At 39.2% G+C, this 123,081-nt stretch overlaps 2 protein-coding genes across 9 annotated transcripts in view; one reads left to right on the top strand and one right to left on the bottom strand.

Annotated features, from left to right (window-relative positions):
• Positions 1-3,610: 3,610 nt before the first annotated feature.
• On the bottom strand, positions 3,611-120,384 carry LOC139447100 (DISP complex protein LRCH3-like). 8 transcript variants are annotated; one of them, XM_071228260.1, is made up of 20 exons: positions 120,173-120,384; positions 56,948-57,092; positions 55,483-55,612; positions 54,905-55,010; positions 54,013-54,149; positions 52,674-52,804; positions 52,210-52,342; positions 50,117-50,383; positions 43,851-44,200; positions 40,980-41,024; positions 34,861-34,968; positions 32,183-32,335; positions 31,492-31,807; positions 29,979-30,131; positions 28,061-28,202; positions 24,608-24,729; positions 23,075-23,101; positions 19,194-19,331; positions 18,572-18,649; positions 3,611-7,383 (listed from the first exon to the last, which is right to left on the bottom strand). In XM_071228260.1, the coding sequence occupies exons 1-20, from the start codon at positions 120,342-120,344 to the stop codon at positions 7,270-7,272; spliced, it is 2,967 nt and encodes a 988-aa protein (XP_071084361.1). In that variant the 5' UTR covers positions 120,345-120,384; the 3' UTR covers positions 3,611-7,269. The 8 variants fall into 8 exon arrangements, with proteins under 8 accessions (XP_071084361.1, XP_071084365.1, XP_071084363.1 ...); XM_071228264.1 differs by having other exon boundaries at positions 28,124-28,202; XM_071228262.1 differs by having other exon boundaries at positions 30,018-30,131.
• Positions 120,385-122,571: 2,187 nt separating this feature from the next.
• Positions 122,572-123,081, top strand: part of LOC139448298 (glutamic acid-rich protein-like) — a 10,308-nt gene continuing 9,798 nt past the window's right edge. Inside the window, exon 1 of the mRNA XM_071229848.1 lies at positions 122,572-122,646. The gene's annotated coding sequence lies outside the window, so the exon portion shown is untranslated. The remainder of the gene's footprint in view (positions 122,647-123,081) is intronic.

The raw sequence follows: 123,081 nt of genomic DNA, 5'->3' as shown, positions 1-123,081 counted from the left end.
CCCCCCAGCTGAGAATGAAATTCAAGTGCACACAATTATCCATTGAGGGGGTAATAATAATGTGAATGGAATTTGATGCATTCGAAATTACCTTTATCATTATCACTGCTAATGTTCAGTCTTGTCCTCAGAAGCACCTAAAGAGGATTGGGTGGTCAGACAATGACATGGCCGATTGCTTGTCCTTTAGCCTTGATTATGTTGATGATTGCTCATGCTTTCAGTCATTGGTTTGTCTGATCCAGTTGATTAAACCTTGGGGATTCATTGCAGAAATAGTCCTGGGTAATGTATGCTTGTGATAGTCGTTACAGTTCGGGTGTTGATTAGATGTCATTGTACAAACCCAGATCTCATGGGATGTTGCTCAATATCAATCACTGGTTTGTCTTGACCCGACTTGATTATTTACAGGTTACCATGATAAACGCAGGGATATTGTTTGCTGTTGTGTAAACCGATAACCATGATAACTAAATACACAAATATCTACAGTGACAACAATGAAATTAAGCGGACTTGCATCTCACTTCTCAGCGAAGTCAGCACACCACACACAGACACTCACGCACGCACACACGCTCATAGAAAAACAAGACAGAATTATTTACAAGAGTTATTTATTGAGGCTAGCAGCTTCATACTGAATATTAAACATGATATCAGTACAGATCTGATTCCGGGGATCCATAACTATGGTTACCCGACAGATTATCAAGTATGAACTGGTCATACAAAACACAGGTGCATCATACATAGCTATAGAGACTGATCCAAATCACATTACACTTATTGAATGCACTACACTGAAAATCATAATTACCACATATACTAGCAAATTCTCAACTCTTTTGCCACCAAATATTTGAAATATTTTACCATGATGTTCCAAATAGAACACTTTTTCTATTGAAAATAATTCAAATCCTATGAACAAAGACCTGTCACATGTTATATACAATATATATACCAGCTAAACAGAACCACTTAGAAGTGGACTAAGGCAAGTTTTCATTCAATGATCTTACACATCCACAGACCCAAATTTGACGATGTTGATTACAATTAATATTCTGAAAACAATTTCTTTTCTTCCCATTGAGTCTGATTACTAATGTCAAAGAAGCTCGTAAGACAAAATAGGATGCAAATAATCCCCTGATTATATTTTATACACTGCCATACTTGCCTTATTTCACCCAACTAACAATTCTTTCCAGAAATTGCTTACAAAACGTAATTCACTTCAACTTGTACCCTACAATTTTGGAAAAAATTCTGTAAGATTCCAAAGAAACAGGCTTTACTGATGTTAATGAGACACTATGCCAGTATGTGAAACTGTTAACAGTCTTGTAAGTGCAGTCTATGCTTGGAGATGGAGACAGTAGCACCCAGTCAGAAATCTGTATTATGCTATTTACAGTGTAGGATACACGAGACAAAATACATGCAGTGCTCCCTCCATACAACACGGTTTCATCACCAGGCAGCTGAAACACGCGTGACCAAGTTACCACGATGAGTGAGGGGAGACATTTCAACAGTATTTCAGTTTATCCTTTAATGCTAGATTATTGCAGGAGGAAAGCCTAAACTCTGGTGTAGCCCTCAAGCAGAGGCGTGGCGATTACAAACTAAACATTCTAATGGAAGAGGGGGAGGAGGAGAGAAACTTTAGTATTCACTCTCTCCGTTTCACCCTTTCATATAACCAGGGGCGGTCGAGTAGCCTAGTGGTTAAAGCGTTCGCTCATCACGCTGAAGACCCGGGTTCGATTCCCGACATGGGTACAATGTGTGAAGCCCATTTCTGGTGTCCCCCGCCGTGATATTGCTGGAATAATGCTAAAAGCGGCGTAAAACCATACTCACTCACTCACTCACATAACCAGTATAATTGGCCCATGGCCATTTGTATTCAGTCGACCAGCCAGCCAATGAGAGCATCTTGCATGGAGGGAGCACCTGGTTATCTTCAATGACAGCATTAGACTAGATACATAGGACACTGAATAAAGCAGTAGTCTGATATTCCTCAAATACCATTGTATCATTCCATGATAGCTTCTCACTCAAAACACTGAATTATGATCGAAAACAAAATCTCATGATATACATATACCTCGAAATCACACCACCAGCTTACCCCTACAGTACAAAAAGGAGCTTACCTTATAAATGGTCAATGTGCAATAGTCCAATGAAATGAAATCCTAAGTATTTGGTTATCTATTTAAGTAAAGAGTTTGATATCTGCTTAACTTATCAAAACTAGTTAACGCATAAAAAGTCATGGAATGAAAGAATAATATGTCTGGATTACATGACCAACAAATAACATATTTGATTGAATCTAAATGTCAATAAGGCAATCCTATTACCCATTTCATGAAATACTTGGACCTGTCTGTATATATGGTCAGTAATAAAGGGTCGTGCCATTGTATGAAATAGGGTATTAACATTGAGACCACCGGCAGTGTTTGAAGGTACAAAACATGTTATCACAAAAAATCTGTTTCTTTTCATTAAGTTACAACAATAAATAGGGATATGCCATGTGATTACAAATGTACTTGTTCATGTAATCATAGTGGTTTAGGAAAATCATATAATCCTTTCACATAAAAATTGTACATAGTGGAAATGAAATCTACAAAATTTAAATAAAACCATTTACAACAAAACAAACAGATATGCCTTTTCAGCTACAATATCAATTATCTGAATTCACTGGTTGCCATGGCAATGGTTTTATCTTGAAACCTTCACCTTGAAAAGGGATATTTTGATATTTCTTCAAGGTCACATAAATCCTAACCTACTGAATGCAACAACGCAAAACTATAACTTGTATAAAATTCTGGTTTTGATCATGGTCTTACACGGAACTTTGTAACTAAAAAGGCATCCAAACCTAACAGTGTTAGCATTGCAAGCTTACCAGCTGTTGCTGGGATACGGCGAAGCAGCAAAACAAGGCTTGTTTTCAGTGTGTAAGTAAAGGAACAGTCAAATGAACAGAAAACAAGTATACAGGTTGTATAACCATGCACGAGTACATCTCCATGGTTACTTCCGCCTAGTCTGTATGGTACTAAACATTGATTAATGTGTCTACATGTGTATGGAGGATGGATCATGGATCATAACTGATGGTTCTAAATTAAGGGGACTCCTGGGGTCCTTTGAGCTCTCCCAACAGTACTTCATCCAGGGACTCCCTAAAATATTGATCTTTTAACAATAGGGCACCAGAGCACCAGGACCCCTTGCTTTTCATCCTGAATTTCAAACACTGATTCAATATACTGATAATGATTATTACCATGTATTATATCATACGTCTATATTTGGGTGAATATTTGATGGTGTTATAAATCATTTTAAATTGTAATTTATGAACTCCAAAAACAAAATATAAATATTTACACACACACTAACAGGTATATGTCTAGTTTTAGTCCTAAAGAGCAGTCAGTTTATAATAGGGGAAAGATCTTTAAATGTACGTCTCAAATAAGACTGACAAATGAGGGTAATGAAATGCAGTATTGGAATGTGTGATAACTTGCATATTGTCCTATCATATTTAACTTGCATTAAAGTCGTAACAAGTAACTGTAATACAAGGTACCAAACTTGGAACAAAATTAGAATATTGCATATCTGATTGTGTTAATTACAATCTGATTTGAGCATCTTGTTTTTGAATGACTTCCTGATAAACACCTTAAGAAAACCACAATGCTGACTAAACTTTTGTAAATACAGCACATGAAAACACATCCATGGGTGGATCTCAAGCGTCTGGTTCCAGGCCGGAATTAATCCCAATACACTGCAAAAGTAGGTTCCAGCATTGCTTTTCTTACGTTTGTTTATAAGTAGTTGTTGGCGAGTTAAGAAAGTGATTTGAACATCTTGTGAAATATCTTCCTGGTTATAATCTGACTGCCTTCTAGGATTAAGACTGCAATACATGATTATTTTCTGATCCATCTAAACAACTGACGATGATGACGACAATAAGCAGTTGGACATCAGTGCTGAGCAACTCCAAGCCAGAACACCAGTAGATACGGATCTACCACTTAACCCCTTAACTACCAGCTTCAATTTACAGCAGTAAATATCAAATGGAACATGTTTCAAAAGGGTTAAGGTGGATTCCAACATGTAATATTAATCAATTCTTTACCCTTTCAATGTTATTTGCCACTGAAGTATGCACCCGCTTGGAGGAGTGGTTTCACATCGGTCAAAGCTGAGACAATGCCAAGGCCATGATTCAGTTAACAAGTTCCCCATGAGCATGGTATTCCAAGCCTTAAGTTATTAGCAACACTTACAGGTGTGTTCATTGAAAGGGTTAAGAGTAAATCTGGAAGCTCGTGATAGTTGCAGTAATGTCAACAGTCAGTTACATACACAGGGGACATATTCAAACTGAAGCAAGAGATGTCATACATGTCTTCCTTAAGTTCAAACATGGCCCAGTTTTGGCCAAAGCCAATGTAATTCAGCTGCTAGGTCGGTAATTTTGTCCAATTGCCTGTTCCTGCTTAACATGTGTCCCTAAACCTTCCCCACTATAAGCTGTCATAGTCTTGACTAGGAATCTGTGTGATGAACGCACTGGCTGGTGATCAGACAATTCCTGGTTGGTATTCACTGTCAGTGAACATGGATTTGATCAAACGATATGAATGACTAGAAGACTCAGGAGGAATTAAGTGTTAAATAGGAATAAACACCAGCTGATCGTGGATGAATTAATATTAATTAACATGAAATTGGGAGGCTGAATTTTGAAAATTAATGCACTGTTTATAATCAACCTTCACAGCACAGCAAAGCTGAGAGCAAGATTAGTTCCTAGCGACATTGAATGTCCTTGTGAGTCCTCCACTTGAAGATTGTTTACAGCATGTTACACCAGGAACCAAAATGAAGCCACATTTCATTGCAACATGGTGTTATTTTCCAAATTCCCTGATTGTTTGGATTTACCTTACACCAGTACATAATTAGCAAGGCAGCAGAAATGTCAACCATAGCCTGCTGGTGCATGGTTCTTACTCACTAAAATAAATCCATTGGTGACCTGGGTCCACAATGTGTCGAATAGCGTGTCATGTGAGTTCCCTGACTATTAGATAGCATGAAGGTAGGACCAAGCTTAACACAGATTCCACACCAAGATATGACCAAGCCCCACCCAGCCCACGACAGTGAAGTGCTGTGTACTCCTGTGTGAACGAAACATCCAAGTGCTCCCTAGTCTCAAAGTGGTTGTTGATAAATCATCTGGTTATATCTGATTAGTCTGGTCTGATTAGTTATCTCAGAAGTCATACACCACACAGCCTCAAAATATAGCCCCTTGAGTGACAGCTATAACAGAATCATCCAAATGCTATGTTACAGGCTTGACAAGAAAATAAACAAAGCAAACATTAAATCATAAACATTTTAACACTAAAGGGGCAAAAATTAAGTTTTAAAGTCAAAGGCAAGTTATAGAGAGAATGTAAATAGAATCAAATTAAGAAACATTCATTGAAATGTTACAAATTCGAAATTCTAACGAAAATTCTTGAGGCATGTGTGGAAAATGTATGCATCACTTTTTGATTGTGAAGAGACGCTTCAATGTCCAGTAAACCTATTAGCAATAAATCCAGATTCAGTGAATCATTGTGGTTTAAAGAGTACTTCGTTGTGAATATGAATAAAAAGTAAAACAACAAAAGAAAATCTATGTACTGAGTTTATATCTAATTACTAAAACAGACAACAGTCTGTGAATTCACTGATGGGCATTTATAGTATGACAGCTGTTTTAGTAAAATTTGAAACCAGTTCTCTGTGTTCAAGAATGTTGTCTTTGAAAGAGAACTCTACTTGATACAATGATTCCTCAATAAGAATGAAACACTTAACTTATTACAAGGGGTTTAAAGGACATTGAAGCAAATCCAATATATTATAGAATTCTGTCTTAAAACCAGTGTTATTGCACTTGAAAATAATACCTTATTTTCTACAACTTTGTACAGTCAATCCTGTGCCGCCTTTCAAAGCAAAACCTCTGAATCAACTGATTGGGAAGGAATGCTAATTCTTCTGTCAGTTAGTAACAAACATAGAAATCACATTCACATGTGGCTCAAAGTATGTATTTACACAAATGAAGTAGTTAGAAAAAATAAGAATATTAAGGATATACAATATAGAATATGGAATAGAATCAGAATACAATTGATATAAAAACTGATATTCACATAAGGCATGATATTATAGAATCACAGAGTATAAGTGTTTCGCTACTTTTTTTTCACAGAACCATTTCTCATGACTAGATATTTCAGTATGGATGGATATATCAACATAATTGCAATTCTCTCAAGACTTGCAAATGTGGCTTGGCAGTGACTTCTTGGAACAACATGTTCTTTGCATATTGGCTTATTCATATATCAAGTAATAGTATATGTAACTGTTTTTTCTTCTTATCAATTTAATTCAAGGAAATAAGCAAACAACAGTCATAAAAGGTCAAACCAAGCACTTCGGTATTGTCAGTATCGGTCCTCAGTAAAACATCTACTGTCTACAATTATTTTTAAAATCAAATGATACTAGTATGAAATATGTGACTTGCACTTAACTAAGTACGTCTTGTGGCCATATTTACACATTTACATCCATGTAAGTTACACACGAATATATACAGTTCTTGTAGCATTCCTTTACCCAATCAGTATCTTATTACAGACCCCTATTGCTTGAATGAATACCTAATCAAGCCTAAGGGATTTGTTAAGATGAAGGATTTAGAGCCAAAATGTCCTGTAATACCACTGTCTGACCAACCCTCCATATTCTGAGAGAATTTGATGTATTTAACGAAAACTCTTGCAAAATTTACACAGGAAACTTTGTTTATTATGCTAAAGTATGAGAGATATCAGAGTGGTGTTTGCATTACAAGGCACATTTTGACTCATTTTTGTGCATGTGATTCATAAACAAATGTTATTTATTAATGTTTCAAATGCATATGCTTGGCAGAGTCATTGACATCACATGCACAAAAATCCAACAAAGGTGGACCCATTAATGTCTAACCCCAGTGTATCCTCAAGGGAGATAACTCTAGTCATAGGGGTAGACGGGAACACCCATTTGCTCCGAGGCTGATAGGAAGAGCACCAACACTATAAATAGACAGGCAATGGCCCCTAGCAGCTCGCCCAATTGTCATACGGCCGACTGTTTGGGGTTGGTTCCTATGGCGACAAGGGCAGCAACTGTGATTGCCACACGGGAAATACCCTTCTCTTCAAGAATATCGTGAGCTGAACATATCTGCTCCTGAAAGGATTAAGAAGAATTGAAATAAATAAAAGTGGTATAGCATTGCAAAGCATCACAAAATGTTATTAATAAAACTGTTCATGCATAATACAAGAATATGAACAATTTCTGTGTTTGGGTTATACTGCTCATTTAACTAGATGAATGACCTGTATGCTAAGATTAACAACTACCTACTTTATCAATCATTTCAGGGAGTAGTATGAGGTCAAAAAAGCAATCTTGATATATTACAGACTTTCAACCTTCACCTTACAGAAAACAACTTGCATGTCAAACATCTGAAGGTAATTGCAGGCAAGATATCTTCATCATTATTGTTTCTAACAAGGTTTATATAATTAGTTTTAGGAAACAACGATGAAGTGAAGCGATTGGCATGATTTGTCTTTGTGATGGACTGATGTTTGAAGTAAGAAAGAAGAAAGGGAATGTGCAATGTATAAACGTCAATCTCCGAAACAGGATCACAAGCAATGAAAACCATAATACTTTCAACAACCAAATTAATGTTCTGTAAGATCTGAATTGCCTTCACAACATCAATACAACAATAAATGCAATGCAACAATGTAATATGTTTAACAAGCACAGATTTGGTTCTTTCGCTAAGTACATTCAGGGTATGATTCTTGTTTTATCAAATATCCAAATCAGGGTGTTCACTTAATAAATCATATATATATAAGTGAACATGAACAGTGGATGTATGTACGCACAGTAGGAATGTAACAACGTGGTAGGACAGAGTTGCTGTATGTGTATATAGTAGGGATTAGGGCTGGGACGGGTAACTCGGGTACCCGGGTCGGGTGGGTTCTGAGAAGGACCCGGGTACCCACAGGACTACCCGAACCCGTGGTTAGTCACGTGATTATATTGTTTAATGGCAAAAATTATCTTGAACTCTATGGTTACACTATAAGTGATAAATGTTCTCATTTCTTTCTGACTTTGCACACATTCCTTCTGACTTTATATGTTTGCGTATGATAAAACATCAACGTCAGTGTATATATGACCAGATCGGATTAGACGTGTATCTAAATATATTATATACAGGAGTACGCCGAAACTATTCCCAATCAGACATGTTTCACTTATCTCTTGAGACCTACAGTGGGTACCCGGGTAGGGTCAGGTAATAGGGGGGTGGATACCCGGGTAGTAAATTTTGACTCATCCCAGCCCTAGTAGTGATGTAACGAAGTGGGAATAGTGTTGTATCATGATACATACTTGCCACTATACAATAATCAGGCTGAATGAGATTCTGAACCCATCATGGCAAGACGTTAACTATAGTAATACAAAGGATTCGGGTGTTCTTGAACTTCTTCAGCAGTATATATACAGGAGAACATAGTTTTAACGAAACAACGGTTGTACTGAACTATTTCAGAAGTCCTGGCTGCTTACTATTTAATTAATCATTTAGAATTCACAAAAGGAACAAATTAACAAACACAGCAAACTGATGTTTCATCTCCAAGAGACCTTAAACTAAATATTAAGTTACAAAAGTATGTCAAAATCTAGCACGCTCAAGTTTTTCATAATTCAGCGATGAATCCAAACTATACTTGTCACTACAACATAAGTCCATATCGAGGATATAAAACCAAACATTTAACTGAGATAGCGTGACTGACATATTTGATTTTGAGGTCCCTGATGCAACACCCAATAGGTGACCTAACCTGACTTCATACGAAGCATCTGGACATACTTGTGAGTGAGTGAGAGAGTGAGTGAGTGAGTGAGTGAGTGGGTTTCACGCCACTTTCAACAGTATTCCAGTCATATCTTGGCATGTCAACTAAGTGTGGGAGGAAAGCCCAAAGTGAAGCAGGTGCAAGTATCAAACAAGCACGGGTAGGGTCCTGACAAACCTAGAAACATAATCAGGGCGAACTAGGATTCGAAACCCATGATCATAAGTTTCTGGTGTGCCCAAGAAACGCAATTCTGCACAGCGAATTGTGGCACCTAAAATGCAAATAAACCGATATTGTTATTTCTTTGTGTTCTAAACGCATGATCAACAACCCATTTAACTTGTGTACCACAATGTTGGTGTTTCACACTGCAGAAGAGAAACATGACTTGGAGAATAACGAACTACGGATATTTATTTCAACGGTCCCTTGGAGTTGATTACAACCATGTTCTGCTGTATGTCTCCATGTTGGGCTTACATGACATGAACTTACAATAGTGGCAGCCCTAAGATGTGTTTCTGGGATGAGACTAAGCAGAAGACTTAACTGCATCTTTATAGGAACAATATATGATAACACCTGTATAGGACACCCCAGGCACCATGTCTTATATGAGGACTCCTAACTGTTGTATACACTAACACTGACTGCAAGGCAACACTCCCTGGTCATCCTTTTGTCCACTGTCAACATTCAAACAAGCTATTGCTTTGATTAAGGCTGAGTATTGATGACACTCAAAAATATTAGGCCATCTGTTTCTACATTATTTTGATGATTGTTCTTGTTGTTTAAAAGCAAAGAAACAGCTGAACACAGCTGGTATAAAACAAAAGGGCTACACTGTATAAAAGAAATGTGAAAAGTATTTCAAATTGAGCACTGAAGGGGAATAATAAAATAGGTTATAACCACATTTTGTTGGCAATACATCAAAGACCTGTATGAAATATATAACAAGAGTATTTCAAGAATAACAGGATTAAATACAAAACCTTGCATGCCTTGACACATACATATGAACTGTTAAAAGTTAAAGTTCACACCTACGATTAGGAAACTACCTCAGATATGTTGAGCTTCAACCATGTCTTTAAACAGGATATTAGGACAAGATCATGACATACACAATATGGGAGTATACACTATACATTCTTGCTAAGCTAGGCACACGAGATATAGTTACAAAACATCAAAATATTTTGATTACAACAACAATCATTTACAGCAGTCAACAAGTCATGAACAATAACGTCACTTGATTACATTGCATATGTCGGACAACTGATTAACAGTAACAAGGATCCAGTTCATCATTGCACCTGTGATATAGACACACTGCAACAGCAAACACACCTTGAATTCATGGCATAATATTAATAAGCTATTTATTGCATAATACAAATTAACAAGGTTCATAAGCAGTAAACTGAAAAGCTGACATGCTTAATATTGTTTATAGGTGATACAGCAGAGATCATCGGTATATTGTCTCTGGATACAACGAAAATCCAAATATTTCTCGAATACTGATTTTTTAAAACCAGGACCTGGGTTTGTGTGATACTGAATTCTGAAACTGTAGACAACTGGCCTTCCATAATTATGTCTTATGATTCCACTGTTATTATTTTGATTATGATGCATTCTGTAGACGAGTAATGCCACACATTGCCATAGCAACTAACTATATGGTGAGAACCTACAGTGAAACCTCAAACATTGTTAAACTCAACACACTCCTGAAGTCTATGTACCGTATTTCCTCTTTTAGGAGCTCAAGATCTCAAGAATAACAGTTTCTGATTTTATACTGTAATATGTTGGTGACTAATAATTAACGTTTCCTGCAAATACTATTTAATACTATTCAATAAGACAAAGATGTCTGGGAGATGTGTTCTCGTTATCTTAGGATAGCATCTATCTAAAAAAAACTATACATGAAACTACTGATATTTTGTTTCTGCATTTACCTATATTATGCATTACTTGCTATTCTATAATTATATGAAATTTTGTATAAATGTTACACCATGATAACTTATAAAAGGGCTTGCTGTGGATCTAATTATCATATGAAAACTTAGTATAAATGTTATATCATGATAGATCACTGGAAATGTCTTAGAAAATCTGAATCTTGTATATACTTGAGTTTGTCCAACCCAAAATGTGTTTGATGGTCCCAGTGACAATGCTGAGGTTTCACTGTAAAATATTTTATGTTGCAGTTTGCTGGGATCTTTTCATTTAAGCTTGCTCACAGCTGTCTTATGCCAGGGCTGACCCAGAGAAATGAAAGCCAGATTGGTATTGAAACAACAGTCTATAAACCATCAACAACATATTACTAGCTAAGGCATGGTGATAATGTATCACAGCTTGCTAATGTTTGATTGGCTGAAATCATACAACAGCTAACTGATTCAACCAATCAAATTTGGCAACATACTGACATAGTTAACGACATCCTCACTTCACTGCCACAAAATACTATTTGTCGGCTGTCATTCACATCTTATACATGGCGCAAAGCAGTGACCAGGAACATTCGGCAAGAGATTTTCTTACATATGCAGGGCTCGATTTAGCTGTATAAAACATGCACCAGTGCAACCTATTATTGAAAAATGAAAACCTAATATTTATGTCTTCATGGACCAAGCGCTTGTCAAAATCTATCAGCAAATCTTTGAAAACATTCAATACCTCCAAGCTTTATTTACCACTACATCAATAATAAATGTGTTATATGTATGTGTCAAGCTTTTGGAGGCGTGATGTCATCAAACTGTGGGTACTGAAAGACAATGTTTCAACTGTGATAAATGTACGGGACAATGATGCAACCTGTTTCTGTCTTGTGCAACTAGGTTTTCATGTCAACATGCACCTGCTGCAAGTTAAATCAGTTCCTTCAATCGAGCCCTGATATGTAGTAACATGCAGTAAAATTAGTATAATAAATATTGGAATTAATAAGTTTGAGTGAGTATATTATCAAGCATATCACTTTGAGTATTGCATGTTTTCTTTCTCTGCAAATACTGTTGGATCCATAGTGATAATTTGTCACAAATAGTAACAATTGTCTGTGACCACTCTGAAGACACTGCCATAACGGACAGTCAGGCACCAAAGTCAACATACAAAATCAACACAAGGGTTCCATAGAAGTCTCTGAGCAGGTATTGGGTTGGGCTGTATACACGTATACTCCCCAGGGAGCTGAGAATGAAAATCAAGTGCACACTCATCCACTGGCCGGAGTAATAACGTTAGCGCTTTCGGCACGCACCTTGTGTATGGAGTCTATAATTAATATTATTATTAATAAAAATTATTATTATTATTATTACTGAACACATATGAAATCTCTGGATACTAAACATATTGGTCACAGGCTAGTGTAATAACTCAATTTAAAGTACATGGCTCTTGTCCAATGAGAAATCACCATTTGATCTCATGGAGTACATAAAATGATTGATACCCTTATAGATATTGCTGTCTGCTTAAATCATAGGAGTGGGTGCTGCCATGCATTTCATGCAACATATCTGCCTGTGCTTCAAGCAACATAGAAATCTTGTGACAGTGCAGTATGAGGACACAAAGACCCTGAATCATAAACACAATGACACCATCCTGTCACAAGTCCTCTTCTATTAATCACAGAGTGTGACTGAGTAGGGTTTATGCATGTCTCCCTTGGCAATATTCCAGCCACATCAGGGGACACCAAGACAGGGGTTTCACACAGGGTATCAATCTGAGGAAATGAACCCATGTGTTATGTGTGGCAACCTGCCGCTTTAACCACTAAGCTATTCCACTATCTTGCTATTATTTAGTCAAAGCATATAAAACACCTCTAATTACACATTATCTTGGCCCTGCTTGTCACACCAATATATAGAAGGTGGAGTATTTATTCCTTTAGGGCACCTGCTCATGAGATCATGGTCTCCTGTGTTGGTTGTATGTTGTAACCGCCATGCTGACTATGACCTTATTTGGACCACATACGAGTAGGCTAGTCTCCAAATATGAGTTGCCTCCCTTGTAAATATTTTATTAGCCCATGGCCAATACTGACATGCATGAAAGTGATAGGCAAGTCTCCACATTTGAGTTGCCTCCCTTATAAATTTTTGATTAGCCCATGGTCAATACCGACATGCATGAAAGTGATAGGCAAGTCTCCAAATTTCAGTTGCCTCCCTTGTAAATATTTTATTAGACCATGGTGAACACCGACATGCATGAAAGTCCTAGTCAAGTCTCCAAATATGAGTTGCCTCCCTTATAAAATTTTGATTAGCCCATGGTCAATACTGACATGCATGAAAGTGATAGGCAAGTCTCCAAATTTGAGTTGCCTCCCTTGTCATTTTTTCTATTTGCCCAATACGGACTATATCCCATGTGTGAAAGATGCCTGCTGTCTTCTGCAGTAACTACACAGGTGGTTGGAAGAGGAAAAAGCATGTGAGACAGAGGATGGCTATACAGAGGTATGTCACATAATAATCAACAGATGTTAGTCGTGGAAAGGTGACTAAATGTTGCACAGTATTAGCGACGCGTGCAAGTCGAATTTCCTCCACTATATCTTCACATGCACACAGGTCAGCCTGAAAAATAGGACGCAAACATTTGGTCCTAGTCCTAAAATTATAAATAGAATTTAACATTTCAAAACATGATAATTTATAATCACATCATATCAGGACAGCAACTCAACACTCCACAAACAAGACCCAAATACTGTCTGTTTATAGAACATACTAAATTGTCTAATCATTTCTTCTTTTTAAAAGACTGCGATTTTTAGACCTATCTTGCATGTAACTTTCAGTTTTGAGATTCTCCCTGAAGCTAAGACTGTGCAACAGATCAGTCAGCCATTTTGACAACAGCATGCTGGGATTGCAACATAGGATGATGGGCAAGTGCAGGCATTGGTAAACTGAAATAAACAATACAATGAGCTATGACAAAAACATCCATCCATGCAGGTCAAAGGTGTTAAGAATTAAACTGGCTTGGCTAAGTGAATTTCCGTAGAATAACCAAGATTTACATAAGCGGCAAAATATCAAAGCATGTTAGTACATATAAATGTTTATTCCCGGGTAATAATAGGGAAAAAGCATAAAATATCATGTTAGTAGAAATAGGCCACAATCTTGATTAATTGCTGAACATAATCTCAACAATGAATAATTTTCTCAAACCTGGACAGTAACCAAGACAACATGTAACAATTACTGTCACAATGGAGGTCAAACACAAATTACCTACGTAGTTACATTTAAAGTGAGAAAATACTCGTGAACAACCATCAACAGGAACAAAAGGGGGGACCTTCATCAAAAACAGAAGGTTTCAAAGAATTTTCAAAACATTCAAACCCAAATAATTTATGACAAGTCTAGCATTAGCTTCGTACTGATTAAAGCTGAAGCACAGAGAAAAAAAGACACAAAAAAAGAGAAATTATGACCATGCATATTGACTGTGGGATGTAGACAACATAATGAAAAAAAGATATTTCCCTCCTTACACAATTGATAAAGAAAAAGGAATAAATTGTTTTCCTGCTATTTTGGCAAGAGCAGACAGACCAGTGGTTGATAGAATGAGCAACAATCCATGCAGCCAGGGCATGTGTCACACCATATCAAACCAGCTGGTAATTTGTTAAGTCTGGAACAGACAAACCAGTGGTTGATAGAATGAGCAACAATCCATGCAGCCAGGGTATGTATGGCCTATATCATACCAGCTGGTAATTAGTCAAGTCTGCGGCAGACAAACCAGTGGTTGATAGAATGAGCAACAATCCATGCTGCCAGGGCATGTATCACTGGGCAAGTTGACTTTCAAGGTAACATTGACATCACAACATGCTTGCATATTGTAGAAGGAAGCCCAGAATGAAATCTGGTGGAACCACACGTTGGATACGATGCTAATTTGAACAATAATTTTGTCACATCCGATGTCCTGAATGAAACCAATGCCCACAGGTGATGGGTATGGTTCTGACAAACCAAGACTCACAATCTTTGGCAGCTTATCTCTTCATTATGAATTGTGAGATCACAGGACAACTCATGCCCCAAACACACAATCAACAGGTTGGCCACTGCAGTGAAGACTGCATCTGTGGTCTAGTGGATAGAGTTTCTGCCCAGAGAACGGTAGGTCAGTGGTTCAATGTCCTGGTTGCGTCATATCAAAAGGTGGTTCTTGTTATCCTGCCTGGTGTTACGGGGATAAAACAAGGACTGGTCATCTCGGTGTGCAGTGTCTCAGTGGGCTAGCACTATAAAACTGGCCTGGCACAAGCAGCCACACACATGCACGTCGCTTTATATTTAGTGCAAGAACCTTGATTAGTTCTGATGACACATACATCATGTACATGATCAAGCAGGTATCAGCATGGAAGGGTGCCTGCCAAAGAACACCAGATCCAATACTGTCTTCACTTCATGAAGCTGTTGTAGCAATAGTGCCCCAATTATAATATTTTAACACAGGGATACAGGAGTCTTAGTGCTAAGACTTTAACATAGGGTTACAGGAGTCTTAGTGCTAAGACTTTAACATAAGGTTACAGGAGTCTTAGTGCTAAGACTTTAACATAGGGTTACAGGAGTCTTAGTGCTAAGACTTTAACATAGGCTTACAGGAGTCTTAGTGGTAAGACAGTACAAGTCCCATCACTCCAGTCACTATTTCAGTGCCATAACATCAGACCAGTATCAGATTACAACATCTCTCTGGCTTGACTTAATAAAACCAGTTGGGGTTATTTTAGACTAACAATTATTCAAAATTGATCATATTTGTCTTATACAGAATGAAATAATATGTTAGCAAAGTAAAAAGTCACAATAACACGAAGCTTGCCAGAATACAGCTGGTATGTTTTGCCGGAACAGGCAGAATGTTAGTGGATTGTGGAAGACAAATATGGAAAAAAGAAATAAGAAATATCACATGCATACCAGCAAAAGCGTTACACACATTTTCTCAACAAATTAACAAATAGGAGACTTTACATTTCTTTGAAAACATCCGTTTTTATACAAGTTTCATGATAAAGCAATCATGCACTTTGCAAAGAGAAATTCTGGAATGGAAATTGATTTTCTTTAGTCCATACACGTTTCGTGACGTTCAAGCAAAGAAATGATCAAATCATACATTGAAACCTGTGAAAACTGACATCACTTTTTCGGGAGTTTTCAGGTAGAAATGTTCTCTGGAATGACAATTAGGAACCAAATCAGAGTAAACTTTTTTGCACTGTTGCAAGCACCTCTAGTTGTCAGGACACAGTCAATACTCAGCTAGCAGCTGGCCATGGTATCTGTCAGGGTCACCCACGGTAACTGGACCACACACACCAGTGGGGCCTCTAGTTGTCAGGACACAGTCAATACTCAGCTAGCAGCTGGCCATGGTGTCTGTCAGGGTCACCCACGGTAACTGAACCACACACACCAGTGGGGCCTCTAGTTGTCAGGACACAGTCAATACTCAGCTAGCAGCTGGCCATGGTGTCTGTCAGGGTCACCCACGGTAACTGAACCACACACACCAGTGGGGCCTCTAGTTGTCAGGACACAGTCAATACTCAGCTAGCAGCTGGCCATGGTGTCTGTCAGGGTCACCCAGCCCAACAACATCTGTCAACTCTGTTGTGAGTGAGTGAGGTGTTAAACACTACTTTTAGCAGTATTCCAGTAATATCAGCTTAGTGTGGGAGGAAAGGCCCCTGTTGCCATTAGTTTATTGTTGAGTGGGGACGTGGGGAGAGAGACCCACATGTACAAGGTGGGATTCTACAACATCACAGAGAGTGTCGTCCCGTGTCATTGTCTCTTCCCTTAAACTTGGATATGATTCAATAGTCAAAGGAACAGTTTTCCCAGGTTTCAATGAAGTTATAAGAAGAGTATATGCTTTAGGAAGTGTGTTGCGCTCTTGCTGCCAGTACAAAAGAAAAGATGAAGACAATGCACAGTCTTAGCCTGGTTCTAAATGAAGAAATTAAGCTATCAGTAAATTATTCTAATGACCACGGAAATAAATATGCTATTTTTTTTCTGAATGACTTATTTGTGTCCTTCAGTGAAGTACCTTTGAAGCTCATATTGTCATTTTAGTAGTGAATATTCAAGTGAAACATGTCTACACAACTGCTGTTAATTTCACAAATTGCATGCCTACTTATCACTGTCACAATCAACAAACACATCTCTTTGATCATGTAATCTGAGTATGTCATTTCTAAAGCAGGGTTACCAAGCCTTAATGACAAACACAACCCTCTTGTTCATAGACTACAAACTTCTTCCAGGAGCTGGTTCCACCACCTCCCTCACTCCACCTTTGCCGCACTCAGTATAAAGTTCATAGATACGCTATGTAAGGGACCAGTCATTATTCATTGTGGGGAGAAAGGGGCAGTGGTGGATGATTGGCAATAAACTGCTGTGACAAAATAAGTGATCCCCTACATAAAAAAGACCACTCACAGTTTCTGCATAAATTACCAGCATAATATTACTTTATATGTATGATAAGGCCAACATGTGCGACAGTAGGTAATAAAGTTACCAATATTTCTTTATAAATACCCACAACACTAAAAACTTTGTGTTTCCCTTCACAATTTAGTATTACTTTCACTCTTCCTTTATCGTCACAAAGTATCCAACAGAAAATGGTTTACATGCTACAGTATTTCTGACATATCGAGTAGAATCTTGTTTTCAACAATTATGGACATAAAAAGGTTGTTTCGAGAAATGATGTACTGATGGCAAAATGGAATGAGGTTGATGTGGACTACAGAGTAGCATTGTCTGTCAACTTATTCTACATGTTCATCTAGACTCTTTCTGGTATCCCAGGCAGAAGCCTCGCCCAACACAGCCCACTCCTTACCTTTCACGTTAGACATAAACCTTCCCAGCATCCTCTCTGCCTGTACCCAGGGGATGGGCACTGGGAAAGTACCCAAGAGAGGATAACTCCATGAAGGTCAGAATTTTCAACTAAGTAACATGAACTAGAAAATAACAAAAGTCTTCTTCATTTCAACCAAATGTTAAAGTGCTATTATTAGTAGAAGTGTCCATAAGGCTAAAAAAATAACTATTGTGGTTCTAATTACAACAATTTTGGAATTATAAGTCTGAAGTCATAGAAAATTAAATATACACCAGCTTGACAACAGGAATATCCTGTAATGTATTGAAAAAAATATTATTAAGATTCAAGACTTTGGTCTGGTAATTTGAATCACAACAAGTTGTTTTTCAGCCCACTGTCCTACCCGTTAGGTCAATCATCAAGACTCTGATGAGTATAAAACAACAGCCGATAACCCATTCCTCCAACACCTGTATCACTTGATAGAGCAACATAGTACTTACTTGGTCCACTCCTATCTTCCGACAGGCATCAAGAAAGTTTTCGACATTTCTTCGACATTTTGCCATTGTCAGCTTGGGCTGAAACGGTTAAGGACATAATTCAGTGATATGTCATTTTAAGGATGGTTATTGACCACTTCATTTTTAGTACCCATGACACTAATAAAATAAGTGGAAATAATCACATATTTATATTCACGCTGGCATAAATCTTGCATCGACCAAGCGCATCTCACCACACATTCCCTGAGTCCCGTTCCCAAAGCATGAGTATGACTGCCGAAAGTCTTTGTGACACATCAATGCACTGGGAATCCTTAAACAGTCTTTCTCGAGGGGTACAGGCGTCCCAGTTATCTAAGGCATTGCAATTCGCTGTGCAGAGTTGCCTCCCTTGGGCACGCCATCGTGGGTTCAAATGCCGGTTTGCCCTGATAATATTTCTAGGTATGTCAGCACCAAACCCGTGCTGCTGGGTTTCGCTAAAGTGGTAAACGTCTGAGGCCTGCATTACTTTTGGCTTTCCTCATACATTAAACTGCCACATGGTGAAATAACTGGAATACAGTTCAAAGCGGCGTTACACCAAACTCACTCACTTAACAGTCTCTATCATTCTTACCACAGCGGGAGACGGGACATGGATGCTGCCCACCGAGCGTGGTCGAATCTGATTGGCTAAGTGGCACAGCACAACACCATCCTTCAAGGCGTCAGGTAGGTTTTCAGGCAATGTCACCTTCAGACGAGACTCGATTGTCTGTGAACAAAGATGATGATGATGACGACGTGAAATCAAACATAGTTTCACAAACAAATATATGCATCACAAAAATCACAAACTTGATAACACTAAAGCCACACACTTGATTCACATCAGACAGGCACAGGGGCATAACAATGTGATACATATTACAATACTATTGGTGCAATACTTATATTTCATCAGTTGATATTCTTTCTTCTTGCAAGTCAATCACAACCCTGATTTGTTATTAAATGTCAGAGATAGAAGGTGGGAGTGGGATAGTTTGATTTTACGCTGCTTTCAGCAATATTACAGCAATATCATGGCGGGGGACACCAGAAATGGGCTTCACACATAGTACCCATGTCGGGAATCGAACCCGGGTCTTCGGCGTGACGAGCGAACGCTTTAACCACTAGGCTAGAAGGTGGGATGTTGTAGGGCAGAAACATATAGGCTACAGGGCCCTGTCAATGTTATGCTGATTATAGTCAACAGGGAAATACTAGAGAATCTGCGTAAGCTGGTTGTTTCTGTTACTATCTACATGTTTTTATATCAACATAACTTGTAATGTATCACAATACAGGGCATGTGAGTGAGTGAGTTGGGTTTAACACCGCTTTGAACAGTATTCCAGTTATATCACGGCGAGTCAGCTTAATGTGGGAGGAAAGCCCAAAGTGATGCAGGTCTCAGACGTTTACCACTTCGATGAAACCCACGAGCACAGGTATGGTGCTGACAAACCTAGAAACATTATCGGGGCGAACCGGGATTCGAACCCATAATCATAGGTTTCTGGTGTGCCCAAGGGACGCAACTCTGCACAGCGAATCGCGGCGCCTTAGACGACTGGGCCACCCGTGCCCCCTACAGGGCTTGTGAATCTATGTATTGTATCATGGACCTGGTATCACTATACAAAACAGTATTGTTGAATTGTTACACAGGACAGAACATGGCCTTAAATCACTCATACCCAAGCTGGCAGAACTGAGCTGACCACAGTCTGTCTACAACTAAATGTCCTGTCACAAAAGCACAAAAGGACATACTAGTATACATAATCAATTTGTTTGCCAGAGTAGATGATATATTTTAAGTTCAAAATTTTTAATCCACAGTTCAAATGATAATTGTTTAACAGATGGAAGGTGAAAAGTGTTATAAGTTTTAGTAACCGTACATGATTTACAAATAGAGTTAACAAGCAAAGAATTTCTGTTAGGGGAGACATTTTAAGTAAATGAAAATAGGATCTAGAAGCCATGAGGAAATATCACAAGATGTTTACAACATGCCTACATTGAATTTTAAGCCACCTTTAGCAATATTCCAGTAATACCATGGCGGGGAACACCAGGAATGGGCTTCACATATTGTACCCATGTGGGGAACCCAGGGCTTCAGCATGACGAGCAAACGCTTTAACCACTAGGCCACCCCACCGCCCCTGAACTCACATAGAGTGAGGGAGGTTTATTAGAGTGAGCAATATTACAGTTATTTCATGGTGGCCAGAGACGATCGAGAGTTAATAGTGGGAGTGACAATACACCCTCTTGAAGCCAGGGCACTATTCCAAACAAAGATCTCAGCAGTATGACTATCATCAGTTTCTGTTGGAGTCTGGGTGTTACCATAGTCGTTGTGTTGAGATCACCTTATTGAATAGAGCCCTCACCACTGAAGAGATTTGGTCTGGTCATCCATCCATGTAACCTCCTGATCTCCATTCTGGTCAACATGCCCAGGGCCACTTATATAAAGTTAACGGAAATTGGCCGAGTTGTGTTTATCGACTCTTTAAAGAGTATTTCAGTTACACATCAGCATATCAGCTTCAAGCAGAGCAAAGCCTTGAGTGAAACCCACAGGCATGAGTACAGTCCTTATCAAGGCGAATCTCGGAATTCAGTCTATCATCCTGATGTTCCTAAGGGAGACAACTCTGGACAGTAAATTTCAGCATGTTAAACTACTGGATCCCCATGTCCCCAGTTCACTAAGTCAATGGCAGTGAACAGAAACCTTTGAATTGTTGATAGATTCAGTTTCAAGAGAAATGCCAACAAAAACTCTCACATTATGTTTGGTTCATTGGTACATTTACGATTTCAATACTTGGCCTCGTTGATATTTGTCACATCAGCCATATCCTAAATAATCAACTAGGCCTGACAAACCAGTGAAATATAGCATGATCTATGTCCCTAACTGCCGAGGTATGATGAAACACAATCAGCCATGTCAAAGAGTTGGACTCACTTCAATTGGCTCTTACAATCTTGAAATAAAAGAGGACATTCTTTTACCCGGATTGCCCACGGAAGCACTGACAGTGAGGTTAGTTCTAAGGAAAGACTTATGTTAGTTTTTAGACTTAGTATTTGAGCAGCTCACACAATACAGCAACCACACTAATGGGGTTAGTTCACAGGAAATACTACAGTACAAATCTAGGATAGACAAACTGACATTCAAGATGACAGGATTAGTTCCAAGAAAACAGTATTTTGGAATAAAAAAAACCACGAACTAATAAGACAAAGTGTTCAGGTTAGTTTACAGCAAATCGTACAAGATATTATACCTACTTGTCTTTATTAAAACCACAAGAATAACAAGATTAGTGTTAGGAATATAGTACATGGTATTATACCTACGTTTAGATTAAGATGGCATATTTATGACTACTTTCAGGAGAACAGTACACAAGTTACACCTAATAATCGAAAGTGCATTTTATGTTTTTGTTAGCAGTTGAAAGAGTTGAAAGGGTCCAGTGTTGAATGAGTGAGATTATATGGTTGGTTAATCCGTAATCTTTCAGCTGGATCATGTGATCAGAGCGGAAGAAAGTCAGGAGCAGAACAACACGAGAACATTGGTCCACAGATTTGGGTACAATGACATCTGAAAGTTGGTATTCCAAGATGGTCACCATACACTATCCTCTCACATTTGATCTGAATATATCCTTGATTATCCAGTCATTAAATCTCCATTCCATTATAATTACTCCGGATCATTCACCAGCATCACTTTGTTGTGAATGAAATGGCATAACACTGAAAATAGACGTCCAATCTAACTACATTCTTTCATGATTGAAGCACCAGTATTCAACTTTACTTTTGCAAACCAGGTTAAATGCAACAGGATTGTCTTGCAGCTTAAGCACTTTTTCTCTATTGTCATAGTACTCAGGAAAACTTCTTTTCCAGTTAACAGTTCATTCAGAAATCGTCAGATTGGATTACATATTGAAAGCTCGGACGGATGGGGTCATTATTTTTAGCAATGTCGATATCAATAAGAATTGCACCGGTGATGACACTTCCAAAACAAAGCTATGCTGGGGAATGTGTCTACGGTATGTATCCTATGCTGTGTCTACGGTATGTATCCTATGCTGTGTCTACGGTATGTATCCTATGCTGTAACAGAATGGAGATACAACACACAGAAGAAACAAGGATGTGACAAGCACAGAGCACTGGGGATCGCTTTTACCCCCATCACATTTGGCCCTACATGCAGAAGACTGCTGTCCTGGATGAATCGGACTATTCCTTGCATGGTGTTTTCATAATGCATAAAGTTCGTTACATTTGTGGGTTATAGTGCGATAGATACTGACTGGTGGCTTATCATTCAGACAACAGATCGGTGGTTTCAGAGAAATGGTTCACGGTGGTGTCATGCCTAATATGTCCTGTGGGTGTAACACCATGCTTAAACAGACTTACATCTCTCAGAACCACAAATTCTTCTTTCTGTTGGTGATACAGAAAATACAAAGCCAATACAAAAGTGAAACCAAAAAAACTCACACAAAAGCATAAAATTTAGAATGGAAAATACAAGTTTCTGCTAACGTTCTAGTTCTCTAGTCTAGTGAATTGTCTATACATAAAATGCTAACGAGACAAATGATTAGATATTGAATCTTAACAAATGTAAACAAATAAGCTACCGGTAGTCTTTTGTCAGCATTATTGAGCAATAATCACATACAAGAGAGAAGAAATACACATAAAAGAGAACTTGTACAATGGCTATAGCCAGGAACTCCACATACTATGTTAGAACAGTAGCTAATCAAATCAAGTGGACAGATTCAAGGCAACAACTAAAGACTTTTACTAATGAATTCAAAATTCCGCAAGACAGAATGAGAGCACCATGTTGCAAGGTGAACTCAAGGTCATGGGCACATTGAGGCCTGGAGGGAAGCTTCATGGTCCCCAGTCCCCGAACCTCGGTGTGGGGGGGGGGGGGGAGAAAGAGGAATTAATGGGAGGGTCATTTCTAAAATCATATATGTCTGGAAATGGATTTTGAACCCAAAATTATTTCAAATAATTTATTTAAATTTGGTCCCAAATCCTCCATACTTTTTTAAGCTCGTAGCAGATGTTTAATTCAAGGAATGAAGGTAATAACATCGTCATATCTGGCACCCACTTCTTTCAAGACTCAAAGTGCCCCCATGGAGAATGGATGATGGCAATTAAAGGTGCCTTTTTGACATGTGACTATCAACCATGGTGTCTGATGGCTATGATCGGACCCCTTTCCACCCAGTGACCAGACAACTGGTACTGAGATACCACTGTCTGGAGATGTTACCATGGTTAACAGACACAAGCACATAGCTATGATTTAAGGGAAAGGGTCACTGAATCAATGCTGATGATATGAATGAGTTTATTTATCAAGTTCTACTTGTCCGATGGATATTTTAAAGACAACCTCTCCCATTAATTTGGAGTCCTCGCAAACTCAGACCTTCAGTTGTTTGTCTGGGAACTGAAGTTATTTTATGTTTAATGATCTAGCAGTAAATGATTACACGTAATGCACAGAGACAATAGCTAAGAAGTCACTGATGACAACATCTAGATTTAGACTGGTAATGTGTTCAAGGCCAAGGAGCACGGGCCCCTTTAACACAACGTCGTCAACTGGCTGCTTTGTAGATCAGGATGCAGGTCACCCTTGGGTTGGGTCTTGTTGACTCTAAACCAGTGCAGTGCCTATTGAAACTCCCTTGCTTCAACACAGACATAATATCAACAGTTGAAGTGTTTCTGCTAACATTTACAAAGAGGAAGCTGAACACAAATTCTTGGCTCCTATTAACAGCACTGTTGGTTCTTTTATGAATAAGCTATGGCACTAGTTTTGTGTGACAAGTCCTTGGAAGAAAAACTGACCTAATTCAATGAGTCTCCACAAAATAAATTTCAACATTATGTTCGACTTGGGATGCAACTGACCGTCCTGAGCTGTTCGATCTGTTCCATTTCCTCCAATCTTTGATCATGTTGGCGGCGAATTGTGAAGTTGGGGTCGGCATCCTTGTACTCCTCCAACAACTTCATCGACGCCTGAGACAGCACTGAAGCAGGAAGAAACATAAAGCATGCACAGAGCTGTTGGGTGGATCTGTTTATTATCAATGGAGACAAAACATTTAATGGACACTTGAACAGGGATTGCACAATTTCAGCCCCTTGATTCAGCTGAATCAAGTCAGATGACTTACAGAGCCAATCAGAGGATGTTAAAGCATCTGGACTCAAATGATTTCAATATTCAGCAATATTCAAGCTGTATGACATCGGCCTATAAATAATCAAGTTCCTGTGATTTATATCACGAGCAACGATCCAAGCCGTCAGGGAACGAGTCTGATTAACAAATCCATTTAGTCGCCCCTTATGACCAGCATAAGTTCTTGCCCGGAATCCCCACTAAGGTTCAAAGAAGACTGACTTAATCCCTTGATGTAGGATTGTTTGTTATAGAGGGCCTTGGAATCTGGACATCCAAACCATTGTACAAACCCTGTTCAATCATCCCAGTCACAGTACATTAGGTGAATGCACCACAGCTAGTATCTCATGCTAATCAACATGGCAGGTAATGAACTTGTAAATAGTTGTCATTAGGTCAGGAAATATATTTCAGTACATCAAAACTTAAAATCATGCCAAATCAAAGTGTTTATGAATTTAATGAATTGTTAAGTATTTATTGTGAAACAAGATTTATATAGATGATATAAGATATAAATGAATATTGACAAGTATGTTAATAAATTACAAGTTATTCCAAAAGTTAGTAAAGAATACATTGGGTACAAAAATCTGTTATAATGAATGAGTGACCATGATCTTAGGGAAGAATATCAACATGCCCTAAAACATTACAAGTTAGGATTCAGCCAACAGAAAGACAAGGCTTCTTGTCCCAGTTCTCTTGAAGGAAACCTGAGTCCAGGGACCACTCGCACAAAGTGATCTTAGCGATAAGATGATCGTAACTCCCATACTTTAACATAGGCTTACAATAGTCATAGCACTAAGATCACTTTGTGCAAGTGGGCCCAGGTGGTATTAATCCACCCTCCTTCCACCCAAGTCACATGAAATCAAACCCTTCAAAGCTTATATGGTGTGCATAGGTACATGACTTCCTGTCCGTTCAGTCGTTTGTTGATGGAGAAACTCAATTGATATGCCAGTCATGTAACAAAGTTTTATCACAACCATTTACAAATATGTTCCTTATTCAAATCTTTAAGCAGAGGTAGAGATGTAAGAAAGTAAAACTCTCAATACAGCGGTAGAAATTAACATTTTTGGTCCACTAGTCTTTATAATGATAATATATAGAATATAAAAATGGCAAATATCTATGTGCTTATGATTCCTTAGCTATTGTGCAGTTTGGCAAGGACTATAGGACCAGTGCCAACTTCTAACACTGTAATACCCATAAGGGTAGAACGAATGGTATAAATTTCCAACATTTGCGCATTCAGTGATTCTCAAAGCTGACACAGTATGATGTCACACTGCCTCTTTGTTGAGAGCTATTATGACATCATCAATTGTTCATGATGTCACATGTTGACGACATGACGCCATTTAAACTATAGGTTGACTTCAGTGAAGTTTTTCTGCTGGTTGACATTTCATGCAGCTTTTTTTTATTTTCTTTCTTAAAGTGACAATAAATAATAAATAGAATAATCTATCCGAACCTCAGAACTTTACAAGTTATTCCTGTAAATAAACACTGTAAGACCTGCACCTACCGCCTAGGACTTACAGCATTCATTCACTCAGGGGAGGTAATTGGCAATTCCTTGCTGGGAGTTGGCTTATTTCAGAAATATGGCCGTTTTGTTATCTCCAGTCCATACATTTTGGTCTGATAATAAGTCAGATGTATCTGAATGTAACCAATACCGTATTCGACGTAATAAGCGCCCACGGCGATATTTGTTAATATACTGGCTTGTGAACAATCCTAATTAGCACCCCTTCGGTCTGATAAATATACACAAGGCTATTTATTCGTGCATAATATGTTTGTTATATGCACCCTTAATTATGGGCAATTAAATTCTGGAAAAATATATCTGTCGTTTAAAAACATTTCAGCATAAACCACGAAATTTACGCTCTTTGAACTCTATAGTTTTTCACCGAAATAATATTCTAATAAGAGCCCCCTATTTCTAATTTTGAGAGCGCCCTGGGCGCTTATGTCGAATACTGTATGCCTATCTCTCAAAGGGCATTAGTGGCCGTGCGTTAACATGTTTGGTCATCACAGTACAGATGCCGATTAGACTCCCAACATTGGCCCCATGTGTGAAGGGAATTCTTGGTTTCCTACACTGTAATATTCCTTGAATATTGGTTGAAGAAACATACAACCCCACTCACTCCCCATCTCTAAGCATTGTGACTGTGTGATTCTGCTTTGAGCATTCACACGGAGGAACAATGGATAGACTTCACACATTCCACCCATTCTGGCATTTAACCTGGGTTTCATCATGACAAGCCAATGCATTATCCACTAGGCCACCCTCCCTCTCTCTTAGTGGAGGGACAGAAGACGTAATTGCAATCAGAAACAAAGTCATGGTCACTTGTATCTTGCAACATGCTGCAAACAACTTGTGTAGATGGGAATTGAGATTATGTTAGGGATATATAGGGTGGTTACATTGGGTGGGCATTCTATGAACAATGCAAGGTTATGATAACAAGTAGAAATCTCTCATGCCAAGAGATTGCAAAAAGCAAGACCAGGCTTAATCTAAGTGATAGAAAAGTAAACATAGTATTTTTCAATCATTAACTGTAATAATAATATGTATCATTTAAAAGGAAAAATAATAACAAACTTGGCTAATGAGCATCTAATCTTACCAGCACATCCAAGAGTTAAGTTACAATGTATGTATAATTGTATCATTTAGTTTCTCAGTTTTTAATTACAAATATGGTTCCATATTGCGAATTCAAACAGTTTTTAGTACCTCACAGTCGGGGTTTGATAAGGTCCTGTTTGATCAAAGTTACTATTCTTAAAAAGGCATATTGCCTAAAGCTTCATTCAAATTGGTAGTTGGAAGTAGTCTTTCTTGAAAATGTGCAACACCAACATCATCATATGTCCCATTTCAATTAATACTTCAAACAAAATTTGCTGAGAAAACCTTTCACCAGAGTTAAAGCTTTGAAACTCTGTGATCATAAAAAAAACAGACAGAAAGAGAGTCTGGAGGCATTCCATTCTAACATTCATCCATGTGAGGTTCACTCAAAGATTGAAGCAAGTTGTCAGTAAAGTAGCAGCAGCAGGACAGAAGCAGTCAGCAGGACAGTAGGATCCACAACCCGGTGGTGCCTTATTGGCTGACATACCTGGTCCTGAGTGTGTGTCTCTGGATTTGGGGTGTCTGTCTGTTTGTCCATTCAGACACTTACCAGATCGCGTACCTCGTGTTGTGCCCACGTTTGTGTTGCGAGGTGTCATTGAGCGTTTCCTGTCCTCAACATCACCTCTCTGTAACAGAGAAAACATTTTTATGATCTCATTCCTACATTGTTAATGTATGTTTGTTCAGATACATTAAATGTTTACAGATCAATCATTTAAAAATTATAATAGATTGTTGAATTATTGCTCTTACTTGAAAACAAAACTGTTTCAATGCTTTGTACACATATCATAAGTGATGAAATGATTCCAAAACTGTCACGTTGTACTTTTAAATTCAAGATGTGGTCATAGGATTCAGTATGGGCTATTTTCTACTTAACATATTTTTAACACTGAATAGTCGATAACAACACTTTTTCATTTCTTTTCTCAAGAAAATGACAATTAATCACGTAAACAATCGTTAACTTTGACATGTTTTTATCAGAGCAGTTGATAGTGGTAAGGCATGCATGGGAGAGTAGTACATTTAGACTTTTTACAATACCAGTTGCTAGGAAACAAAAGACTGAAAGGGGAGACAACTGTAACAACAGAATTCAAATGAACATGGAAAGAAAGAGGTGGTGCTCTTTGAACTAGACAATGAAGTTGGTACATACTTGAAGACCAATAGTGAGTAAACGTGAAGTGGGAAAAGATGAAGATTGAGATGAAATAAGAAACATTTGGGCAGGGTGTCAGTCCGATTTACAAATGGCACAAGACCTCTCTTGTCATCAAGCTGATCCAATGCTTAAATGTCTGAAAAAGATTCTCATAACCACCTTAGATTCAGATACTAGTTTCCAAATTTATGATGACAAAATGTCCCACTAATCAGACATAAGTTACTTTCAATTCCATTCAGAATAAAGTACATACCCATATCAGTCTTAAACTTCTAAGAAAACAACTCCATGACTTCATAGTGAGTGAGTGAGTATGGTTATATTCCAGCAATATCATGCGGGGACACCAGAAATGGGCTTCACACATTGTACCCATGTCGGGAATCGAACCCGGGTCTTCGGCATGACGAGCGAACGCTTTAACCAAAAGGCTACCCGATCCCCCCAGCCCCCATGACTTCATAAAGCAGTCTATGTACTTCCTGCAACAAATGAAACGCCCAGAATGCGACCCTCCTCCCTTTAGTCATTATCCAGTCAAGACAGAATAAGTTGTGCTGATGAATGTAACAATACCAAAGGCTTCTACCCACCACCATCTATCATAAGTGTCAAACCAAAGCGCTGGAGCTGTGGTGACGTGATTGTGTACATGACTTTCAACAGTGGACACAAACCGAAGCAACAAGGACCCCCCTCCCCCCCTTTATTTAACCAGAGATGAACCTGACTTCACAGACCATTATGCAAAATGATAATCCTTCATAACATTGCAGTAATCACTTGCATTCATTCACTAGTTCATCCATTGCAGCATTTAAAACCACCACAAATCTTTGAATATACTTCAAGAGTCTTAACACCCAGTATTTATTCAAGGCAGGCATTCTTTTTTTTTAGACAGCTGTTTGCATCAGGTTTTTTTTCAATTTTGTTTCAATCCCTGTGGCTTGTGCCTAACATCTGACCAGGCCACACTAAGGAATGGACATAGTAATGCAGACATTTATTTCCAGTGTATCGGTTCACCTGGCATTTAGTCAAGGATTTGCAGTAAGAACATGTTTCACGGTCCTTGACATAACCGTGATGGTTGTTACACATTTGGGATCCCAAGGTTGAAATAATATAGGAGAACGCCTCTGTTAACTTCTACCCTGTCTACCCTGTCTACCCTGTCTACCCAACAGCCCCTGCCCTGTGAAGTGAGTGCAGTGAGAGCGTGTACCGAGCGTGCTGCAGAAACCTTGGACACATAGTTATGCACCGCGTCTTTCTGGATGGTCTTCAGCTTGGAGTCCTCCAACTTCTTCTTCAGGTTGTGGGACTCCTGGCTGTGCTGGTTCTTCATGGCTTGGTGCTTCTGCTTGAACTCTTCTTCCTGGAAAACATCACCATCGTACTGCATATTCTATTTACAAACACTCGCATCTTAAAATCAGGTGTTCTCTAAGACAAAAGGAAGGCTAGGCTTGTGCAAATTGGCACAAATAGACTGACAATGAACTCCAGAACCGATTCCACAGTCCCCTCCGAGGCCTAGGAGTTATCTCCCTTTATCAGAGTGCCCAGTGATTGCCATCGCCCTGCAAGTTCATTTTGACAAGCTAAAGTTTCTGTATGAGTAGAAACAACCTTACACTTGATTACAAGCATCATTTGTAGTTTAAATTGCAGTTTCCATCATCGTAGCTTCCTTCAATGAATTATGACAGTTATTTACAGTTGAGTTGAGAGCAGCGCTCCTGATCATAACTACTGGGTCAGAGTTTACATTTGTTTGTTGTCAACGCTCCACTTTTCCAGCGATGTGACGTCAGATTGTAAATAATCGAATCTGAACCAGACAATCCAGTGATTGACATCATGAGCACCAATCCAAGAAATTGGGATACGATGACATACATCAATGAAGTCTGCGAGCCTGACCACCTGTCCAATTCCTACCATGACATTGTTATCAGGGTCATGGTCAGTTGAGAGAAAAGGCAATTAACTTGGCCTGCAACCTCTGAGGACCACTAGTAGTGTAAACGCAACAGAATTCACCAGGCCTAACCTTTTTCTTATCCTACATTGAACTTTTGATCTGGTTCCTTATATGTTCAGATTCACCAGTACCACACAGTATTTAATGATAACTCCCCTAAGTATGTGCCTTGCGATATTGTTGTTCATGGAAAGCATTGATTAATTAAATCCTAGCAAATAAGGTACCAGTCAAATGTTCCAAGTTTTCAAAAATCCTCTTTTCCCCCCTCAAACTGATTCTGAAATTGTTGATGGTTTAATGCTCATGAACACACTGTGATGACCTCGTGGAGTGAGTGAGTGAGTTAGTTGGGTTTAACGCCGCTTTTAACAGTATTCCAGTTATATCACGGCGTGTCAGCTTAATGTAGGAGGAAAGCCTGAAGTGATGCAGGTCTCAGACGTTTACCACTTCGGTGAAACCCATGAGCACGGGTATGGTGCTGACAAACCTAGAAACATAATTGGGGTGAACCGGGATTCGAACCCACAATCATAGGTTTCTGCCGTGCCCAAGGGACGCAACTCTGCACAGCGAATCGCGGAGCCTTAGACGACTGGGCCACCCGTGCCCCCGATGACCTCGTGGAAAGACTGGATGTATTTAATGACAATCTCCTGACAGTATGTGCCTGGCGAAATTCATGGTTCATGGAAAGCATTAAATAACTCCTGTAATGTCTCCACCAGTAATGAGCTTCCCAACTTACAGAGGTGTTGTGATTCCTCTTGGCAGTACCCTGTAACCTGGATCCTGCAGTTGTCCCACCGGCACGAGTAGTTCCACGACCAGGCGTTGGACTGGCCACACCCGTTCTGTCGCTAGCCTTGGCACGCCGTACAACAGGGCTCTGGTGGGGAGTGGACTTGTCGGCCGATTCCCGCACTCTGGCGATGGAAGGGATGCCCGAGACAGGCCCAGTGGAGGGGCTGGAGGGGAGGGAATTCTGGGAGCCTGAGGGGCTGGGGTTAGGAGATGGTATCGGTGTTGACGAGCTTGAGTTGTTGACGTTTTCATCTACACCACTGCAAAGGAATATTGTTGAACTTACATCATATTCATTTACAGAACTCGAACTTATTTGTGATATTACTTTGAAAATCATATCATGACATGAAAAACTTTCCATGATCATTATTATGTAATTGTATTATTATTTTCTTTGCCTCCAACGCACAAGAAACATTGTTGAGTTGCTACAGATAACGTAAAGTCATTTATTTTTGTACAATGAAACATAATTTAATGTGGTCGACAAGTATGAAGAAGGGAGACAATTCTTCATCCTTTTATTATCTCCCTTTACCTGTTTCAGCAAAGATTGGCAAATAGCAACACACAGAACCAACATTTGAATATCTTTGAATACAAAGTCATCCCCCTTCAATACCACCACTCACTTGCGGTTGATGTAGTTGAGGTTGTCCACGTGGGAGTTCTGGTTACCCTGGAGACGTCGGGCAGCGGTGTCTGATGTAGTACGGCGATACTGTGTGTTGTTATGTAGTTTCCTGTCCTCTTTAAAACTGGATGACGAACTTAGAGGCTGTTTCCTGCAACAAAGGAAGTACACGCATGTACAAACTAAAATCTTAGCAATACAAACATTCCAATCATGTTCTCAAAAGAAATGTATGACTCCGTATATGAAAAGAGGTATTTATTTTAATTAAAGAGTAACATGTTCAAAGCCTAGTTCTTTAAATAGAAATGGTACATAAAACTTTGAAGAGTAAGCTACAATGACACCGGATATCAAAGTGTAAGTAAGAATAATGATGAGAAACATTTAACTTTTATACTAAAAACATTGGTAGAGCTAACAGGAAAATCAAACAACCTTTGTTTCTTAAACCGAATGCCTCTAAAAATACCATGTAGGATATAGATAATAGAATCATATTCACTGATATTTATATGAAGTACGAAGGATGATACATGTATAAGGAAGATATATATAAGCATGCAATGTGATGTTTTCTGTGCTGGGTTTTTTTCCAGTAATTTTTAACAAATTTGATGACTCAATACTTCAGAATTTCATTACTTGACAAGTAGAAATTTGAAACTTATCAAAAGGATCTGTCATGATTGTTCTGAATTAAGACGGCATTAGTCATTACTGAGGTACATCATCTGAAGTGAATTGAATTTCAGAAATATAATTTGGTTTGAACATAATTGCTTTAAAGTGGGGAAACATTGTTTCAGGAAGAATTGTTCTCACTAAATCTACAAATGTACAAATATATGATGCAGTAAAATGGCAAAAACATTATTTCAGGAACAATTGTGCAAACTAAATCTACCATTGTACAAATGACCAGGTGTATGTAATTCATAGAAAAGCACCTGTTTGTGCCTAGAGGAGAGACAGAGGTGGAACAGCACGTGTGAAGAATGTGATCACTTATACAGAGGACCAAGTATAATGGATAAAACAAAAACCTCAGATGTCTCTAAAAGGTGTGACGAGGGAAAGGGAAGACAGGTATCCACATCCTATCAGGGTTCATCTTAATTTGAATGTTCATGGGATGATGTACTAACGCATGCAAGATGACCTACAGATTTCATGCAATACACATTCTTGATTTTATGTCTTAATCATGAATACATATATACTATACACTAAATGTCTTGATAATAAGTGATACAAAGTAGCCTTCATTCCTGCAAAAAATGGCAATAATTCCAAAATATCTACAAACAGTGAAATTATCTGAAAACAAAGCAATGGCCCGACTCCATCATGATTTCCTTAGCAATGACTATATGATGCACACAAGCATAATTTATAAAGCAACATTACAGGAACTTGTTTTGAACCTGGTGGAACTTTACATTGCAAATCAGTTTTATGAGTTTTGAACACACTTGCATAAATCAAAAATAATTACAGTTTTCAGCAAGGTAAACCATATTAAAAAAGAGAATTTTTTTAAATAAGAAAATTTAGCATAATTTATTTCATTTTGCACACAAAATTTGTTGCCAGCAGCAGGCTGACCTTGACCCCAACAAGTACAAGTATCTAGACTACTTTCAAAAGCCACTAGATATTCATCCAGTTCTTGCTACATGCTCCTTTACCAAGAGGCTGTCAGGAATAAAACCAACTTAACCCTTTCAGCTGTGGTGTAACATCAGGACCATTTAATGAAAGGGTTAAATGTTTTACTCAAGACAATATTGTTTTCATTATGCTAAATTTCCCATTTTCCAGACTAGGCATGACTTGTAATACCAGTAGTATGAAAACATATATGAAGATATGATCATTTTCAAACATAATGCCTCCTCTCATATTTGTATTAATAATATATTTGTTGATTATAATTGACTGTAGTTGGAACTGTAAACATGGTAAAATCCTTGTCCAAAAAATATGGAAAGATTGTTTTCTATCATAGCTTTATCTCAACTCAATGATAAAAAATATTGTTTCTTTCTAAAGAATTATTTGACCATTTGACTGGTGAGTGAGTTGTGTTTTCCGCTGCTGTATCAATTTTCCATCAATATCACAGTGGTGACACCAGACATGGGTTTCACATATTGTACCCATGAGGGAAACAGAGCGAAACTTTAACAGCTAGGCTACGCACCCATCTGACTGGACCTTCAGGTATTGGTCTTTTCATTTATTATGTTTTATATGAAACACAATATATAGGCCAATCCAACCAAACTGTACAAAGCTAAATAAAATTAATCCGTTACTTTACGTTCCTTTTCTCTTCTGAAAGAATCCTATATATTTGGAATTATTTAACTCACAATGCTTCTATGTCATGAGTAGTGACAATTATGAACAATTTCTGATAATAAAAAAGGAAATACTTATAAAATTACATGCCTATCTTTTTGTTACAGAAGCCAATACATCTTCTCGAAATTCCTAGTCCTGTTCAGAATATTTGTTTGAAAAAGTACCAATGCAGCCATAGACAAAATCAAAACAATATGAAAATACAAAGTGTTAAGTTGACAACAGCATGATTGTTATGACAAAGCACACACAGATACAAACTCAGAAAGCATGCTACACTAGACTGGCCGATGTGATACCACTGACCTATAGCCATAGTCTGAGATGTAGAAGCCATGGTCGTTATAGTCATAGCTACCGTAATCATACGTTCTACCATAGTAGTCTTCATGCAACGTGGCTGGGTAGCCGAAGCTGAAATAAAAAGGTGCATGCAATCTCAGGTTGAACACTGGTAGGCTGCAATGTTGCATTGGCAAGAAAGTCAGAAGAAGAAGGTGTTAGAAAGTGAGTGCTTGAATGCAGCAAGAGGGAAAGGAATCAGGTGCAACAGTAAATTCATCCGGGTTCATTTCCCTAAAGCGATCTTAGCTATAAGACTATCTCAACTCCAGTCCTGTTTGACACATCATGACAGTCACATGACCATTTAAAGGCCATGTTAACAATGGGAGTCTCAAGCAGTTGCGTTGTAAATCATGACTCAGAGCTGTAGACCATGATGCAGTTGGAGTGATACAACTTAAAACTAGCTATAGGATGCATCATCAGCTTAGTGGCTTGGCGCTAAGATCACTCAGTCTAAAAGGGCTCTGCATACATATTCCATGACGCCTATTCTTTTAATCCCTACAATCTGTCTCCAATACATGAAGCTGACATTCCCCAGTATTTCTTATTGGGCAATTATAGACAAAGGCAACACTTTCACTGTCTCTTCTGTGTGTCCACTGACAGAATTACAAACCCTGAGTGGCGGTCTGCTTAACTGAGGTATCAAAGCCTATATTTGCAGGGTTAGACTTAGAATTCAACACAAAAGCTTTACTAACCCCGGCTATTATTACCTTGTATTAGTTGTCACCTAATATTATACTTTAATGTTGAAATCCATTATCATCATATGTAAGAACTTCATAGCTGATAGATGTAGGCATTAGATACTGGTATGTTGTGTTTTTTCTTAAAATTAAGAACAAGTAGAACATATTTTCATGGGTTTTCAGAAGCTTCACAAAATGACAATGGTCATGATGGTTGCATGTCCAGAACTCATATAATTCCTATACAGAATATAAATCTCAGCTCTGTCCCTGTCTCATGTCACCAAACCAGACAATGATCAAACATCCTATATTTTCAGAACTAAGTGCACAGTGCAGATTTCACACTAAAAGCAAGTACTGCAAAAAGCAAGTTATGTTTGCGTTAAGTGCATAGCTTCACAACCATATCTCGCACAAGTAGCTCCAAGACAGATAGCATAATCTCCTTAGCATTTGAGCAACTCACCTATCACAAAATTGCAGCGAGACATCACGATTACTCCAAATCAAGACTATCTATCCATTCAGGAAAAACCTGCACGTATATCCGCTCATGCAATATCTCTGATATACTACGCCGTTAGTTTCTGCACATCTCCATGTGATTGGTCCAACCTTCCGCCCCAGGATAACTTGATGCCACATCACTACATAACAAACACCTGCCCAAATACCTGGTCCAAGAAAACGAGATCCAGTTCCTGGCTAAAAATATAACCCACTTTTACCAATTCCTTCCTGTCATTGTCATAACAAAACTAATCCAAACATCATAACCGCATCACAAAGAACATAGCCCATAAAACAAGCCTGGCATTACTTTAACAGGTGCTTGTTAACTTGAAAGACAGGAGGGCTGTGCTCACCCTCCCCTCCTTATCTTAGATACAGCCTACTGCGTGACTCATGCATCTGAACATAGCTCCTCATCAACAATGATGCTCCTGTAAATAGTCCATGTGACCCATCTTCTCCGTCTCAGGGAGCAGGTTATTTGCATCTTTCTGGGATGGTTTAGATGTTAAATAGTTCTTTGCACAGATTTTGAAACAACTGTCAAAACATAAGCAGATCCAACAGAATTCCGAGTTTCTAACTACATATGCAGTGAATTCTACTGCTTTCTGATTGGTTGACTGCATTGACAATTTGTTAGTTTTAGTACTCAACCATGCATTCAGTTATGAAATGTGACTGATAATTTTTGACTAGATGAATTTGTGATTGAAACACAGCACTTTGGCCTGACGAACAAACGATTAAGCCACTTGACAAAGAGGTCATCATTAAGACACTATTCAACTCATGTAACATTATCAAACATTAATTTTTCAATAAATTACTTATGTTGACAAGCAATTTTCCAAACTTAATTGTGGAACAGTGCAATTTTCAATACCTATACAAGAACCCTTTACCCCTCCATTTAAACAAGCCAGGTAAATAAGTGACGTTTATGTACAGAGTATTGATGTAGACTTTCCCTCTGTGCACTGTGGCGGCACGGAATGTGAGATTCTTAACACATCAGGGTAACATGCACTCCACAGAAGTACTTATACACAGGGACTACTAGTAGACCTCACACCAGCCTCCTGACACTTCCCAGTATTTTGGAAGCTCCTCATCTGATTCACAACAGGACTGCTTTCTGGAGACGACACTTTTGCCAAAGAAATCTGCATATTTGAAAGTCTTCTTGCTCTGTGCTATGAGTCATCTCCTTAACTTTCAGCTGTCTTACAGTTTTTATTCCTAAGTTGATTACATAAGCATGTCACAGCAACCTGGAGGCAGTTAACATGGACAGAAATACTGGTGAATATTGTTGTTGAAACTCCCTCTGTTTACGATGTATGAGTTATTTTTAGGCTGCTTGATTAGCATGGTTGGTGGGGTAGTAAAGTGTGTTGCTGTCAATCTGAGGACCTGGCTACCCTATTTGGTATAATGTATAATGGTGCTTTCCAGGACTGCCGAAGTAAACACAGCGGCTTAGATGAGATGACTGGGCTACCCATGTCCCCACTGCCTAAGGGGGTTCAGGTATTCTGGTAAAAGGATTGACTACCACAATGCGCCAAAAACCTTAATAATAATAAACGTTGTATTCATGTTAACTCCAATCCCTGAATATACATAGTAAAATTCATTATTCTTTTCATAAAAATATGCCTTTTATATAAACATCACTGTCATTTCTAATCAAATCTACAACCTTGATACCATAATATCCTTTTGTATCACAGAGTCTATTCCTTATCAGCATTGATACCGTACCCATGAGGTAAAATAGTTTCGTTTATGCTTGTTGATCCTAGTGAAAGCTTAATATAGCTTGGGTGGTGCCGAGATTGTCAAATTAAATGCACATGACGGAAAGTTATGAGAGGGTTATGGTAAGAACTGCCACACACCATGCTGTGATCGGTGTTTATAGGTTACTATCCATATCTATTCCTTCCTATTCGGCAGCTATTCAAAAGTGCAGTACAATTTAGGACACATTTGGACATAACTAAATTTAATCATATTAAAAGACAAATGTAAGATAGGAAAACACCTCCTCGTCCAATCTGTACCAAAAATAATCCAAGATTGTGTTGGAACCATTATCAGAAGATACTAATCGTATGGATTATCAGTTGCCGATTGTAAATCAAATACTTTCGACGACTATCACAAAAACTCAGTTTGTACTGAGTGAGACTGATTAATATAGTCAGTGACTTTACTGGACGGATATGAAATAATTTTCAGGTTAGGCAACTTTGTCATGTTAGGTGGAGAAGCTTCATGTGTGCTAGACTTACACAAGCAGCCTGCCCAAGTGTGAGACACATGATCACAGGCAGTGTTTGAATTATGGGGGGTAAGAGGGTCCTTGTGGTTTGCTCCTATACTATCTGAACCTAGGAACAACCAGATCTTTTAACTTTTAACAAAAAACCTTGACTTTCATGCCTAATTTCTAACACTGACAGGCCTTGCAAACCTGCAATGTTTCATCATGACCAGAAGATTGTGGCACAGCTAAGGGAGGCAACTCACACAGAGAAAAGGGATGCCTTAGACCACTGACTCACTTCCAGCCCATATAGTAAAATAGACTGCAGCTATTCCCAGCAGTGTCAGTCCTAGTACTGCCTTCAACAGATGTCCTTCTCATTGCTTTCCACCATACCTGACTCACAGAGAGATTTCCACTCTGCCACCTCTGGCTTGAAACTTGGTATGTGGCACTGTAATTCTACCCAATAACCTTTACAGACAAGTCAAGACTGAAAAGTACAATGTACCTGATGCTTTACTTCATCTTCATCGATGGATGCAGAAGATTAACACTGCTTAAGAAGAAACTTGGAATGGCGGGTCTTAGTTCCACAGTTATCAGTTTTTAAGACAAGCATAACACCTTGTTTGTTCTTTTACTTTAGTTCCTGTACATGATATTTGTGTGACTCATAAACATACCTATATTGACAAGATGCCATTAGATACAGATAGAGTAACACTACAACCCCTACAGATGCCATTCACATCTACTTCCACTACCTGACAGAGTTGCACCCCTTAGCTGTGTCTGGATCTACTTACTCTGAGCTCGAAATCCGATTCTCCCCATCTATCATCACTTTAGGCTTTCCTACCACATTAAACTGAGAAAAATAAATTTTGTTCAAAGTGTTGTTTAGTCTCATCTTCTCAGTTGAAATCTAAAGACAAGTGCTTAAACTTTCCATATTAAAAGTAAAACTCCTAGTTCCTTTTGAAAGTCATACATACATCTTAACTATTTATCCAAATTATAAGCCCAATAATCATACACAACAAAAACCTACACAAAAGAAAGACCGCCCCCTGTGTGTGTGGTCCTCACACCTCTGCCCTTCAAGGAGATAAGGTCAGCAGACATAGGCATTGTCTGAGATAAGGTCAGGTACTAGCTTCATATGTTGTGAAGGAATTCTTCACTGGATGTTCACTCGACCCCTTATTACCCCAGGACATGGAAACAGTCTTCCATGCAAGTAATCACACATTGTAGGACAACTCTACACATTAAATGTCTCCCACCATTACAACACTGTCAGCTAAGCCAACAGACACTGTATTGATAACAAAGTTTTTGCAATACACCAGATAACAGAAGATGACCTCATGGCATTGTATCTTGAATTTACACAAACTTTATGTCAGACTTAGGTTAATGAATGAGAGAGTGAGTGAGTGAGCGAGTATGGTTTTACTCCACTGTCAGCAATATTCCACCAAAGGTTCCACATATTGCAACCATGTGGGGAATCAAACCAGTTCCTTCGGCATGACATGCAAACACTTTAACAGCATGGCTACCCCAGCGCCTGCTTAAGATAGAGTAACCTGTCAGTTACTGTCTTAAGTCATTCAGGGTTTGGAGTGTCAAGATCATCGATGATACTGTATGTTTAACTGGTTCCATAAACCTAGAGATAACCTTGCCAATGTTATTTGACAAACTTCAGTTCTTATGGCAAGCATTTAACAGCAGATACATGTTGAATTATATACCGTATATGACCGTAGATGAGCCGATCTCATAGAGGCATTAACTTGACCCTTGAAATATGTATGAACATGATATGCCCTGTACGTAAGTCAGAGCAGGAAGTGAAAGGTACTATGTTTGACTCAAACAACTGCAATGAATCAACAACTTCCAGTACAATAAGAGATCCATCAGCCCCTGCCGTGCTAACACTGTGAATACTTCAAGACATATTCCCTGAAACTGGGTGATGAAGATTTTCTTGATGTACGTCAATTCACTTGTGATACCACTGCCGACAATCCCTTCAGAACGTGATGGAGAAAGAGCAAGACATACAGTACATTGTTTCCCCTATACCCAAGTGAAGCGAAGCACTGCACAATGTCTACAAGAGCAATGCAAGATTTCTACATGTCTATGTGATAGCAGAAGCAGCATGGCATTGTCTGGCATTGCTGAGATCATGTGGACCGCAGATCAAACAGTACTGAAAGTACACAGCATTTAAAACAACCTGTCAACCCTCCACCTCAGCATAGACTCTCCTATCACAACCTGCTCCCCCTCCACCAAAACATAGACTCATCAAGTGCACAAAATGCTTGTCTGATATACACAATCTCTGTGCTGCACTAAATGCAGGTAATTTGGAAATAAAGAGTAACTGATAAAAATGTGGCAAAATAAAAATAATGGAAGGGGTGGAGAAAAAATCTGACCATAACAAAAAAGAATAGTTTCCGACTGAGAAACATTGTCTCATATGAATTACTATGCACCTAGCTTGATTCTGAGCTGATTCTGCATTTCAGACAGACACTACCCACTGATCATCTACCATAGTATACCTGGCAATGTTATCTACTGTATTCCGTCGCGAGGTCACTCTCGCCCTGATGAGAAACATGGCAACTTGAGTGACACGGCCAAGCAACAAAGAGAGACCATCATGCGACTGTCAGCTCAGAGAGGGTTAATGTGTGCTACATACAATTCTGTTAACCCCTTGAGTGTTTAGAAATTTCAAAATGTTTTCATCTTACAACTGTCTGTGTAACTTCCTCTTATGTCAGTTAGGTGTCACAATTCAAATACCGGTACAAAGATTATTCAGGGGAAACAACTCATGTTGCTGGGCACTCGCCTCAATAATCATAAAATGTTCACACTCTACATGGCCAAAAGAAATTATTGGAAACATTGCTTGGGCAAGCAAATAATTCTGGAATGATTTGATAATGACAAATTCACTGCATAAATTAGTTAAAGTCAATTCTGCAAATTAGACATCTTCAAAAACTTAACTTGCTGGGGTTAAAAAATCACTTTCATTTTTATTTCACATCCAACTTTGTTATCCAAAGCTGACCACAGTTCAATGAAAGTTATCAGATCAAATGACAACTGGATAAATATACATGCACCATTTCAAACACTCAAGGGGTAGCAGTAGGTAACTGTCTGAAATAAATTCAGTTACAAGTGCATTTTGTTAGTAGGTTAATTGTTGAATTACTGTCAATAAAAAGAAAGTTCACATAAAATAATGACATATATTAGACATGGTACTGACATCACCTGTTTCAGTTCTGTCTTAATTCATTGTTAAGTGATTAATTGTCAGTGTCCCAACCAGGTCGTGGCAGACGTGTCTTAGTGCAGACATAATGCTCAATATCTGAGGCATGTCACAGAAATAAAGTTGACATACACAAAAATAAGAAGCATATATGATTTCATTGAGTTAATTTGACTTTATATATCTAAATCAATTTACATTTCTTCAACATGATTCAAACTTGCAAACAGTGGATGCTGGCAACTTAGGGGACACAACTCTGCATAGTTGTTTCAGCGCTTAAGGGCAACTGGGCTAACCATGCCCTTTAGGGTTTTGATCAGATTTTTCCACAAAAAGAATTTTCTTACACCTTCAACAAACCAAAAGTTGACCACTTGTATATTTCAATCAGCGATAAATTTACAAGGACTTTAAGCCATTGATTATACATTTAGATATAGGCCTTGTAGTCTGTTGCATAATACCTCACTCAGCAGATTCCAGCTAGATCATGTCTGTGTGTAAACAATCGAGTCTGGACCAGACAATGAAGCATCGATCTACGCAATAGGGAAACGATAAACATGCATTGGGGTCTGACACAAAGGTCACAAACTGAAATACTCGTGTATTTCGGATGGGTGATAACATGCTGACAGACCAATAAAAAGGAAACCAAAAGGATCCAAAACAGCTGATTTGGAATAGGCAGGGGGGCTTTCAAGATCACTTTTAACCCTATTCAGATGGGGTTGTTCTATGGCTAAGAAATTCAAAATACATAGCTTGTATGTATCATGTCTATATGCAGGTCTGTATGTATCATGTATCATATGGAAGGCCAAGTATCATGAACCATCAGAATTTTGGTATCATGAACCCTCAGACACCAAGTGCTCATCTGCCTGGATGAGACACTGACAGATGCAACAAGAATCAAACAACTGACGTCATCAAGACCTTCATTTGTGCATGATGCAGCAGGCAAACATGGTTCTAGCTAAAGCAACAGGTACATTCGGATGTCACATGGTAAAGAAACTATAGATAAACCTGTATAGACCTAACAACTATAGTCTGTTGGCATACCACACACCTAGCTATAGTAAAAGGTACAATCGGATGTCACATGGTAAAGAAACTATAGATAAACCTGTATAGACCTAACAACTATAGTCTGTTGGCGTAACCACACACCTAGCTATAGTAAAAGGTACATTCGGATGTCACATGGTAAAGAAACTATAGATAAACTTGTATAGACCTAACAACTATAGTCTGTTGGCATACCACACACCTAGCTATAGTAAAAGGTACATTCAGATGTCACATGGTAAAGAAACTATAGATAAACCTGAATAGACCTAACAACTATAGCCTGTTGGCGTAACCAGACACCATGACAAGATAGTCAAAAAGTCAGAGTTTAGTTTTACACTATTTTCGGCAATACGCTTGCATGCCGTGGTGGTGAACACTTAGAATGGCCTCCACCCCTTGTGTACAGTCAGAAGGGCTTCACACTGCTTGTGGCTATATTCCAGCCATGTCAGGTAGACACAAGACATGTATTTGTGCCCATGGGGGAATCAAACTCAGATCCTCACCAGCATTGTACACAAGTGGGAACTGAACCCAGACCTTCATGACATGACAATGCTTTGCCCATTAGGCTACCCCAAGGTCCCATCAAAAGGAATCAATACAATACATATATAGAGAGAAATATTTTATATATCGTCGGAAGATCTTATCATGGTGTCCAGAGTGGGGATATTCTTCTGTGCACAGAATAGAATCCAGCAGGAAATCAAAGCCAAAGCATAGCATCTCTATGTCTGGTACATAATTCATGTGTTAACTTTGAATTCCATTTATCCTGAGGCTACTTTTGAATGGAGTGTCATCATGGTCCAGTGGCAGGTTACGGTTTGTCTTTAATTTCTTTACCACATAGCGTTAGTCCACTTGCGCAAAGTGATCACAGTGCTATGACAACTGTAACTCTCATTCCTTGAATCAGAGTGACAAATGTCATAGTGATACGATCGGCTTAGGCAAGTGGGCCCTGCAATCTCGGACTCATAAGAACACTTGTCAGTCTTATCCACCAAATTCTCCCCGAACCAAACAATAAACACTTCCACACAATACATACTTGCTCTCTCCTTTAACTCTTCGAACACCTTCTGGCTTCCGCTGTTCTGCTTGTCGACTTTCCTCCCTCCGATGCTGCTCTTCCCTCAATCGAGCCTCCTCCTTCAACCTCTCTTCTTCCTGTCTGAGAGCTTCTTCCTGGGCACGTGCTTCTTCCACAAGACGTGCTTCTTCTCTCTGTTGTTCTCGTTGTCTTTCTATCACTGCCCTCTGTTCTTCCTGTACTTTGATTGCCGCCCGCCTTCGCTCCTCCTTCTCATCGTTTTTCACCTCCTCTTCCTCCTGTTGACGCCGAATTTGTTCTGCAACTTTTTTCCGCCGTTCATAATCTGCTTTCTGTCTGATCAGTTCCTGAAAGCAGAAAACATCTCTGGTGTAATTTGCGACACAATAATCATTAATCAAGATGTGAATTTATCCATTTCATAACAAATCGTACACAGATATTCCTATGAATACTCACAAATTAGAATAAGAAATTCAAACAGCAACATTTCAGAGTAATCTGTACAAAAAAGTTTAAATGGCAAAAGCCTCCTTACAATTAGTAGTAACATTACACTTTCATTTTGAAGTATATTTAATTGAGAAGATATTTCAAAACACATATTTATTAAAACCTGTGCCATCCAGAACAGTATTTTATATTTAACAATTTGCACTATCAAAGTGTATTTTGATTTGAATGACATATAATGTTATCTTCTCATTGTTACATTAGATTTTTAAAAACAATTGTTTTATCATGCCTTGTCAGTGAAGCTTGAAGCTGATGCCTTGCTGATGTAGTGCCTTAAGCCATAACATGTACATACCACCTGGAGCAAGACCTCAAGTGATTTCAACAGCAATATTGTTTTGTTGAACATTGCAACTTTCAAACAAGGAAGTGGCAGAATATTTAGCCCTGAACCCTGAACCCTGAACCTGATCTGGCTACAGAAAAAGGCCACACATTCTGAAACCTGACAGTTTGTAACATGGATGTGACCATGAGATTGTTTGAATATTGTACTATTGAACAACAAGTTAACCAGAAAATGTCTAGATTTCATTCCAAATTATGAGATCATTTCATTTCATACTACTTGTCAGAAAACTAGTCATATTTTCGACTGCCAAATTGTAATGCGTCACAAAGAGGTGTTTTTGAATTAATCATGTCTGAAGTTGTACCACCAGTGGGAAACACAAAGAACTTGCATAAACATAATGGTAAAATTTGAAATGTTTGGGATTTTTTACAGAGAAATCTTTGCATTCTCTTTAAATCTAGTAACTCTCAATGTAAGATAGATTTAGTTTACTATTATTTTATGGTATTTATTGAAATTGATTAACTTTTACAACACAAATAACCACAGTAATTGTATCATGATCCAAAATACTTCCTTGTTTACAAAAAGGAGATTTCTTGTTTCCTACGACAATCTAGCAAAAACATTCATCCATCCTTTATGTGGCCAATGTTCACTTAGCACCACTAGTGTTTTAAGAATGTCTTAAAATTCAGTACAATATTTCTTCTGACATTTTTTTCACAACAACTAATCATGTTGGTCAACTTCAGTCAAATAAGAAAAACCACAGAAGCTGAAAACACTTGGTTGGAACTTTTGGTTTCAAAACATAATAATTATTATTTTGAAAAATTTATACTAAAACCATAACATGAAGCATGAGAGGCATGTGCATATTAATGAAAGAATGACAAACTTAATCATGATTCCAGTTTATCAAAAGCATGTTATTTCAGATCTTCATATCCAAAGAAACTATCCACCTTTTCAAGAAACAAGAAATGTGCTTTACTTAGCATTGTTTGTTCATTATGTTGATTAAGTGCAATTGAAAAAAAGCATTGTTAATGTACATGATAAATGTATAGTGCACAGTGACAACTAATATTCAAAGTCTACTACAATATCGCTGCAAACATTCAAAGCAACTCAAGAGGCTACCTACTAGAAGCAAGAAATTAAAAAGCAGAAAAAAAAAATCCCAAAATTCTTGATTGCTGTCAAACATCACATGAACACGATTCAAGGACAACTTTATTATTAGTCAGTGTTACAAAACAAAATTTGTTGGTAATATGCGAATAAGTTTTCCTGATTTGTTGTCTGTTTAGTAGTATCAATAAACAGCATTACAATAGTCATCTGTAAACATATATCAGTTAATGCAATGTTGAGTTTAGTTTGGTGAGTTAATGTTCATGGGCTTTGGTATTAGTGGCACATCTAGTTAGCTACAACAGTAAATCAGGAGAATCACATCCTCAACACCAGGTGTCATGCAATCAAATCGAACTCAATATCCAGGTTCCCATGCTGACAATACCACCTGACAAGTACCTAATACCATCTGACAAGTAACCAATACCATCAGACAAGTACCCAATACCACCTGGCAAGTACTCTATACCATTAGACATGTACAGTAGTATACCATCTGACAAGTACCCCTAACATCTGGCAAGTACCCAATACCATCAGACAAGTACACCTACCATCTGGCAAGTAACCAATACCATCTGACAAGTACTCCTACCATCTGACAAGTACCCAATACCATCTGACAAGTACCCAAAACCATCTGACAAGTACACCTACCATCTGACAAGTACTCCTACCATCTGAAAAATATCCCTACCATCTGACAAGTACACCTACCATCTGACAAGTACACCTACCATCTGACAAGTACCCAATACCATCAGACAAGTACCCAATACCATCTGACAAGTACCCAATACCATCTGACAAGTACCCCTACCATCTGACAAGTACCCAATACCATCTGACAAGTACCCAAAACCATCTGACAAGTACTCATACCATCTGAAAAATATCCCTACCATCTGACAAGTACACCTACCATCTGGCAATTCCCCAATATCATCTGACAAGTACTCCTACCATCTGACAAATACCCAATACCATCTGACAAGTACACCTACCACCTAGCAAGTACCAAATACCATCTGACAAATACCCAATACCATCTGACAAGTACTCCTACCATCTGACAAGTACCCAATACCATCTGACAAGTACTCCTACCATCTGACAAATACCCAATACCATCTGACAAGTACACCTACCACCTAGCAAGTACCAAATACCATCATACAAATATCCAATACCATCTGACAAGTACTCCTACCATCTGACAAATACCCAATACCATCTGAAAAGTACCCAATACCATCTGACAAATATCCCTACCATCTGGCAAGTACCCAATACCATCTGACAAGTACACCTACCATCTGGCAAGTACCCAATACCATCTGACAAGTACATCCACCATCTGACAAGTACACCTACCATCTGACAAGTACACCTACCATCTGGCAAGTACCCAATACCATCTGGCAAGTACCCAATACCATCTGACAAGTACACCTACCATCTGGCAAGTACCCAATACCATCTGACAAGTACACCTACCATCTGGCAAGTACCCAATACCATCTGACAAGTACACCTACCATCTGGCAAGTACCCAATACCATCTGACAAGTACACCTACCATCTGGCAAGTACCCAATACCATCTGACAAGTACACCTACCATCTGACAAGTACACCAAACACCTGACAAGTACCCAGGTTGTTGCTTTTCTTACAAAATCCTTATTGATGACTGCATTTTCAGTTCAAGAATTAAAAATCAACATTTTCATACCAAGAACTTGATCCTATTTTACACAATGCGACAAAGAGACACCTCGTTAACTTGGACACTCCCCTTTAGGGGAATACTGCTGGGTGTGTCTATATAGGAATAGGACATTACTACACACACATAATTCCTCAATCTGGAAATTTGTTACACTCATTATTCATATCACATCTGGGTACATAAACAATAGACCTGTCAATGACTTTTGTCAGATGGTCCGGTTTTCTGTCATGTGGGTAAAAAGTGGGATTTCCACACTTCACTGTGTCACTCCCACCATTCAAAGTACCTCCTTATACATTTGATATATCTTGAATAACCCTCCGATCGCTGGGGCCTGTGACAGGTCTGAACTCTTGTCAAGCTTACAATTACCATCTTGAATGAATGCACACCTGGAAGTACTTCTCCTTCAGTCGTACCTGTCTCTGCTTATATTACACTTGCTACACCACAGAGTTCGGTAACACTTTTATCCTTGCTCCCTACCCTACACTTTTTCAAGATGGAAGTAAAAAAATAATCCCTGGCCACTTCCCCCTACTGCTCTTGATCAGATAGATGAATGAACATAGATGAATTTGCAAACTTAACATGAATATAGACCTTTCCCAAATCAAGAGACTACAACACAACAACACACAAAATAAACAGTTATTTTCTTTGGCCTTACTAAATCAATCCCGGAATCGCCTTCTTAACCCCAAATTTCAATGTTACATGATGCAGTTAATTGTAAACATTGGGACTGAAATATTGCATTTAACTCACAACTTCCTTCACATGATTAAATTTATTTGAATCATAAATTTCCCCCAAACCAGCTCTGACCAGAGATGATACACACTTCTGTGTGTCAGAAACAAACAGGCCATAGCAACCCCTCGCTATCATGTGATTCAGAGATTGTGTGCAATTCAAAGTTGTTCTAGTGCTTGAGAAGGTGCACAATGTCACGTCAGATAGGGAAATTGGAGTCAAACAATGTTATGACATGAATATCTATGGAATGGGATACACTCTGTCACCCCTATGAATAACACATTCAGCTGGATCATTTTTCACAATCTTTAAGTTATCCATTGTGGATACCTTATTAAAATAACAAAATATGCTTTTGACAAACTTATTTTCAAGCATCTTGAAATCAGCTTCAAGTGGAGTTTCCCTAGATACATCATCCTCCCCATAACAAACCTTTTCACATAAATATAAGGACGATGGTTTGTTTAACTTCTAGGGTGCTCTCACTGAATTGTACAACCAAGTCCTACCTTATCACAAAACAGAATGAAAAAAAGGAACAATATTATCATAATATTCCTCAAGCACCATAACATACTTGCTCTACGATAAGGTATCATGCTGTGGTGTTACAAATAGACCTTAGACAGCATACATGAAAATAATGTCATTAATGTGAATACCCATACAAAATGATATATTTAAAACCTAATTTTAAATGTCTTTACATAAACAAAATACAAATTAAACGAAAATAAGTGTTGCAAGTAAATTGATGGATGAGTGAGTGAGTGAGTATGGTTTTACGCCGCTTTTAGCATTATTCCAGCAATATCACGGCGGCGGACACCAGAAATGGGCTTCACACATTGTACCCATGTCAGGAATCGAACCTGGGTCTTTGGCGTGACAAGCGAACGCTTTAACCACTAGGCTACCCGACCGCCCCTAAATTGATGGATGAAACCCTACATGACTGAGATGTAGCTGTAGAGAATGACATCACAGTAAGTGAACCAAGGTTCCCCTTCCACAAAACGATCTTAGCGCTCAAGTAGGGAGTTACGATCACCTTTGTGCTCCGATGATAGTAGCCTATGTTTAAGTAGAGAGTTACAATCACCTTAGCACTGACGATCGTAAGCTTATGTTCAAATAGGGGGTTACAATCACCTTAGCACTACAATGATTGTAAGCTTATGTTGAAGTAGCAGCATTAGAAACTGGCATTAGTCCTACAGTCCTTGCCAAACTGCCCAATAGTTAAGGTATCATAAGGACTAGTAGAAATTTGCAATTTTTAAGGGGTTTGGCTATATATCATTATAAGGACTAGTGGACTATAAATGTAAGTTTCTACCACTGAGTAGGGGATTACAATCACTTTATCAATACAACTATCCTAAGCCGATGTTTAAGTAGGGAGCGCTAAGATCGCCTTGTGTAACGGGACCATGACCCACTTGCACAAAGCGATCTTAGCGCTAAGATGATCGTAACTCCCATACATTAACATAGGCTTACAATAGTCGTAGCGCTAAGATTGCATTGTGCAAGTGGGCCCAGGACACTTAACCCCTATGCAGTGCTGCGATCGTGGCATTAGGTGAATTAGAGGAGTATATTGCTCTACATAAACTGATGCTGTAGATATTGTAGTTGTAATGATCCTTCGATCGATCTACTGATGTTAAGCGTGGTGCAATTAGCCAGGAGGCTGAGAGAGAGGGGAGAGAGTAAAGGAAGTGTAGCCAAGTTAGGAGGTAAGCCAATCAGTCCAATCCATCTTGACACATCTATCTTTCCAACTATATTCATAACTATGGGAACTAACCCTGGTAAACTCATCTTCCAGGGCCGTCGACGAAAGGGGCGGGGGAACTGGGAGGATCATGCTCTGACTGTCGGAGTCGGAGCCTGGCGAGAGGTGGGGAGGGGGTGGGGGGAGGTCGAGGGCCTCCGTGTGTTCTATGGTTGGTTTACGATAAGCTTCTTGGGTGAATCTTCGCTGGAGGTCCATTTCTCGTCCGTGCCTCTGTTCCTTGACAGCCTCCCCGGCCTTAAGGGCAAGAGAATTGGCTTCATCGATGTCTATTGGAACCTGTACAGAGGCGCAGGGAGAAACCAACATGCTCACATTAAACAAAATGGTCAAAGACAAACGGAAGCAACTACAGCAAAAAGACCCTCAAAAGTACCAACTTTGTATCCTTTCAACAAAAATAAAATCAGCACAGGCACTGTTTCATCAATAAATGTCAACCAAATCAGCCTTGACCAGAGATGATAAACACTTCTGAGTGTCCGAAACAAACAGGTTATAGTTAACCTTCACTTCATCTGAGAACCCCAAACAACCTTTAAGTCCCAATTTAGTTATCTTTTATTTGTTATCCTGTAAAGATACAAATGCTGGTAGTTCCTCAGGGAACATTAACAAAGAACAGTGCTTAGGAGCATACTACAATAATATATCATGCATCTATACAGAGTCACCTACGTACTAAGATACAATATTTATAATGAGAGGCTTAAAATGTACCAAAGGCATCTTCCAAAGGTACTTTAAACGTAAAATTCCTTAAAGACATATCAGAATAAGATACAATATTATTTCAATTGCACAGGACAGATTTTTTTTACCAGATTTCACTTTAAAAACAATCATTTAAGTAGCTTTAGTAATCAAAGCAAACCAAAATAAAATTCAATTTCCATTCCATTATTTTCAGCATTTGGGAAAATGAAAATAGAAACAATTTGAAAAAGTTAGTTTGACTGGTAATATATAAGTTGACAGTCTGTGCCTGGATTCTAGCCTGAAGTCCAGTCAAGTACCGGTAATATTTTCTGCCGGGCAAATTAACATTGCAGTTGAAGGCCAACTGCCTTTGTAGAAATTTTTCAGTACATGATCTCAAATTACAACTTGGTAATGACTGCATTGTGAGGGTCGCTGAGTTTGGCACAGACTAAGATGAGGAATTCAGCGAAATAATGTGTGCAAGAATGGACATGGATTGTTAGGAACATTCAAGGGTTAGTGCTATTAATACCACAAAGACAATGGAAGATGCATTTGGTTACAGCAAACAAATCAAAATCAAACAAATAAACAACACTATAAATTCTGTCATTATCAATAAGAAGATTTAGTAATTGAACAAATATCAAAATTTAATTCAAATTGTAATGTCATCCACAACACTCGAATTGGGGTGAAGCGGTGAAGTTGGGTAAAAAAATTGAAATATCACACCCAAAAGAAGTGTAGCAAAGATTTAATGTAAGGGAGGCAACTCAAACTTCCAGATTGACAAAGCCCTATAAGATTTGTATCACATTTATGTGGATATTCTCATTATCCTACTCATATTTGCCAAAGAGACAGGAATAGAGTATCATGCCAGCATAGTACATCTTGAAGTAGGGACAGTTATCTACACGATATATGGACGCGTATACAGAGAGGTGGCAGCATGGATGGGGGAAGCTCCCATCTTATCTTCATGCCTCTAAAATAGTCATATGCCACAGAGAAAGAAGAGATTTGGAAAATATTTGGCTATTTTCAGCAGGTCTAGCAGGGATCATGGGGAAAAAACAATTTAATCATAAAACCTGCAGCTTTATAATCTTTGAGTGGAGTGTGGTGTTCACATAGAAAATAATTGCAGTTCTTATTGCTTCAAAACACATTTTCTTTAATAACTGGCATATTTCAACAAATTTAGAAAATCACAGACTTCTTAAAATCTTGGTTAACAACAAAAACATCTAAAAGCAGTTCTTAGGACACATGCATATGTAAATATTCAAATAGTACAGAAATGAGAAAAGGCGGGATCATTTCTCACTCCTCCACTGGGCAACAATGTGAGCCAATCAGCTGACCATGATGCCATATATGGCAGTCACATGACCTACCTCAGAGGGTGACCACCCACACTTTTCCAGACTATCCGTGGTGCTGTAGCCAGAGTCAGCGCTGAGGACTGTGTGCCTCTTCCACCGAGACTCAGGACTTTCCAGCAACATATTGCGAAGTTCATCTGATGTTCTGGGGTTAAAAAAGTCAGTTTTAAATTTTATAGTGGCAGAAGTTTACTCGTACAGACCAAACACTAAAGATACATGACATGCAAGATTCATATCGAATAAGCTGATGGTATAATAGTAGCTTGATTAGTGTTAGAAGTCCAACTCATACATATCAAGTGTTTGTTTGATGTTTTATGTCACACTCAGTAATATTCCACTTCAATGATAGCCACACTGAAATAAATACCAGGTAAAACAGAAATCTGACAGGTGTTGTATTATTTCAAGATGTGAGTTTTGATCCAAATTTAATTCAGCGCCATCAAATCTACAGGTAGCATAGCTCTTACTGTTGAGGTGGCAATGACTTCCTGGCAAGTTTCTTCATATCCATGTCATTGAGGATTCCTCGTTTCCGGTCTTCCTTAATTGCTTCGATCTGTAAAAACTTCATGATGTGCTGTCGGCCTCTCGTACAGATCTGGAGGATACGGTCATAGTTACACATGTGATACAAGTCATATTAACCATACAACTCCTACAATATTATAACAGCAGTGAGCAGGTGACATAGTATAATGTGCTGTCGGCCCTTCGTACAGATCTGGAGGATATGGTCATAGTTACACATGTGATACAAGTCATATTAACCATACAACTCCTACAATATTATAACAGCAGTGAGCAGGTGACATAGCATAATGTGCTGTCGGCCCTTCGTACAGATCTGGAGGATACGGTCATAGTTACACATGTGATACAAGTCATATTAACCATACAACTCCTACAATATTATAACAGCAGTGAGCAGGTGACATAGCATAATGTGCTGTCGGCCTCTCGTACAGATCTGGAGGATACGGTCATAGTTACACATGTGATACAAGTCATATTAACCATACAACTCCTACAATATTATAACAGCAGTGAGCAGGTGACATAGCATAATGTGCTGTCGGCCCTTCGTACAGATCTGGAGGATACGGTCATATTTACACATGTGATACAAGTCATATTAACCATACAACTCCTACAATATTATAACAGCAGTGAGCAGGTGACATAGCATAATGTGCTGTCGGCCTCTCGTACAGATCTGGAGGATACGGTCATAGTTACACATGTGATACAAGTCATATTAACCATACAACTCCTACAATATTATAACAGCAGTGAGCAGGTGACATAGCATAATGTGCTGTCGGCCCTTCGTACAGATCTGGAGGATACGGTCATAGTTACACATGTGATACAAGTCATATTAACCATACAACTCCTACAATATTATAACAGCAGTGAACAGGTGACACAGCATACAATGCTACACAAAAAGATTCCATACAATTCCCCAAAGTGTCCGATAGAAACATGAGATATTTATGCCAACATGGTACATTTGAATACCCCTCGAGAACCTATATCACCCAACTGTTTCTTAACACATCTCATCATGATATTGTTGTGTGTGAAAGGCTGATTGCAATCTCAGACCATCCTGCAATATGTGAGCAAGATGGGTTTAATGCAGTCTTATAATAGTAGACAGTAGGGCTGCAACGAATACACTATGTGGCAATTATGAATTGTATCACGAATATAGGGTAACGAATACGATTACATGCACAACCAGCCTGGGCAGTGAACTCCCGGGGATAAAGTCTACAAAGTCTACAAAGTGGCAATACTTACATGTGCGGGAGGTAGGGACAAGGGATTATGGTCCAGGACCATTTCTTCTAAGGATTCTATTTTCCGAAAGACTGTGGGAATTTTATCTATTCTGTTACTCGAAAAGTCTAACTTCCTGAGGTTTAATTTACAAATTTCTGAAAAGAAAAGAAAAGAAAAGACATGTCAACATGACAATAGTGAGTATTTACTATATGAGTAAATAAATAGTTTTTGCTTTCATATCAACAAACAGTCCATGTTCTTTATAACAACCTTATTACTTCTGTTTTCTTACAATGAAACACTGTATCAGAGAGAAAAAAGTATTTAATATCAAAACGCATGAAACATTCTTTCTACATTTTCAAACCATTCATTAAATCTAAAATCTATCGGGCAACAACACACTGATCACTAATGTGAAATGAATTGAACATTTTCATACACAAACAATGTTTACACTTTGAGAAGTAATGTCTGCAAAATACACAAAATATAAGCCACTGAATAAGTTCATTGATCAGTTGAAACCATGACCCAAGAAATGATGAGTGAGTGAGTTGGGTTTAATGCCACTTTTAACAGTATTCCAGTCATATCACGGCGTGTCAGCTTAATGTAGGAGGAAAGCCCGAAGTGATGCAGGTCTCAGACGTTTACCACTTTGGTGAAACCCACGAGCACGGGTATGGTGCTGACAAACCTAGAAACATAATCGGGGCGAACCGGGATTCGAACCCATAATCATAGGTTTCTGGCGTGCCCAAGGGACGCAACCCTGCACAGCGAATTGCGGCGCCTTGGACGACTGGGCCACCCATGCCCCCTCAAGAAATGATGAAGCCCCGGGGCCATTCAACCACAAGTCACAGTGAAGGAAATCATGCTACTGCAAGGTAATGAAGCTCACCTGGAGGCAGCTCAACGAGCAAGTTTCTGCGAACATTGAGACACCTGAGAGAACCGAGGTCACCTATCTGGCCCGGGAGATGCGAGATCTCATTGCAACTCACGTCCTGCAACAAACAAGATGCATCACATTCAATATTCTAAATGAGGAACAGCCCTTTGACCGTGGCAAGGAAAACATGTGAAAGGGCTGGTCCAAAACAGAAGGTCATGAGCTGTAAAATAGTTTTAATATTCCAAGTAACAAACAGTTTCGGGGTTCATTTCCCCACACATATTTAGTATATTTAGTGGATATGTGTCATTATCAAACACAGACAACCCACTCGAACATCTTTCACCTCACAAAAACATAAGATATGGTGTCCATTTCAACATTGTATAATGTTTTTGGCTACAATACTTTGCTGAAAGTTGTAGTGTTAATATTTTAATGTATCATCAGTACTGTTGTACTCCATTTTAAAAGTGCAAATGAAAATGAGCCATAAATTAAATTTTGAAACAAGCCAACACCTCTGAGGAATAAAATTCACCATTTAAAAGGCTTGATTTCTGTGGCAGAGGCTGTTTACTTACCAAGTCCATGAGCTTTTCTAACTTTCCTATTTCTTCTGGCAATGAGACAAGTTTGTTGTTACTGGCTAGTAAAACCTCCAGCGCTTGAAGATGACATAACGTCGGTGGCAAGACAGACAACTGGTTTCGACTAAAACAGAAAATTAATGAAAAATCTGTACTCGAAATATTCCCAAACATTCAACAACAGAATATCTGATTTTGATCGAATACTGCATGAAATTACACATTTGTAGTAAATCATATAAACAAGTTACATGTAAAGTTTGCCGTATGTTCTTAAAGTATTATCACAATTAACATGATTAATAGATTCAGCATAGTTTTGAATCAATGTTATTATTTGCTAAATCTTGACAAAATGTACATTAAATAAAAATATCTGAGGTCAATATGTTAGAATTTGTAATCTTCAGGCAGTGTAGTCAGAGTTGCTTCCCTTGGACCTGATTGCCCATAGATGCTACTTTCCTCTCCACTTATCACAGTCACTACTAATTCCAGTAGCATTCAGCTGAACTGCTACATGTTCGGTTGAATAGTAGTCCCAAGAGGATTATTACTCTTGCCATTTGTCCTGAAGCATTATCAGCACTGATGAATCTGACATAATTGATATGATCTAATGGTTCCAATTTTACAGACACATCAAGATCATTTATCGGTTAGCCTCAGATTGCACTGAAACCTTTCTCACATATTTACATTCACAAACTGATATTTTCCTGTATCTACAACACTCAGTTCACTCCACATTCCAGTTTAGCCTGAGTGGCAGAACAGGCGGGAAGTAGGTTAATTTTCTTTTTTTCCTTGTTAAGACTATCAGTAGCATATCTTCTGCACGAAAATGATAACATCTGATCTAGTTTTCCATGAATCACCACCATACTGGGGTGCTGTTTTCCCAATAACCACTCTTGCGGGTGCTGTGTTGATAACAACCACTCTTGCAGGTGCTTGTCAACGGAACCTTGTATTCAAGGAAACCTCCTTTATATGGAACTCTGTGACCTTGTCCTTTGTTTTCGTGTCTTTGAATCACCAAGTGATTTTCTTCTGATGCAACTCAACTTATCCCCATGAATCAGTCACACTTGCACAAAAACAACTTACCTGTTCCACTCCTTACACTTGGAATATTCACAAAGCTATGTTAAGTCCTTTGCTGATAACATCATGGTAAATGTATGTTTGGTTACCCATTATTTTCTTTTGTAAACAATATTACAAATAACAAGTTTCCCCAAAACAAACAAATAGCTTCACTTGTTGCCTACCTAGAAAATGAAAAGTTTCCTGTATTTGGTCTTATCACAGACTGAACAAGAAAGGTTAAGGATCAAGAATATTTTTGGTGGTGACGACACACAATGAGCACACAATTTCATAAAAAAAAAATCCCCAAAATTTTCATGACAACATTGTCGTCATTGGTTATCAGCAAAGGGGTTAACCAGCTCACCTGAGGTTTAAATGAGTTAGTGCTTGAAGCTGCACTATAGCTTCAGGTATGACTTTGATCACATTGTGGTAGCAGTTCAATCTCTCCATAGAATGATATTCACATATTTCATGAGGCACATCTCCCAGACGATTCTTGGATAAATCTGAAACAAGAGGAGATATAATTATGTCAAGAACACTATTCCTGTACACATCAATAAATACCCACTGTTACACACAAAATAAACATTGATAATAGGATACATATGCATATATATACCACCCAACTTTTGATAGGTGTGAGTGAGTGAGTGAGTTGGGTTTAGCGCCGCTTTTAACAGTATTCCAGTCATATCACGGCGTGTCAGGTTAATGTGAGAGGAAAGCCCGAAGTGATGCAGGTATCAGATGTTTACCACTTCGGTGAAACCCACGAGCACCGGTATGGAGCTGACAAACCTAGAAACATAATCGGGGCCAACCGCGATTCGAACCCACAATCATAGGTTTCTGGCATGCCCAAGGGACGCTACTCTGCACAGCGAATCGCGGCGTCTTAGACGACTTGGCCACCTGTGCCCCCACTTTTGATAGGAATAACATGGAAATGTCAGGATGCTGTTGTACAAACCAACCTTAGCTCTACGACTGTCGTAGAGAAATTAAGGTAAGCGAGTTCCGATGATCACCTTAGTGCTAAGATCGCTTTTTACAAAGGCACAAAGATCTATTCAAATATACACTTGACATATTATCAGAATCAGTGTATCATGTCAAGATAAAATTATCCCTCAGTAGGAACAATATATGTTTTAAAAGCCATGTTTTCATTGTTCTTGCCATAGGGTGTGAAGGTATGTTCAACACCTTTTTGACAACCATACTGCAATATCAGAAATATACATTTTGCATCCATCATGTCCATGGCAAATCTAATCTGGTCATGGTTGCAGTGGAGTAGCCTGGCAAAAGCTCACATTTCTCACCATTACTAACTTGTGATGTTTCTTAAGAAGTTGTGTACATAAGTTTTGTTTGTTTATGTATGGAAAGGTTAACATAAATTCCATGTCAGTCATAACACTCTTGAATCAATGCCTCCAGTCTGTTTGTTCAGTATCAAGCACCACCACTTCCAGGCTGACTCCTAACAGGTTGATGGACTAACCTACAGCATGGCTGATTGAGCTGACAGCAACAGCCACCTGACTTATTATCTACAAGTCCACAGTTGTGCTATCGTGAAACGTGATTGACCACTTGGGCCCACATGAAGACAGCTCCAAGCAAGGCTATTTATCAAGCTGCTACCATTACCTAATGAGGGGCTATCAGTTTTTACCGACTAGCTGATATCAAATCCCAATGGGTGTTGGATACGATATGGTATTCACTGTTAGATATAAGAAATTGGATGATTGACAGCTATTGGACATGATTGATATCAGAAAGAAGCAGGTGTCTTGTTATACTGCAATAAACACTGATATATGTGGTAGTTATGACTGACAGGGGAATATCCCATCCAAAACGCAAGGGTAGGGAAAGTGTTATACTGGTATTTATTACCCATAGCGTAAGAAATAACCGAGTTCACAAAAATCATATGTGCACTAGTGCAAATATCACTTCACAGGCACCAGTGTATTGTTGAAGTTGTCCGGGCGGCATTGTTGATGTCAAATGAATCTTATTGTGATGTAAGGTCAGAATAGTGTTACACTAGAAACGTCATAGCTGTAGATTGATGACGTCATTCGAGAATTGCATTTTTCTAAGATGGTGGTCGTGATCAGTGCATTTTTCAAAATGGGAGCTTAAAAGGATTAGGAAATAATGGGTAATAAAGATATAATTACAATTCCATGGGTGTCATACTGATTTTACTAAACTTGTGTGACAATTCATTCTCACTCGGCAAATACAAGAATTCTGACACTTGTTTCATATCAGTATGACACACATTCTTGTATAATAATCACTATGTATGACTTATGCTGGGGAAACTGAACCTACTGACAGAAGCCAATCAAATATGCTTTATTCGCAGACCATAAAAATAGGTTTAACAGATCAATTTCAGCGTAGAACTATGAAGTGTTCCCATTACAAGACTGTATTTGAACCTTCAGAGACCATAACAAAGAATCCATTGTACACTTTGTACACTAGCCACTGTTGATCATTGTGATGAGGAAATATGTTTCTGTGCCTGCAATGTAAACATTATGAAAAATATGACCCACACAATACATGAAGCAAATGAATATGGCTATAAGGCAGTCATTAAATGTGATTTATATATATCATTTTTAAAACTATCAAAGACTATTCAGTTACCAAGATGTAAATTTAACCTTTGCTAACCTTAAGCTTCAAGGGCCAAGCTTATCACTATAGATGATTTAGTTTTCAAGTGGGTAGAGAGACTGGTGCACACACAAAGCACACACCCAAAATCTAAAAACATTCTTTCTGCCCACAAAGCATTAAGTTTTACATCAAGCACACCCCGTTATAACTAACTTAAGGTAGCTTATTGTATTGAATACGGTAATGCAAGATCTTAATTTCTGACCTGACCAATACAAGAATTCAGAACTATTTTCCCCTGTACAAAACCAGCATGTACAAAATACAAGGTAATTGCTCTAGGAAATATACAACAGTGACATGTGGGTGTTATGTAATGTTCTGGATCAATTCAGAGTTTAGCCCATGTAATAGCATCGATGTCGGAAGTTCATCTTGTTCACTGCCAGGCTACAGCAATTGAGAAATAATACGGACCACATGGAGTTTCAACTCTAATATCCTGCTAATGTGGACTTTATTATTGTTTAATGTCAACCTCTCACGTCGCTCCACCTGGTCTAGATACGGTCAGGTTGGAAAAAGGAGGGTTGCCCTTTTGAAAAGAGATGTTTACACCTAGTAATCTAATTAATCGAGTATGTATGTATTTTCAATATCTCTGATCCAAGTGCTTGACACTTATTTTTAAAATGACTTCTTAAAAATGGGTATAGTGCCATTACAACACGAAAAGGGGAATTTATACTTTGAATGTTAAATATTATTTGTATCACGGGCCATATTAACGATCCCCAAACAGATTAGTCCACATCCACACACTCAGCACTGGGACCCGCTTGCATAAATAAACGTAGAAATTGTAGCACTAAAATATGATACGCCCAAATGGACTGGCGTTACAATATTATTAGCATTAAGATTGATTGGTGAAACTGGGTCCCGCCAAAGCCTGTCAGTACAGGGTTTATCTTGACCTGCTCAGAGGCTGATATTCGGCCCCAAGCCTGCAGCAAATGTCAATAAAACTTCCCAAATTGGAATCTTAAATATCCCAATTCAACTTAATATAGCTCATGTAATGGCCTTGTAGAGGTCACTGTATATCACTGATAACAGGACCAAGAAAGAAGAAAAGGTTTTCGTGCTTATTTTTACACAAGTCACTGTTAATTAAGGAAATTAAAGAATCTCTGAGAAAATCCAAAATTCTTCAGCTTGTCGTAAGAGGCGACTAACGGGATCGGGTGGTCAGGCTGGCTGACTTGGTTGGTGCATGTCATCGTATCCCAATTGCGTGGATTGATGCTCATTACGTCAATAACTGGATTGTCTGGTCCAGACTCAATTATTTACAGACAGCCGTCATATAGCTGGAAAATTGCTGAGTGCAACGACAAAACAAACAACCTTAACTTGTTAAATTTCTTAATAATCCTAATCCACTGCAAAGAGATCAGCCAGTCCCCAAACCTACCAAACAGCTGTACCCCATCTGACTCCCTAACACAACAGGACTAACAGCAATATTTGATTTCAGTCCTGAGATCTTCCACTGTTACAATGCTGCAGTTCAACATCTGTTGAGAAAAAGGAGCCAAGAATTGATTTTCTCGGTCTTATGTTCTCTGACACTGTCTCGCTACCTTCAACCCAACAATACCAGGGGAGATAATTCGAAATACAAGAGACAATTTTATTGTATTTCAGGGAAAAATGCAATTATGCAAATTCTTAAAGGGTACAATGTCCTACTTGAGGGCACAGAGCACTGCATGAATCATCCAAATCCACTGTTTTCCATGAGTCACTCCAGCCAAAGTTTTATGCTATTTAAAGCATGTATGTTTCTACAAATGTATGGTCAATAGAGACATGCTCCACGATGTACCGTAAATACCCAAAAGGACACAGTTTATACAGAACACAATTAATAAATTTAGATTGGAATTTGGCCCTACAAACTATATTTCAGAAACTGTTCAAAACTATGGTTAAACAACAGTTTGTCAGAGTGACAAAATTATAAAACAGTTCGTGTCCCAGAGGTGCAGAAGCTAATATTTTTAGTCCAGTAGTGTTTTCAATTATAACATAGAATAAAACCCTTATAAATGGCCAATTTCTACTAGTCCTCATGATACCTTAACTATTGGGCAGTCTGGCAAGGACTTTAGGACTGGTGCCAATTTCTAATGCTGTGACCCATGCTAAAATATTTCAACTTCAAAAGTCAACTGTACATGGGATGTGAGCATGTGCTGTAATCCAATTGGTTGAAAAATGTTGTAAAATGGGACTGGAACCCAATTCTGGACTTTTCCCTTTGAAAATGAATACTGAATATGAAGCACCTTTTTTTCTCAATTTCAAATTGAAAACATTTCAGCTCGACGAAGTAGGATACTGCAAGAATATTCATCAGAACACCTGTAATTTAGTTCTTCTCCCCCATTCTGCTAACCAGGCCAGTTAGTTTCACAGAAGCATATGATGTTATCAATTGTATCATAGCATCACAGAATGACTTGATGTCTGTCTTGCAACTGTGAGATTTCACGTAGAGAGAGTGTTATGAAATATTAATCTTTTGTGTGCCAATGTTTGTGTAGTTTCTGATGGTATAGTAAGTCTGGCTGTATTGAGCTCTTATGATATCTCTGGCTATTTATTAGAGGCTCTATGGTATATATCACCATCAGCTTTCCTGTTTCCTTGACAAACTTCCTGACACTTTGATCTCAGGGTACAAGCAACATAATGTAAGGTATAGCACCAGGGAACACAATTAGGGTCAACCATCTCACACTGTGTCCTGTTCAGCTGGGATTCAGAATGTGTGTAGCAAACATCTTGTCAACACATCAGTTGCATGCCAACCTTAAAACATTCTCAGGTTATAACAAAATACACTCCTTCCTCCTCCTCCTCCCAATGTGCCTGCCTCAACCACTCAATCTGTGAACATTAAAGTGAAACCTTCTCCCATTCTCCCAGGCATGTGGAGTAATTTCAAAGTGTGTATGACAACACATCTTGGTGTGCTGCTATAGCATACTACTCAACTTCTGATAAGATTTGAAGATAGAAAATCCTTGTCAAAAGTGGAGCAGTATACTTTTAGTGTGTGTGTAAGATATGAAGACAGAAAATCCTTGTCAAAAGTGGAGCAGTATACTTTTAGTGTGTGTGTGTGTGTGTGTGTGTGTGTGTGTGTGTGTGTGTGTGTGTGTGTGTTGGGAGGTTGATTGAGGGATAGACTAACATTTAGTTCCTGTAATAATGTTATGTATAACATTAAATATAATAATTCTAAAAGAACACTCAAGTCCCTTAATTTCCATTTTCCATAAGCTGGAAAGGGGATGATTATCAGGATGAGAGTGGAATGGGGTGAATGTTTTATTAAACACACTTGGGTCAGTAGGAGAGACTAACTCTCAAAGTTTAAAACTTAAATTAAAGGACTCCTTCTTCACCTTCATTCATTATTTTGAACACAAGATTGTATCTTCTATTCAAAACTCTAACTTAGAACATAGAATTAATGACATGCATGGATAATTTTGAAACTACCAGAAAAGTATTTCGATCACCCAACTGTCAATAGGCTGAGTAATCCGGTTTGTTAATGGGTCATAAATTGGTTCCCATGTAATTGAGAATCACAACAGTTCCAGGTCAACCTTTCTGGTTAGTGCTTCCTAAAGACTGAGAACTGAACACTGTAATTAAATCTCCACATTATATTGGTGTCAGCAGAAGTAGTGTATGTGTGCTCGATCTGTTACAATTCTCAGTGAAAGAGTTTAATGTCCTTTAACCATCAGTGCCTTTAGGGACATGGAGCATGCCACTGAATTACATGCACCTAATTGAAGAAGCTTGAAAGCCAAATAAATACAAACTATTTGCCAAAGTTTAATTTCACAGAATTATATCATGGCTGCACCCAATACATACAATAAACATGATGGCGCCATAAGGATCTACGACACAATCAGTGTTTTTGTTTACAAAATCATACATAGCACACACTTCTTGTTGTACTTCTATTCACACATACTGCTTACTGTTGTTTGATTTTTCATTGTTTGACCCTATTATAAGTTCTGTTTGTTATGAAATTCCATGCTACCATATCCAGCAGCACCTACTCCCATCACCATCTCCTCATCTTCACAACACCGGCTGCTGCAAACCCTGTAGCCATGACTAACCCACAGCAATTTTAAAGTGTTGCCATCCTTGTCATAAAATATTACTCATTTTCTTCTTTACGGCCTCAGAGAGAGCTCAGATGAGAGGTCATCGTTACGGGAAAATCCCAGTTATTATAGCTTAAGTTGAAACATGCAGGGAGGTAATTACTGGCTTGCAGAACTGCTCATACAAACAACAAAATAACTTCCTTCTTTGAACAGGTTACATCGTGAATAAGGGCAGTACTAGGAAAGTGTGCATCAAGAAAGACAAGAAAGTCCACCATCCATACAGCGTCTCCATAACATGGTCAATTTCCATCACAATCTGGGCACAGTGCATCATCATACTTTATGAAAATCACCAAACATCCAATTACAATTCTTGAAAATTGGGGGTTACAAGTCTTGGAGATAGGTCAGTGTTTCTATGGCAGTCAGTAAATCATAAATGAAGATTATGAGAATCCCCTTAACTTAATATGCCATAGTTCTGACCTCCTTGAGTCAGCGAGCTGATGTGACTGAGTGAGTGAGTGAGTATGGTTTTACGCAGCTTTTAGCAATATTCCAGCAATATCATGGCGAGGGACACCAGAAATGGGCTTCACATATTGTACCCATATCGGGAATCGAACCCGGGTCTTCGGCGTGACGAGCGAACACTTTCACCACTAGGCTACCCGACCGCCCCTCGAGCTGATGTGAAGGTGAATTACAGCGAGTGTACCAGTATCACGTCAAGGGACACCAAGAATAAGAAGAATCCTGCCTTTCAGCATGACAAGCGAATGCTTTAACCACATGACTTCCCTACTGCAAATATGTCTACCATTCTTTATATATAAACATAATGTTTCTCATCACCCGCCAGCCCTCAAACCCATGAAGATCAGGGTTAAAGAATTTATCTTCAATAGTCGTTAGAGGCGACTAGCAGAATTGGGCGGTCAGGCTTGCTGAATTGGTTGATATATGTAAATGTATCCCAAATGTGTAGATTGATGCTCATTATGTCAATCACTGGATTGTTTGGACCAGACTCAATTACCTACAGACCTCCATAATTAATCTGGAAAATGGCTAGGTGTGGTGTTACACAGCAAACAAACAAATCTGCTGGCCCAAAATTCTCATCCATGCCATTGTGAACCCTAGCTAGACTATCACTAGAGTACTCGATACAGTCACAAACTGAAGCCTAAAAAACAACTTTACATCATGATGAAAGAGAGATAAATAAAGTCTTATTACAGTTTATCCTCATCAAATAACAATTACCACCATTGATTACCAATCACCTTCAATGGCAGTAAGAATGAGCTTCGTGCTCACTATTGATCAGCAATTGGTGTATTTGACCGAGGTTGCCTCCCTGTTGAGGAGCCGGCTTTCCAGACAAGTTATCAAGCCCAGATGGGAGTCAAGCTGAAAATAAATGACAGACTCTGGGGAATCCCGATTCCACGCAACATTCCAACTTTTTGTGCTCCCACTGATCAGGTTTCGCAAACATTGCTCTGCCTGCTGGGTTAGAAGTGTAGCGAGTGCTGACTTTGGCACTGTGTCATGTTCCGTAAACTGCTCATCCACAATGTTACTATCTTAGTTGTGGAGGGTTGTGACCAGTGGTGAGGAAAATAGTGTGTACTAAATGCTGATCAACTCCACAGAAAATGACGTGACGTTGATGATAGATTGACGATGGATTGACTTTGGGAAGATGAACTTTGTTGATGTAAAAATTATCTGTCTTGGGCACACAACTTGCCAGTTTTGTTTTAACTGTGATTCATCTAAAGATTGCTGTCTTGTCAGGCTGATCATAGTGGAGGCTAAGAAGATGTGAGATGGAAGAAATTTAGAGATATTCTGGAAACAAGTACAACTAATCCTGACAAAGTATGGTTAATCAGCAGGGACAGAATTCTCATTTTATTTTCGCTACTTTCTGAAAAGAATCTGCTACAGAGTTGAATTAACTTTTGGAAATGTCACTTGTCCTGCCCTACATTTACTGACAGGAAGGTGTATGTCTTGGTTAATTATCAGGTCAAAGGTTTTGAAAGGAATATTTCACAAACAAGTCCAAGTGGGATGTCAGAGACTGATTGTCTCTGATAAAAAGAAATTCCCCTGTTCCACATGGGCTGTGATAGCATCATGCCAACACAAGCCTATCAAGGTGGGATCTGCTCCCCAAAACAGCAATTGCTTTGTCCAAGTGCTACGAACAACAAAGACCTCTTCAGGGATCATTTTGAATCTGTTATACATGTCCTGATAGACACAGCCGTGTTTATTTTCAGCATGATATGCATGATCATGTTGTGAAAGATTTATCTGAGATTCCAAAGTAAATGCCCTTGGCAGAAAATGTGGGGAAAAAGAAGGTAATGTTGTTCAAAAGTCATTATTGTTGTAAATTCAGGGGCATTTTAACATTTCATTCAATACAGATATGTAAAACTAAACATTACAGCTTTCACATCAAATATAAAACTAAACATTATAAAGTTTATACATCAGTTGTAAAACTTAACATTACAGCTCCTTGTTTATTGGTCCTGTATCTATGAGATCCCCTGTGCTAAACAAAAACCAAAGTGGTAATTCCAATTTTGGAATTGTTACAAACATTTGCTTCAAATTTGCTTCAAACCTTAACAAGTGACTAGTTGGCGCTGTTTGAAAAATAACCGAGTGAGGTCTGCTTCCAAATAATGAAATATGCCAATACACGACTGAAACTGAAATGTCAAGACATCGGGATAATTGAATTAGTAAATCCATCTGTCAATTTGACAGGTCTATGTAAGTTAATAAGGTTGGCCTTCCTTTACCCTAAATCTGCAACTGAGTCAACCATTTGTCAAGACATTTGTTAATGTGACATCCATGTGGTCATGTACAGTGTACACACGTTCGGTTTTAAATGACATTTAGCAGATTTTAACGAACGATGAACTACCTAATAAATTTTAAATGTCATAAAGTCTGCACTGTGACATCATAAGTATTAGGACAACATACAACATTGTACCATCATCCTACATTGATACATGATATTGTAATATGACAATATCCTACATAGTGACATCAAACTACATTGTGACACACTACATGTGACATGAGATTGCACCTAGCAAAAAGACCTTAACTTTTGATATCACTAAGTAATGTTGACACTATAAAACTGATTCACTTTATGCTGTGTCCTATCAGTCCCAAAAACGCCTCCACATTTTGTCTACAGTCCACAAGCTACTGAAACTGGAGTCTTCCGTATTTCAACTTCCTAGGAAATTATCTGCCGCTGAGGATAACAACACATCAGAGTCTCTAAAGTAGTTTCAAACATTTCCTGCTTTTAACCCAGTGGTGGCAAGGTCCATTACAATCTACTGCTGACACATGGCATGTTGGTGTCTTGGTGAGGTACAGCAAGCCATCATGACCCATAGAACTGCACGGTATTACCAGTATACCGGCATACTGCAATTTCAAACTACATGTATTGCCACATCTTTTCTATGTTCCGGAGTGAGTGAGTAAGTGAGTGAGTGAGTGAGTGGGTGAGCGAGTGAGTGAGTAGTGTGAGTGAGTGAGTATGGTTTTACCCCGCTTTTAGCAATATTCCAGCAATATCATGGCGGGGGACACCAGAAACAGGCCTCACACATTGTACCCAAGTCGGGAATTGAACCCGGGTCTTTGGCATGACAAGCGAACGCTTTAACCACCAGGTTACCCGACCGCCCCTTCTATGTTCCGGTTACCTGGTATATAGGTTTTATAATTATTTGTATAACTTAACATAAAATCTTCACAGAAATTAATTCATAAATGATGTTTCAATTCGAAACAGATTGACAAAACAGAGGAAACGCAGAAGAAAATGTAGTGATTGTCTCTTACTTTGTTATCTCCCCTGTGTCCATGACTACAAAATGCTGCGACTGACCATGCAGAGTAATACTTACTTCAGTATGTAGAAAATATGACCTTCATGTTCAATTAGGGTCAGTCACTGTCAAACACTTTTGCTCCCAATATCTCTCAATACATATCACAATCCTGTAGCACAAAATATTGCAATACACAGAAAACATGGTAGGATCGGCTTATCTTCGGTCATATACGGTATGTTGTATCTCTGCTTCGCATGATACCTGTCTGGGCATCTACATACGCCATTAATACACACTGGTTCACTTTTGTCACCAGCGTTCAACACCACTACCACCCAAATGATTCCCAGTGTCACCAGTGTTCAACAACACTTCAAGATGGACTTACGCCATTACCACCCAAATGATTCCCAGCGTCACAAGCGTTCAACAACACTTCCAGATGGACTTACACCACTACCAGCGTCACCAGCGTTCAACAACACTTCAAGATGGACTAACACCACTACCAGCGTCACCAGCGTTCAACAACACTTCAAGATGGACTTACACCACTACCAGCGTCACCAGCGTTCAACAACACTTCAAGATGGACTTACACCACTACCAGCGTCACCAGCGTTCAACAACACTTCAAGATGGACTTACACCACTACCAGTGTCACCAGCGTTCAACAACACTTCAAGATGGACTTACACCACTACCAGCGTCACCAGCGTTCAACAACACTTCAAGATGGACTTACACCACTACCAGCGTCACCAGCGTTCAACAACACTTCAAGATGGACTAACACCACTACCAGTGTCACCAGCGTTCAACAACACTTCAAGATGGACTTACAGCACTACCAGTGTCACCAGCGTTCAACAACACTTCAAGATGGACTTACACCACTACCAGCGTCACCAGCGTTCAACAACACTTCAAGATGGACTTACACCACTACCAGCATCACCAGCGTTCAACAACACTTCAAGATGGACTTACGCCATTACCACCCAAATGATTCCCAGCGTCACCAGCGTTCAACAACACTTCAAGATGGACTTACACCACTACCAGCATCACCAGCGTTCAACAACACTTCAAGATGGACTTACACCACTACCAGCGTCACCAGCGTTCAACAACACTTCAAGATGGACTTACAGCACTACCAGCGTCACCAGCGTTCAACAACACTTCAAGATGGACTTACACCACTACCAGCGTCACCAGCGTTCAACAACACTTCAAGATGGACTTACACCACTACCAGCGTCACCAGCGTTCAACAACACTTCAAGATGGACTTACACCACTACCAGCGTCACCAGCGTTCAACAACACTTCAAGATGGACTTACACCACTACCAGCGTCACCAGCGTTCAACAACACTTCAAGATGGACTTACACCACTACCAGCGTCACCAGCGTTCAACAACACTTCAAGATGGACTTACACCACTACCAGCGTCACCAGCGTTCAACAACACTTCAAGATGGACTTACACCACTACCAGCGTCACCAGCGTTCAACAACACTTCAAGATGGACTTACACCACTACCAGCGTCACCAGCGTTCAACAACACTTCAAGATGGACTTACACCACTACCAGCGTCACCAGCGTTCAACAACACTTCAAGATGGACTTACACCACTACCAGCGTCACCAGCGTTCAACAACACTTCAAGATGGACTTACACCACTACCAGCGTCACCAGCGTTCAACAACACTTCAAGATGGACTTACACCACTACCAGCATCACCAGCGTTCAACAACACTTCAAGATGGACTTACGCCATTACCACCCAAATGATTCCCAGCGTCACCAGCGTTCAACAACACTTCAAGATGGACTTACACCACTACCAGCATCACCAGCGTTCAACAACACTTCAAGATGGACTTACACCACTACCAGCGTCACCAGCGTTCAACAACACTTCAAGATGGACTTACACCACTACCAGCGTCACCAGCGTTCAACAACACTTCAAGATGGACTTACACCACTACCAGCGTCACCAGCGTTCAACAACACTTCAAGATGGACTTACACCACTACCAGCGTCACCAGCGTTCAACAACACTTCAAGATGGACTTACACCACTACCAGCGTCACCAGCGTTCAACAACACTTCAAGATGGACTTACACCACTACCAGTGTCACCAGTGTTCAACAACACTTCAAGATGGACTAACACCACTACCAGCGTCACCAGCGTTCAACAACACTTCAAGATGGACTTACACCACTACCAGCGTCACCAGCGTTCAACAACACTTCAAGATGGACTTACACCAATACCAGCGTCACCAGCGTTCAACAACACTTCAAGATGGACTTACACCACTACCAGTGTCACCAGTGTTCAACAACACTTCAAGATGGACTAACACCACTACCAGCGTCACCAGCGTTCAACAACACTTCAAGATGGACTTACAGCACTACCAGCGTCACCAGCGTTCAACAACACTTCAAGATGGACTTACACCACTACCAGCGTCACCAGCGTTCAACAACACTTCAAGATGGACTTACACCACTACCAGCGTCACCAGCGTTCAACAACACTTCAAGATGGACTTACACCACTACCAGCGTCACCAGCGTTCAACAACACTTCAAGATGGACTTACACCACTACCAGCGTCACCAGCGTTCAACAACACTTCAAGATGGACTTACACCACTACCAGCGTCACCAGCGTTCAACAACACTTCAAGATGGACTTACACCACTACCAGCGTCACCAGCGTTCAACAACACTTCAAGATGGACTTACACCACTACCAGTGTCACCAGCGTTCAACAACACTTCAAGATGGACTTACACCACTACCAGTGTCACCAGCGTTCAACAACACTTCAAGATGGACTAACACCACTACCAGCGTCACCAGCGTTCAACAACACTTCAAGATGGACTTACACCACTACCAGTGTCACCAGCGTTCAACAACACTTCAAGATGGACTTACACCACTACCAGCGTCACCAGCGTTCAACAACACTTCAAGATGGACTTACACCACTACCAGCGTCACCAGCGTTCAACAACACTTCAAGATGGACTTACACCACTACCAGTGTCACCAGCGTTCAACAACACTTCAAGATGGACTTACACCACTACCAGCGTCACCAGCGTTCAACAACACTTCAAGATGGACTAACACCACTACCAGCGTCACCAGCGTTCAACAACACTTCAAGATGGACTTACACCACTACCAGCGTCACCAGCGTTCAACAACACTTCAAGATGGACTTACACCACTACCAGCGTCACCAGCGTTCAACAACACTTCAAGATGGACTTACAGCACTACCAGCGTCACCAGCGTTCAACAACACTTCAAGATGGACTTACACCACTACCAGCGTCACCAGCGTTCAACAACACTTCAAGATGGACTTACAGCACTACCAGCGTCACCAGCGTTCAACAACACTTCAAGATGGACTTACAGCACTACCAGCGTCACCAGCGTTCAACAACACTTCAAGATGGACTTACACCACTACCAGCGTCACCAGCGTTCAACAACACTTCAAGATGGACTTACAGCACTACCAGCGTCACCAGCGTTCAACAACACTTCAAGATGGACTTACACCACTACCAGCGTCACCAGCGTTCAACAACACTTCAAGATGGACTTACACCACTACCAGCGTCACCAGCGTTCAACAACACTTCAAGATGGACTTACACCACTACCAGCGTCACCAGCGTTCAACAACACTTCAAGATGGACTTACACCACTACCAGTGTCACCAGCGTTCAACAACACTTCAAGATGGACTTGCACCACTACCAGCGTCACCAGCGTTCAACAACACTTCAAGATGGACTTACAGCACTACCAGCGTCACCAGCGTTCAACAACACTTCAAGATGGACTTACAGCACTACCAGCGTCACCAGCGTTCAACAACACTTCAAGATGGACTTACACCACTACCAGCGTCACCAGCGTTCAACAACACTTCAAGATGGACTTACACCACTACCAGCGTCACCAGCGTTCAACAACACTTCAAGATGGACTTACACCACTACCAGCGTCACCAGCGTTCAACAACACTTCAAGATGGACTTACACCACTACCAGCGTCACCAGCGTTCAACAACACTTCAAGATGGACTTACACCACTACCAGCGTCACCAGCGTTCAACAACACTTCAAGATGGACTTACACCACTACCAGTGTCACCAGCGTTCAACAACACTTCAAGATGGACTTACACCACTACCAGCGTCACCAGCGTTCAACAACACTTCAAGATGGACTTACACCACTACCAGCGTCACCAGCGTTCAACAACACTTCAAGATGGACTTACACCACTACCAGCGTCACCAGCGTTCAACAACACTTCAAGATGGACTTACACCACTACCAGCGTCACCAGCGTTCAACAACACTTCAAGATGGACTTACACCACTACCAGCGTCACCAGCGTTCAACAACACTTCAAGATGGACTTACACCACTACCAGCGTCACCAGCGTTCAACAACACTTCAAGATGGACTTACACCACTACCAGTGTCACCAGCGTTCAACAACACTTCAAGATGGACTTACACCACTACCAGCGTCACCAGCGTTCAACAACACTTCAAGATGGACTTACACCACTACCAGCGTCACCAGCGTTCAACAACACTTCAAGATGGACTTACACCACTACCAGCGTCACCAGCGTTCAACAACACTTCAAGATGGACTTACACCACTACCAGCGTCACCAGCGTTCAACAACACTTCAAGATGGACTTACACCACTACCAGTGTCACCAGTGTTCAACAACACTTCAAGATGGACTTACACCACTACCAGCGTCACCAGCGTTCAACAACACTTCAAGATGGACTTACACCACTACCAGCGTCACCAGCGTTCAACAACACTTCAAGATGGACTTACACCACTACCAGCGTCACCAGCGTTCAACAACACTTCAAGATGGACTTACACCACTACCAGCGTCACCAGCGTTCAACAACACTTCAAGATGGACTTACACCACTACCAGCGTCACCAGCGTTCAACAACACTTCAAGATGGACTTACACCACTACCAGCGTCACCAGCGTTCAACAACACTTCAAGATGGACTTACACCACTACCAGCGTCACCAGCGTTCAACAACACTTCAAGATGGACTTATACCACTACCAGCGTCACCAGCGTTCAACAACACTTCAAGATGGACTTACACCACTACCAGCGTCACCAGCGTTCAACAACACTTCAAGATGGACTTACACCACTACCAGTGTCACCAGTGTTCAACAACACTTCAAGATGGACTAACACCACTACCAGCGTCACCAGCGTTCAACAACACTTCAAGATGGACTTACACCACTACCAGCGTCACCAGCGTTCAACAACACTTCAAGATGGACTTACACCACTACCAGCGTCACCAGCGTTCAACAACACTTCAAGATGGACTTACACCATTACCAGCGTCACCAGCGTTCAACAACACTTCAAGATGGACTTACACCACTACCAGCGTCACCAGCGTTCAACAACACTTCAAGATGGACTTACACCACTACCAGCGTCACCAGCGTTCAACAACACTTCAAGATGGACTTACACCACTACCAGTGTCACCAGCGTTCAACAACACTTCAAGATGGACTTACACCACTACCAGCGTCACCAGCGTTCAACAACACTTCAAGATGGACTTACACCACTACCAGCGTCACCAGCGTTCAACAACACTTCAAGATGGACTTACACCACTACCAGCGTCACCAGCTTTCAACAACACTTCAAGATGGACTTACACCACTACCAGCGTCACCAGCGTTCAACAACACTTCAAGATGGACTTACACCACTACCAGCGTCACCAGCGTTCAACAACACTTCAAGATGGACTTACACCACTACCAGTGTCACCAGCGTTCAACAACACTTCAAGATGGACTTACACCACTACCAGCGTCACCAGCGTTCAACAACACTTCAAGATGGACTTACACCACTACCAGTGTCACCAGCGTTCAACAACACTTCAAGATGGACTTACACCACTACCAGCGTCACCAGCGTTCAACAACACTTCAAGATGGACTTACACCACTACCAGCGTCACCAGCGTTCAACAACACTTCAAGATGGACTTACACCACTACCAGTGTCACCAGCGTTCAACAACACTTCAAGATGGACTTACACCACTACCAGCGTCACCAGTGTTCAACAACACTTCAAGATGGACTTACACCACTACCACCAAAATGATTCCCAGTGTTTCCAATGCTGATTGAGAATCCTTCATCAAGAATAGACCACTGAAACCAATACCACCCAAATATTTATGCGCTGCAACCAGAACAAAAACAGCTTGTCAAGATGTCCGCAGCCAGCGATACTTCAATCTCCTTCCCTGTGATTCATGATCTAGGAATTCCTCAATATACATTATCGGGTCATAATGTTCCACTACATAGGTGGTGATGCAGTCAGATGATCTCAGCAGCTAACTCTATCTTGGAAAATAAAAAAAACCTCACTCTTCAGACTTCAACTGGAGAGCCCAGCATGGGTTTGCTTTCTCATTATCACGTCACATCTGATCTTGTTAAGAATAAGCAGATGTCTATACCTTACTGTAGGAGTCGGAATTAATCAAAAGCTGCAGTCTTCTTGACACCAACTTCCTGTGCAGAGTTGTCTCCCTTAGGTGGAATGCTATGATCATGGGTTCCAATCCCAGATTTGCCATGATTATAATTCTATGTATGTCAGAGTCATTCCCATGGTAAAACTTCAGAACTCTCCCAATAACTATATGACAGCCCAGGCCCCCACGATGTATAACTGAGAGTCCCCTGGATGTGACAGAGTAAATCCTGCATGTTTCGGTTGACCATGATGAGCCTCCATAGGCTTCACATGGCAGCAGGAGAAACATCTCCTTCAATCCACATCTCCAGCTACTTCAATGGAGCTCTCCCACTGACTCTGTAAACCTCCACGGTACAAGTTCACTGTAACATAAATCGATGATCTGACAGTCTTTTCTTTGTGGAAGTAATGAATAAACAACTACCAATGAGTTTTCCTGTCAGCCTTTGCTCATAAATAGTCATGAGACTATTCACTTCCACTCAGTATCAATAACAGTCAGCAGACAAAAATGATGAAAGTGAAAAGTTCTTCTTTTCAAGTCCATAGCAGTAACATAATTGATTCCCAGTGTGGTTATATGAACTGATATACTTCATACTACATGTCATCTTCCCGAGGCAAGAGAGTTAACTGACTTTAAAAGCCCAGTTTCCACCCTTGCCGAACTTGGCTGGAATTCCTGGGCTCGATCATAGCGCCACCAGTGGCTATTATGAGTTATGTCCTTTCTATGCCTCTCCTATTGACCAATCAGATTCAACCTCTCGTATCACTTGCATGTGCTTCAAACAAAACGGTGGCGCCCAGTCAGGACGATCTGATCGATAATCAAGATCTATATTATGATCAAACGAGTCTTACATCGCAAAGTGCATCAAATCATGTGAGCACCTATATTAAAAACATGAAAAGATATAGAAAATATCTGTTGACAACGAGTTAGCTGTGCACATGCTTTGCAAGTCCTGCAGTCGACCGAAATCTGCATGACACTTTACAAACCGGATTTCGAATTCTCTGTGCTGTTTTGATTGGACTATGCAGAGACTCGTTAGTCAAGCCAAAATGTAACGCCATAATACCAGCCTAGTTCGGCAAGGGTGGAAACTGGACTTTTATAGTCAGTTAACTCACTTGCCTCGGGAAGATGACTATATGTAACCTATTGTATGTTAACCTAACCCCATCCATACAGGACTCCCCTTTCATACAAGCACAAACCCTCCACTTCCTTCTAGTTTATGCTGGTCAGTCAACACTTGTTCCAGATTCTATGGGAAGAAGCCCCCAGTATTTTATGTTTGCTATACAGATGGTTAAAATGGGAATCAGTTGGTTACAGTTCAGAACATGGAAAGTTTTTCACACTATCAACCACTAGATAGCTTGGCCCTTACTCCATTGCTTATTGGCTGTTATGATATAGGCATTAATAAGGATAATATTGCTCAATGGTGCTGAAAACCAATCACTCCCCTGCTTGATCCTGTTACAAACAAGCAGGTCAACGAACAGTTTCACATACATGTACATGAAAATCATCCCACATGCAAGCAAGTTTTTGTTTTTTGTGGCAAATCTTTGCCTGTAAACATGATGGTATCAGAAAACTTACATTGCTTGGAAATTCAGAGTCATTGTTATTTTCAGGGTTTAAAGGCAATCTGAAGAACTGTAGATAACACCAAAGACGGAACTTATCAAGTGCCTGTCATTATTTGCGCTCACAGCATTTTCACTGACTTGTTATACACATACTTACTTCAATGCACCTGGGTGATTAACAAGGGTGAAATGATACATTAAAACTCTGATGCACTGCAATAAATGGCCATCAATACTACACACTATACATAAACCTGTATTGAGATACATGACTACGAAATCAATATATCTTGACCTTTCTTAATGATAAAATAACCCAATCCACATAGGAATACACATGAGCTTGAAAGGCCACCCGTGTTCTATGAATTAGGTGTTTGGGACAATTTTGGCTTCCTTATTACTAAATTGAGTGAGGGACTTAGAACAGTTAACAAGGAAGAAACAATCTGACCCATTTTTTTTCACTCATCTGAAATATTTCAGGTCATGACGCTTGTAACATTATTCTGGCATATCGTGTTATGTATCATATCGTGGCCAGTGTATCTAAATTAAGGGTGCAACGATACACCGATATTCCGATGCATCGCGATACTTGACCCACGATACGATATACGATAAACGTAGGCCCATTTATCGATACGCCACGATACGGAACGCAAATCTCAAGAACAGCGTTTTCTCGCTATTGTGCCTTTCATTAAACCGCTAACTTGGTTATAGTGCGGTAAAGCATGGCTCCAAAAAACATACTTACATTTTTAATAAGCTCAGGTTTTACACCGACAGATGTTTTTCCCCATCTAAAAAAACATTATCAGCCGATCCCCGCAAGCACTATAACAATGGAAATACCTGTCAGCAAATCCGAACTGAAGCACGCAATTCAATACCATTATCATACTATCTTGTTATTAAAACGTGTTCATTGTATATCTGGACTTGTGTTTGTAATATATTTTAATAGTTTGTTTCAAAATTTCATTTAATATTGTTTTCATTAAGTTGATTTCATTATGAAATCGTGTGTGAAGAGATACAAACCACAGTGAGATTACCGCTTTTGACGCATTGAAACGAACTTCAGTTGCTATTGAATGGATACATTAAAAATGCCATACTTTGACTCGTTAAAAGTCGTATTTGTGGTAATTTGGCTAATATATATTTCGCATTCGAAATACATGTAGCACGGGAAGTCCCTAGGGGGACTGGTCAGATTGTTCCATACGTAAACATATCCTGCAACAGCAATCACCAGTACCAAAATGCTACACTTGTGGTTCTTATAATTTTAAATATATATATGATAAAAGCTGCAACTAAGGTAACACGCTATTGGAATATATTATTCTTGATAAAACAATGATTTCAGATACAATTTCTTCGACCATTGCATCAAAATTCTTTGACGTTGTATCACTGGTGGAGCACATGAATTATTTTCTGGTGTTTGAACTTTGAATTGTTTTTAAGGAAAGTTAGAGAAAGTTCCACTTTGAAGCTGAACAACTTCAGTAGTCTGGTTATTATAAAACAATTTTGACTATTCCAAAATCATGAAAGGTGCAATCTTGACATGATTTAAGTCTTGTTTTTTTTATCATTGCGTATCGAGATACGTATCGTATCGTGACCAGAATATCGAGATGCGTATCGTATCGTGACCTTCCTGTATCGTTGCAGCCCTAATCTAAATATGTATCATATCAAGGCCAGCGTATCAATATTTGTATCATATCGTGACCAGTCTATCGGAATTTGTATCATGTTGGGGCCTTTGTTGTCGTCGTGCCCCAGGTGGTTGTGTGCGGTGAATGCGTTGGGTTCATTTCCTTGTAAGGTGATGTAAACCTTTCTGTTCAAGGCTATTCCACCATGCTTTGCAGTATAGTTTAATGTGCATGTAAACATGTTTGGGTGTGTTTCACATCTCAGCAGCTACATAAACACTTTAGCAATATGACATGATTATAAGTCTAATCACTCTCTGCTCCATTCAGCAGAAGCCGAGACTGTAAACAGCAGGAAAAATGTGCGAGTGAGTGTTTCACCTACAGACAGCAATGCTATGAACCGTGGCAACCTGCAAACTGAAACTGGGGGAGAGAATAGAGAGAGTGAGTAGTTTTTATGCCCTATTGCCTATTGAGCTATGTTCCAGCCATGTCATGTTAGGAAGACACAATGTAAGCAGGAGATCTATGCATCACAGTGTGATCATTGTTTATCAGCCAAGTTAAGATGACATACTAATGATACTATTCCTGGGATCTCAAGGTCAGAGTAGATCCAAACCACCCCATGTTTGTCGTAATGAGGATCAAGTTGACAGTGTCTGACCTGACGTATTGTGTGGCCAACAACAGTTTGGCTAGCTGTTCATGCCATTAACCACTGGTCTGCCAGGCCGTCATGATCTAGCTGATCAACCAGGATGCACCTGAGACACAATTCTCCATCCAGATGGCGATCATGCTGCCTTCATTCAGCAGTGATTGTGACCACTGGTCTGCCAGGCCGTCATGATCTAGCTGATCAACCAGGATGCACCTGAGACACAATTCTCCATCCAGATGGCGATCATGCTGCCTTCATTCAGCAGTGATTGTGACCACTGGTTTGCCAGGCTGTCATGATCTAGCTGATCAACCAGGATGCACCTGAGACACAATTCTCCATCCAGATGGCGATCATGCTGCCTTCATTCAGCAGTGATTGTGACCACTGGTTTGCCAGGCCGTCATGATCTAGCTGATCAACCAGGATGCACCTGAGACACAATTCTCCATCCAGATGGCGATCATGCTGCCTTCATTCAGCAGTGATTGTGACCACTGGTTTGCCAGGCCGTCATGATCTAGCTGATCAACCAGGATGCACCTGAGACACACTTCTCCATCCAGATGGCGATCATGCTGCCTTCATTCAGCAGTGATTGTGACCACTGGTCTGCCAGGCCGTCATGATCTAGCTGATCAACCAGGATGCACCTGAGACACACTTCTCCATCCAGATGGCGATCATGCTGCCTTCATTCAGCAGTGATTGTGACCACTGGTTTGCCAGGCCGTCATGATCTAGCTGATCAACCAGGATGCACCTGAGACACACTTCTCCATCCAGATACTGCCTATCCAGATTCAAACTCTTCTCTTTCTAGGTCATGTTAGAAATGAAATAAGGCAAAAGTTTTAAGATATATTATAATAATCAACCTACAAGGAAACCCGTAATTCTAAATAACCAACATAAGAATAATAACGGGAAATCGCACTCTGTTAGATGGACAATTTTTGTTGGAAGGAAATGTCTTTCTCAGAACGGCAAACATTCTCCACATCCGTAAGTCTGCTGCACCGAACAATGTACAAACATGACCTAAGTTTATTTAGTAATTACATAGAAATACCATCCCAGTATATTTATCTGTATACACATAATACAAATCACCATGGAGTCAGGGTCAGAATGAAGTATATTACACTTGAAGCCAATAGGCTTAGTGGTACCATAACATTGATTTTTCATCTAGCTCCACGAGGTAAATTATTCAGCCTTTCTTGATGGTAGACATTTTGACAGGCTCCAATATCCTGGTGGCACACTTCTAAGACCAAGACACACATACTGATGAAAATATTTCTCAATTAACTTAGTCAAAAGCAGAACTGTATTTACTTGGAACCACATACTTCTCAAAAATGAAGAAGAACCCCATAGGCATTGAAGTGTTCGTACAGTGTTTAGTACTAGATGGAGAATGAGCGTCAGTATTGAGATATAAACCTGCTGTCCCAAGAACAAAGGACAAGAAAATATGAGTTTGAAGACCTTTACACCACATTTTGCAAAACCCATTCGAAGCAGATTGCATGTTTTCATATAAGCTGTCTGGTTGGTGCAGTCAAGTAGTTTGTTGTTTGAGAATTGTCATGCTGAAGCACGAGAGTTTAAGTCCCTATACACTGCATACTTTACAGTCCTTCATCAGCATATGCATGTACTTCATCTGACAAAGTAGTGACCACCGAGTGGACGAAAGTATCTAACTGTGCTCTAACATCAACCAAACAATGGGCAGAGAGGTGTTCATCACTGGCAGGCTGAAACACAACCACATGGGCTACCAATTGCCCGGTACAGCCGACTGCTGTTGCTGACCACCTGCATACTGTATCTCACTTATTTTACAGATGCCAACTTTTATATATTTAAGTGTGAAGCCCATTTCTGGTGTCCCCCGCCGTGATATTGCTGGGATATTGCTAAAAGCGGCGTAAAACCATACTCAGTCAGTCAGTCTATATATTTAAGTCTGGATCAAAATTGATATATTGTTATGATCACAGTGACTTATAAATCTTTAAGTCTGGATCAAAATTGTTATATTGTTATGATCACAGTGACCTATAAACATGATAAATATTTAAGTCTGGATCAAAATTGATATATTGTTATGATCACAGTGACCTATAAATCTTTGGAGTCTGGATCAAAATTGTTATATTGTTATAATCACAGTGACCTATAAATATTTAAGTCTGGATCAAAATTGATATATTGTTATGATCACAGTGACCTATAAATCTTTGAGTCTGGATCATATCCCACATCGTCTGAGTGTGACCATCCAATCAATTTAAAGCATCCCTTACGACAAGAACAGGTTAATTGAGACCAGGACTACACCAGAATCCCCATGGGGTCAGAATTCTTACAGAGCAAAGTGGATCTGGATGAGGCAAACAGAGAAACCAGGACTTGTTACTGAAGCCAGGAAGCCAGGACGGAACTGGCACTTAACACCTTAGTGCAAATTCATCGAAAAGAGTTGCTGTGACATCAGACAACACAAGCTAAAGCATTGTATTCATCGCTGAAATTGTTTCAGAAATAATTTGGCAATCTGGATGATCCAGCAAAAGTATTCTTTTCCGAGGGTCAGTAGGACATGTAGGGCCAGTCATACAGACACATATATATACTACTCCACATGTGCTGAGGACTACCACACCTTTGACTGAAGATGACTATTTTGATCCTTAGCAAATGTTGAGTAGTATAGTTGCAATACAACAAATTGAAAGAGAAAGAGAAAAAAGAGGGAATTAGACTGACATTTCATATTTTCCACTAATCTGATCAACCTTTTGGCATAGCCATAGCCATCATTGACACTATTGTTAAGAAATAAATTTAAAAAATATATAATAATTGTTTATAGTAACTCAGTTAGTGGCTGTGGCGGGGTGGGTGAGAATGGTAAGGATGATGAGGGTTTGTAATTTAGCCTTGCTTCAACATGTTCAAGGCTGCACTGAATTATAAGTCCATGGATGCTGAGAAATTCTATCCTTATAACCATGATAACAGGCAAGTCTAGTGGAGCAGGCAGTACAAGGACATGCCAGTCTTTTATAAGGACAACCACGTTATCATGTTCTTATTATTCAAATCTAGAAATTATGATTTTAGCTATTAACTATTGCCTCGGAGACTAGTCTAGGTTTGAGGGTGAGAATGAAGCTTATCCCTCCCTAATGATGCATGTCTATTTATATCCATCAGTAATCATTTTAATAAGAAAATTGTCTACTTGTCCATGGGATGCAAGCCATACCAACGTTGACATAGGAACTGGAGCTTGCAAAACAAACACACCCCAGGATACAAGCCTGATTTATTCTTGCAACACTTGGCAGAAATCTATTATGATGTAAATATTAGGGGTGAAATGATACATCTGTGCACCATGAGTTTTCAGAAAAATATGGCAGCAACATCGGCAATGGGCTTCACATATCATGGGGGGGACAAACTTGTGACCTTGCAGGTAACCTGACTGGGCTATCTGAACAGATCATTAATGCTTACATGAATGACAACTGAAGCAATTGCTGTAGGATTCTTCTCCAGGATCCACATTCATGCTGCAACATACAATCTCATACATTCATACAAAAAACACACAACATCTATTCAAGCTGTTTCACTCCACCTATCGGCACAGTCTGCTGTGTAGGTTTTCTACAAATATTATGACAGTACAGAAAATATTCCTAGTCCTCTTCAGCGGTCTTCCTCAGCTGAAAGGTCAGCTTGACCTTCAACATGTTTTTGCTAAACAAACAGTTTACCGATCTGTATCGGTGCAAACATGATAAATATAGTACTTAGTCGTGGCTTGCTTCCTGTCATAATGGCTGTGATGTTGATATGACACAGATCGCAGGGTAGCATTGCACTGGCTCATACACACGCCAAAATTACATGCTTAAGTACATATAATTATGACACAAAGACCCGACATCCAACAGTGGGTTATACATCTATTAGTATTAACAAAAAAAAACATCTAACAAAACGTAATGAGCTTGTCTTGTTTGGGACGTAACAATACTTTGCTGTTTCTATAAAATGTATGTATTGTGCTTCATTGTGTGCAGTTTTACCAAAATACTGTTGTGTCAAGCTTCAGTGTAATATGGTTATGTGGTACTTTAAGCAGGACAACCCGACTGCTTGAAAAGCTATGGACATTTCATGTAGTTGATGTTGTAGGACTTTCAACTTGCTTCACAAAATTCAGTATCACAAATGTCTTCATGCCACATGATTGGTTGGTTGGTTGGTTTGTTGTTTAACGCAGCACTCAGCAATATTCCAGCTATATGACAGCAGTCTGTAAATAATCGAGTCTGGACCAGACAATCCAGTGATTAACATCATGAGCATCGATCCACGCAATTGGGACCGATGACATGCATCAACCAAGTCAGCGAGCCTGACCACCCGATCCCGTTAGTCGCCTTTTACGACAAGCAGAGTCGCCTTTTACGGAAAGTCATGGGTTGCTGAAGACCTATTCTACCCCGGATCTTCACGGGTCTTCATGCCACATGATATCAGGCAGGTTCAAACACTTGTATGGAGCTGACGTCATCGTTGTAATTTCTGCAACACATGTAGACATTATTTACATGTCATTTCAATTCTAATATAAGGTCTCGAATCGTGCCTAGCTTAACATATGTTGTATGTTTCCCTGGGCTTTGAGAAACCAGGTTTACTAAACATTGTATTTATTTTTGCCATCTTGATAATCACCCTCTTCCTGCTTATACCTTCCTTAGTGTAAGTGAGTGTGTTGGGCTTTACCCACTCATGAATATCACTGTTGTTACATCACTGTCAACTTGGATGGAAAGCTCAAAGTGAAGCAAGTCAAGCAGCGTTAGAAATTGGCACTAGTCCTGTAGTCCTTACCAAACTGCCCAATAGTAAAGGTATCCTAAGGACTAGTAGAAATTGGCCCATTTTAAGGGTTTTGCTATGTGTTATCATTATAAGGACTAGTGGACAAAAACTGTTAGTTTCTAACCCTGTCAAGTACGTTTACCACTTTGGTGAAATGCACACACACAGGAATGGTGCTGATAGACTAAAGTTGAAGATCAGGACGAATTTGGGATTGAACCCAAGATCAGCTGATCCTGCCAAGGTTAGGGGACGTAACTCTACACAATGAAATGCCATCCCAAAGATGACAGATTTACTAGTGCATCCCTACCCAACTCCTGATATGTACAAACATTAACACAACTATGAGCGAGCGAACACTGTTTTAATACTGTATTGAATAGGTTGCCTAAGAGCACAGCATGTTTGTTATTTATATTTAATCAGTAGCAATTTGGCTAAGTAAACTGACTGCTCCACCTGGTATTGACAAACTGGAATGATGGACCTGGGAGCAAACCTATTGATTCTGGCAACATGGCAGCCACCTACAGGAGAGAACAGCAGGATCATCGAGTGTACCAGTCTACAAGTATGGTGGCCAAGGGATTCTCAATCAAGTTTCCTTCACTCCCTGACACTGGGAGTCTCTTGTGGAATGATAATGACATAGTAATGGGTTGACTTGCACAGCAATCAGTCACATACTATGTTGTTAAAACATCACATTGTAACCTAGAAACTGTTCTCACCCACTGTCTGGTTAAAACATCATTGTCCCCTCTAAGTTCTAACTTGTTTCATGTCTATAAAATAATGGGGAAAAATCTTTCTACCCTTAACCCATGAAACGTTTAAACATATTATCCATCCCCATAATGATGACATACTATGCTTCATATAAGACATGCCATGCACAGTCATATCACTCAAGTGTATGCCAACTGAGAACATAAGACTGGGGAAACCCTCAGGACGAGGTGAGGACATTTTTCAAACTTGATAAACTTAACGATAGGACAAGTTCTAATTTTTAACTCTGAACTGTGAACTTGTATTTTGGGAGGGTATTCTGACCAACAAGATTATAAAATGTATCATAAGATAAATGTGCAATCATTGAAATTAGGTTAATCGATTAAAACACCTGATAATTATTATCATGGTTAATGATGTACGTGTTACGCCTTTCGTGCTCAGCATTTTAGTAAAATCAATAAAAAAGACCTAGATATAAATTGATGAGAATGGAAACTGACTGAAAAAAATCAATACATCTACCATGTAACCTAACGGATTTGCTGCCCCAGGAGGATATTTTATTCTTTACATTGAGAAATTATATTGATCATTCTAAAACCTCTAATGTGATGAACAGTGTGACTGTGTCCTCAATTATAAAAAATATCAATTATCAAAATATTCTATATAGTAGAATCAATCCTTGGGAAAGTAAAAATACTTACATGTTAAGTTCTTGATCCTAATCATGCTAATGTAAATTATTTCAAACCTTAATCAAAAGAATAAGCGAGTACTGGCGTTTCCTCAGCATGAGTTAGTTTGGTTCAACTCTGCTTTTAGCAATGTTCCCGCTATAGCTTGGTTGGGAATGCCTGGTTTATGCATGGATGTTGTACCAATGTGGCGAATCCATCCCAGATCTTCAGCATGACAAATGACGTAACCATTTTGAACAAGAAGGTTTGGGGTCATGAATATTTCTGTAGGATAATTTCAAAAACATATCCCCAAAATATTCATGATCCCTAAGTGTTTTTGGTCAGTGTATATTTATTGCCCATTATGGGGTTTATTTACTCCTAACATCTCTACCATGGCAAATTTCGGTCGCAATCACCGAACAAAACATTGCCCACACGGCAGCCATTTTGACCATTCAATCCTCCATGGAATCATGGACCTCTATACCTGCACTCATTGGTATTCATCACACAACGTCCTATAATAGTCTAATCTGTCTGAAGGATGGAAGCACACACTTGTCTTCAGTAAGACTTGTACAGACAGGTAACACTGAAAGACCAACCCCTACACTATATCAGCCTACAGAAATCTTTCCACCAGGTAACAGGCTTGCTCTTGGTGAAAGATAAGACTTCCTGAAAACCAAGGGTTTGGAGACTTCAAGCAGTCATAGCCAGCTCAGGTCATCCATAAATATCTGGAGTTTACTCAAAAGTCTTTCTTATCGGATGTTTCTGGGCTGTGTGGAATGATTAATACAGACATCGAGAGAGAAACTTCTGATACCTGTTCAGGCTTATGTGATGTCTTCAATGGTGCAATGAACTTCGTCACAATTACATTGAACATTTTCATCCACTAAATAACTTGAATACTGTAGATTCTATTTGTTACCAAGAAAAATAGGCTCGGTGAAGATGACTGACCAATCAGTTTTAAATCACCAACCCAGGGGCGAGTTAACATTATCATTATCTGGCACCCAGCTCACAGGATCCGTTCTTGTTGTCTTAAAAACACGCGTGATAGGTTATCGGTCCCACTTTCGAATTGCAACTTATTGTAAAAATGATTAAGTTATTGTGATATGTACCACAATATACTGAATGTGTTCAGTAAAAAAATTTTACCCATTCATCAGACTTCCCCGCTCATTTTGGACAGCTTTGTAATATACCGGTAATATATCTCGCACCTCTAGAAAACACTGAATGTTACAGACAAAGTCAGACATGTTCTGGAAGAAGTAACTTTAATGACAGATATAAGGTCAGAAATACAAACAACCTTGCTAAAGGGGAGATCACCTACTGTGCACATCGACTCATTAGGTACTCTACCCACTGGGAAGTATGAAGCTCCATCTATCCTTCTCCTGCCACCAGAAGCTGTGAAACATCGGTCACTCTCCTGGCTGCCTGTTCCACACTCCTCACCCTCTTTCCCAATTTGCAAATTTCATGTTACAAACGTGATACATGTATACCTCCCGCTTCAGATGACCACTACTGGTCCCAACTGCAAAGGTAGTCTGTCATACAGACCATGAATCAGATCAGAAATTGGCACTAGTCCAATAGTCCTTGCACAACTGGACAATAGTTTAGGTATCTTTTTAAGGGTTTTGCTATATGTTACCATTATAAGGACTAGTGGACAAAAACAGTTAGTTTCTTTCGCTGCAAATATATCCAATACAGCCCATGTAAGTCTATAATAGCTGGCAAATCTTGGCTACTGTCATACAGACCCTGAATCAAACGTATCTAAAACAGCCTACTGCACTTTGTACATGTTGTAGAGGTGAGGTGAAATACACCTGGGTTTAATGTTTAACATGAATACACCATTCAGACACAGTATCCTGACTCCGAGCCGACCAGTCCTTTAGCCCCTTAATGCTGAGTAACAAGTACGATCTTTTAACGTCTTTTGGTATGACGTGGTCAGGGTTCAAACATCCGACCTTCCCCTCTACAACTTGACCATGGAGGCGGTCGCAGTTTGAAGAGAGTATCGGGGCTCCTTTTTATCATAATGTATTGAGATACTTTAACAATGTTATTTTCTGTAAAATATTTTCATTTCCAAGACCAGATGTTAGTCTATTTAACAGCTGTTAACTTCTATGTGAAACAAACTACCTACTCCTAATCTCCCTGTCCTCAACCCTCAGCTCACAATTTCCAGATAACAGACCCTTTATCCCCTTCAGTCCCTTATCTTCATCCCTAGATTGGCCCGACATTCAATAACACTGACCACCAGTTTGTAATTCCTACTAATCTTCTCCCTACTTTCTGACCTCAACCACCATCCACAGCACAGTAATATTCTTGATAACAATCATCTCATCCCCTCTCCGGTCTGTCTTCCCATTCTTGACCCCAGGGCTGGCCAGATTGTATTACTACCAACCACCAGTTGGTTGTGCCCATCTCCCACCTTCCGACCCTGCTTAACCCCAGGCTGAACAAGATTCTTCATAGAAAATACCACTGTCAGCACCTCCCCTTTTCTCCCCCATCACCCCTAGATGCCCAGGTTCTTGGTGAAACTGACCGCCAACTGTTGGACTCTGCTCTCAACATCCTTTGGTCAGCCTCCAGGCTCAGGTAGCAGTAATTATTTCCTACCCTACTTTCATCTCTGATAGCTGCCCCTCTGCTGCCAGCGCCTGACCATCTACCTGAGCTTTACTGAGGGGTCGGGTTTACAGTGATTGGTCTAATCAAGTCACTTGAAGCCCAGTGAAATATAAATACTGCCATCAAACAAACCTTGGAATCTATTATTTCCTATTTAATGGATGGTACTGTAAATGATAGCTCAGAAAGTCCAAACATACTGACCATCTTGTCTAAACCCAAATAAACACGGAGTTCCAGGTATTGTCTTTGAGAAGATGGTGGAACAAGGCAGGTGACTTTTATTAGTTTTAACATGGACTGGGAACAACACTTTCTCATGAACAGGTTTCACTGCTTCAACATATATAGGCAGAAGGTATCTATATCCAAGATTCCATTTGAATGGATCCTATTTCTTGATGAGCTTTCTGAATGTGTAAAATAATTTGAACAAGGCACGTTTTCTCTGTGAGAGCAATATTAAGAGATAAAAGGCCACACTGTTTGGGGTAAATGGCTGAGGTATTATGAACCCACCACCAACATCACCTATCGGTTAACTTTACACTAAACAGTTGACCATTTATCAATTTTATACCTCTGTACCCAGCGTTAGAAATTGGCACTAGTCCTGTACTCCTTACCAAACTGCTTAATAGTAAAGGTATCCTAAGGACTAGTAGAAATTGGCCCATTTTAAGGGTTTTGCTATATGTTATCATTATAAGGACTAGTGGACAAAAACTGTTAGTTTCTAACCCTGTAACTGATTGCTTTGCCTGGCCTCGACACTATTTTGGACACTATGGTGTAACTGTGATACTGCTGACTATGACAGTCAGTCCTAATCAACAATCCATAAACAATATACAACACTTACATGGTGGCTAATCATTTCATATGGAGTTGTATTATGGCCAAATTCCTCCTATTCTTATTTACAGTTGATGGAACCTTAGTTAGACAGTTATGTATGTCTTCAAATGAATATTAGAGACATGGGCCAAATAGATATGGAGTTAATAGTAAAATCAAGTTTTAATTATTATGATCTATTGATGATTTTTTGGGAAAAGTGAAAATCTTTTGTCAATCAATAAGTTCACCAAAAAGGATAGTAAGTCCTACAGATGAATTACGAAAGAAAATTCTTTCGATCCAACTAATTAACTTTATGTTGTGCACAGCATCATTTCTGTACTTTGATCTATCACAGGGTCCTGCCCCACTTGACAGATAAGGCTGCAATCAATCAAACATCCTACACAAATGTATACTTCCATCCCATCTGAACTTTCTGTTACCAAGGGAACTAATTCATAATAATAATATTATACTGTAAGTTATTGAATACATACCAGTTATTGACATATATACCTCCCACTTTCATCAGAAATAAATCAAAATAAATTGGAACTAGTCTTATAGTCCTTGCCGAACTGCTTCATAGTAAGGTATCATATTCATAAGGACTAGTAGAAATCTGCCACTTCTAAGGGGTTTGCAATATGTTTATAAGGACCAGTGGACTACGATTGTTAGTTTCCATCACTTAAGATTACTCTTGACGTATGAAACCTAGACACATTGTGTGACAAGCATCTGTATACAGCTTAATGTTTGACAGAAATATTTACACATTCTGAAACAATCCGGACCTGTTTTTGGACAAATCAATAACTAGAGCTAGGTAAACTCGAGCCTTATTCAAGAAGAGGATAACAAACCCATCAATAACTTGATCAAGTAAACCAGCGACTGGCACTATTTATTCAAAAGCCAGCTAAATATAACATAATTTGGTCATTGGCCATCTTGGATGTAGACACGCGAAGAGTTCCACGCTGACAAGGTCAACCTTCAGAGAGCTTCTCATCGATAGAGATGGCCAAAAGCTATTTCGGAAGTGGGATGGAACCATGAAAAGTGACATAATTGCTAAACGGTTCCATAAACGATGTCAGGAGAATCCCCAAAGACTGGTAGGAAAGTAGGGTTTCCATGGCAAGGCTCTGGGAAACTTGTAACAACCGTCTAACTCTACTGGTCAAATCATACAACGTAGGATATAGTGTCCAAGAAATTATAAGACAGAAATCAAAACATACATTAATACTTTTTACTTATAACAATCAATAACGTAATCAATAAAGCCAATAAAAATGCCATCACGCTTCTTATTCCTTGTAATACCATCTACCTAAGAAATTGTAGATAACTTGTCCTTCATACCATGCTTGACAATCAATATTTTTCTTTCTTTCTTTTTTTAAATATTGTTGATTTGCAAAAAGAAATAAAAAAAGTTGTAATAATTAATAGTTTGGTGTTAAGGGCTGACTGATTTTAAGACCTCAAGAGTGTTTATATTTCTAATTGCTAAACTAAATTATGATGCCTGATGAATAAGATGATTGAACATATCGACCATATCTTCCTCACAACTAATCATCGTGCAAACTACACCAAAGCCACTCTTGACATAACCATCAGCTACCAGCTCATGCATGATGCACATCCATTAGGCTTGAATACATCTGATGGAAGTGTTGCCTGTGACTAGTTGTAAGGAAAGCATCAAGATATATTAAGGCATTGTGGGATTGGCAGCCTTCTATTCACTGATGTATGGTAAACTAAAATTGATGAAATTGTATTTGTGATGGGTCTTAGGAAGATTAGGGATGGACTTCTCAACATGGTGTTAAGACCATGAATACTGAATCAACATTCAAGGGGCCTACCAAATCTCATGTTTGGATGAAATATTGTGTTGAGAATTAATAAGATAAAATGAACATCAGCGCTTTTCAAAATTAATATTCCCATTTGGATCACCAGTATATATATTTTGGTTAATGGACAAAATACAATTACAAAATATCAACACTGTAACTTAATGAACAGAAAAACAATTGCTTTTAGGTTCTTAGTGACGAAGACAGCTCATGTTAGAACCCTCCTGCACATTTCAAGGACACAATTACACCTAACCCCTTTACTGTTAAATTCCATGACAATCATACACATGCTATAGCAATTTATTGGAAAGAGAAATAGATAACTTAAATCCTAATCCACATTTCACCAAGAAAGAAAACCATCAAGAGAAATCAAACATTGACAAGACATAAATTCTATTTCGCATTTCTGAACGTATCGGCATGCAAAGGGTTAAAAACAGTGGAGTAGTTACTCAGCATGGCTGACACACGACGAAGTTCAGATTCATTAGCAGAAGACAGACTGTCTCACGACAATGTCAACTCGACCAATCATCAAACTGATGAACATTGCGAGGGGAAATAGTTGCACAGTTATCTGCATCAGGGTCTGTGCCGGCTGCACAATGCATCACCACAGCTCTAGGGTTCTTCAAGCATCTGCCATCTGGTAGCGGTAATTCCAGTCCAACATTCACAAAGTCCCTTTGTATAAAGAAAATGGGTCAGAAAAAATAATCGTTGGTTTAATGTGGAATTGATATTGATGAATGAACGTAAGCAAGTAAACGAAGATTAAAACATCATGTGTTAGATGAAAGGATTTCAAGTACAATTTGATCAAACTGGAACTCTTCATGGAACACTTGTAAATTTAAGTCTTTACTGAATAAATAATCTCCACTGTTTTAATATATGTAATGTTTCAGTAAGAACTGAAAAAAATGTAAATTTAACAAGTGAAGTGAATCAATAATCGATCATGAATGAGAATAGAAAAATGTTAGCATTTATTACACTATCCTTTATGAGAATAACAGTTGAAATAGATACAATAGTCATCAGAAGATGACAAATCCCCCTTGGCCCCTACAAATTCGAAAGAACAAATTATCTGCCTGTTAAGAAGAATTTCTATCTGATCTGTCTGTCAGTATACAAGAGTAGTTATTGAGCTATCAAAACAATACCATGGAATTGGGATTCGGAACTTTGTATTTCTATGTCAGGTGCACACCAACATGACCAGTCAAAGTCAAACTTGTTGCCAGGGAAACGGGAAATAAAATATCCAAAATCCTAAATAGCAAAAGGCACCACTTCAACAATGAAGATCTGGGTTAGAACTGGTTTTCAGCAACAAATGATTATTGATAGAGACGACTATGCTTGTCGAAAGAGGCAACAAGAGGGATCAAGTGGTCAGGCTAGCTGACTTGGCTGATGCATGTCACCGTATCCCAATTGAGTGAATCAATGCTCATGATGTCGATCACTGGATTGTCTGGTCCAGACTTATTTACAGACCAGCATTATAAGGCTGGAATATTGTTGAGTGCAACGGAACACCAAAAATACAATAACAAATACCTACTCTACAGGAACACCAAAAGCAAACTGCACTAACAACCTGCCTTGTGAAGTACTGCTCAATATCTTGATACTATATACCCGGTACTCAACATTATTATCTTGAAATATTAACATTAACTTACATAATTGGTATCAAGGATTTCATAAATTCCTTGCTTCACAATTGAAACTAACCACACATAAATGAAATCCATGAACTGAAGCAGCACTATTCAAATATGCACGAGTAATTCTTAAAATTCTTAAAATAAAATTATAAGTCATTAAGACTGATCAGTGAATTTAAGTTTGAGTTCCTATTGTTTGTTGTTTCTGAAAATACGAAAGCTAATAAAAAAAGTAATATCCTAATCAGGCCTTTACTTTCTGCCAAAACATACTTTTAAGTCAAAGAATAACCATTCTATAAAATTCCATGCACTCAAACTCAAAGTCAAACACACACTTTCCCCTCATTAACTGAGACAGCCTACTCCACAAATGTGTTTCAACATGCTCAATGGACTAGCCAATAACCCTCCCTTATTACACACACACTACAGAAATTGATTACTGGGACTCAGGAATTAATGAAGCAACAAATTAGCATGTTGATGGAGAAGGAGACCCCAGCATGACCCTTATGGTCAGGGTGACCTTGGGATGAGCCCTTCGACCACATGGACTGGACAATAGTAAGAGGGTCACTACAACTGGATGGCGCACCTGAGCAAGGGACAATCTCAAAAGTGGCCAGATTGATGAAAAGGTACCCTCTGGATGTAGCCCTCATGGACTGGTCAATAACAAGATGATCACTAAAACTGGATGGAGCCCCTGAGTGAAGTACCATTTCAAAGGTGACCAGACTGATTGCAGGTCATGGCCTTGCAGTGTTAGGAACTGGCACTAGTCCTATAGTCCTTGCCAAACTGTCCAATAGCTAAGGTATCACAAGGACTAGAAGAAATTTGCCATTTTTAAGGGTTTTGCTATATGTTATCATTAAAAGGACTAGTGCACTAAAACAGTTAGTTTCTACAGCTGCCTTGCTTTGAAGCCATTACAGAACTGGAGAGTTAACTAACCACTGCATTAACTCAAAGTGACCTCAGTTACCTGGTTCCCAATATCACCAGGTCACATTTGCTTTCTGTCACATATTCAAACAAATTTGAAACATTGCCTTTTCACGAAAACTTTCAGAAAAAGACATGTCACAACAAACAGCCAGCTTAAAATGACATTGAGGAAATATGTCTCAGGAAACAAGCGACGTATCATTGTGCAAGATCTACCATGTTGATAAAGGAACAGACAACTCATGAGATGGTCCCTATGATTGACCACAACATGCGCACACAAGGGACAACTGGCTGTATTGACCACTGATCCTGTACTGTCCATCCGTCTTTAATGACTTGTTGGGAGTTTCAATTTCATTACATGCAAGGGACTCCCAGTATCCCTGGGAGCCCAGTAGTGGCAGGCTCACAACAGCAGCTGTGGAAGTCTCACAACAGCAGCTATGATCGACTCACAACAGCAGCTATGGCCGACTCACAACAGCAGCTATGGCAGACTCAAAACAGCAGCTATGATCGACTCACAACAGCATCTATGGCCAACTCACACCAGCAGCTGTGGCAGGCTCACAACAGCATCTATGGCCGACTCACAACAGCATCTATGGCAGGCTCACAACAGCATCTATGGCCAACTCACACCAGCAGCTGTGGCAGGCTCACAACAGTATCTATGGCCGACTCACAACAGCATCTATGGCAGGCTCACAACAGCATCTATGGCCGACTCACAACAGCAGCTATGGCAGGCTCACAACAGCAGCTATGGCCGACACAACAGCAGCTATGATCGACTCACAACAGCAGCTGTGGCCGACTCACAACAGCAGCTATGGCCGACTCACAACAGCATCTATGGCAGACTCAAAACAGCAGCTATGATCGACTCACAACAGCATCTATGGCCAACTCACACCAGCAGCTGTGGCAGGCTCACAACAGCATCTATGGCCGACTCACAACAGCAGCTATGGCAGGCTCACAACAGCAGCTATGGCCGACACAACAGCAGCTATGATCGACTCACAACAGCAGCTGTGGCCGACTCACAACAGCAGCTGTGGCAGGCTCACAACAGCATCTATGGCCGGCTCACAACACAAGCTATGGCAGGCTCACAACAGCAGCTATGGCCGACACAACAGCAGCTATGATCGACTCACAACAGCAGCTGTGGCCGACTCACAACAGCATCTATGGCTGGCTCACAACACCAGCTATGTTAGGCTCATAAGTGTTTGAAATAAGCTCCTGCCCATAGGCCCATGGCAGGTAGATCTCTTGTTGGGCCCGTAGATTCAAATTTGCATAGATCCTATGACCTGCAGTAAATATACATGTCGATTAATTTTCACAATAAGCAGCTGTTCTGTAATGAGGGCCAGAGAGGTTTAGTCAGAGCCTGCAGCTTTTAAAGTGTGTTGATTCTGATGGCATCTTGGCAATTATTTAATTTTTATTTTAACACTCCTCATAACCGTATATTCATGATATTGGTGAAAGGTTACTGTAAGTTTGGGGTGTCAGCTTTTGATTTTAGTAACCATTTTACAAAATATTAATATACATGTATATAATTATTTTATGCCAAACACACGACATTGAGGATTATAATGTTTATTATTGTTTATGTCTTTGAGATTTATAGAAGAATGTAATAAAGACTTCACATCTTGTTACTGGTATGGAAGCATGAGTAAGACTAGAGAAAAGCCCAAAGTCGAATCCACAAGCACAGGTATGGTACTGACAGTGCCAGAACCATGATAAGTCCAAATCTGCAATTGAAATCCATGACCAACAGATGCAGGGAAAGCCAAGGGACAGAACTCTGCACAGCAAGTTGTAGTTCCATAGACCTTACTTTGAGATACATTTCATAAAACAAAATATACAGACAGCCCTAAAAGAATAAATTCTTAAACTTCCAATTGACCTAGATAAATAAGAAAATCTTGAAAGCATAAATTCAACAATATGACCCAAATATTTTATAAATATTTATTGCAAAACGCAAGATTCATCAATACCAATAGCGTTTGGGAACAAAATATCTGTGTTGTCATATTTTCATAAGATCTTAATGGTTAACCATGGTAATTTCACCCGAAACCAGACATCTATGACAGGATATGGTCTCATATTCATCATTAAAGTCGGACAGATGCTGAGACTGTGATCATGGTGATGGGGTTGCAACGTGTGACCTGCGTCATCATGTGGATTGTGTGTGCATCCAATCCTTGTCGCAAGAATTGTTGCTTGTTGTCAATGTCCAGACATGCATGATCAATATAGATTGCATAAACACAACAATCCAGTCTGCGCCTGAAGCTTTTGAGTCGAAGAACCCAAAATTAGCTCTGAGCATCATTTTTGGTTCATTTGGGTGTTTAATTACTATTATTGGCTGAGCTTACGAACCAAAAAGAATTGTACTTGACTCAGGCTTCAGACTCGTATCAAAAGTATTAGACTGACATTCATTCACTCACTTAACTAGACCTTACATACAACACATGGTGACTGAGTATTTCAAGGATAACCCTTAACGAAATCCAGACAAATCCAATACATAGATTTATCAACATTTCACAACATCTCCGGTGTTCAATCCCTGAGGGATTTTAGTTTCGATTAAGACTGATAAGTCCATTGATGCGGCCCACATGGCACACACTACACTACTGCCCTAAACCCATGCATATATATAAACCCCAACACATTCCTGGGGCTGTTATGTAATAACACATGGAGAGGCCCAATATAACCATTTATTTTCACTTCCGATGAATAGGTGCTGCATGCATTCCCCAAAAGTGCTATTTATCTACAGAGACACTACACACCCACTTTGCTCTTATCAACAATGGATCATTGGATGCTAACCATATGTTCAGTCCAGACTGGAAAACAGTCGTAGACTTCCTAGGATGAATCCTGCGTCAAGTCAAATTTCTTTTGGTCTAGTAAGTTTGTAGATGCACATTCAACAATATTCCAGTTATATTGACCTGTAAACAACCAAACCTCAGAGTGAGTGAGTGAGTGAGCTTGTTTCAATGCTGCTTTGAACAATATTCCAGTTAAAATAATCAGGCGAACCAGGATTCAAACCCACGATCCTCAGACAGAAAAACAATGGTTAATAATATGAGCAACATGATGACCCACTGTCAGGGTGAAATGACATACAATAAACCAAGGCACTAAGACTGACTGCATGATCCAATTGAGTGGCCTCTTTCCAACTGCTGAGTACCCCTTCTAACAAAATATTAAACATATATATAAGTTTATGGCAGTCCAGTAATCAGGGCAACAACGATTGAACAGGATGCAGAAAGACAAGTTCAGGGTGGTAAACTCAAAAGTGTTTGGTACAGACCGTGGATAGAATTGTTTTATTCTACATGTATGTGCGCCTTTGGGCAATTCAGCTTAGCGAGTGAGAGACTCTGTGTTTATGCAACTTTTAGCAATATTCCATCAACATCTTGGTGGGGGACACCAGAAATAGCCCTCACACATTGTTATCATTTCATAATTATAATAACCATGTATCTTTGTTCTCTATGTAACTATGCTCATAGCACTCAAAAAGTCTTAACTACAAATATTTTTACATACTCAACTCTTCTGTCTCACAGTCCTTGAACCATACAATATTATTTTCCTTCCGCCAAGCCCTTACTGTTGTGGTATAGCCCAAAATGAAGCAAGTCTAGATTTTCTTCACTGCCAGACTGGGTCTTAATGCAGTTGCTTGTTTCTATCAAAATCACATATTTTCAGAAACTAAGCATTAATCTGCATTCTAAACATGCTCAAGGAAAACCTGTGTTGACGCTTGAAAGTTAATGTCACAAAAACAATAAATGGACTGGCTCACAAGTCTGAGGGGGAGGCCAACACATGTTATTACATGTAACGAACACATATTAGTTATATATAAAACATAAAACAATTATCATTAAGTGGATAAACAGCTCAAAGAACATTGCAACCATTTGTCCTGTAATGAAGATAAGACATGCATGCACAGGATGCACGAATATCATAATCAGATGTTTAAAACTGACATGGTGATGCTGCAAGTTGATGACTGACTCACAGTCCATGTTATATTCCCTCCCACCAAGCCCTTACCGAAATGTTATTACTTTTAAATCAAGCAAGTCTACATTTTCTACCGCTTCTGTATCTTCCATCTCACTGGGGCTCCTTTTCAATTAAAATGAGTTCTCTGTTTCTATCACAGTCATATATTTTCAGAGACTTATCCTGCTGAAATGCACACCATGGTGTAACCATGTTCACCACTGTTTACCATGAAATACCATGCTAAACCATGGTAAACCATGATCACCTACATGTAAAAACCGTAAAAGGTGACTATGCTTGTCATAAAAGGCAACTAACAAGATCGGGTGGTCAGACTCGCTGACTTGGTTGATGCATGTCATCAATCCCAATTGCGTGGATCGATGCTCATGATATTAATCACTGGATTGTCTGGTCCAGACTTGATTATTTACAGACTGCCATCATATAGCTGGAATATTGCTGAGTGCTGCGTTAAACAACAAACTAACCAACCAACCGTGGTATACCATGATAACCAAAGTACACCATGATCATTAGAAACCATAGAAGACCATGATCATTGAAGATTTTACCATGGTACTGGTAAACCAAGGTCATATAAGATTTTGCCATGGTAGACCATGGTCATGAAAGACATAGCCATGGTAGACCATGGTTATTTCAAACAATATTATAAAATTGAAAATTGAACTCCTGACTTTTTTTCATTTTGCATTTCATGTATGAATTACAAATAATGGGAATATTAAATGAATAATAATACCATTTTATGAATAGCATTGGAAGGAAGCATCAAAACATGCAAGAGGCAGATGAAAAATATTTGTCACTTGTACATAATGTTGGCTTAAATGAATATTCATTACACATGGGCCTGTATCTTACACATCCTTGTACTTGAAGCCCAATAAAGATTGCGTGCATTGAGCCAACCTATAGTTGAACACCTCACTCAGAGACATGTGAAAACAAAGTGTGTTCCAGTACTTCTTTTTAGTGGGGGACACCATTTGGAACCACCACAGAGATTCAAAAAGAAATATCCCTATTGAACAGTTATTGAGTTTATACGCTTAGGCAAAAAATCCTACAAACATCTGAAATTACCGTTTGTGCCGCCCTCTATTTTTGCTGTTTCAGTAAAGTTGACCATTTGGCTGCTTAAATCTCAACTCTTGTGGTCATATTAGTTGTATTTTCTTGCCTATATTTTGCCATTTATCAAAAGAAGATGAGAGAGAGCCTAATCGAGTGTAATTCACAACACGGTCGACATTTATTTGTCTCAATAACCGAGATAATTCAGGGTAAAACCTACCATCAATTAACCAGTAAGGAGGCGCGCCAGTTTGCTGATCGTCTTCCTCATTATAATTGTTTGAAAACAAGATGAAAATGTGGGCGATATTAGAAGAATGTTGGGTAGGTTGGCAAGTTGGGTAGGTTGGCAAGGACTACAGGACTAGTGCCAATTTCTAACACTGCCCTATTCGCGACTCCAGTCGTTGATAACAATGGTGTTTATGAATTCTATTTTTGATATTGATACCTTAAAATTGTAATTATTGCGATTGCTTGTGCATATACATAATAAATATTATCAATAGCCATTGTCATAAAATAACTCGCGCAACTGACTTGTCATTGAAAGCACTGCACCGCCTCAAATACGTGTTGCTTCGACTTGCCATGCACGTACGACACATTGCATTCGCACTAATTATGGAGTTGTATAAAGCAAACACACACATATAAAATACTAATATTGGAAGATAGTGGAATAACGAATCTTCGTGCCTCGATGATCACTGTCATAAACGATGAACAGTCGGACCAAGAATATAATTCCACCGACTTCATATAATATTCTTGGTTGGACTATTAATTAATTGCTTAATACAGCGATCAACGAGGCACCACTGACTTCCATTATTAGTATTTTACTCTCCCCGACTAACATTAGACCCGTGAAGCTCCAGGATGGAATAGGTATTCAGCAACCCATGCTTGCCGTAAAAGGTGACTATGCTTGTCGTAAGAGGCGACTAACGGGATAGGGTGGTCAGGCTCGCTGACTTGGTTAATGCATGTCATCGTATCCTAACTGCGTGGATCGATGCTCATGATGTCAATCACTGGTTTGTCTGGTCCAGACTCGATTATTTACAGACCGCCGTCATATAGCTGGAATATTGCTGAGTGCGGCATCAAACAACAAACAAACAACACTAACATTAACCTTCATCTGATAGAAATATATTCATATTAATTGAAATATGCTTTTTAAAAACCATTACCATTTCTCTGTTCGTGACTCTTGTCATTCAGGGGCGAATGTATTGGGCATTGTATGTTACGGAAAGATGCGAGCACCTTCCGTCCACGGGCGCTGTTACGGAAAGATGCGAGTGCCTTCCGTCCACGGGCGCTCTTGAGTAAGATGCTCCAAACATGATTTTGTCGTTTCCTCGTCGTGTCATCGTCAACTGATTACAAGATCCAGGCGAAGAATATCCCACAAGTTTATGTGGGGATTGATTTTGAGGACTATCAAACGATGGATGTGTCAACAGACGATGTTCTATCGTATGGCCATGTGAAAGTAATGGTGTACCGGTGGCTACATCAAGTCGATTTCCAGGGAAATATGATTAGCTGGAGAGGTAAGTAAATAACAACAAAAAGCTAAGATTGAAACATGATGTTTTGAGTATGAGAATACGCACAGATGAATGTAGGTCAACAAATGTACAACACTCTGTGTGTGTGTGTGTGTGTGTGTGTGTGTGTTTGTGTATGAGAATATGCACAGATGAATGTAGGTCAACAAATGTACAACACTGTGTGTGTGTGTGTGTGTAAATGTAAACAAGTTGAATGCATTTGATTGCAGAATATATTTAATTATGAATAATATACTTATAGCCAAGTGATGAAAGGCCAATGTATATTTTAATGTATATTTCAGACTTATTTTGTTTGATAGGCAGCACACATCAGCTATTTTAGAATATGCAAGGGAAAACTATTCAGAAAAAAATAATTATTTGTGTATTTTTTTATGAATATTACAACCATATGTTAAATATTGATAAGATAATCCATATTTGATCTCTGACCATAGCAACAGCAGAAGATAACTGTCTTATATTTGCTATTTTACATTTTTAATTAGTCAAAACCAGTTCATAGTAAATTAGAGTTTTATATTGTTACCTTAAAAGTTATTAACATTCATCATATGCAAAGGAAATTTTTATATTTAATATATGTTGTACTTACTAAACTGCTGAAACCTTTTTCTTACAAAAGGCTGACAGAGTTGTGACTTATGGGACAGCGTAAGTGAGGATATATGTGAAGTGTGTACTATCCTATCTGTGGAAGACAGCAACAGCCAAGGGATGACATGGAGCCTGTTTTTTCTATTGAGTAAAGCAAATAGTGGCCAATCAGAGTAAGTTTCTGAGTTATGGTTATTACAATATCTTACATTGCAGTCACAAATACTGTTGGTGATGTGAAATGTGTCAAACGACTAAATCTTCAAGTATTTTTTGGTTTTTTTTAAAAAAAATTATTGTTCCCAGAGTTGCAGATTAATATAGTCTTTCGTCAAAGACATATTTCGGACTGCATAGAATGGCACAATACACTCTTTAAAAAATTAAAGGTTTGGAAACAAACATTGTCCTATTTCAAACCAACACGGTTGCAACACACTGTCACACTCAAACATATCATGTATCAACAGAGAGCTATGAATCAAATGCTGATAATAAAGGTGACCATTTGTTGACCAAGTTATTTTTGTCATCCTTTTTTATACCTTTTTTATAGCAATAAATTTCTCGATTGAATGTATGTTTTTAAATAGTTTTAAAAGTATATCTAATTTCGGTTTGGTTCCTTTAATTCCACTTACATGAATATGCCTTTTACCCAATAAAACTATATCAGAGCTCCAGATAAGCTTTTGGTGTCGTGGGTATTTTACCCATGCATTTTAAAATCATTGGGTATCAGTAATTCTATCTGGGTATTCAAATATCTGTTACCCACTAGTTTTTACACATGTGGGTATTTAAGTTAAATATTTAAAAACACTATTCATCTAGTCCCTGCAAACTGGTGTTGTGTGGGTTCGAGAGCTTTATAGGACTCAAAAATACCATGATACTTCCACAAGAAAGTGTGATGGCAAATGATCATGATGTAACTGTCATCGTGGAGTTTGGCAAGTTGACGGAATGCCCGTTTATAATTTCAAAATAAGTTGCTGATTTGCCAATCGAATACGCAGGGTTACTTCACAATATTTTGATGATACGCACAAGTTTTATTTTTGTAGCGTATCTGTAATGTTCGTTGCGTATTTGATACACTTGGATATTATTTTACTGCGTATTTATGCATTTCTGATGCGTATGCAGATACGCAGCTTATCTGGAGCTCTGCTATATGATTGATTAAAGTATTAGAGTAGTTAGAACCAAACCAAATAAGATATTTTGTCAATTTAATTTTTTGTGAAAGATAATTGTTAAGCCAAAGTTTGAGATCATTCCAAAATTGTTTAGTTTCATTACATTCCCCAAAGACATGGCTGATATATCTTCAAGTTTTATTTCCAACATTTTTCAATTTTCAGAGCTCAATATGTCTAATTGTATGTCATTAGATGAGGACAGTATTAATTCTACAAACGGTTTAGAGTTATATATTTTATGTTCAAATGCTTTTTGTTTGCTTAGTTAGTCTTTGTTTTGTAATGAATTAATGCTGAACTTGTCTGATGTAATTAAATTTGCCTTTGGCTTTTATGATGGATGTTTGATTGACAATATCCCAAGAACTATTAAAGATGTCTTCATAATTCTGTTTTTGTTTTTGTATTTCCTATTAGTTTAAGGAAACTAAGTTTGTTTTGTCAAAAAAGTAGTCAAAAAAGTTGTTAAAACACTGGTCGAGTAAAGTATATTTTAGCCAAACACTGTGGAAGTTGAAGGGACTTTGGACCAAGCTTTTACTTTGAGAAAAACATAAGTTCGACACAACAGTGTTTGACTGAATTACAAATCACTGCTTCATGTGGGATTACCTTGTGAGATCATGGTCAGATAAAGTCTCCAGTTCTCCAGAGTTTGTATACACTGTCATAGGCAAGACTTTTTTTTAAAGTTTGATTTACAAATAAGGTGACAGAAATGTTTAAAAAAAAATAGAAATTAAAAGTAGTAGATTGTCTATTCCACTAACAAGAAATAAGAATTTATTATTATTTTAAAGTCATTTACGGTTGCCATTAATGTAAATAAGTTATTTAACATACTGTAATTAAGACCCCCTTGCTCAACTGAAATTTTGGGCGAAGAAAGAGTTATCTGTAAATACCATCCCCCCAACCCCCAACTCCCACTCCCCAAGATAGAAAGCGTATGGCCTTATTTTTCTTACAACATGGACAGCCATTGGATCACTGATGACAGAGGTCCTGACTGACATAATTACATTTGTTTGTTTGTTGTTTTAGGCCGCACTCAGCAATATTCCAGCTATATGACAGCGGTCTGTAAAATAATTGAGTCTGGACCAGACAATCCAGTGATTGACATCATGAGCATAGACCCATGCAATTGGTACCAATGGCATGTATCAACCGAGTCAGCAGGCCTGACCACCCGATCCCGCTAGTCGCCTTTTACGACAAGTATAGTCACCTTTTACGGCAAGTATGGGTTGGTGAAGACCTCTTCTACCCCGGAATCTTCACGGGTCGATATAATTACATGCAACCTTGATATAGCTGTAATATTGCTAAGAGTTGCACTTCAGGTACATTCACACACTTATGTAGGATGCATGTGAAAAGCTTGGCATATATATGTGATTACAAAAAGGTAGTGCTTGCAATTGTAAAACTGATACTGAAATAGTTTGAATGTTTGGTGCACTTGAACTGAAGAACTGGAAAGTCTTTTTAATTTTTTTCTTGATATTTTGGAAGTGATTATTCTCGAGTGTTGACTGATTGTCATCCAAAATATCCGAAACATATCTATGAAATTTAGTAATGATGAAACAAGAAAACAGTGTTATCACTATCCCCCACCATGGGACACTTTAGAATTTTTATTGTTTATATAAAGTAGTAATTATTAAATGTGAAATTAATACATACAAAAGGCAATTTCTCTAAAAAGAATTAACTGCAGTCTTGATAAGTATATCTCTCAGATGAACTAACTTCAGTAGTTTATGAGAAATCTTGTCCCCATTGCAGACACTGTGCACCAAGTAAAAAATAACATAGATCAAGGGCCGTCACCAATATTCAAACTCAGTCTTGACAAGTAGATAAGCATGCAAACTTTTGTTCATGTAACTTCAGTAGTTTCTGAGAGAACTTTGTGACATGGGGATAAAAATGATGGAAATGTCCTAATGCCATTTATTCCTGACAAAATTACAGGATGTATAACTCTAAACGGCTCTAGTTATATTCATACTTGTTTATTCTCATATCAATTTTCATAGTGTATCCCATGGTACTCAATAGACTGAACCATGTTTTACCATGCTCATTTCAGCTGGGATTTTATGGTCCTTGACCATGTTGACCTTGGTCTACCATGGTTTAGAGACTATGGTATTCCATGTATGCAGTATTTGATGGTAAATATGGTCATTGACCATGGTATATCTGGCCATGATATTTACCATGCTAATCGTAGAATAGGTCTTCAGCAACCCATGCTTGCCGTAAAAGGGAACTCTGCTTGTTGTAAGAGGCGACTAACGGGATCGGGTGGTCGGGCTCACTGACTTGGTTGATGTTTTTCTTCGTATCCCAATTGGGTGGATCGATGCTCATGATGTCAATCACTGGATTGTCTGGTCCAGGCTCGATTATTTACAGACCACCGTCATATAGCTGGAATATTGCTGTGTGCGTCGTAAAACAACAAACCAAACCAAAACCATGCCAATCCGTGGTGCCATTTAACAGTAGTGGTGCACAATGTTCCACGGACCATGGAATACCACGGTATACCATGGTCATGGTATACCATGGTGATTCCAACGCCATTTCAGCTGGGAAATGTTAGTGGAGCTGAAGAACAGCACTGATCTCCAGCAGAGGGAGCAGTTCCGAGTGCATGAGTATCTGTATGCAGCATCTGGTGTTGGTGAATCACCTTGTGATGCTCTGCAGGCAGTGCACTTGCTGCGCTAACACTGCGACTTGCGTCATCACTTGTAAGTGATCCGTTGCGCATTATGTGAAGTTACTCTCAACCAAATATCACGCCAATTAGCTGATCTGGAAAGCTGATTGAGCTATGACTCATTAACTGATAAATAATTTCAGAAAATTATTCAAAATTGAGTAAAATTTGGACAGTCAATTTCTATTAATTGGACATTATGATCAAATTTTCAAAACACTAATCAATATCAAACTTGTCTTTCTGAATAAATTCTTAGACTTAATTATTCCATTTAGGAAAGCTCAATGCCAAGTCATACATTTTCACAAGTTTTTAAAATGCTTTGCATCCACACATGTTCACTCTGACAAAGTGAACAAAGAACAATAGTTCAATTCTAATAGGTAGCAAGTAATTGTGATGGATTTAGAATAAACATGTCATGTTTGATAGGCCTTTCTGAGAAGTTTGCTGTGTGTGTGTGTGTGTGTGTGTGTGTGTGAGAGGGAGAGAGCATGCGCGGGTTTGGTTTTACGCCGCTTTTAGCAATATTCCAGCAATATCACGGCAGGGAAAAACCAGAAATGGGCTTCACACATTGTACCCATGTCGGGATTCGAACCCAGGTCTTCAGCGTGACAAGCGAACGCTTTAACCACTAGGCTACCCGACCGCCCCTTGAGAGAGAGAGAGAGAGAGAGAGAGAGAGAGAGAGCAGGCTTACAAGCACTAATACCAGGGCCAGGGTTATGCGAGTGACATTTACCCAGTTGTTTCATGTCCTTGTGGGCAAACGTTGTAACGGAAATGTTGCTCTCACCTATTCCCCTGCCAGCCCTACGGCCTGACCTATTAACACATTCAGTGTCAACAAATCCTCAAAATCCAGATAAACAAGCACTTGGATAAATCTACAAGACTTTCAATTTGAATTCCCAGGACAAAGCCCTGAAACAACTTTGGTGTTTGCTGGTGGCTTCAATTTGGGACTACACAAATCAAGGGGTTTTTTTAAATTTCAAACTGATGGTTTGTACTTTAAAAAACTCAACACTTCACAGCACTTCATCATGTTCAAAATTCCTTTGATTCTATTTGATTGATCAAGGTGATAACTGCTTGACAAGTCATTTACCCATGGGCTGATTATAATAATAATTTTCATTAGTCAATTTCATATCTATGAAAAGTGTCCTTTTCTCAAAAACTTTCTGACATAGTTTCTGTTTTCTTGAATTCAGAGATATTTCCTTTTCAGTAATGAATAGCAGAGTAATTATGCCTTTTTTCCATTTTACTGGTCCTGTTATAAGTGGGGAAAACCGAACTAAAACACTGTAATAAGCTGCATTAGGAATCTTAATTCCAAGTTGGGAATTTATAAGGACATTTTGTTGAGGACAGAGGCTAAATATCAGCCTCTGAGGTGTTAAACTTATGACAAATTCCTATATATATCTTACAACACTACATCAATACATGTCCTCAGCATACAGCACACAAGGTGACAAACTCTTCACAATGACTTTTCATCACCTTTAATGATGCAGCCTCAATAGCACAATCTAGTATTCAAAGCTGCAACCAGCTGATCCTGGTAGGAAAGGAACACATCCCAATGTTTTCAGTTATTATACCACTAGGGTGACTTATGTCCATTGTTTTGGAGTTCCTCGAAATGACACCGGCATGCACAATGGATGATGTGATTCAGATGAAAGGGGAAGGAGCATCGTTTAACAGTTTTTGCATAATCTCGCAAACACATCAGTTCATGGTCCACATGGTAAAGGTCTGTTAGTGCCGCCCCTCCCCCTTGTATGATATGGACTTGTCGGCACCTCAAGCATTTAAAGTCCATATCACCCTTGTGGCAGGTGCTAAATTGACTTATATCCCAGTGTGTCTACATAATGGGTTAGGGAAAAAACAAAACGAGTATGTTGTTATTGTTTACTACCAATTATTAATTAAGATTATTGCACTTATATAGCGACGTGCATGCACGTGTATGTGTGTGTGTGGCTGCTTGTACTAGTCTGGACTGATGCCGATTTATAGTGCTAGCCCACTGAGATACCATGCCGCAGTTTAACATGAATACCTCACTCAGACACTGTATACTGACGGCGAGCCGACCAGTCCTTGTTTTAGCCCCTTAATGCCGAGCCCCAGAAAGGGTTACAACAAGTACCATCTTTAAATGTCTTTTGGTATGACGTGGCCGGGGATCAAACCCCAGACCTTCCGCTCTCCGGGCGGACGCTCTACCACTTGACCACAGGGGCGGTGTACCACTACAGGACTAGTGCCAATTTCTAATGCCGGGTCACTATAGGATTTGAACCTAGTTGGCATACGTACAAAACAGCAAGTTGCAGAATGAAACATGTCAATGTTCAAGAGAAATAGGACAAATTTAATCATCAAGTCATAACTCTTCTAGGTGGCATTACAAGAGAACTTGATCAGTAACAAACAATTTTTGTCTGGTATTTGCCAAGCTTCTGACATTTAGAATGCACCAAAATCCTGTCATTCATCTGTGATAAAAGCCATGCTAATACTGTCTACACAGCCCAAGTATCCATACCCTAGACCTAACTCACGTAACGTCAAGGGCTCTTGTACTGTTACCGCAAAAGGTCAGCACTAACAAGACAATTATTAGTACGTAAACTGTGCCTAATTAATATATTCCAGGAAGGCCCCAAATGCAAAAAAATACAGGCATAACAGGGCAGGTAGTTCGCCTTTGTTTTTAAGGCAAGGTGAAATTGGGTTTAACGTCGCGTCCTGGATTATTGCACTTATATAGCGACGTGCATGCATGTGTGTGTGTGTGTGTGTGTGTGTGTGTGTGTGGCTGCTTGTACTAGACCGGACTGATGCCGATTTATAGTGCTAGCTCACTGAGATACAATGCCGCAGTTTAACATGAATACCCCACTCACACACAGTATACTGACTCCGAGCCGACCAGTCCTTGCTTTAACCCCTTAATGCCGAGCGCCAGACAGGGTAACTAACAAGTACCATCTTTTAACGTCTTTTGGTATGACGCGGCCAGGCATCGAACCCCGGACCTTCCGCTCTCCGGGCAGACGCTCTACCACAAGACCACGGAGGCGACACCCTTTGTTTTTAAGCTACAACTGAGTTCATGGTAAGAGAACTGCTGTAAAGTTTTACTGTGTTGCATACATACTGTTGTAAAGTTGTGTTGTGTTGGGGATATATTCTCATGTAGCTTCTAGCTTAACACACAGAGTGAGCACCACCAAAAATAACAGGCTTCATCATATAATCTGAACCACACCACTCTTTAGGTATAAATTCAGTGTATTACAATAATGTTTTTTGGTTTTTTTGTTGAACGCCACACTCAGCAATATTTCAGCTATATGATGGTGGTCTATACAAAATCGGAGTCTGAACTAGACAATCCAGAGATTGTCATCATGAGCACTGATAGTGGGATATGATGACTTGCATTAACCAAGTCAGCGTGCCTGACCAACCGATCCCATTAGCCGTCCCATAGCATCATCCTCGTATCATAGTATTGAAACATATCAATTCAGTAGGCTTAAGATAAGCCAAAATGGGGATACAGCTATATAGATGAAATATGTGATATATAGTATGATAAATCCTATGCCATCTGATTCTATGATGCGGATGCACGTCAATGAGCAGGAGCCTCTCCAGGTGGCACTGCACAACCTCTGCGCATAAAGTCAGAAATAGCTGGCTAGATGTGCAGATGAGTTCACCTGACACCAACACTGTGAAGAGCTTGCTGTCTGGGCACAACACAAGATACTGGGATTTATGTGGGTGCTTGTTATCTTGTATCTCGGCAACCACTTTTGAGCTACCAGCACCACCCCCATTAACCATTACACAGAAATTGGATTATGCATCATCCTTTACTGAATGTGACCTCTGTGTGTGTGTGTGTGGGGGGGGGGGGGGGGGGGGGGGGTCGGTGTATTTGTGTGAGACAGGTTTGTGCATGACATGACCATCATTCTATGCGCTCTTACAACGTGCTGCCCATTCATAACACAGAATAGATTAAGATAGTGCTTTGTAAGCTGGGGGTGAAAATGAGAACTTTTCCCTCTGAAATCAGGGCAATCATCAACCATACAATAGATATGCTTAACAAACCTTGAGTTCACAAATACAGAGAGGTGAAAAGGGGTTCTATGTTGCATTCAAGACGACTGCTCTTATATATAGCGACGAGTGCGTGCATGTGCGTAGCTGCTTGTACTAGCTCAGACTAATGCCACAGAGATATCATGCAGCAGTTTGACATAGATACCCAACTCACAGTTTTCTGACACCGAGCTGACCAGTCATTATTTTATTCCTTAATGCCAAGCGCCAGGCAGGCAACAAGAAGATCACTTGACCACAGTTGTCGATAAAGTAGTGTTACCCATACCTAGTCTCTTTCAACTATTAACTAATATCATAGAAGGATTCTTCTGCTGACAGACTGACAGACTGCATCACAATAACATATGGGTCAAGTTAACATATCATTTTCAGCAATATCACCCTCATTCAAACTAAACAGCCACTGTGACCATTTAATATCCATCTTAAGTTACTTACTGTTGTGACCCTTACAAAAGTGCATCTACTGTAAAATATGGTTATTACGAACATACTTATAACTGACGGAAATAACGAACAATATATATATGCTGTGTATATGCTTATAACGAACTACAGTTATAACTAACTGATATTAGTGGCCCCTTTGAGCTGGTGATGACTGTAGTTTTCTGTATTTTCATATCGTTTCCCATCCCTCATGTAGGGCACCTACCTCCCCTATCAATGGTTTCTGGATATTGATTCTTTTCCAGAATCCCCATAAGATAATACAGGAATAGCATTCAATTCACTATTTTGCACTCATTGCTCTAGAAAGTCTTTACCATGAGTCAAACAGGAGTTTGAAAGCCAATCCCAATCACATGATACCGACACACGATCCCAACATGACAAAAAAAATATTGTGTTCAGCTCCTATTCAAAGGTCCATAAACTCTCGAAAAAATAGTCCTGCTGTTTATTTCCATTTTTAAATACATGAGGATGTTCAAGTGGTTCAACAGAAGTTGTGGGTGTTTTGTTTTAAATGTGATGGTGCTACAGACTCTCACTGTCTCGTGTCTACCGCTAGGTGGGCTTGGGGAGATACAGACTCTCACTGTCTCGTGTCTACCGCTAGGTGGGCTTGGGGAGATAGCATGGCGTACAGCTGCACCCAGTCATTGGATGAACCTGAATGTAAACGGATTGTTTATCTAGGCAACAGAGTGCACTCCCAGGACACTTTCAAACATGGTCTCATGTTTACAAAACATATATGTCAAATTGAAAACTGAGCGTAGTCTACAACGTTAGACACAATTCCGAAGCCGAAGACTAGTACAATTCGGTCTAGTCTAGTAAGCTCTGCTGATAATATTTCTTGAAATATTGAGTCACCATGTGTTGTCTGTAAGGTCTAATTAAGTGAGTTGGTTGTTTAACGCCACATCCAGCAACATTCCAGCTATATGAGGGCGGTCTGTAAATAATCAAGTCTGGACCAGACAATCTAGTGATTGACATCATGAGCATTGATCAATGCAATTGGGATACGATGACATGTATCAACCAAGTCAGAGAGCCTGACCACCCGATCCCATTAGTCGCCTCTTACGACAAGCATAGTCGCCTTTTACGGCAAGCATGGGTTGCTGAAGACCTATTCTACCCCGGATCCTTATTGCATCACCATGTGTTTTCTGTAAGGTCTTATTAAGTGAGTGAATGAATGTCCGTCTATGACTTTAGTTAAAAGTCCAAATCCTGAGTCTAGTAAAATTCTGTTTGGTTCAGTAAGCTCAGCTAGTAATAGTCCATATGACAACATTAAAGTCCATATGAAAACACTTAAGTCCATAAAAATAATGTCAAGAACCATGTTCGGGCTCGTGGACTCCAAAGTTTTTGGACCCATGAAGATCCGGGGTAGAATAGGTCTTCAGCAACCCATGCTTGCCATAAAAGGCGACTATGCTTGTTGTAAGAGGCGACTAACGGGATCGGGTGGTCAGGCTTGCTGACTTGTTTGATGCATGTCATCAATCCCAATTGCGTGGATTGATGCTCATGATATCAATCACTGGATTGTCTGGTCCAGACTCGATTATTTACAGACCGCCGTCATATAGCTGGAATATTGCTGAGTGCGGCGTTAAACAACAAACCAACCAACCAACCAAAGTTTTTGGCACAGACTTCTGAATGGACTTGATATTCTGCCCACCTCGAGCAGCCATTCCACATCATGGTTTCATCGATCATCATTTATACTAATACATCCTATTACTAGGTGCTTTCTATTGTCCCTGATCCAGCTCTCATTGTATCCGAACACTTCACATGTCGTTTCTTCTTGAGTCGGCACTTCATGTCCACGGCTTGACCATCTCTGTACACTTCAACCCCTCATCCCCAGTGCCTCCATGTAGGTCAATGTACCTCCAATCTCAGGCATTCAATTGTCTGTATCAAGCCCTATTCTGTCCAACACATTACTACACTTCTTAGTTTACCATTCCATTACATGCAGGGACGGACCCATAAGGGTCTGTGGTAGAATAGGTCTTCAGCAACCCATGCTTGCCATAAAAGGCATGTAGGCACGTCATCATATATCGGTACATTTTTAATGTTGATGATGTATTGATACAAATTTTATTTATGAATATGGATACTAAACAAATAAATAGTAGTGAAATGTATTGGCCTGACTTTCACATTGGCTAGTAATTTATTCATGTATTGCAATATGTTCCACATTATATTGTATGCATTCTTTCATCTGTAAATTGTTTTTGAACGTTGTTCAACCTTGCACTGCATTGCATTTACAGTTGATGATGTTGCAGTATGTATATCATTATATGTTTGCTTTCCCTCACATATAGTGTTTAAATAATGTTTACACACTGCGATGTTATCATCAATTTTCTGATCATTTTCTTTTACAAATCCGAAATATACCCATACATCAGACCACCCAAGCACAATTTTGGCAACTTTGAAATCGTCCTCCATTTGTTAAATGGTGCTAGGGTCACAACTAATTTCCAGTGTCATTGATATCACAACCATGCAGCTTAACACTGACCTTATCCTTCTTTTCTACATTCATTCCTTCTTTCTCTCCCAAACACACCTCCCAGCAGCATGACCTGTTCCCAACCATCCCCATCTGGACTTAACCTTTCACCACTAGAAGCCCTTGATGGCTACCACATGGCACAAATGTGTAGTATTCCCCCACCAACTAGTAATATTACACATTCATACCAAATCCCTGTAAGTGAGTGTAGAAATGAGCTCAGGAAAAACAATCTTGTCTGGTCTATCCCCACCAGCACTGACAAAGTAAATGTTTACAGTTGTTGGGATACACAGTGCTTACACTGACTATCTCCACTCTCGGAGGATACAAACACAAGCCGTCTGCTTCTTGCTGTGGACAAGGCAAAAGTGTTATTTGTAACAGACACTGATGTACTAAGTGTCACAAAAGAAGTAACCTCTGCAAGAAATGTACCCAGTTTTTACCAAAGTCACAGTCGGAAGGCAGATTCATTAGAATCATCACTAACATGACTAAGACACTGAAAATATACCAAACCAAAACATATGAGGTCGATAGGAGCAAAGCAAAAAAGTAGCTTGAGGCCTCTTCTACACACCAGCAGAAAATAGTGTTCCATTATTAGTTCAAACAATTTTACATGTCGCCCTTATATATTTGGAGAGAGGTGATGTGAAATGGGGTTTGAGGTCACATCCAAGATTACTGAACTCATATAGTGACGTGATTGCACGTATGTGTGTGTGTGGCTGCTAATAACAACTCTGGATTCTTGCCGATTTATAGTGGTAGCCCCCTGAGATACCATGCCGCACATGAATACCCCATTCAGACACAGTATACTGACTCCGAGCCAACCAGTCCTTGTTTTAGCCTCTTAATGCAGAGTGCCAGACAGGGAAATAACAAGTACCATCTTTTGGTATGATGCAGCCGGGGCTCTACCACTAGCAGGCGGGGGCTGTCTATATACATGATATATACATGTATTGATACATCACATCACATGGAACAGAGTATCATGGCACACTGAAAGTTTTGTGAACAACTACATTCCCATAAAACAACAAATCAATACCTTGCATGCCTACAGCTATTTTTCAGTTATGAAACATGGTGTCATCTGGCACACATCAAATAATGTTTCCATTTGATAATGTGTACTGTATTTCCTTGATTAAACATTCCTGTGAAGATTCCGGGGTAGAATAGGTCTTCAGCAACCCATACTTGCCGTAAAAGGCGACTATGCTTGTCGTAAAAGGCGACTAACAGGATTGGGTGGTCAGGCTCGCTGACTTGGTTGATACATGTCATCGATCCCAATTGCGTGGATCAATGCTCATGATGTCAATCACTGGATTGTCTGGTCCAGGCATGATTATTTTACAGACCGCTGTCATATAGCTGGAAAATTGCTGAGTGCAGCGTTAAACAACAAACCAACCAACCAACTTGATTAAACACCGGGTAATTTTTATTAGAGGCCGTCAGGTAGCCCAGTAGTTAAAGCATTAGCTCGTCACGCCGAAGACACGGGTTCGATTCCTGACATGGGTACAATGTGTGAAGCCCATTTCTGGTGTCCCCCGCCATGATATTCAGAGCTCCAGATAAGCTGCGTATCTGCGTGAAATACGCATCAGAAATGCAGAAATATGCAGTAAAATATAAACCAAGCGTATCAAATACGCAACGAACATTACAGATACGCTACAAAAATAAAACGTGTGCGTATCATGAAAATATTGTGAAGTAACCCTGCGTATTCGATTAGCAAATCAGCAACTTATTTTGAACCTTGCCAAACTCCACGATGACAGTCACATCATGATCATTTGCCATCACACTCTCTTGTGGAAGTATCGTAGTATTTTTGAGTCCTATAAAGCTCTCGAACCCACACGACACCAGTTTGCAGGGACTAGATGAATCGTGTTTTTGAATATTTAACTTAAATACCCACATGTTTAAAAACTAGTGGGTAACAGAAATTTGAATACGCAGATAGAATTACTGATACCCAATGATTTTAAAATGCATGGGTAAAATACCCACAACACCAAAAGCTTATCTGGAGCTCTGGATAATGCTGTGATATTGCTGTAATATTGCTGTAATATTGCTAAAAGCGGCGTAAATCCATACTCACTCACTCACTCATTACAATTATTTCACATTAACAACAATTTAGCAATACACACAAACATGAGTGAGTGAGTGAGTTGGGTTTAACGCCGCTTTTAACAGTATTCCAGTTATATCGCGGCGTGTCAGCTTAATGTGGGAGGAAAGCCCGAAGTGATGCAGGTCTTAGACGTTTACCACTTCGGTGAAACCCACGAGCACGGGTATGGTGCTGACAAACCTAGAAACATAATCGGGGCGAACCGGGATTCGAACCCACAATCATAGGTTTCTGGCGTGCCCAAGGGACGCAACTCTGCACAGCGAATCGCAAACATGATATACATATTCTAATTACTTATATTCTCTCAGAGACAGACTGGGCAGTGGGGTAGCCAAGTGGTTTAAGCGTTAGCTCGTCACTAAAAGACCTTGGTTTGATTCCCTATTTGGGTACAATGTGTGAAGCCTATTTCTGGTGAACCTTACTGTGATATTGCTGGAATATTGCTGAAAGCAGTGTAAAACCATACTCACTCACTCAGAAACAGACTCGAGTGAAGATATTTCTGCTATAGGTGCAACAATGTTTAAGAACTTGCTTTGTCCAACCAACCTTTATTGAAACAAACAATTTGTCTTGCTAAGCATATAATCATAAACAGTTTAAACAAAACAAATTGAGGGACAAAAACATTTAAAATGCCTTTCAGATTCTACCGACATTTTTCCGTCCTCGTTATTATAGCTGCCCACACACACACTTAACTTGATACTTTTCCTGTTTCCATTACCAGCCCTCTTACACTTGATATAAAGCAATATTTCCTGATGAAGCACCTAACTCTGCACAAAATAATACCAGTCATGGCAAGTCTACATCTTTTCATAAAGACATCTGCCAATGAATTTTCATTGTACAGAAGTCCACATACAACTAGAAATTCCAATTCACTTTTATTTCAAACTCTGAAGTAACTAACAAGAAATGCACAATGTGTCTTCTTTTATCATTCACATGTGACATAGTTTCGTTGAAAAATATTTCCCTGTAAACAAATGTCATTTTTATATCCTACACAGGTCATTATCATCCAGGGTTTTATGCAACACAGAAATGTGCGTCTAGTAAGCACAACTGAATAGAATGGACGCAGATAAAAAGAATAAGTTGCATCCCAAAGGACACACAATAATATTTATTGTACCAAATTATGGACAAGATATAGGAGTGAGTGAGTGAGTTGGGTTTAACGCTGCTTTTAACAATATTCCAGTTATATCACGGTGTGTCAACATAATGTGGGAGGAAAGTCCGAAGTGATGCAGGTCTCAGACGTTTACCACTTCGGTGAAACCCACAAGCACCGGTATGGTGCTGACAAACCTAGAACCATAATCATGGCGAACCGGGATTTGAACCCACAATCTTAGGTTTCTGGCCTGCCCAAGGGACGCAACTCTGCACAGCAATCGGGCGCCTTAGACGATTGGGCCACCCGTGCCCCCCCCACAAGATATATGAAGGTCCTGTAATTAAAGAAATTATCAAAACGTACACCATGTCATTACTTTACAACATCCTCATATTTCCTGTAACGTCCCTTGAAATCAATTTATTGTGGGACCCCAAATTTTTTAGGTCAAGGTAAAACCCTGATAAGCTATGGTCATGTAAAAAAAATGGACCTCCCATAATCCAATTTTAAAAAAAAGACCAAGTTTTTATACGAATATACCTTCATGATGTATTGTGTTATAACATAATTAGATAATAAACTATCACAGCAGCTGCATGAGGATTGGCCATCTGGACTGTGCACCGTATCACCTAGCTATTGATTATGATAATGTGTGTCTGGAACATCGTTGCATTACTTCAATGCTTATGAGTCCATTGTATCCATGTAGCACACATTTGACTACAAAAACATTATGATGAGATTGGTTATATGCTACGTCAGCACAACAGCAGTGTTGAAGTGTTGAATACTGTCAATTGTCAAACCAGGATGTTACTTACAGCCATTATCACATGTTTGATAAGACATATTTTATTCAGACTGAAATTAACATGCTATTTCATGTCTGACACACTGAACAATATCACTTACACTCCATATTTGTATTCCATTGTGTATATCAATGTTTATAACTTTCATTACAACTTTAGAATTAATATCATCTATAACATAGCACTTTCAAATTATGACCACAATAATTAATACAATTGTGCTGAGAACAGGAAGGTCGTTATCACATAACACACAGTAGTGTTTAAAATTAGGGGAGAAGTTTGCAGTTGTCCATATTTGGAATATGATCATGACAGATTTAGAGACAAATTAACTCTCGACAAGTTGAGCCAAAATTGTGCGATGCCATCCTCATCTCTACATGCCAAAAACACAACAAGAACAGCAAAACTCAACACTGATGGCATCTCTGCAACACTCACTAACTGTTGTAACAACTAAGTCCTCAATCAAAACAATTTCTATTTATGCCACAGAATGTGCTGAAGAATCAAAGTTCATACGTTGATAACAAAGTTAACGAACACACTTTTAACTAACTGACGGATATAATGAACTGTTTTTTCGGTCCAGGCCTATTGCTGTATATATGTTTGTAATGAACTACAGTTATAACGAACTAAATTTAGTGGTCCCTTTGAGTTTGTTATAACCGTAGTTTACTGTACAAAAATATGATTCCTAATAAAGACTGATACTTAAACTTCTCATGCTTATCTTAATATAGATTTACGCAAATTTATGTCAAATCCATCTCAGGATATCACTCAGAAATATTACTCTGTTCAATCTACCTCATCACTGATTTGTACGTTTTGTAAGTTTCAAAACTTTTATTCATTATTTAATTTTGTCCATCCACTTGCTCTCCATTGTAAGAAACATTTCACTACACGATATTCATGAATAATAAATGCTAATAACATCATGAATACTGAAAATAACCATGAAATGGATTTGCATATATCAATTGTTTCCAAGCCATTAGTATCATAATTTTATAACTATCAGTATCACTATCATATGCAATGTCTATAAATATACTGTTACACCGACTTAGTTGTAAGGTATCCAAAGCACAAAATAGATATCAACATTGTCACCGAGTGAAAACATCCTGCATAGCTGTATATACTTTGTGCTAGTGCTAGTGCTGTGTAGGGGCTATGACCTCAATGGCTGTAGAATTGTAATTCACACCAATGGTTGAATGTAATCTTGAACAAATACCCTCTTCTATGCTAATTGACATGCACCTTACCTTCACAGAAAACTTCAGTTTGAAAAAAAGAAAATAGTTCTCCTGCAGTTACTCATGTGGCTTACTTGATGCAGAAGGTAGAACAAAATGGATAACATCTTCAATGAGGTTTAGTTAATGAGCTGTACACCACACTTCACAAAGTTGATATACCTGGGCCCGGTTCCTCAAAGCTATCTTAGTCTTAAGTTGATCGTAACTCCCATTCTTTAACACTGACTTACGACAATCGTAGCGCTAAGATCGCTTTGTGGAACGGGGCCCTGTACTATGCACTGGTTTTCAAATACCACGAGGGGCGGTCGGGTAGCCTAGTGGTTAAAGCGTTTGCTCGTCACGCCGAAGACCCGGGTTCGATTCCCGACATGGGTACAATGTGTGAAGCCCATTTCTGGTGTCCCCCGCTGTGATATTGCTGGAATATTGCTAAAAGCGGCGTAAAACCATACTCACTCACTCACTCAAATACCACGACATAGGTCGTACCGACATACTACAATATTCCTTTATTTATTTTAATTTGTGGGCCCAAATTTAAGATAACATGTTTCAGTATAACAACCAACTCAAACCAAAGAAAACATTACAAACTCAAGCAAGGAAAAATCATTGACCGAAGAAGGTATTATCCTGAAGGGGATCTAAAACGTCAATAGATTAATCATTAATATTGCCCGTTGCAATTACAGCTGAATTAAAAAAAATCAATATCAATCTTGAATCTATCCCATAAATCAAGACTGTCCCAACTAATATGACGAAAGCAGAAAGCCAAACCATGCATACAAAAAAATAAAAAGGAAATGGCAAAATGAGTTCTTTTATCACAAAGAAGCTAAATGAGCTGGTTGTTCACAGCTTTGTGAAGTCGAGTGAAAACGGGGCATTCCTAGGTTTCTAAACCCTTCTCAAACACATTGATCTCGGTCACATGATCAAATCCAGTGCTAAAGTCCCCGTCAAATGGTCCTACATCTATTCTAAGATGTTAACCAACAGCAGCATGCTGCATCTTGAGCACCTTAGAATATCACACAAACATCTACACAAGTCCACAGCTTGTCTTGAGATCTACACTGGGGTTGCACTAAGCAGATTTTCCATCTTGTCAGAGTAAATATTGACTGTCAACCAATACACTGACTGCACATATCTGGGGACCATCAAGCATCTGTTCACACATTGAAAATCATGACGAGTCAAAAGGACATCCCTTGGCAGGATAATCCCCTTAGAAGTTGAAGTCTGTATCTAATGGATTGGTTGGCAACGTCATGGAATATTGTGTTTTTGTTTGTTTGTTGTTTGACGCCGCACTCACCAAAATTCCAGCTATAGGACGACGGCTGTAAATAATTGAGTCTGGACAAGAATATCCAGTCCACGTCATTAAAAGTTCCAAATTTGGAACTAGCAATTTCCCAATCATGTTACAATGTATTAATACATATAACTAATAACTAATAATATTTATTTGTAGAAGTAACCTGTATTTCACATATCACAAGACCAGTAAATAGGAAGAGGTTTAAACGCTTTGTTTTATATAATGGCATTAAATGCAATCTGAAAATAGCCTGAATTTAAGAAAATATGAAATTCTAAAATACACGTATACCCAGTTTGAACAAAATAACGATTTTTCCCCCAATTTGAATGCCAGGCGGGCTTAGATAAGAATCATGGATAACTCCCTGACATGACTATTCCTGTGGCACGCTTGAGGTTTTTAGCAACAGAAAGTACCTCCACATTTCCTGCATTGTTGGAGAGCACAGTAAAATATTCACATGAGACAACAAAATATGCACAGACACAAAAGCATTGTCTAACAATGAATGTGAAGCACTATAAGAAATCTTAATGTGTGGCAGACAAAAATCACAAAATCGGTTTGCAATGTGGAGCCTCAAGCAAAGTATTCCTCAGCAGATCATAAACATGCATAAAGGGTCTGCTTCAGCAAATTGTTCAACTTCACGGATGCACTAGAACACAATGCCAACACATGTGACAAGGGTAGAGTTTACAACAACTGAGCTGGTTTGTAAAACACTGGCAAATTTAAAAGGATGATTCTAAGCTGAAACAGATGCTAAATGTAATCAGATTTAGTGAAATTTAACTTCTATTCTTATTCAATCCAACGCATAGATAAAAAAAATAAAGTTTTGTTTATACGAAGCTCAGATCTGGTCCAGATGTGAGCAACATGGGTTTGTAGCTACCTCCCATAAGAATGTATAACTTGTCTGGGGGAAGACATCATCTGGAGAGCACCATTCCTTGGTAACATTACATGGATGCTCATACATTCAGGAAGTAATATGAGCATGTGGATTAGGGCAGAATAATGCTTACTAGTGGCAAGACCTGTGAAGATTCCGGGGTAGAATAGGTCTTCAGCAACCCATGCTTGCCGTAAAAGGTGACTATGCTTGTCGTAAAAGGCGACTGACGGGATCGGGTGGTCAGGCTCGCTGACTTGGTTAATGCATGTCATCGATCCCAATTGCATGGATCGATGCTCATGATATCAATCACTGGATTGTCTGGTCCAGACTTGATTATTTACAGACCGCCGTCATATAGCTGGAATATTGCTGAGTGCGGCGTTACACAAAAAAACAACCAACCAACTAGTGGCAAAATAGACAAAAACTGAATGGTGCTCTATTCTCTGAATTTCATTTTCTCTCAATCTCAATGATTTATTATTTTAGATAGGTTAATAAGTTGAAACATCATGGACATGGATACAGGAATATTATTGGCATCATGACACACAAGAATGGTTATTAGTCTTCTAACCATAACTGATGACTATATGGCTAACTTGACAAAAACAGATGTGAGGAAAAGCCAAGGACGCAACCCTGCTATACATGTGCCCCCACAGCTCACTGTCCTATTGCCCAAACATTAAAGACAGCATAATAGAATGTATTCAGATTGATTGTAAATATTTCATATGGGCTCATATTTAGGTTAATTTCTCTTATATGTGCAATACCATCAAATGCTTCAGACAATCTGAACATATTCAATACAGCTTAAATAGATAATAAGTTAATAAAGAAGATATGTTACTTTGTTTCATCTGCCTGGATCAATCTTGACAGATACATTAGCAATAATTCCCAAGTTTGTCTTGTTTGTTGTTAAACTCTGCAATCTGCAATTTTTCAGCTATATGATGGTGGTCTGTAAATAATCAAGTCTGGACCAGACCAACCAGTGATGGACATCATATGGGAATCGATCCTCAAAATTGGGCTACGATGACATGCCATCAAGCAAGTTACCAAACCGGAGCACCCGATCTATAAAGTCACTTCTTGTGAGAAGCATGGGTTCTAGTTTTTGTGAAAATGCATTCAAAAGAGTTTGTAAAATGTTTAGAAAAATAACCTTTCTTTTCCTTCCATGAACATTCTGTCTTTGTGAAAGATTTCTTTGCTGTCAATTTAAAATTATTAATGTGTCAATATTTATTGGATGCAGATATAAATCCTAACAGAAGCTAAACGGTGTGATATATAAAACAAAATGAACTGTCAAAATATCTCTTATTTGGACAAAGGCCCCAGTCTGCATGGTCTGTCTGCTGTGTTGATGAATCAGCCAATACTCCTCACAGGGCACTTTCTCGACAGCCTGGAGTTCCGCTGCACCCACTGTCAGGGATCAGCTCTTGGAGTAACGGACGTAATGACAACTTATGGGTGGTATTTGTCATGTGGAATAAACATGGTCATATGAGAAGCGTCTAGGTGTAAATGTAAATTCAAAGCTCTTTGACAGAAAACATGTGAAAGTCGGAGCACAGCGGATTCGCTTCACTTCCGACAAGGCTGAGAGAGTCTTACCTGCTACGATTGTGTCGACGAGATCGAATTTGGTTGAAATCTTAGGGTAATCCTTTAGTTTTCTGCCACTTAAAATAACCTCCCCTGTATGCTGCGCCTCCTCGAAAACACGTTCTAACGGCCTGCCTATTACAGGGGGGCTTTGAGAGCCCGACCCGTAAGTGGCCGCCATTTTACAACTTCAGCAGTTCGGCTTGATGCGCATGCCCCACCATGATTCCATATCTGATACTATTTCCCTGCAACAAATTGTTAAACGCGCACCTGCTAGCTTCTGTTTGGGCATCTGGTGGACGAGATAACTCTATATAGCACACACAATCCCACTGAACGCTGAAACAAACCTGCAGATAATATATATTTTTAACTTATCTTACGTAATAAAATTATCATATATACACAATAACTTTCGTAATTCATACACTATGATGTGGAAGCAAACAAATCATCGGAACGTCCGACGATCATGCAAAACATATCTTTTAAAGAGCAGTGATTCTTCATTTTAGACGCCATGCGTTCCGCATATAGAACTTATCCTTTAACACTTTATATTTTTTTTATGCAATATATTTCACCTTCATAATTCACGGTCACAACAGAGAGTAAATATTCCGTTGCCTTGTAGGGAAGGAAAATGTGCAAATTCCGCTGCAATTAGGGACTGGTCATTTATTAGGGTGGGGATGGGGTTGTGTGGGTAATAATACATGTGACATTTTTTCTTTAAATACCCTCTGCATATTAAATGACCAGTCCCTAAAAATGTTCAAATTTATAACTGATAACATATAATTAAATGTGTCACTTTTTCAAGGACCCAATCCTCTTTCACTGTCATTTTTTCATACCCACACTTACACTCGCCTAACCCCACCCCTCTATAAGGAGTAACCAGTCCCTTACCTGTTAATACTTGGTACCAAGTAGAAAGAACAGATCTGATTTGTGTGTTAAGTGTGTATTGCATGCATCACCTACATCAGTTAACTAACAAACCAACAGGTGAATTATCATGATTATCACAATCTCAAGAAACACGGGTTTGCATATTGTGTGTGTATTGACTGCATGATTATAAAGTCTAATAGCGACGTCACCCACTGACAACCCTTCATACGTATTCCCGTACTAACACAGTGTATGAACACGAATATGCTTCAATGGAGTAATACAGTAAGCTGCTACTACCAATTCAAGTTCCTACACTTGTAGGCTGTTTGTACCCAAACTTTAGTGGTTAGACATTTGTTTGCTCTGCTTGGAATGGTTACGTTGAGAACCAAGAGTCTGAAACAGGTGGCGATAGATTCCCTGCAACTGTTATTGTTTATTGGCAGTTGTTAGTTATAACGACCGACTAGCGTATTTGTTTTGTAACCTTTTGACTTTTAATTGTTGTGTGTCCTCGCATTAAACGACTTTATTCGGACCATACACAAATAAAAATGGTAAACATATTTACCGAAAATCCGAAAAAATACCGAAATCACACAAAATCCGTCTGTTCGGATGTTTCGTTAACAGTCATAGGTGGGTAAAGACAATAAAAATTTTTTTAAAGATTTATTTTAATTTTTTTTTTTTTTTTTTTTTCAAAACGGTGTTTGACTACGTTGTCGTGTATGCAGTGTTTTTTAATTGTATCTGGTCGAAAACCACTGTACGCTTTGTCGTAGAACCACTGTACGCCATGTCGTAAAACCCACTGTACGCTATTTCGTAAAACCCACTGTACGGTATGTCGTAGAACCTCTGTACATAACCTATCTTGTTACCCATAAATATTTCTTATGCCTCTCAAATGTCTTGCTTGAAGTTCTTACGCCACGAGATGTTAGTTTCACTAATAACTTCGTACTAATACGGGCAGTTATTTCCGTAATCCCGAGATGTAATTCTGTGAAAATAATTTTCAAAATTTGATATGAAATAAACCCGATTGAATATATGTCACTGCCACATATATATCCATGCCTTTTTCTTCATCGTGCAAAGACAACAGTTAAATATAATAACTATAAGAATTTGAAAAATAAGTCTTATATTTGATGATGTGAATATATATATCGAAGAAGGTCACATTTTTAAACAAGAAATTTGATTCACATATTCCTATATTTTAGGTCCGTTTCAAAATATGACATGAAGGTGACAGGAGTAGGCTCCCTTGGACAACAATGGTTTCATTGTTACATTGGTGCACATCACATGTCCTAGAACATTGCACACAAAAGGAAAAGATACAAATCAAACATATTAATAACTTAGAAAATGCAATTTATTTGCAAAATGAATAATTGTGTCAGATTGTAATAAAAGAAAGGGAATCGATCCATTCTTTGGACACGAAACAGGAAGTTTTTATGAGCCAATCTTATCAACAGAGTTATCTGTTCCTGGTTTATCCAAAAGGTTCTACGAACGTTGACGATTGGGATCTTAAACATTGTGTTCTCTGCACGATTTCACAGGTTTAGTTTTTTTAGTGTGTTTTGAAATACCTTTGTTCATGCCTTCATTTCGAATGATAACAGTCCACACATAAGGCAATGATCTCTCGCACGTGTTCTCATCCAGAACTCGTGTGAAAAGTTGAAAGATAGAATGCGGATTGAAAAATCAGAATCAATAACACAGAGTTCATGTTTGTGTCTTCCAATTTACAATCGATATCCCCAGATACACACAGCGTTGGTTTGTTTATTCCACCATTAATTCTTAAATAAAAAAGTAACTTTCTTTGCAGAAATGATGAAATCTGTAGGGTGAAACACAGAGAGGTAGACAGAAAAACTACTAGCCTATGTCAAGTGGTTCTTTTGCATCGCCTTACGATTGATGATTGAAGTGAAATGACATATTTGAGCCAACTAGATGGCATGTTGTAGCATAGATTGTCCGATAGA

The sequence above is a fragment of the Haliotis cracherodii genome, unplaced genomic scaffold (genome assembly GCF_022045235.1).
Source record: "Haliotis cracherodii isolate W230 unplaced genomic scaffold, xgHalCrac1.p SCAF_7, whole genome shotgun sequence".
NCBI lineage: Eukaryota > Metazoa > Mollusca > Gastropoda > Lepetellida > Haliotidae > Haliotis > Haliotis cracherodii.
This window is presented reverse-complemented; position numbering and strand designations above follow the sequence as displayed.

Bases quoted from the DNA above. Each gene is read 5' to 3' on its own strand.
- LOC139447100 (XM_071228260.1), bottom strand. From the start codon at position 120,344: ATGGCGGCCACTTACGGGTCGGGCTCTCAAAGCCCCCCTGTAATAGGC. The intron at 55,613-56,947 runs GTGAGCTGGTTA...TTTCTGTTTTAG, and splicing joins CTAACTCATTTAAACCTCAG to TCGAAACCAGTTGTCTGTCT. The intron at 24,730-28,060 runs GTATGTCAGCCA...TTCCTGCTTCAG, and splicing joins AGACACACACTCAGGACCAG to TGCTGTCTCAGGCGTCGATG.